Raw genomic sequence first — 144,179 nt, 5'->3', positions numbered from 1 at the left:
TATCTCAATGCTCATGGTGCTTTCAAGTCAATTAAGTATCATCACTTAAATCTGTTAAACTTTCATTCTTCATTGCTATCATTCTAATTCAAAGGAAGTATATCCATAGCTTAAAAATAGTTCTTTAAAGATTAAAAGGAGTGATGAAAGTGGTAGTATAAATACTGCAACTAAGAATAAAAGTGGAGGGCTTCCCTGGTGGCGCAGTTGTTGAGAGTCCGCCTGCTGATGCAGGGGACACGGGTTCGTGCCCCGGTCTGGGAAGATCCCACGTGCCGCGGGGCTGCTGGGCCCGTGAGCCATGGCCGCTGAGCCTGCGTGTCCGGAGCCTGTGCTCCGCAACAGGAGAGGCCACAGCAGTGAGAGGCCTGCGTACTGCAAAAAAACAAAACAACAACAACAACAAAAAAGAATAAAAGTGGAAATATAGATAGGGAGCAGAACTCCAGGGTAAACGTAGAATGTGAATCTTCATAAGCTAGAGCAAGGAAAATTAAACTTGTAATGATTTTGCACAAGCAGCCAAAAAGAAAAGTGTGATTACGTACGATGGTGAATATAAGATAAATGAACTTTATTGGAAAATTGATCCACTGCCACCAGTCCCAGTGCATTATCTGTTAAAACACTTGTCTGTAGTGGCATATAGCTGTAGGGGATTTCTTGCATAGTGACTAGTCTTGTAAAATCAATCACAGTTTTACAAAACTATGCAAAATGATGCTATTCATTACATAACTGCTAAAATTTTTTCTGAAGGCAGGCAAATGACCAATATCACAGACTGATATTTATTCATATTTATATACCTCTTACCCTTTATTGCTGTGAAGACTAAAACCAAAAAAGGTCAATACTGTATGCTTTATTAGAGAGAAAGCAGAATAACTCGGAAGAAAAACATGTCCAAACAGCATGATTACCAGCTATCTATAACTATATAACACCATAACAATTAAAACAGTGTGAAACTACCTCAGAATGAGAAAAATAAGCTAGGAAAACAGAATAGAGGTCAGAAGTTGACCCGAGCATAAATAGGAACTTGATATATAATGGAATTGATCATTCAAATCAGTGAGAAAAGAATGAAGTATTTAATAAAGTGTGCTTGAACTGTTGCTTATTCACATGCAAAAATTGGCATTGTATCCTTACCTCACTCTAGATGAAAATAAATTCCAGATGATTTAAAGACATAAATGTTAAAAGAAAAACCTTTTTAAATTGGAGAAGAAAATATAGATTGATTGATTGATTCATGACCTTAAATTAAGTAAGAATTTCTTAAACCATATACTAAAAGCACAAGAAGCAAACTACATGAAAAAAAGATTGATACATCTGCAATATTTAACTTTGACACAAAATTTTGGGACATATTATTTCGTTATGTGAACAAAAATATTAAAAAGTGAATCATTGTCAACTTGGGAGAGGCATAAAGGGAAAGATTCTGGGAGGGTATCCAGGAGATTTCAATTATATCTATAATTTATCTCTCAACAATATGTATAACAAGCATATATGGCAAAATGCTATGGTCTGACGAAGTTGACTTACTGGTGTGGGTTGTATTGTCTTCTGTAACTTCTCTATTTTATGCTTAAAATAGTTTATAGTAAAAAAAAATTAAAGAATGCTTAAGAGGCATGCTGATAGAATGTGAGGTCCATCATATGTAAAACACAGGTTCCAGAAGGGAATGTTAGAGCGAATGTAAGAGTGGTATATTCAAAGAGATAATGCCTGAATATTTTCTAAAATTGATGAAAGACATGAATCAAGATATAAATATACACACACCCTCTCATGAATTCTTATGAATACACACTTTTTTTAAAAGAGAAATTGAGTTTGAGCTGAGATCTTTTCGGCTACAATTTGTACCAAGAGAATAAAAGTGTCTGGGATGGGACGTAACAACTGTATTATGAAACTTGAATACCAACAATTAAATATTCTCATGTGCCTGCCAATGAACGGCTACTGGTAAAATTCCTTATTCAAATGACACTGTTAGTTGTTATATAATATGAATGGCGCATAATGTGGATGAGCAATCATTTTCTTCTGGGTGCTAGCAGATCGTTTACTTCATTGTTAATCACCAGTGGTCAAAGTATGGTTCAGATTTTGGCATCTATGCGAAACTTATCAGGTAGAAGTATGTGATGATTTACTGTTTATTTGCTCTTTACTGAAAACCCAGGCTATGTAAGAACAGACTTTTCATTTTGTTAACTGGTTTCTTTTTGAGCCATGATATGGGCCAGGGGTTAGCAAACTATAGCCCACAGGCCAAGTCTGACTCACCACCTATTAGCCTACCAGCTAGCAGTAGCTTTTATATTATTAAATGGGAAAAAACAATTTAAGAGTAAATTTCCTGCTATGTGAAAATTATGTGAAATTAAAATTTCAGTGTTCATAAATACAGTTTTTTTTAATACAAGCACTTTCATCTTTATATTGTCTATGCTACTTTGATGCTACATTTAGGCCTGCAAAACCTAAAATATTAACTCTCTGGACATTTACAGAGGGTTTGTTGACCCTCTGATATAGAATATAAATGTAGCTCAAAACACTCCAGCTGATATGCAGGAAGGAAGAGACGTAAATTGCAAATAATTTATACATTAATGCGAATTTACACACTGCTTTATTTACAGAGAACAGTTATGTAGAATATATGACATTCAATCATGATTTGCCACTAAATGAAGTTGTGAAAATTATTAATATAATTAAATTGTTGTGATGACTGTAGCTGCTTTTCCTCATGTTATGTGAAGAAATAATAAGTAAATGATTCTGCTTTTACATATCACAGTAAACTGGCTTTTGAAGGGAAAGTTGCTCTCATGAGTTTGTAAAAGGAGAGATGAAATAAGACAGTTCATCATGACAATGAAAATGCCAGTGAAGACAGTATTTTTACTTTCATATTGTTATTATTCTAGTGATTAGCCAGAATCTAATAATTCAAGACCAAAATTCCACAAGCCTTAAGTTTGAAAATAAGATTTTGACTGAAAATAATGTTGAAGATAAATTCTCCTAAGAAGACAAAATTTGGGTTCAAATCACTGCATTGCTGAGTTTGACTGTTTACAAGCACTTGATGTTTTTTCATCCTTCAGAGAATGAAGTCAATGATATATTACAGTACAAACCTTGTCTCTACTTAAATGCTAAAACAGAGCATGAAGAAATGTTCCACAGCTAAATGAAACCTGTAAGTTCAACTTTATATGTTGAAGCAATCAACTTTATAGGTTTTTATTGTTGCTGGTGGTGTTTTCAGTGTAATAACTCATCTACACAGTGTCCAGCAAAGTGATGAAAGTTATTTTCAGTGAGCAATCTAACTTCAATGTTATGTACAATACAAACATGGAAAACTGATTATCAAAACATTTCTCCCATTCTTAATGATACACAAATGTGATTTTCTAATCCAGTTAAAATAGAGATCAAAATAAGAAATCCCCCAGATGTGGAACCTCATTACGCTACCTTCATGAAGACTGCACACACTGTCATTCTTCTCCATGGTTTGAAACAAAGATCATTCATATTTTAAGTATTGTTCCCCTTTTGTAAATTGTGATTAATTCTTGTTTTTTGATCTGCCTAAAAATTAGCGGCTAAACTTTGGCTATAAAGTGGCCCACAGCCACTGTTAGTTTACATAAAATGTTCAAAATGTAATAAGTATCTTTTTTTTTTAAGAAGTAAATGGTGAAAATGCCACAAAGAACATAGGAAATAAAGTGGGAATTGAAGGACAAGTAAGACTTTGCTAATAGATATATTTCAGGAGCCAGAAATGTACATGCAAAGGTACAGAAGCATGAAAACTGAGGTAAGTGGTGGTGAGTAGACCAGTGCCTGAGGGTGAAGAATTAGTATATAGGAGATGGAAAACAATTGCAAAGATTATTCAAAGGGCAATTCTTTTTTTCCTCAGTGATGACTTATAAAACTTCCATTTACTTTATTTTTGAAAACTTTGAGCTCTTTTTTTTTTTTCCAAAGCTTTTTCAAAGGCTTCCGGAAGCATATATGATCTTAAAGAATTTGCAGATCAGATTGTGAGTGTCTGGCACAATGAATGATTCAAGAAGGAGGAGAAGAAGATGTTACAATATGGACAAGGATTGGAAAGCAACATGTTCTCCTAAACCACTGGTTTGAAAAAAGAAAAAATGATTTCCAACCTAGATTTTTAAAGGCTTCTCTATTATCAATTAAGTTGCAGATTTGAAAAAAAAAAAAAAAATTTTTAGAAATACACTTTCAAAAACCTAATTCCTATTCATCCTTTCTCAGAATGCTACTGGAGAATATGTTCCACCAGAATAAGGGGATAAACCCAGGAGGAACTAGGGGATCCAGGAACCAGGGGATCCATCGCAGGAAGGAAGCCGACAGAATTCCTAAATGAGGCCATGGTCATGCAGCAGGCTAGAGGCAGCCCCATCCCAAATAGGAAAGGTTGGAAGACTTTGGAAGAGACTTCTTCAAGAAGATGAAATTGAAACCTAACATGTCTGAACATATTAACTGAAGACATACAATTCAGGGGGAGTTTGGAACTGAGTTGAGTACATAGAAAACTATTAAAAATTCCAAGGAAAATGAAATGTTGTGCAGGCAAGACAGAGTAATCACAGTGCACTGAGTATGTGGCTCAGGTGCAGATAGTGTTTAACATGACCCTCATAATGTGGAAACTGAATGTGTTTCCTGCTAAAGTTGCATCTATACAGGGAAGACTGGAGCATGGGAACTCTATGGGGTGCAGATGGAGGTGAAATTGAACTCAATCCTCATCTTTCATAATGGAAAGTTATAATAGTTAATGCCTAAAACTGTAAGACAGAAAGGCAGCAATACCCACATTGTATTTTGGTATATGTCGGTTACAATCATAAGACGGGGCAAGAGCGTTAAAAAGGGAGGTAAACAATGCTGTGGTGAGGTGATTAAGACCCAGGACTGTTCTTTTTCATAAAAGCTTTGTGGAGGTATCTCTATCTTTATATCATGAGTATTTTTAATTTCAATAAAAAGTATATTTCAAACAGTTAAAATGCAGAATACAAAAGCATATCTATGATGATAAGAACAAGAATTAGAAGAAGGTATAGACTAATAAGCACATTGATTTGGAGAAAGAAATTTCTTCATTGGACCTTAAAATAATATGTTTACTTAGATTAAAATCAGATTTTGGGGCATGCGTACTTCTCAGTTTTCATCACATGTTCTCAACTCAATTGATTTCAAAAGTCCGGAAGTGAGAGAAGTTCTGTGTTTTTATTTTGTTTTAAGTTAGTTAGGACAATAATCTTCCAAATGAAGCACATGAAGACTTTCTAAGGCATATGTGCATGTGATTTCCAGATCCTCTTGTTTCATAGGTAATATTTCTTAGAACTGTTCTGCCTGAAGCCATCCCTGAAGTTGAAGATCATGCTGTTTTCCTTGCCTGCTCCCTCTTCATAACCAGCCTTCTCCCAATTAACACCTGAAATGCATATCCCTCAACCATCCCTAGTCTTCCCATGGAACAATGCTCTGATTTGAAAAACCTCTGGAGCATCAAGCCAGGGGACAATTCAAAATATTGCTTAAGCAAGTGAATGACTCTAATGAATGGGTAACAATCATTATGCAAATCAAATAGTTTTCAATTATTTCTTAGCACAAAATAGGAAGATCTAATCCAGTCGTCAACTATTAGATCATTAAAACATTTCTGATGATCAATCACTATGTGACTTTCAGCATGTAACCTGGGAGGGGTTCAAATAACTTTGTGACATTGCCTGAACAAAACTCCTTCCATTTCCTTCTACTTATTGATATGATCGAGTTTGTCAGCATAATAAAAATAAAACTGATGCTGAATCCTGTCTTATTCTAAAATAAATATATCCTCATTCACCTCATTAATATCTACATTTAAAATACAATTTTACTTTTTAGGTTTAATAATTCTATATCAATGTTTATAATACATGTATGCTATTGTGATTAATTGTATATTAGTAGTATCTGTAATAATTATGGTCACTTGAAGTTTTTAAAAACTATATTTCGATTTATGTATGTATTTTTGTTGCAGGAAAGTGTGAGGGTGATCCACAAAAACCCTACAAGTATATGTGATGTAATGAAAGTGGAATTTATATACAAGTTAAGAAGAAAATAGAAAAATGCAAATTTTCCAATTGCTTAAGAAAGCTTTTTCCATGTATATTTTTTAGGGGTTGAAAAACAAGAGATTGTTTAATTAGTAAAATACAAGGATGAGGCCAGGTAGGGCAGGGGTAGGGGGGCACCTGGGGTCCTCCCTCCACTACATCCACCATTTTATTTTTGAATGGATGGTGATGGGTATCAAGTTGGCCATAGTATTTAGTTTCCTTTGGATATATGGAAAAGGTGATATAAATATTTCAAAATATACCAGAAATGATATCCTTTATTATAACATACAAAAATTATGTCCCTATTTTGAAATTTTTTAGATATGACTTAAACTTTTTGGAGGGATTCATAATTTTAAAAATTATTTTTAAGAATCTCAGAGCAAAAATTTTGCGGAACACCTGTCTTTTCTATGGTTCCTTTTAATGGGTGGATTCATACTGCCCTCTGGTGGTTACAGAGGTTGGAACACATGAAGTACAGATTTGGACCTGTGGCATTTTGGAAACAGAATTCCATTTCCTTTTTGCTGCATTGAAAAAATAGCAATTTGTTGTAGAGATGACTACATTTCACACATAATCACAGTTTTTATGAAATGTGGATATAGTGACAGGATTTTGAAATTTAGGATTTGACATCCAATGGATCAAAAAAATCAGCTTGTCCACCTTTAATAACTGTAATTTGGCATTGACCAAGCAAGCAGATTTTTGCTTTCCAGAGATATCCAGACAGTACTCAAGAGTCCCCAGACATGGGGACTTCCCTGGTGACACAGTGGTTAAGAATCCGCCTGCCAATGCAGGGGACACGGGTTCGAGCCCTGGTCCAGGAAGTTTCCCACATGCCACGGAACAACTAAGCCCGTGTGCCACAGCTACTGAGCCTGAGCTCTAGAGCCTACGAGCCACAACTACTGAAGCCCGCGCGCCTAGAGCCCGTGCTCCGCAACAAGAGAAGCCACCGCAAAGAGAAGCCTGTGCACCGCAACGAAGAGTAGCCCCCGCTCGCCGCAACTAGAGAAAGCCCGCGCACAGCAACGAAGACCCAACGCAGCCAAAAATAAATAGATAGATAGATAAATTTATTATTTAAAAAAAAGGGAAAAAAAGAGTCTCTGGACATGATACAGACACTCCATCAGCTGAATGTAAAATCGGCGTTTAGATTCGGGTTTTTCTCCGTGCAATCGTGGAGCTTTACCTTCGTTTAGCTCTCCCTGTAGCATCCTCCCTCCTTGCCCTTCTCTGCCCCCAGGGACTCCATGCCTTGAGGATGTCAGTAACTGGGATGAACATAATGGAGAAAGTGTGGCATAGTGGAAAGAGTGGGGCATAATGAAATTTGAAAGAACTATATCTGAATTTTATCCCCAGCCATCACTAGCTGTGATCTTGGGAGAATTAACTTCTCTTGATCAGTTTCCACAACAGGAAAACAGTTAAACTACCGGCCTCGTAGGTGCCATGGAAAACTAAAAACACATAGGTAAGGTGCTCAATAAGAGCAACCAACTGAACTTATTCCTATTTTATACATTTGAAAGATACGCAGGTTTGACCATTTGAGGGATAAGAAATATAGTCACAGGGAGTCACTTGTTGGGGTATCCTGGTCATTTTTATTTAATTAGTTACAGCAGTGCCATTATATGTATCTTGCTTAAATGTTTCTTTCCCTTTAAGAGAAATAATTCACCATTTTTCATCTTTATTAAACTTCCTCTCCCTTCTCCATTTCTCAGATGATTAAACTTGGTTTATACTGAGAAAATAGATAGAACCTCTAAAATTACCAGCCTGTGAGCAATCACACCCATGTGCCACTCACAGTTCTTTTACTATGGACAGTAACTCCTTCCCCTGTGCTCTGAAACTCTCTCTTCATAAACTCCCACCTTTATAAAGGCTTGATCCTTGCAATTATCCCCTCTCCTCTGCATCATGTTTTTTTCTTTCTACTGGGTCATTTCCACAAATGAAAAATATCCTCAAGTATCTCCTTCTCTTTCAAACAACCTCCACCCCTAAAACATCTTCCTGTAGATAATGACCTATTTCTCTGTTCCCCTTCACCACTGAACTTCTTGAAAATGTCTGTGCGTCACAGTTTCTATTTCCTCACCTCACGTGCTTTCTTCAATCTACTTCACTTGCAGTAATATCCTTCCACTTAGCTGAGACTTGTCAAGGTCAGAAATTTAATTCTGTTACCAAATCCAGTTAAAAAAAAAACCTCTCTGTTCTTATCTTAAGTGACTCAACAACTTTTGACAGTTGATCACATGAATGAGAAAAAATATGGTATGTGAAAATGGCATCGTAGGGATGACTTTGTGGTAAAGACTATAAACTCAGTCAAAGTAACTTAAATAGAAAAAAATTTTTTTGGAAAAAATCTAATATTATCTCACACAATAAGAGGAGGAAGTACAGCCAAGCCCCGTAAGATAATTCACTAGGCTGCTCTGAATGTGCATGGTCTCTTGTTTTTGCTTCTCTCTGCATGTCTGCTTCGTGCTTATACTCCTTTAAAGATGACCGATATATACACCTTTCTAGGTCAAGGGATCAACAAAGACCCACAAGAGTCCCTAAGTCCCTCATAATAAATTCCAATGAGAGAAACTTGATTAGTCCTGCTTAAAGTGTGCATCTTTTCCCAATTAGCCATGGCCAAGGAGTGGCAGGGTCGTGGTGATGGTTAATTTTATGCATCAACTTTGCTAGGCTACAGTACACAGTTGTTTGCTCAAACATCAGTCTAGATGTTGCTGTGAAGGTATTTTTTAGATGTTACTAACATTTAAATCAGTAGCCTTTGAGTAAAGCCGATGACCCTCCCCCCCACCCCCATTATGTGGGTGGGCTCATTCAATCTGCTGTAGGCCTTAAGAGCAAAGACTGAGGTTTTGAGAAAAAAAAAAAAAAAGGCTTTTGCCTCCAGACTCTGCAACATAGAAACGCTGACTCACTTTCCAGGCTGTGGGCTTGCCATAAGAATTTTAGACGCACCATGCCCTGCATTCACATGAGCCAATGCCTTAAACTAAATCGATCTCTGAGAGAGAGAGAAAAATCTATCGTGTTTCTCTGGAAAACCCTGACTGACACAGTCACAAAAACAAGCTTGGCCATAGGGGTCTCCCCTATGGCTGGCGAGCAGGTTTAGAGCACAAGGTATGGGCAGAAATGACCCAGATGTATTATATTTAGGATTACCAGAGAATCTCAAACTTATAAACAGTTATGCATGCTCAAGTAGAGATTGGCCAACAATAATATTAAAATATTAGCATGTGTTCATTACTATTTATTGTGTCATCAATTCAAACAAATACAATTAATATTATTAGTTAGATAATTTAATTTCAATCTCTTCTATCATTATTGACATAGCTAGAATTAAAGTAGGAAAGATACTTTGGAACCCTCTGCATTCTTGGAGTAAGAGAAGAGGTGACAGTTTCAAAAGACACCCTATGTATAAGAAAGGTTCATTGTAACGGAGCAAAGAGATGAGAAGCCCAAGGAAAAGAGTAGGAAGGAATCTGACCTCACTTTCTGACAGCAACTAGTCACTAGTAAACCTTTCTCTTGCCCCCTTCTTTCCAGGATAGCAAAAGACTATCTTGAATTCCATTCTAAATATAAAATACTTATCCAAATGCTAAAATGACTGAAGAAGTATAGATGAGGTGGTGTTTTGTTTTTGTCTGTGTGTCTTATTTTCACATCATTGATAGTTAGAGTAGATCCATAATTTAACTAGAATTCTACTGACTAGAAAATAAGTTATGCAGGAACTGAGGTGTGGAGACACGGTGTGAGGAAGGAAAATGTGATGCTAAATTAAACAGTTCGGGGTGCTAGAAGACACCTGTTATGACCCTCCCAAGTCAGCTCCCTACAAGGGGTCTTTCTGCCCATTGTTGCTCCCGTCAACAGAACGAGATCCAGTTCAGTTCAGAAGTAAAGGAAAGCTTTCTGCTTTGGTCAAAGAACAAGCAAGCTCTCTAGCACACGTGCTCTCCAAAGCCCGTGGGCGGGGCTGCTCTGTAGGGTTCTGGTCCACAGCAAAAGGGGCACAGCTGTGAAGGAGCTGCTTCACTGGGATCTCCTGAGCGGGGAGGGGCGGAGTTCTCGAGGGCTGGGGGCAGCAGAGCTGCTCTGGCTCCTGGTGGCAGAGGCCTATGCCCACGCTCCGCTGAGCTGAGGTGTCAGGCACAGCCATTTCGCACTAGGAGCTCCAGTCTGAAGCTGCGGGTAGGAGGCTCTGCACGCGCCGTCCTTTGAGCAAGTGAAATTATATGACGCACGAAGGAAAAAGAAGAAAAAAAGGTTAGACTTTATTTTATTACCCAGACTCCATGTTTATTTCCTGGGAATTGTTAACGGGCTTTGCTGATGACAAATCCGTCCTGTCTTTCATCCTGCTCCTCTTTCTTGAGGGGCGCTGAGGGGTGCAGCTCCATCTTCTGAAACTGCTTCTTGCTGAGTCTGTGTGGTCATAACCCTGGGTGGAGGAGAAGAGCTTCTCCGCGGTGCCTTTAGATGTGTTTGATGGTCACCAGGCCCTAGCCCTGACTGTTTGCATTCCTGAGTGACCAGGATTTGGAGTTTTATAGATTCTGTTACTGAACCAAACTTGGGTCTACCGCTCGCGCTTGTGCAGTAAAGCTAGACTACCCACCTCGGATTGTGGTGAAGAAAAGTGCAGTGTTTATTGCAAGGCCAAGCAAGTACTGGTGGCTAATGGTAAAAAGACCTGAACTCCCTGATGGCTTTCAGGTGTCCTTAGTTTTTAAAGACAGGGTGAGGGAGAAGGTTGCACGGTGCACGATCAGCTCATAGATGTTCTTCTGATTGGTCCGTGGTGAGGTAACAGGATGGTATTTTGGGAATCAACATCATCAACCTGCTGGTTCCAACCGGTCTGGGGCCTACGTGCTTGTGGGCGGTATGCAGTTAACATCTTCCACCTGATCGGGCTTTTACTATCTGTGAAACGGCTCAAGGAATTGGCTCAGAATGTTACCTATGGCCCTTGAGGAGGAACTAAGGGTCCTTGACTTTGTTTAATGGCTAAAGTGTTATTATTTTGTCTTGCTTGACTCTTTTCCTTTGTTTCTGTATTTTCTCACTTCTCTGATTAAATTTATTCTTTGGAACTCAGGGAAGGCCTAGGAGGCTAAAGATTTTCTACAAACAAGAGGCAGGTGAAGGACATGGGGCAGAGGGGGTGTCTGTCCCAGAAAGGCCCCATAGGCTTCTGCTCCCTTTCATAAAACTTTTGAAGATGAAGGACACCAGACAATTTAGGATGCATGGCCCAAGTATTAGCAAGAGAATCATGGTCATTAGGGGCCCAGGAAAAGTAAAAACCAAATGATGCCAGGGAGGACCTGTTTTACGTTGCTCCACATTTGTTTGGCCAAATTCAGCTGACTCGGTTCTGCTAGTCAAGCTGCTTTTTCCAGTAGTCTGAAATACCTGACAGTGAAATCAATCTGCCAGTCTTCCCCAGGGTATGCCACTCTGGCTGAAAGGGCCTTATCTGGGAGCCTCCTCGGGGGGGAAGGGGGAAGGTGGTCTGGTATTTGTGTTGTTTACTGTGCATATGGGACATGTCTCGACTATTCCACTGATTATACTTTTCATGCCAGGAGTTACCATGAGCTCCACTAATCAATTATATAGGGCTTCCCTCCCATAGTCAGTTCTTTGATGAGCCTCCCTGATGGCTTGACAAGCTGCAGTTTGGGAGAAGTATTGCTCATGATCATTAACTAGCCACACATGGCTTCCTAGATTTCTGTTGAAGCCCCATTAACGGGCTTTGTCTAATTCTTCCTTTGTGTAGATTGGGGAGTAATTGGATGGATCTGGCCTTCGAGGTATAAAAGGTAGTTGCCAAGTTAGTGGTTCTAGGGCCACCCTTTTGGCAGTTGCGTCCACTTTTTTGTTTCCCTTTCTTGTCTCTGCACCTCCTTTTGGCGACCCCTACAATGAATCACTGCCACCTTTTTTGGAAGCTGTACTGCATCTAGGAGTCTCAATATGTTTAAACCATGTTTCATCTGCTTATTCTATGCAGTAAGCACACCCCCTTTTTTAAAAAAAATAGCTCTGTGTGCATGTAGGATGGCATATGTCTTCCGGGAATCTGTAAACATTTAAGATCTTCCCTGTCCCGAGCTCTACGGCCCAGGTGAGGGCTATCAGCTCAGCCTTTGGGCAGAAGTCCCTGGGGGTGGGCTTCTTGCCTCTATGACTTGAGCCTGGGAGGTCACTGTGTATCCCACCAACCTTTCTCTCTCTCTCATAAAATCACTCCTGTCTGTGAACCATTCCTCTTCAGTGTTTAGGAGAGGATCACTTCCTAACATTCTAGGTTGGGGTGACTGCAATAGATTGTGTCTATGGTTTCTATACAGTCATGCTCCAGGGACGCCATTTCTGTGGGTAGCAGGCTGGCAGATTTTAGCGTGTGACAGGTTTCTATGCTAGCCACTGGGTTGTCTAAAAGCATAGCCTGAACTTGAATCGACCTTCCAGGGCATAGCCCCTCTGTTACCTTAGAATTTACTAAAGCCTGAATGTGGTGTGGGGTCCATAGAGTGACTGGCTGGCCAAACGTTAACTTTTCAGCCTCCTTTAGCAGTGTTGTAGGAGCTGCTGCTGCCCCTAGGCAAGGAGGCCATCCCTCAGCAGTTTGATCTAACTGTTTAGAGGAATAAGCAATCACCTGAGCAAGGGGTCCCAGTTTTTGAGCTGATGCCCAAAGGGCGATTCCCCATCTCTCATGAAGGGTTTAGTTAAGGTCAAAGGGTTTAGTTAAATCTGGGAGGGCCAGGGCAGGGGTCTCTAGTAATTGCTTTTTCTTTTTCTTATTGTTTTTTTCCTCTGACATCTTGCACTTTATTTGTTTTTTAATTTTTTTTATTTTATATTGGAATATAGTGGATTTACAGTGTTGTGTTGGTTTCAAATATACAGCAAAGTGATTCAGTTATACATATATATATATATATATATATTCTTTTTCAGATTTTTTTCCTATAAATGTTATTACAGAATATTGAGTAGAGTTTTCTGTGCTATACAGTAAATCCTTGTTGATCATCTATTTTATATATAGTAGTGGGTATATGTTAATCCTAAACTCCTAATTTATCCCTCCCCTCTATGTTTCCCTTTTGGTAACCATAAGTTTGTTTTCTATATCTGTGAGTCTGTTTCTGTTTGGTAAATAAGTTCATTTGTATCATTTTTTTTAGATTCCATATATAAGTGATGTCATATGATATTTGACTTTCTCTGACTTACTTCACTTAGTATGATAATCTCTAGGTCCATCCATGTTGCTGCCAATGGCATTATTTCATTTTTTATGGCTGAGTAATATTCTGTTGTATATACATACCACATCTGCTTTATCCATTCGTCTGTCACTGGGTACTTATGTTGCTTCCATGTCTGGGCTATTGTAAACAGTACTGCAATGAACACTGGGGTACAGCTATCTTTTCAAATTATGGTTTTCTCCAGATATATGCCCAGGAGTGAGATTGCTGGATCGTATGGTAGCTCTATTTTTAGGGGGTTTTTTTCTTTTCTAATTATTTTTGGCTGTGTTGGGTCTTCATTGCTGCACGTGGGCTTTCTCCAGTTGCGGTGACCGGGGCGACTCTTTGTCGCGGTGAACAGGCTTCTCATTGTGGTGGCTTCTCTTGTGGAGCAGGGCTCTAGGCACGCAGGCTTCAGTAGTTGGGGCTTGCAGGCTCAGTAGTTGTGGCGCCCAGGCTTAGTTGCTCTGCAGCATGAGGGATCCTCCTGGACCAGGGATCGAACCCATATCCCCTGCATTGGCAGGCAGATTCTTAACCACTGCGCCACCAGGGAAATCCAATATTTTTAGACTTTTAAGGAACCTCCAAAGTGTTCTCCATAGTGGTTGTACCAATTTACATTCCCACCAACAGTGTAGGAGGGTTCCCTTTTCTCCACACCTTCTCCAGTATTTATTGTTTGTAGACTTTTTTGATGATGGTCATTCTGACTGGCGTGAGGGGATACATCATTGTAGTTTTGAGTTGCATTTCTCTAATAATTAGTGGTGTTGAGCATATTTTCATGTGCTTTTTGGCTATCTGTATGTCTTCTTTGGAGAAACATCTATTTAGATCTTCTGCCTGTTTGATTGGGTTCTGTTTTTTTTGAGATTGAGCTACATGAGCTGTTTGTATACTTTGGAGATTAATCCCTTGTCAGTAGCATCCTTTGCAAATATTTTCTCCCATTCTCTGTGTTGTCTTTTCATTTTGTTTATGTTTTTCTTGGCTGTGCAAAGATTTTAAGTTTAATTAGTCCCATTTGTTTATTTTTGTTTTTATTTTCATTACTCTAGGTGGATCTAAAAAGATATTGCTGCAATTTATGTCAAAGAGCGTTCTGCCCATGTTTTCCTTTAAGAGTTTTATAGTATCCAGTCTTACCTTTAGGTCTTTAATCCATTTTGAGTTTATTTTTGTGTATGGTGTTAGAGAATATTCTAATTTCATTCTATTACATGTAGCTGTTCAGTTTTCCCAGCATCACTTTTTGAAGAGACTGTCTTTTCTCCATTGTATACTCTTGTCTTTTTTGTCATAGATTAATTGACCATAGGTGTGTGGGTTTATTTCTGGGCTTTCTTTCCTGTTTCATTGATGTACAAGTCTGTCTTTGTGCCAGTATCATACTGTTTTGATTACTGTAGCTTTATACTATAGTTTGAAGTCAGGGAGTCTGATTCCTCCACCTCTGTTTTTCTTTCTCAAGACTGATTTGGCTATTTGGGGTCTTTTGTGTTCCATAAAAATTACAAAATGTTTTGTTCTAGTTCTGTGAAAAATGTCGTTAGTAATTTGATAGTGATTGAATTGAATCTGTAGATTGCCTTGGGTAGTATAGTCATTTTGACAATATTGATTCTTCCAATCCAAGAATATGGTATATCTTTCTATCTGTTTGTGTCATCTTCAGTTTCTTTCATCAGCATCATATAGCTTTCAGGTCTTTTGTTTCCTTAGGTAGGTTTATTCCTAGGTATTTTGTTCTTTTTGATGCGATGGTAAATGGGATTGTTTAATTTCTCTTTCTGATCTTTTGTTGTTAGTGTATTTGAATGCGAGAGATTTCTGTGTATTAATGTTTTTATCCTGCAACTTTACCAAATTCATTAACTAGCTCCAGTAGTTTTCTGGTGGAATCTTTAGAATTTTCTATGTATAGTATCATGTCATCTGTGAAAAGTAACAGTTTTACTTCTTCTTTTCCAATTTATGTTTCTTTTATTTCTTTTTCTTCTCTGATTGCCATGTCTAGGACTTCCAAAACTATGTTGAATAGAAGTGGGGAGAGTGGACAGCCTTGTCTTGTTCCTGATCTTAGAGGAAATGGTTTCAGCTTTTCACCATTGAGTATGATGTCAGCTGTGGTTTGTCATATATGGCCTTTGTTACATTGAGGTAGTTTCCCTCTATGCCCACTTTCTGGAGAGGTTTTATCATAAATGGGTGTTGAATTTTGTCAGAAGCTTTTTCTGCATCTATTGAGATGATCATATGTTTTCTATTCTTCAATTTGTTAATGTGGTGCATCACACTGATTTGCGGATATTGAAAAATCCTTGCATCCCTGGGATAAATCTTACTTGACCATGGTGTATGACCCTTTTAATGTATTGTTGGATTCGGTTTGCTAGTGTTTTGTTGAGGATTTTTGCATCTATTTTCGTCAGTGATATTGGCCTGTAATTTTCTTTTTCTGTGGTATCTTTGTCAGGCACAGGTGTGCTGCTCCCAGCACTCCAGATCAAAGTGCCAGGGTCTTCACACAGTAAGCTGCTGCCATCTTGAAGTGTCCTGTGCAGTGCTTGTGCACACGGCCCACTGAGCTGAAATGCATGTAACCATTTTGCACTAGAAACTCCAGTCTGAAGCACTGAGTGCAAAGCTTCTACACACAGCACCCTATGAGCAAGTGAAACTAGACTTAAGTGCAGATTCTATTTTCATTTCCCAGGAACTGTTAATGGGCTTTGTTGGTGACATAGCTAGATGAAAATATCCCATGGGCTTCTAAAAACAGCACTCTAGAGTTTGGGAGAGGTCACCATTACAATGCTGTGGAAACCATGCTCTGAAACATAGTACTTAAAGATAGGAAAGTCGATGGGATTGCCAAGGGAGAATATGTCAAGAGAAAAAGGAGAGCTTTGTACATTTTTATGGATTTCAAACAGGGAAAGAGGTCTGAGATAAGGGAGATAAAACATGCACTATGTAGCAGGCACTATTGTTTGCCTCTCAGGCACATTTTTCCTCTTTCATTTTTGCTGTCCAAGTCCCAGTTTATTCCATGTTGCCGTACTTCACTCAGGGAATGGTGAGCTACTGCCAGCTCCAGGGCTAAATTCTAAGTGATCTATGCTGATCATCATGCTCCATTCCTCTTGCCGTAGATTGATTTAGGCACATACACATACATACATACACATACACATACATGTATACATACACACAAGCCTGGCCAATGCATTATGAGGGGAAACCTGCTGTGGAGACTGCCAGGAAAGATATACTTGCTACCAATAAAAAACACATGTGAAGAGGAGGTCCCCTTCTCCTGTGGTTGTTGTGCCTCTTTGAACTGCTGCAACAACCTTGTAGCAATGAGGGAAACTAGCTCAAGGATGGCAGAGTAGAAAGTGGAAGGAATCTTGGCTCTTGATCACGTCACTGAATTGTTGTTTACCCTAGAGACAAAATATTTCAGAACTATGGGAGGTAACTTCTCCCCAGCGTTTTTAAATCAGTTGAGTAAGATTTTCTGTTATTGTATTTGCAGCCAAAAGTGCAAATTAATACATGAATTAAAGTCAGAGACTTCGAGTCAAGGTGAGTAAGGATCAACTGTGTCAAATGTTTCTGATAATTCAAGAATAAGGAAAAAAAGTCATTGGTCTAGTTTCAAACCCAAAACGAAAATCTAATTTTGTAAAATATACATGTGCTGTATTAAATGAATGCAGGTTAGAAGTACATTTTAATCATACTTGTGTGAATAAATGAAAAATATATGTCAGAGTTTAATTAGAAAAGAAGAATGACTAGGAGGTAGATGATGGATGGATGGATGCATGATGAATAGGTAGGTAGACAGATACAATAAGGGGATTTGGGGCTTCCCTGGTGGTGCAGTGGTTGAGAGTCCACCTGCCGATTCAGGGGACACGGGTTCGTGGCCCGGTTCGGGAAGATCCCACATGCCGCGGAGTGGCTAGGCCCGTGAGCCATGACCGCTGAGCCTGTGCGTCCGGAGCCTGTGCTCCGCAACGGGAGAGGCCACAACAGTGAGAGGCCCGCGTACCGCAAAAAAAAAAAAAAAAAAGGGGAGGGGGTATTTGGTACAAGGATTTGACCTTATTGATTGTGAGAGCGGTTAAGTAGTCTCTATAAGGTTGTTGACTTTGCATCTGATGCTGTAGCTTGAAGTCCACATAGCAGACAGTTGGGAAGGGAAAATGAATATAAAATGAGGAAGAGCAAAAACAATCTCAAACTCACAAGCATGAGCTAGAGCCCATGAGAACAGTCTGACAAATGTGTCCGTTCTTGTTGCCTCTCACCTTAATGGAATGAGTGTCCTGTGGGAACCAGGGCCCTTCATCAAGTCAAGGAGACAGAGACACTAACTCCAGGGGTGGCAGACTCCAGGGGTGCAGTCCTGGCCACTTCCTCACCCTAGGTGAGCCAGCAGATAAGCAACAAGATGTCTAACACACATATGGCTGCTTCTTCACCTCTGCTCTCCAAATCCCCCACAGAAATATCCCTTGTGGCCCACCCTAACTGGCAACAAACAGGTAAAGGAGTTTAGGGGAATGTAATGTAGCCTAGCCAAGGTGACACATTACAAAGTCATCAAAACTTGCCCGTCTCTTATGAAAGAAAGAGTCAATAATATAATTGTGTTACTTTTTGTAATCTAATAAGATGGCCTTTGGAAAGAACATTTAAATATTAATATGCATCCTTACCAGAGCCGTTTAGTAGCATCTGTTTTGAAAAATACTTGCACCTGCTCAGGCATCCTACTATTTCAATTAGAAGTTATAAATAAGAGAGCATTTATCACCACTAAACTTGGTGAATATGCAGATAGTAAGAATATATATTCTAAAAGCACTTGCTTTTACAGACATATATTCCTTGTTTTGATGGCAAGAAACTTCTACCAAACTTCCATCCTCTAGTCTTAATTTTGCCCAAATTTATCAAAAGTACTGTTGTCCCCACACAGACGATTTAACCCCATAATGAAGGTCGTGTGGGAACAAAGTAAATGTAAAAAAGATATTATTTAATATCTGAAAAACCTATTTTGCCAAACATGTTTTTCTATGTTATAGTCAAACTAAAGTCTCAGTGGCAAATAAATCATAGATATGTTCAGAACTATATAAAAGGCAAAGTCAAGAAGTATGTGTTTACTACTGATTTCACAATTAATTAGCCTGTATCCACTTGGGCAGGTCAGTTGACCTCTTTGTGTCTCTCTTATTTATTAATTGAAACACATGAAGCAAATTCTAAGATTAATCTCTGACTCTGATTCTATATAAATAAAAACCTTTAGATGTATCCATATATTTCATTCCAAAATATTTAGGGAGTATAGAATAAAACAATTTAAAACATAAAAATACTTCTACTAACTCCTCTCACACTGGCATAAATATAGTGTAAGCATATCATTAAAAGAGGTATTAACTATTGTTTTATTTGCATAGACCAAAAAACATAAATCCAGCCAGAGAAATTTTGCATCAATTGTATCACACATCTTTCCTTACACATTTTTATTTGTACAAATTAATTAGAAACATTTAGTCCCAAATAAACAGACAATATGCAAAGAAAATATATATTGCTTAAAGATACATGTGACCACATCCGCTTTGAGAACAGCAAAGAGAGTAGATTTGCCCTACTACATAATAACACTTCTGTGATATAATAATAAAGTGGTCAGACAAGTGGATGATGCAAAAAAAATAGGAAGCACAAACTTAGACTCATGCCATGTATATGTAGGAACTTGGTATATCGCAAAGTTTACAGCACGGATCAATGGGAATAGGAAGGACTGTTACCTAATAGTGTTAGAGGAACTGGTTCACAATAATGGAGAAAAGTAAACCTATATTCTCACCTAAAACTATGAACAAAGTAGCTTCTAAATGAATTAAAACTTAAATGTGAAATCTAAAACTATAAAAAGTGAATAGACGATAATGTAGGAAAACATTTTGTGACCAATGTGCAGATAAAGGACTTTTGTACCAAAAGTATAAACCATAAGGCAAGGAAAAGATAATGGACTTGATTATCATTAAGAATTTTTATTCAATAAAAAATACCATGAAAAAGTTAATGATAATAAATTGGGAGGTGATATTTACAATATTTTAAACCAATAAGGGACTAATTTTCTGGCATCCCAAAGGAATTAAGAATCAACAAGAGAAAAGAAAAGCAATAGAAAAAATGGTTAAAATATATGATCAGGCAATTCACAGAAGAAACATAAATGAATATGAGATATATGAAGATATGTTAAGAGGATGCTCAAATTCACTGCTAATCCAGAGAAATGCAAAACAAAAATGAGAATTAAAAAAATAACATATGGAAAGACGTTCATCATCATGTATCATTAAGGAATTACAAATAAAAATAATGATGAGATATTACTACACACTTATTAGCGTGACCAAAATCCAAAACACTGACACTGCCAAATGCTGGAAAGGATGTAAAGCAGCAGGAACTCTCATTCATTGCTGCTGAGAATACAAAATGGTAGCCACTTTGGAAGACCGTCTGGTAGTTTCTTACAAAGCTAAACATACTCTTCCTATACAATCTCTTTGGTATTTACTCAAATGAGTTGAAACTTAGGTCCACACCAAAACCTGCACATGAATGTTTATGTGAATGCTTCATTCATAATTGCCCAAACTTGGAAGCAATCAAGATGTCCTTCGATCTATCAAGGGATAAGTAAACTGTTACATCTAGAAAATGGATTATACTTCAGTACTAAAAACAAACAAACAAACAAAAAATTATCAAGTCATGAAAAGATGGAGGAAACTTAAATGTATATTACAAAGTGAAAGAAGCCAATGTGAAAAGTCTACATCCATAAGATTCCACCTGTATAATACTCTAAAGATGGCGAAATTAAGGAGAGAGTAAAAGGATCTGTGGTTGCCAGGGGCTGCGGGGAGGAAGGGATGAGTAGGCAGAGCATAGGGTATTTTTAGGGCAGTGAAACTATTCTGTATATTATAATGGTGGATACATTTTATTATACATTTGTCAAAACCCATAGAATGTAAACAACCAAGAGTGAACCCTAATGTGAACTATGGACCTTGGGTGATAACAGATGTGTCAATATAAGTTCATTGAGTATAACAAATTTACCACTCTGGTGAGGGATTTTGGTAGTAGGGGAGACTGCATATGTAGGGGTAGGGAGTATATGGGAAATCTCTATACCCTCCAATCAGTTTTGCTGTGAAACTAAAATGGCTCTATAAAACAAAATCTATTTTTTTAAAGACAGAAGCAATAAAATAAAAAAATCAATAAAACCAAAAGCTGATTTTTGTTTTTTAAAGAGCAACAAAAATGGTAAACCTCTAGCTAGACTGAAGAAGAAAAGAAGCTACAATGTTCCTGATTAATATCAGGAACAAAAGAAAAGGAAAACATTACTGCAGATCCTACAGACATTTAAAAGATAATAACTATAGGCCAAAAAATTTACAACTTAGAGAAAATGTACAAATTCCTTGAAAGACACAAATTGTCAAAACTGAAAAAGCAGAAAATCTGAATAGTCCTATATCTACTAAAACCAGTCCATATGGCTTCACTGGTAAAGTTCTATCAAACATTTAAAGAAGAAATAATATGCCTACACAAACTGTTTTAGAAAGCAGAGAAAAGGCACAGCAAAAGAAACCATCAACAAAATGAAAATACAACCTACTGAATGGGAGAAAATATTTGCAAATGATATGACTGGTAAGGGATTAATATCCAGCATATATCAACAGCTCATACAACTCGATATCAAAAAAACAAACAACCCAATTAAAAATTGGGCAGAAGAATTGAATAGACATTTTTCTAAAGAGGAAATGCAGATGGCCAACAGGCACATGAAAAGTTGCTCAACGTTGCTAATCATCAGGGAAGTGCAAATCAAAATCACACTGAGATACCACCTCACATCTGTCAGAATGGCTATCATCAAAAAGAACACAAACAGCAAATGTTGGTGAGAACGTGGAGAAAAGGGAACCCTTGTACACTATAGATGGGAATGTAAATTGGTGCAGCCACTGTGGAAAACAGTATGAAGATTTCTCAAAAAACTAAAGATAGAACTACTATATAACCCAGCAATTCCACTCCTGGGTATAGATCTGAAAAAAAACAAAGACATTAATTTGAAAAGATATGTATACCCCAATGCTCATAGCGACAATATTTGTAAACTGTAATTGCCAAGATATAGATGCAACCTAAGTGTCCATCAACAGATGAATGGATAAAGAGGTTGTGGTGTATATATATGGTTGGACTTGGGGTGCATTATGCTAAGTGAAATAAGTCAGAGAAAGACAAATACTGTATGATATCACTTATATGTGGAATCTAAAAAATACAACAAACTAGTGAATAAAACAAAAAAGAAGCAGATTCACAGATACAGGGAACAAACTAGTGGTTACCAGTGGGAAGAGGGAGGGGCAATACAGGGGTAAGGGATTAAGAGGTACAAACTATTAGATGTGAAATAAGCTACAAGGATACATTGTATAACACAAGGAATATAACCCATATTAACTATAAACGGTGTATAACCTTTAAAATTTTAAATCACTATATTGTACACCTGTAACTTATACAATATTGTACAGCAACTATAATTCAATTTTGAAAAAACTAAAAATTACACAACACCATAAACAAAATGACAAACGGTTAATACCCCTAATATGTAAGATCCTTTATAAACCTGTAAGAAAATGACAAAATATTCAAAATCAAAATGGACAATTAAAAAATTAGCCAACATATTTTTAAAAATTTTCACCTCCACTATTTTCAGTCATCAAAAAAGGAAACAGGGATCTGCTGGTGGGATTGGAAAATGATCTCTCAGAAAGGCACTTTGGAAATATTTGCCCCAAATCTTAAGACCCACAAATTCCACTTCTAAAAAGTTATAGTAAGGAAATAGTGATGTGCCAGGTATATTTCTTAAAGTTTTATTTATAATAAGGAAAAATAGAGTCTATATGCCCAACAGTGGGGATTGGTTTAACAAATTTGTGTTATGCAGTTATTAAAAAATATATAAAACCCATTTTATATCATATTGCTGTTATATCACATTGTAATATCACATTATTAAGTGAAAAGCAGGCTATAAATTAATACACATACACACATCAAACATATAAATACACATACATGTGTGACCACAATATTTTAAACATTGTATTTAAAATATTTTAAAAAATATTAACAGTGTGGGCTTCCCTGGTGGTGCAGTGGTTGAGAGTCCGCCTGCCGATTCAGGGGACGCGGGTCCGTGCCCTGGTCCGGGGGGATCCTACATGCCGCGGAGCTGCTGGGCCCGTGAGCCATGGCCGCTGGGCCTGCGCGTCCGGAGCCTGTGCTCCGCAACAGGAGAGGCCACAACAGTGAGAGGCCCGCGTACTGCAAAAAAAAAAAAAATTAACAGTGGTTACCTACAGACAGTGGGGACAGTGCTGGAATTTTTTTTACTCTTCTTTGTATTTTCCACATTTTCCAGATTTTCTACCATGGGAAAAGATACTTTTTTTCTGGGAGTCTGAACTTTGTCATTTTCACTATGTCTTATTTTCACAATTTTTGCCCTTTATTTTTGATACCAAATAAACATTAATAGCTCAAAAAAAAAAAGAGAGAAAAGGAATATACTTGTCACCTCAACCTACAAGATCAGCGTTATCCTACTCAAACTAGAAAAAAAAAGTTATAAAATAATACAACAAAACTACTGACAAATAGCACCATGAATATAGATGTAAAATTTTAAACAAAATATTAGCAAGTTGAATCCAACAGTATATGGAGAAGGGAAATACACCTTGATAAAATAGGGCTTATCTGAGGAATGCCAGGTTGGTCTGACATTTAAAAACCAATGTACTTCATATTAATAAGAAAGAACAAAGAACACATCTCAACAGACATTTATGATAAAATGTCTCCACAAACCAAGAAGAGGTTAACTTACTAAGCCTGATAAAAGGCATCTATGAAAAACTTACAGCTATCATACTTAACAGAGCAAGACAAATGCTGAGATAAGGGATAAGCCAAGGATGTCCACTCCCAACCCCTCTCCCATATCAACACTGTACTGGTGGTAAGGAAAGGAAAAAAGTATACAGTTAGGAATGAAGGAATTAAAGCTCTTTTTATTTGCAAACAGGATCATGTACATAGAAAGACCTAAGGAAATTATCCTCCCCCTCCCTTGCAATCTACTGGAATTAATAGTTTAGCACATTGGCAGGATGCAAGGTCAACACAAAAATCAACAGTATAACTATACACTAGAATCAAAAAATTGGTAATTGAAATAAAGTACTTACAATAGCATCCAAAATACTAAATTTGGGACTTCCCTGCTGGTCCAATGGTAAAGAATCCGCCTTACAATGCAGGGGATGTGGGTTCCATCCCTGGTCAGGGAACTAAGAACCCACATGCTGCGGGGCAACTAAGCCCGCGCACGGCAACTACTGAGCTCAGGCGCACCTCAACTAGAGCCCGCATGCCGCAAACTACAGAGCCCACGTGCCCTGGAGCCTGTGCGCCACAACTAGAGAAGAGAAAACCCACACGCCACAACTAGAGAGAAGCCTGCACACCTCAACGAAGATACCGCGTGCTGCAAGTAAGATCTGACCCAGCCAAAAAAAAAAAAAAAAAAAAAACTATCAAAAGTCATCTAAAAAAATACTAAATTTGTAGAGATAACTTTACAAAGTAAGTGTAAATCCAATTCACTGACAACTGAAAAAACACTGCTGACAGAAATTAAATACATAAATAATTGGAGAGATAAAGCATGTTTGTAAACTAGAAGATTCAGTGTTTTATTAAGATGCCAAGTCTCTCCAAATTTATCTGTAGATTCAACACAATTTCAATAAAATCCTAAGAAGATTTTTTTGGTAGAAATTTACAAGCTGACTAAATGTATAAAGAAATACAAAGGACCTAGAGTAGCCAAAACAATTTGGAAAATGTACAAAGTTGGAGTACTACTCTTAGTACCTGACTTCAAGAATTATTTATAAAGCTACAGTAATCAAGATCATTTTATTTTGGCCCAGGGATATTAGATATAGATAATAGAAAAGAAGAGAATGTCCAGAAATAGACACACACGTGGTCAATTTGTTTTTTTTTTTTTATAAAGGAGTCAAAAAATTCAATGAGGAAAGGTTACTCTTTTCAATAAATGATGCTACAGAAACTGGACATCCATATGGAGGGAAAAAAATGAATCTCAACTCTTCACATTGCACAGAAAAAATTAACTTGAACTGAAACAATGATCTAATAGAACAGCGAAAACTCTTCTAGAAAAAAAAAAGCTTTGAGATTTTAGGTTAGACAGATTTCTTACATGGGATACAAAATGTATAAAATATTAAGGAAAAAAATTAGAAAATGGACTTCGTAAAGATTTAAAACTTCTTTGCAAATTACTGTTAGGGAAAAAAAAGGCAGACCATAGATTTGGAGGAAATATTTACAATATACATATCTGATAAAGAACTGGTGTTCATAATATATATTAAAAGTGCTTATGGAGGATGTTGATAATGGGAGACACTATACATGTGTGGGAGCAGAAGGTATATGGGAAATCTCTATAGCTTCTGCTCCATTTTGTTAACTTAACACTGCTCTAAAAAATAAAATGTCTTTAAAACTACAACAGATAAAAAAGCTTACAGTTCACTAGCAAGAAAACAAACTACAAAATAGGCAAAAGATTTGGCAGGTACTTTACATAAGACATACAAATGGCCAAAAAGCACATGAAAAGAGATCAATATCATCAGTTATCAATAAAATGCAAATTAAAACCATAATATGACTGCATTACACAACTATTACAATAGCTTAAAAAAACTTGACAGTAGCTCATGCTGACAAGGATGCAGAACAACTGGAACTTTCATACATTGCAAAGTGACACAGCTGTTTTATGTAACAGTTTGGTAGTTTCTCTAAAAGCTAATTAAGTACTTACCATATGACTTACCAACTCTTTTCCAAGGTATTTACCCAAGAAATAAAAACATGCAAAAAACAACTTGTAAAGGAATGTTCAAAGAAGTTTTATTCATATTAGCTAAACACTGGAAACCCATTTGTGAGGTGAGCAGTATATCCATACAATGGAATTTTACAAAGTCATAAAAAGGAACGAACCACGGATATATGCAACAACATGAACTAATCTCAAAAACACTATGTGGAGGAAAAGACAAAGTGCATACACTGTATGATTTTTATTAATTTACGTATTAAACTTGTTAGACAAATCTAATATGTAATATTTTAAAGCAGACCAGTAAGTAGTTTCCTGGGCTACCGTTTAAGTATGGAGATTGACTGGAAAGGGGCAATGAAAACTTTTGGAGTGACGAAAATATTCTATGTCATGAGTATGTTATATATTTCTCAAACCTCACCGAACTGTGCACTTACAGAGCAACAGAGCACTTACAGAACTGTGCACTTACAGAGCAACTTATTGTACATATATTACACCCCAGTAAAGTTGACTTAAAAAACCCTCTCATTTGAGAGTTTCTCTTCTCAGGATGTAAATAGCTCCAAGAGAACATTCCTCCTGTTCTAACAAGAAAAAAGATGGTTAATCTAAAAAAAAAAAAAAAAAACAACAGTTTTTCTTGAACCCATTAGAGAGCAGAGGTCACCAGGCAACCAAGTGAGCCGAATCATAAAGAATGGCAAGAGGAGCTAATATACATTAACTGTATACTATATTTGACATATTATGACAGGAAGAGAGTGTTTTATAAAGCAGGTAGGAAGAAATCAGTTCAGTTTGAATGAATTCTTAAAGACTGTGTGTGGGCTACTGCTGTGGTTTGCAAATGCAGCAAAAACACAGGGACGCTTCAGGAAATTTTAAATTTTCAAGGGAAACACAGTGACAAATATCTATTGGCCCAAAACAACATTAACTACCAGCTTGAGATGGTTCAGTTTCATCATTATATCCCATTACATTGCAAAGCTGTTTTTTGATGGTTTCTTTGATAAACAAGTACTGGGAGAAAATCAGTATGAAACAGGTGATAAGGGTGGCTGTCTCCAATCTGATTCCATGATCTGAGAAGTTGTACAACAGGTGCACATATCCCATGAAAAAGTACATAAGGTTATTTTAAGAATAAAAAACAAATATTTTTCTTTTAATACTCCAAAAACTAAGATTAGAAGGGAACTTCCTTAACATGACAAAGGTCATATACAAAAAAACCTATGGCTCATACCATACTCAGCGGTGAAAGACTGAATTCTTACCTTTTCCAACCCAGATGGGAATAAGGTAAAGATGCCCATTTTTACCAACATTATACTAGAGGTCATTGAAAGGACATTAAGGGAAGAAGAAAAGGCATCAAGATTGTGAAGATACAATTTTTGTCTTTTCACAGAAGATGTGTTTTTCTACGTAGAAAATCTCAAAGAATCTGGAATTAGAACTAATTAGTGAGTATAGCAAGGTCACAAAATAAAGGTCAAATCCAAAAAACAATGAACACCTAAAAATTGAAATTTAAAAAAACATAATAGTAGAAAAATATGAACTACTAAGGGGTAAATTTAACAATATATGTGTAACATTTGTACACTGAAAAACCACAGCATGTGATGAAATTAAAGACCTAACAATGGACATATATACTGGGTTCATAAGTCAGAAGTCTCAATATTGTTAAATTGTCAATATTCTCCAAATTGATTATAGATTTAATATAATCTCAATAAAGATCCCAGAAGGCTTTTTGGTAGAAATTGAGAAGTTAATCCTAAAATGTATGTGAAAAAGCAAAGGAATTTAGAATGCCAAAACAATCTTGAAAAGGAACAAAATTTAGAAATCATACCACTTGATTTCATGATTTACTATAAAGTACAGTAATCAAGATAGTGTGGTGTTAGCATAAGGGCAGAAATATAAATAGGCCAGAATAGGGAGCCCAGAAACAGACCCAAACGTATATGGACATCTGATTTTCAACAAGGTGAAATAAAAATTCAGTGGAAGAGGACAGTCTTTTCAATAAATGGTGCTGGAAAAATGGGATATACATATTCCAAAAACAAAATATGAAAACCCCACTCCAACATGCAGTTTTGATCCATATCTCATACTACATACAAAAATCAGCTTGAAATGAATCACAGACTTAAAAGCAGTTCCTAAAAGTATAATCCTTCTAGAAGAAATCATAGGAGAAAAAAATCTTTGTGACCTCACGTTAGGCAAAGATTTCTACACACAAAGAATGAATCGTAAGAGAAAAAAATGGATAAACTGGACTTTATCAAAAATTTTTAAATTCTGCATTTCAAAAGACTGTTAAGAAAATGAAAACACAAGCCATAGAGTAGGAGAAAATCTTTGCAGCTTATCTGATAGATGACTTGTATCAACAATCCTGTTTTATAAAGTTGGAAAAAATGTGAACAGATACTTTACCAAAGAGATAAGGATGGCAAATAAATACACTAAAAGATGTTATCACTGGTCACTAGGGAAACGCAAATTAAGTTACCACTGCACGCTTATCAGAATGGCTAAAATGCTAAATGCTCACATGAGTAGAGTAATAAGAACTCTCATCTATATCTGGTGGGAACATAAAATGGTACATCCACTTTGGAAAATGGTTTGGCAGTTTTTTATAAAGTAAAACATGATTTACCATACCACCCAGCAATCCCACTCCAAGGTATTTACCAGAGAAAAATGAGAATATGTCTATCCAGAGACCCTTACATGAAATGTTTGTAGCATCTTTATTCATAACTCAAAGACTGGAAACCCAGTTGGTGAATGGTTAGAAACAAACTGTAGTACATCCAATACGAGAAATGCTACTCAGTAATAAAAAGGAGGGGATTTTTGCTATTTCACTTGAGAAATATTGCAAATGCAACCTATTTCTCTTGCATTATAGTGTCTTTACAAGTCGTGTTCTTTATTTGTGAGGAGGAAAAGATAGTGGCATGCCATCTAAAAACATATTTCCTCTCAAAAGATAAAATAGACAAATCAAAATGTTTTATATTTTCCTACTACATACCACATCTCTGAATATCTTTTCACAAAGTATCATTAAATTTCTTAAGTAGCCATAAATAACAGAAACCAATTTTTCATTTATATGTAAGCACATGCATATTATTTATAACAGTGGAGTTAACCTCTATTATTCAAGTCAATAAATATTAAAATCCCTAAAAATATTACTTGGGCCCTTCTCTGCCAAGTTTAATTTATGGAAATGACAGTTGTTTCTCTATTTCTCAAGTGTCTCAGGTGATTTGTCAGGTTTAAAAACTGGAAGATAGTAAACAGACTCTAGTAATAGAGATGCTGATAAGGCATACAAAAGTTTCCAATAATACTAACAGATCACGTAACAATGACAAGAAAGAAAAGTTTGGTAATACTAGCCATTTATGGAACATAGCATTTCTGGGAGACATCAAAATAATGAAAAAAACAGATATGTGAGGCACTGTTTTAGGTGCTGGGGATACATCAATGAACAAAATAAAGGCCCTGCCCTACTGGAACTACATTCTAGTGAAGAGACAATGACAAATGAAAATAATAATAATAAAGTCAAGTAATGGTTAAGCATTAGAAGAGAAAGCAAGATAAGGAATGTAAAAATAAGAGCAGAATACTAATTTGGAGACCTGAGATGACATTTGAGCTGAGATCTGAATTAGGTGAGGAACAAGTTTTCTGCAAATCAGGGATAAAAATATTCTTAATAGAGGAAACAACAATCCAAAGACCCAGGAGTATTCTCGGGTGTATTCTAAAAACAATGGAAGTAACGTGAGTGAGGCAAAACAAACAAATAGCTAGGGGGAAAGTGTCAAAGATTACTGAGCTGTGAATGCCGGTCCATTTATCAAAAATTATGGAACATTTGGAAGTTGGTTTTTTTCTTTTTTTTTTTTTAACTGTCAGTGATGGAGAAGAGTTGAATCAAGTTTTATTTAAAAAAAATTTTTTTTTACGGTATGAGGGCCTCTCACTGTTGTGGCCTCTCCCGTTGTGGAGCACAGGCTCCAGACGCGCAGGCTCAGCAGCCATGGCTCACAGGCCCAGCCGTTCCGCGGCATGTGGGATCTTCCCGGACCGGGGCATGAACCTGTGTCCCCTGCATCGGCAGGCGGACTCTCAACCACTGCGCCACCAGGGAAGCCCAAGTTTTATTATTTTAAAATTAGGTATCTATTAGATATCTAAGTGGAGATGACTTCATGGGGAGTGGTTGAAGCTGAAGATACTCAGCACAGAAATGGAAGGAGAAGGAAAAACAGTAAAGCTGTTGAGACAGAGAAAAGAAATTCAAAGGTCGTACGCTAGAAATACCATAGGAATTCCAAAAAGTAAAAAGAACTGGGCAAGAGGCAAGACGTGAGCAAATAAATAATAAAACCACACCTAGACTTAGCACAGTGAAACTGCACAACACCAGAGACAAAGCAAAGGTTTTGAAAGTAAAAAGAGAATAAAGCAATAAGTGCCAATTCAATTCCATAGCTCATTCTATAGACTGGAAACCTAATGGCAGCCTACAATAATGAAATTACAATGCAACCCACATTTCTGCATGTGAAGTATGTATGTCATCAATACAATCGATTATCCTTAGCTCATTTAATAGAATCATTATAAGCTAGGGAGCTTCTTGAAACTGTTTATACCTCTTCAATTTAATATTTAGATCAAAACGCAAATGTAGAATAGAATTTGGAATTAAATTAGGCATCTCCTTCATTTGGGAGTTTGAACTACCAATCCCATTTCAAGTAAAGGTTGGGTTTTCTGGGTTTTTTTTTAACTGAAGGACAAGATGGCTAATGGCCTTTTACAGTAGAAAATCTGGCACATGAAGCCCCACTGGAGAACTTGTATAGATACTTGAAAAAAATCTGAAAAGTATTTTTTAAATTCTACTTTACCAAGTAATCTCATCTTTCATTATTTAACATAGGTACTATTTCCTAAATGTAGGTCTTTCTTTATAAAGAATCCAAAGATTTTCTGTAATAAAATCTACCTATTAGGTAGGTGCTAAAAAAAAGAAAAAAGAAACAAAATTAGCGTAAAGCATTCTGCAAAATCACTATAAATATATAGTCATTTCCAGGAGAAAATGTAATTTCAGTTGAATTATTTTCTTTTAAATGTCTAAAGTAAATGCCTTAAGAATTTAACACAGAAGTTTTGACACTGTCTCGATATTTTTGTTGTGGCACTATTGCCTAGTTGCTTCCTTTTAAACATGTTCCATCCATCAATCTTGCATAAAGTGCTGCAATAATATGTAATAGGTTTTGTTTGTATTTTTGAATTGAGTCTTGAATGTAAATAATCTTGTTTGATAGAGGTATCTATGTTAATATGCTTGAATGTATCAATTCAGAAACATTAAAAAATTTTTTTTTGCATTATTTGCTAAGTAATGAACTACTCAAAATTTTAACAGTTAAGCCCCATTAAGCAGTTTACATTTAACTTTCAGATGAAGCTGGGAAATTCTAGGGAAAAAATCCTATGTTTTAATGATTAGTTGCTTTTTCAAATTCCCCCACCTTAAAAACCCTCATAGAGTTATCTATAGTCCAATGATCATTTTCTAGTCAGAAACAGTCATGTGGTGCAAAGACAGAATTATGCCATTTACCCTTTGTGCATACTCTTGATAAATTTCAAGGAAATGAAATCTGTGTAAACCAGCCTATAATCTACACAAAACTTTCATTACTTAACCTCAAAAACAGATCACAAAAGGGAAATTACATATGTAATCTATGTTTTATGCAACTTTAAGGTTCTAATTTTATTAAGCCCACTCACTGTGAAGTTAATGAATCAATCATTCACCCTCATTTTCCACAGCTTTCCAGTCTGAAAATTATCTTCTAACATACCCTAAGCAAAGAATATTTTCTTTATACGCAAACAAGCCATTGCTTTTAGTAAGAATCATTTATTGTATATTATTAAGGTGGAGGGTTAATTGGTACAGTACTATGCATAATCTCTCATTCTCGAAAAATTAAACACAAATGGATAAAAATGGCAGATCAGAATGAGCATGTAAAAAGACAAAAATTAAGCATATTTTATAGAGAATTTTTCCTGTTATATCTATGTACTAATGTTCTTCTTCATGTGTCTTAAAAAATTTATGCCTTGTTCCTTTTCTACGTAATTGCTGATTCTTAAAAATAATGAACATATTTTTCATCAATTAATAAAAGTTACATACAGTTTTAGATTTTTCATTCAACTCAGTTATTAGTTGACTGAAATATTCAACTAAACGTAGCATTATTAAGAAAGTTAGAGCCCATTCCATTGTCTCAAAAATGTAATACTGTTTTATGAAATTTTCACAATAGGATATAATGCAAATGTCCCAGCTACAAAGTGATGAATTAAAAATGCCAACCCTGATCTGTTTGCTATGTTAATATTATGATTTTATTAAGCATTATAATTTTTTATTAATGCGATCTTATAGAATAAAGTAATCATTTATACTAATAGTGGAAAAAAGTGAAAAAGCTTAAAAAATGTGTACCAGCACTAAACTGTTTTATCACTTTTATATTTAATTATAATCAGATGTTTTAAAATTTGAGTTATTTCTCTTGTTACCTGACATACCAGGAAAAGACATTCAGGGTAACTCTGGGGCTGGGGGGATAAAGAAGCTCTGTTTTGTACACGTAGTGTAAATTTTAGACCTAATTGGATAAAAGGAAAATATTAAAAAATATATCTACGGACAAATTTCTGTACATCACTCCCACAGCTAATCAATAGATACATTTAAGAATATTATAGGAATATATCAATACACTTATATTTGTCAGTTAAGGTTCAAATTTGTTAGATCACAGCACACATCCAAGAATGTACACCACATGATTAAAAAATTCCCACTGAATATAACAAAATAAAAAAATCTGTAAATAAATATAAGGCATTCTAAAATAATATCTGCAGAAAATCGAGTCCAACAGATTTCTATGATCTAAATTTTACTTCATAGATTCATATATTCTTCAAAATAGATTTAATTATAGTGCTACACATTAACAATATTCAACTGCTTATCAAAATATCCTTTTCTATAAGCTAAATGTTACTACTTAAAAAAAAAAGTTAAGTGCTTGAGGGAATAAGAATGCAGCAGAAAATTACAGGAGCCCACATATCCTTTTTCTTAAATTTAATTTGTCATATATAAGGTTTTTATATACAATCAGTGTGCATTGTAACAGTTTTTATTAAAAGTCAATCAAGTTTATCTAAAATGTTACCTGGCTGCATAGCACATTTGACATTATTGCCCACATGAAAAGGAAAACAAATGGATTTACAATAACTTTTGGCCATTTGGATTCTGAAAGTGTTCATACACCTACCCTTTTAAACCAAATGCATCTGAAAAAACTGTTTCCAGAGCATGCAGTTTAGATTTTACATTATCATCTCACCATTCTGTTACACAATATTGACTAAAAAAGGGAAAGGAAAGAAATAACATGTATCTAATAAAATAGTCAATATAAAAAGGACTAATGGAATTAAGTGGCCCCTTTCCCCATTTTTTTACATTCTAAACAATGATTCCATCAAGACAAATCATTAAAAAGTGTTATTACACTGATATATATATTTTTAAATGATAAGAAGGCCTGAGTTGGTAGGGAAAGGAACAGTCAAAAAAAGCCTGAGAAGGGGAAGGAAGGTAAGGAAAGCTCATTTAATACATTTACAGTAATTTACAGCCATTGTTTGTGTGTGTAAAAAGGCATAATAATAGATCACAAACAGGAAATTCCTGGCTATTTTACAGATATAAGTACAGAATTTAAATATTCAAGCTTGTGATGAAAAGCGGCAAGGTGGTCGCAGTGTACATGTAAACAAGTAGCTTTGGAAAGTGAATAAAGTCCTTGAGTGTGTTTTCTTTATTAAGAAAAGAACTCTCTTTCATTCCTTCCTGAAACAAGATCACAGGTCAGAGTAAAGTTCATATACAAACATAATTTAAATGGATGTCAGTCTAAAACCACTGACTTAAAAACAGTTTTATCCAGCCTATATGGAAGGGCAGTGTTGAGGTCCCTGTAATAGTAAACATTTTCCATTTCTTTAAAAAAGAAAAGAAAAAGTACTACAATATTTGTAGTACAGTGCAGCATAATCCTTAAATATAAAAATAGTTTCTCTTCTGTTGGGATAATAGACCTTGCATCCTGGAAAGAAGTAACAATACTGCTACTGATAGAAGATCTGTTTATATCTTTCAAGTCATGTAAGGCAATTACTGTGTTGGTTTATGATATATGGCTAAAAGAAAAGTCCAGAAAGACACTATCAGTTTTTGTTATGTTTTCCGACTACTCCAGGTATGCTCAGGTGTACTTCTGTGTTCAACTGAGTGTTCAAATGGAGATCTGGAGCCATAAGGAGACCTCTGATCTAGTGGTGATCTAGAGCCACTACTGGAAGCTCTATGGTCCAACTGCCAATCTGAGTGATACCTATAATCCCTGGAAGATTTATGGTGTGTATATTCAGAACTTGACCGATGGTCTGAATGCAACCGATGATCTGAATGAGAACGATGATCAGAATGAGTTCTGTCTTTTAAACTTCCTTCCAAATTTGACCTGTGGTCTCTACTCCTGTGATCATCCAGTTTTCTGTGTTTCTCTCTATCACTATAGTATCTAACAAAAGAGAAATTAGGAATTTTAGTTAAATTAATAATGCTAATTAAATGTTTCCAAATAAAATCTTATTAAAAATAAAACAAAATTGCTTTAAAGCATACTTTTAATTGTATACAAATTCAGTGTTTCATCACAAAACTTTATAAGTGAGCTTAAAAATCACTGGAAATATCTCTGCCTGCCTTTGGAAAAACTATTCCATTCATTAAACTAAAGTGAAACCATACAAAGCACTTCAGGTGGCATCTAATTTCTCATGCTCATTTTAGATTGGTTGCTACTTTTTATTCTATGCATCATTTGTCTTAATACATCTTAACTATCTGAAAGTTGGAATTAAGGTAACTACATGAATCTAAAATACCCCTGAAATCAGAGCCTTTTATGAACCTGTAAGCAGGAAAAAAAATAAAAACCTCTGAAACAGTCTATGAAATAAATTTGTAAAAGAGAATTTTTATTGGTTGGTGATGCCTATTAAAAGCTTCCTTAATTTGATTACTTATATAGTAAGACTTGATATATGTCATTGTGAAATTTACTCCATACATAAATGCAGCAGTTGGCTAAAAAAAATTATGGCAGTTTAATGAAAAGTAATCTCTAAAATGTTTGCCTTTTCAAATAAAATAACACCAAACATAATTTAATGGTTTTTGGTTCACAAAAGGTCCTTATTATAAACAATATAAATTGTTATATAAGTCTGTGAAATTACAAACATTTACCACAACAAATATGGCTTTTCCTTTTCATTGTGTGCCTTTTTCCAATTTTAAGAGCCATTATACAATTGACATGTTTATAATGTGGCTGTGTGTCTCAGAAATTACTGCAGTGAGCACAACTAAAATACAAAAAAACCTACTCATTTCCTTATTTCTGATCTTTACTTTTACTCTTCTCAGTATTTTTGTTTGGCTTACAGTAATGATCACTATAATGAAAATATTCCCTTACCAACAAAGGAGTAAAATATATTGTTATTATATTCCAGTTATTTACTACTTAAAGGCTTCAAAAATATAATAATATATGGAGAAAACTTCCTGATTTCAGGACTATCTCAGATTGCTTTAAGTTTAACCTCAATGAATTGTTTTCACATAAATTAATTATTCACATAAATATTAGTTTTTTTTAATGGAATAGAATGTAGAATTCACTACCACCTCACTTCAGCCACAGTCCATCAATCTTTTATTTTACCTTACTTACTACATTTTGAAGAGTATTTCAGCCAATATTCTCCCAAACCAGAATAATGAATCCCATGACTTACAGAACTCCCTACACTAAACTTTTTCTTATTGTATACTTTGATCTTAAATTTATAATTAAAAATCCATTTTTATAGAGAAATTCAGCTCTTAACCAAAAGAACTATATTTCAGTTTTTCTTATTTACAAACAAAACCTTTACCTTACATAAGACTTATTTTGATTACCTGAAGACTGAATTGGCTGATAAAGTCAAATACAACAAATAAAATAAAGAAGACATCAATAAGCAAAATTTTAAAACTGTCAAGTTTACCTGCTGTCTTGCTTGTAGTGATCCCAATCACGATGATCTTTACCATTACTAAAAGAAGAATAGGGTCTTTTCCTAGAGTCACTCTTTTTATAAGAATCTCCCTGATGTCGGTCTTTATGATGATCATGATATTGAGATAAGTGCCTATCAGATGAGTAACTGTCCCTGCTGCTATCATCATGATTTGTATTCTCTTTTAATCTTTCCACATCTGTTAGATAGAAGTGTCCAACTTTTGTTAATGACTTAAAAAAATACATGGTAAACAAAAGTAACTTCACTGCTAGATTATAAGAACTTTTCAACTCCAACTAACAAAACCAGTTCTCAAATACAGGCAGTTACAGCATTTAGAAATGGCTTTACAAAAGCCACACTAAGGCTTACAAATAGGTTACTTTAATCTGAAATGTGAACAATCACAACCGAAAAGTATAAGGCCCTTTTCCTTCTCAGACTATACTTTTGTGACTCTTACACAGAAAGAATACTATTATTCCAAATAATGTTTTTTTAAAAATATGTTCATTTCAACAATTATTCTATAATTTTCTAGAAACTGGTAATAGGTTGATTTATGGGAAAGTTAATAATAAGCTAAAAAGGATTATTAAGATACTAGATACAATATAATAACATGGGTATATATCATCTAAAACACCCCCCGCCAAAAAAAAACCCCCCAATTTTAAAATTTACTTTCCAAAACAATTAGCAAGACTTACTTACCTGGATTTCTAATCACTTGAGTATTCAAGTTGCTGTTCTGGTCATTATTTTGCTAAAATAAATGCACATAGGTAAGAATCTTTTAAGTGGCTTCAAACACCCTTATAAAAATCAGGATACAGAAAACCCTTATGCTAAAAGAAGTTCTCACTTAAGATATTAGAATGTATAAATGTAATATTTGCAGATATTTTTTAAAAGTATAAACTATTTGTCCCATGACTTTTTAAAAAGTTTGACTTTGAAATAATTTTAGACTTACAGAAAAGATGCAAAAATAGTACTGAGGGTCCCCATATGCTTTTTATCAGATTCTCCTACTGTTAATATCTTATATAACCATGGTATAATGATCAAAACTAAATAATTAATACTGGCACAATACTATTAACTGAACTACAGACTTTATTCAGATTTCACATTTTTCCACTGAGATCCTTTTCCTCCAGAATCCAATCTGGTACTCCATTACACTCAGTTTTCATGTCTTCTTAGTTTCCTCCAAACTGGGACAGCTCTTTAGGCTTTTCTTGTCTTCCATGACCTTGACACTTTTGAAGAATACTAGATAGCTATTTTATAGAGTATTTCTCAATTGGGGTTTATCTGATATTTTCTCATGATTGGATTGAAGTGATGCTTTTTTGCCAGGAATTCCACAGAAGTGATGTACCTTTTTCAGTACACAGTGCAGGGGGTTCATGATGTCAGTATGTCTTATTACTGGTGACATTAACTTTGATTGCTTGTTTAAGGTGGTGTGAGGCAGGTTTCTCCTCTACAGAGCTATTATTTTTCTCTTTGTAATCAATAAACATCTTGGAGGAGATACTTTTAGACTATGCCAATATCTTGTTTTCTTGCCCACTCATTTTAGCTTCCCTTGGAGGATCTTACCTGCAACAAATTTTATTGTGAGATTTTCTATTTCCTTTATTCCTTCTACATTTATTAACTGAATTCTTCTGTAAGGAAAAATGTTTCAATAACATAAAGAAAAAATGATGCATTCATTTACCTGAGATTCCTGCCGTTTTTTAATAGCATGCTTATATAATTTATGTAATTTTCTTGCATCAAACTCAGTAAACTTAGATACAAAAATCCACAGGTTTCTAGAAGAAGAAAAGGCAAGTTAGTCTGGTGGAAAATATTTAGCTTTTTAATGAAATCCCTTCCCTCTACACAGAAATACACACATCTTAGCCCTCTATGGAACAAGGTCTCAGGAGATTATTTCTAGCACTTTTTTTAAAACTTCATATATGGATAAGATTCCAAATAAAACTGGACATTGTTAACTTTTACTTCTCTTTCAAATTCCTTCATTTTACAATCTTTGGATTTGAAAAGTAGTAATCAATCCTAATTTGAAACCAAAGGGAAGTAAACTTACTTACAAATCAGGAAGGGACTCATACTGTGGTTCAGATTAGATACAAAAGGAATAAACTATGTTAATAGTTTGAGTAAAGATACCATCAGATAATATGGATTAAGCCTGTGAATTAAAGGTCCTGAATAATGCATTAAAAAGCAACTGTCATTTTATAATTGTGATGTAATCGTCATGAGAGTAACATGATCAGACACTGTAAACCAAGGACAGTATTGTATCTTTAGGTCTCTCTTCCCATCCCAAGGCTGGGATCAGTAATTGATCATGGTACTCCTTCATGATAAATTCAGATGCAGTCTCTGAATCCTTCTCAACACAGCTTCTTCAGAGGCACTAATAATCAGTGACACTAGAATTGAAGTCTATCTGCCATCACTGAAAAAGTAACAGCTTCATATATTTACAATTTTTTCTTGAACCACTAGCTTTACAGTAGGTATGTTAAAGATTTTGAATCTTGCTTATATAAACAGAGGAAAGAAATTACTAATTAGCCAATGACGGAGGTTTAGTGGACTACCCAATATCAACATCTTTGCTGAGTCAAGCAATAGATTTTTTTTTTTGCGATACACAGGCCTCTCACTGCTGTGGCCTCTCGCGTTGCAGAGCACAGGCTCCGGACGTGCAGGCTCAGCAGCCATGGCTCACGGGCCCAGCTGCTCTGTGGCATGTGGGATCTTCCCAGGCCGGGGCACGAACTGGTGTCCCCTGCATCGGCAGGCGGACTCTCAACCACTGCGCCACCAGGGGAGCCCCAAGCAATCGATTTTAAGTGATTTTAAAAAAATAATAAACTCTGTGTTGTGTGAATAATGACTTCCCAAAAGAAAGCCATCTCTCAGGATATTAATGGAAGAAAGAAGGCCTAAGGAAGCAAAAATTCTTAGCTAGAAAATAACTATTCTCATCCTTTTTTATGGGAGAAATAAAGTTATACAGAAGCACTTAATTGGGGGATTTTTTTTTTAAGATTTATTTGTTTATGGTTGCGTCAGGTCTTAGTTGCGGCATGTGGGATCTTTCGTTGCGGCGTGTGAGTTTTCTCTTCTCTAGTTGTGGTGTGCAGGCTCCAGGGTGCATGGGCTCTGTAGTTGCAGTGCGCGGGTTCCAGAGAGCGTGGGCTCTGTAGTTTGCGGCATGCAGGCTGTCTAGTTGAGGTGCGCGAGCTCAGTAGTTGTGGTGTGCGGGCTTAGTTGCCCCACAGCATATGGGATCTTAGTTCCCTGACCAGGGATCGAACCTGCATCCCCTGCATTGTAAGGCGGATTCTTTACCACTGGACCACCAGGGAAGTCCCAATTTGGGGATTTCTAAACAGCTGAGACATATTTCTCTCAAATACCAAGCATCAATTGCCTATGACTACAAAACATACATTGTTACAAAGGCTTGAATGAGATAACTGTATAAAGTATCTAACCTGTGTCTGGCTAGGTACTTTATACAGTTTTTATATTTTCAAAGCTCTTTTCTATTACTTAATTCCACAAATAACCAGCCTTTAGGTAGGCACAGTCAATGTAGCAGACAATTTTTCAAATAAATGAACAAATGGGGTAATGAGGCTAAGTGACTTGCCTAAACTCATATAGCTAGGTAAGGCTAGAAGGCAGGGCTCTGGCTCCTAATTCTCTTTCCACTAAGATGAGTAATTCCCAGCCTTTTGATTTTGGACATTGATATGTGTGAAGAGCTGCTTGCGAGTAAACTCCTAAGTGTTAGTAAATTTTGGAAATCAGAAATCTGTGAGTCATACAAAAATTGCAAAATTATCCCAGCATGTGTGCATACAGAGATGGATATCTGGTGATTTTCTGAAAGAATTCTTACCAGTGTTGTTAAGACAGTTGTGGCTTTCTCAAGTGTTTTCTTTCCTTTTTGTTTTATTAATTATAAATTACCATTTATAATTTAGTTTGTGACAGCTCTTTGCTTAACTGTGTATATGATGATACCTATTCCTCATCGATATTTTGATCTATAATTTTACAAAAACTAGACTATAAAATTATACTGCAGTTTAAAGAGCAGTCACCCAAACCCTTATATTTAATGTGCATATGTGTGTGTAATACTCTCAAAATTTGCTTCTATAGTGATACTTCATATAGCCTGTAACACTGGGCTATTTAAATAAATTATGGCATATTAACAGGCATATCAAGTTATAAAGACTAATATTAGCAGGCTATTTTAAACTAATGGGACATTTTCACAATACATATGCACAGACTATTTTGTTTCTTAATTTTCAACATCATGAAAATTTTCATACAGCAAAAATAAAAGAACTTTACAATGATCAACCATATACCTAATACCTAGATTCTCTTATTAGCATTTTACTGTGCTTGCTTTATCACATATGATTCCATTATGTCCATCCCTCTGTCAATCCCTCTAGTTTTTGTTTGATAACATTTCAAAGAAAAACAGGTATTAGTATATCTCCCCCCTAAATACTTCAGCATGCATATCATTAACTGGAGTCAATATTATTTAGTTTTTTCTTTTGAAACACTCTTTAGATTATACTACTCTCTGTAATCAATTATCAGTGAAATGAAAGAATGAAGAAATAGCTAATACTGAGTCATGAAAGCTAATTCTTTCAACAAATTTGATAAAAGTTTATCAGATAGCAGTTGGGAAAATTAAATCATTCCTAAATATAGTAAAATCCTTGTAATTTACATCTAACTTAATTAGCCAAATCCTATTATTATCCATTGTTTGACATTAAATTAGAATAGCTTATTTAAAAAAGTATCAAAACGCTGATTAAAAATGGGCAGAGGACCTGAGTAGGTATTTTTCTAAAGAAGACATACAGATGGCTGACAGGCACATGGAAAGATGCTCAACATCAGGGAAATGCAAATCAGAACCAAAATGAGATATATCACTTCACACCTGTCAGAATGGCTATCATAAAAAAGGAAAAACAAGTGTTGACCAGGATGTGGAGGACATGGAGCCCTCATGCACTGTTGCTGGAAATGTAAATTGGTGCAGCCACTATGGAAAACAGCATGGAGGTTCCTCAAAAAATTAAAAATAGAGCTACCATATGATCCAGCAATTCCACTCCTCCGTACTTTTCTGAAGGAAATAAAAACACTAATTCGGAAAGATATATGCACCCCCATGTTCACTGTAGCATTATTTTTACAATAGCCAAGACATGGAAGCAACCTAAGTGTCCAACCATAGATGAATGGATAAAGAAGTCGATCTCTCTCCTTCTCTCTCTCTCTCTCTCTCTCTCTCTCACACACACACACACAAATATTACACTGCCATAAAAAAGAATAAAATCTCGCCATTTGCAACAACATGGATGGACCCAGAGGGTATTATGCTAAATGAAATATGCCAGACAAATACTATATATTTCACTTATAGGTGGAATCTAAAAAAACAAAACAAATGAACACGTAACAAACAGAAACAGACTCACGGATACAGAGAACAAACTAGTGCTTGCCAGAGGGAAGGTGCATAGGTGCATGGGCAAAATAGGTAAAGGGGATGAAGAGGTATAAAATACCAGTAAGAAAATAAATAAGTCACAGTGATGTAACGTACATCACAGGGAATATAGTCAATAAATACAACAACTCTGTATATTTACAAATCACTAGGTTATACACCTGAAATTAATAGTGTAAGTCAACTATATTTTAATAACAATAAAGTAAAATGCAAATTTGGTCCTGTTTAAAAATAAATGAAGTTAAAATTATGACTAATGTTCATGAGGTTCTATTAATTTATAAAATACTTGAGTTATTTATTAAAGATAAATGAGTGTAATCTGGTTTTCATTTTGTTACAACAACAAAAGGCTAAAAAAATCAGTATGTCTTTAAATTGTTAAGAATACTGTGTTAGGGCAGTGGTCACCAGATGATATTAAAACTTTCACTATTGGTATGACATTAACCTTGAAATAAAATTTATAAGCAAACTTAGAGAAAATTAATTAAATGATACCTGAGTGAAGTGAAATCCACAGCAGCTGAGAAAATTCATCGCCTTTAAATGAATTTATAGACTATCTCTAGACTATCTACATTCTACAGTTAACTCAAAAGAGTAAAGAGGTAGGAATTAATAAACTGTGTTTTTATTAGTAATTAAATTTCTTTTTAAGAATACTTTTTTCCCTAGAAAAAACCTAGTTGAAATTAGATTCTGGTCCTAATTATATCACCTGCTGAATTGTGTGATCTTGGGCAAAACTCCAGACCTGGAACTAGCATAAGAGTGAGCGCCTTGTTGTTAAAGTTCATGCCCTATGCGCCTCCTTGGCCATTACCCCAGTCCCAGCCCTACAAAGCTGTTCACCTGAGTCCATTTTTTTCTTCTGTAAAAATGGAAGTATTAACTATTAAGATTTCCTAAATACAGCATTTTTAAAAGGATCAATTAGAATGATGCATATGAAAGTACTTTGATATACAAACGAAACACAAATATACATTATTATGGTTATCACTTGATTGTAAGTGATTTTTAAATAAAAACTAGTGTTGCATTTCTTCACCATTTGGCCAAAATATTTATATATAAACATCTATAAGCAAGAAATAAAGCAGATAATTATGGTTACTGTAAAAATTTGCTTAACGTCAACTGCTGTATAATTATGGGTGAAGTCCCTATCTTTAAAATTACAGGTAAGGTCTTGATCTTCCTTCCTTTTGTAGAATCAGTAATTGTAGCTGTGTTCTGTGGGTTGGAGTGGAATAGAGCAGGGTGGTCAGAAGTTCAACCTTAACACAAGGGACTCTCCCTTCTACATTTTTCCCCAATCTTTCTCTAAAGACAGCACTCAGACCAGAGCAAAAACTAATTTGCTTTTGAAATATTTTTCAATTGGGGTCTTTCTGTTCTTTCCCATTTAAAGGAATCTGGTATAACCAGAGACAGTGGCAGCAGGAATAAGTACCAAGGAATATGAAATCAAGGTAGATTGGGAGAAAAACAAAAGCTAATTTGCCCAGCTGGGTAAAAAGAGGAATAAAACCTTGGGAGAGGGCTTCCCTGGTGGCACAGTGGTTGAGAGTCTGCCTGCCGATGCAGGGGACACGGGTTCGTGCCCGGGTCCGGGAAGATGGCACATGCTGTGGAGTGGCTAGGCCCGTGAGCCATGGCCGCTGAGCCTGTGCGTCCGGAGCCTGTGCTCCGCAACGGGAGAGGCCCGCGTACCGCAAAAAAAACCTTGGGAGGTAAGGGCGAACACAAAGAAAAATGTCTCCTGGCTATTTGGTCTCTCTTCTTTTAAAGGTTTTTTTACCCCCTCCCCCATTTCCTAATAACAACCTAAACCTGAAATAACATCCAGTTGTATTAGTCGACATGTAATTTCAACGAGATGCTGCTTATTTCTAATCTAGAAAGCAGGTAAAATAGATATTGTGCCTTCTTCACAACATCAAAAATCTAAACTCTAATTATATTAAGGTTTAAAAACTGGTATGTAGTACACAAGTTTTGTCAGAGAGAAAATAAGCTCCTTTACACTAAAAAGTAGAAAATAACTTTAATATAATCCTTTAAATTAACTAAATTTAGCTTTAAAAATAACTCACTGCATTTCCTTTTTCCCTAATTTTATCACAGACAAGCAACAATCAAGAATATGTCTGGGAGCCACTGACAGAGAACATTTATTTAACTTTGGATCTTGAATATAAAAAGATAGAGGAATTCCGCTATCTTCTCATTTAATCCTAGTATATATAATTAAACTCTACTGTATTCATGTCCATGTCCTGTGGTTCTGTACTTTAGGGGTCCCTGTATGAGTTGATAAGAGCTTGAGAAGGATGGAGTAATTCTATTTTATGGTATTTAAGGAAAGCATTAAGCTCTGGTGTATATATATTCCAACCATAAATAAAAGATTCAACTAGACACTATGAATAGTACTTGAGAATTATTGCCTCTCATTCTGCATAATATATCTTATCATTATCCTTCAATAACTGAAAAATATGCAGTGCCTTATCATTTTACAGATGATAATACTGGGGGGCTCATAGATATTGGTAACTGTTTAAGGTCACAAAGCCAAAAATTAGCCAGGATGGAACTAAGCATGCATGTCTTGTGATGCCAACTCCAGTGATCATTCCATGTCATTATAGGCACATGACTTTAGGCTCTTCTTCATGTCTGTGAATGGTTTCAGTTTCTTTAGACATGAGCTCAGTTTCACTTGTTTTCAAAAGCCTAGTGATCACGATCAACTTCTATCTCCTCTTTCTAAAATGGGGGTCCTGGTTGAATTTAAGAAGAAAAGGGACAAGGATAGAAATTTTTTTTTTAACTTTTGTGTAATCATCATGCCTCCTCCAGAAATGTGTCATTAAATTTTTTGTTTTGATGTATAGCTGCACTACATGTAGCAAAGTAATCAGAAGGCTAATAAACAGATATCAATGACTGGTTTATGCTCATTTTATTTTTTTCCTATCCTGTCTAGTAGTCTGGCTTAACAGTGTCCTGGATTTGGTAATCATTAAGTGATTAGTATCATATCATAGCAGTTCAGATTTACAATTTTAAAACCAACTGTAACTTTAAAATCAATCAAATTGCTGCCACTTCTAAGATGAAGAGGAAAACAGAAGTCTGCATTTTACATTGCTTGAGGACATTGAGTTTTACAAGCCTTTAGTCATACTTAGAAGATGAATTGCTAAATTTATGTAACAAATTGGTATACCAACCTCTGAAGATATTACTGAGAATAATTTGGTAAATTGTGGAGATTTTTAAAAATAAAATGCAATTTGAATTTTAATGAAATGCCTTTCACTATTTATTTAAAGGCAGAGATGCTACCTGTGGTTTATCATGATGCACAATTAAGTAATCACTTATTTATAAAAAGCTTTAAAGTTAAAGGAAAAAGTGAAAGCAATCATCCTCAGGTTACCTTTTTAAACTTTTTGTTACCTAAACTTCAGAAGTAGAAAAAAAATTGAAATACAAGAGACAAATAGATGGTTACAAAATTACAAATTTAACACTTCCTGAAAAATACATCACTTACTTTCTCCACTGCTTGATTTGTTCAGGATTTGTATACTCTTTCAGACATTCCGTGATATGGTCTCCAATTTTTATTAAGCACTGTCTAGTATGTTCCAGTTGTTCCCTTTCTGAAAGGCCTTTCTCGGGCCTATCAAGTTGCTTCAAAGCTGCTTTGACAGGCCTCATTCTTTCTTTACACTTTAAAACAGGAAAATTAGAACACAAATACATGTATTAAAACCATGAATTCAACAAAGATCTACTTTTTTCAATCATACTTACTTACCTGAGTAAATATAGCATTGTCTAATGCTAAAACGAGCATTAAATCTCACCTCACAGCTCTTAAACATCAAGCATTTCTCCTTCAGACTTTATTCAGAAAGCAAGGCTTTCCATTATCATTTAAAATCAGTCTTTGCCTAAGTAAAAGCCTTGGATTTTACTTACTTTTTATAAAAATGGTTACTTTTTACACTGTAGAACACCATTCTAAACAGACTTAACGTTAAAAGATAACAAAATATTTCAGAGTATAACAATATTATGTATTGACTATAATATAGAATAAAATGTAAAAAAAGATCTTTATATATTGGCAAAGCTATTTTTATATATAAATACATAAATAATAATCTTTATATAATATATTGGCAAAGCTATTAACATCAATATAGCTAAAAGTATAAACTGTCTATTCTTGGGGCCGAAGTAGCTAATGACGAATTTTGCTTCTATCGTATTTGGGCAGTCAGGGACGTGGGGGTAGTTGATGGAAACCAACCTCTTCCTTGGCCTACAGAGCACTAGCATGCTAGTAAAAGGACAACACACCCAAACTGTACCATTCAGTAAAGTCCAATTTGTGTAATAAAAACTGTTAACCTTATACCAAAACCAGAATTAAAATATTACTAAAAAAGCAAACTGCAGATAAATTTTATTGTATACAAATGCAAAAACAACTTTATAGTAATTATATCCATGAGTAGCAAGTTGAGTTAGTTTGGGGAATGTAAGGATGGATCAACTACAGACAATATATTTAGTTGACCCAATGCCACCATTTATTTACATCACTGCTGTGAAGGGCCTTTCTTATTATCAATTAAGTGTCTATATTATATGTGCAAATTTGTTTATGAGTACTTTATTCTGTTTTATTGACCTATTTCTCCAAATCAGTTGGGAAACTTTCCATTTTGTCAGGAATAATTTAACACTGGAATCATTTATTCTTTAGTTAAAATTAGAACTCAGCCAAGCCTAATGTCTTCTTTAAAAAAGGGAAAATTTAAATTTCCTTTCTAATTTTTAGTGTTACTCATATTTGTTCTCTACATTTTCTGTTTCTTGTTCAATTTTCTAGTTTATATTCTGCTAGAAAATTATTTATTCAACATATGTAGGCTGGATACATACTATATTCTAGGCGTTGTTCTAGACCCAGAAAACAGAGTGGTAAATAAAACAGAAACCCTGCTTTTATGGAACCTGTAGTCTAGTAGGAGAATAGAGCCAATAAGTAAACAAGACATAGTGTTTAAGATGGTGACAACCATGATAAAAAAATAAATAAAGCAAGAAAGAACAGGGAGCTTTCTACCTTACTTAAGCTTTCAGAGAAGGGTGATGCTTGAGCAGGTATCTAAAGAAAATGAAGGAGTAAGCCATTTCAAGCAGAGGGAAGAGCAAGTAAAAATGTCCTATAACTTGTCTGACATGTTCAAGGGAACAGTATGAATTCCAGTGTCGCTGGAACCAAGTGAGTCAGGCAAACAGCAGGAGATGATGGGAGTAAACCATATGCTGTATCTTTTAGACTATTGTTATGAATCTTTTATCCTGAACGAGAGGGAAAGCCATTCAAGGGTTTTAAACAGAAAAGTAACAAGGGGTGACTTTATTATCCCTGTAACAGTTATTGTCAGTCTGGGCTGCTGTGTGGAGTACAAACTGGGGTATGAAAAGGGTATAGGGTGAGATGCGAAGGGTGAAAGCAGTGAGAACAGCTATGAAGCTATTGAAATAATCTAGGAAAGAGATGGCTGTGGCTTGAACCAGTGTGTTAGAGCCAATATGATTTACTCATTGAATGTGAGTGGAGGAAAAAGAGAAGAATTGATGACTAAAATCTATGCTAAGGTCAAGGCCTAAAGATGGGAACTGGAGCAATGATAACTAATGTTTATAAAGCACTTATTAGGTACCAGAGGCTGTGTGTTCATTGCTTTAAATTTGATTCTGACAATAGACCTTTGCAATACCATTCACTCTATTTTATAGAAAAAGAAATTGAAGCTTAGAATGAAATGACATCTGTGAAACCCAGTTTTGACCTCAAACACTTTCTTGACTGCTAAATTATACTGCTATCTAGGAAGACAGATCAATAAGACACAAGAAAATCAAGAGATGCTAAATGAGGCAAAGATGTCAAGGAAAATGAAGACTGGGAAAAGACCAGTGAATTTCTTAATAATCAGAGCTATTCCCGAATACAATAAAATGTATATACCAAGAAATTTTTTTTTTTTGCCGTACGCAGGCATCTCACTGCCGTGGCCTCTCCCGCTGCAGAGCACAGGCTCCGGACGTGCAGGCTCAGCGGCCATGGCCCACGGGCCCAGCTGCTCCGCAGCATGTGGGATCCTCCCAGGCCGGGGCACGAACCCACGTCCCCTGCATTGGCAGGCGGAATCTCAACCACTATGCCACCAGGGAAGCCCCCAAGAAAATCTTAATCATACAAGCTCAGAAAATCTGGAGTCCATGTTTAAAACTATTCCATTATTCCTTTCCATAATACAAGAGATTTTAAATCATTTATGAAGGTTAATGAAGAAGAAATTCATGCACTGGGCACAAAAGAAAACTTTCCATTTCATCGGTTATATGAACAAGTCAGATGGCTAAGGAGGAAATGTGGGCAAAGAAGAGGCAAGAGGTGCAATTTCACTTACCTCAGTAATGGAGCACATAGTGTAGGGGAAGCAGTTCAGAAGAGTTCAGTGTTTTCACCTCAGAAAAGCAAAAGCACACCATCACCCATTCCCACCCAATACAGAGGGGGTAAAAAACAATAGAAAATGGATAGAGAGGCTAGATTAAGATCTAGGCCATAAATAGAAAGGTTAGCCTTAAAAGTTGCTAAGGAATCACAACATGTGAACCTGGAGAAAAGATAAAAATGAAAGTCAAGAGATAAGATATATGTTCATTCAAGTAAGTAAGATGGAAGACAGGAGCTGCAACAGCTTACTTGGGAATGTCCCCAATATTCTCAGAGATTAGAGGGATGTAAACAGCCAAAAGTGAGGAGGACAAGAAAACTGTGGCAGGAACTATGTTATTTAAAGAGCATATCTGGAACTATATTAGGGCATGTAATGGAATCAGTAGGAAATGAATAAATGCGTTCTCAGTCTTAATATCATCTAGTCAGAGTACACAATAGGAGAAAATGGGACATGAAGATGAGCTGGGGATCTAAAAGGTCGTAGTAGGTCGAACACAAATATAATTTTAGAAGGTGAAAATTTCCATCTTTCAAGTATAGCATTTGATTAGTATCAGTGATAAAACTGACTTAAGATTACACCCATAAGATTATTTGCGTTCCTGAATATATACAGCAAATAAACCCTTTGGAGAAAGGCCAAGATAGATTCTCCCTGACTCTGATGAATATAAAAGCATGGTAGCATGTAAAACCAGTAATATTTTAGACCAGTGTTCCTCAAAGTGTGGTCTATGAACCTGTGTTAGTCCAAAGCAGGATAGGTACAGAAATTTTAGAAACCTTTATATCAGTTTGACAGTGCAAATTTATACCTACTGAATCTAGTAATACAACACCAGGGCTTATATTTTATATTCTTTTCTTCCTAATTTCATTTTTATTTTATTTTCTAAAAACACTGGTCTGTAGAAGATTAGAAAAGAAGAGTCCTTCACTGTAGATAAAAAAGCACTGTTATATGGATAATAGGCTCAGGAATTGAAAAGTTTAAAATTCTAAAGTTGGAGGAAAAAAAGTTTATTCCCTAAATATCTCTTCTTAAAATCTTTAATTTATGAAGAAGTTTTTCTAGGTTGATTCTAAATTTAGGATACCTTTCAAAATTTAAATCTATTGCTTTTGTCAGCTTGAACTGCAATGCTATCAAATTCAAACACATTTCTGAAGTTAAAGTTTTAAAAGATGAATATAAATTAAATAAAATGCTATATGAATTATTCCTAATAACCAGAAACTTTACTACTTACTATGCTGAATGTCTTCTGATCTAGCTCTTCAGATTCTTCAGATATGGGAACTGGTTCACCACTTGCAGTGATATGAACTGGAGCATCCGACACTGAAGATTTCTTAGATCTTTCCTTGCTATCAGACTTGGATTCACTCAACTGATGAAAAAAAAACACAACAACAAAGGCAAAAATGATTAACACTTCCAGAAGAATTACGGTCCCATTTTATTCTATAAAGTTTACTCACATTTAACATTCTTATCTATTTGATCTTTCCCCCATTTTATTTGGGGAAACCAAAAATAAAGCTATTCTGTAACATTATTTATTAGGTAAGGCATCAAAAAGGATTCAAACCTGTTCTCCTCTACTAGATACCCATATGCATTTTTAAAGAACTCAGTTATTGAGACTAATTGGGCTGACAGACAATTTATTCTCCTAAACTGTAAATATGCTGTTGTGTCACTTTCTAAGTTTTATATTATGATTTGCATACCTTTTCTTCCTTTATGTCTTTTTCTTTCTGTATAGCTTCTTTTACTTTGTTTTCTCTTTTCTCTTTAAAATCTTTTTCCTTTATATCTTTCTTATCCTCTTTTTCTTTTATCTCCCTTTTAAGTTCTCTTTTATTTTCCTTTTCTTTCGCTTCCCTCTTTTCTTCTGGTTCCTTCTTTATACAAACATCTGGCTCAGGTTTTTCTTCACTGTCTCTTTCTGTTTTAACTTTTTTATTTGGATGTTTCACAGAAGTGATCTCATCCTGAAAAGTGCAAGTATGGCCAATGTATTACTAACCAAATCTTGACAAAGACTAATTTCTTTTCTTTGCATGACTACGTATTGCATGTATGTGGATTCTGAGAGAAGTAACTCAGAATCCCATTAGTAATGATACATGCAATATTTACCTTCCTATAAAAATTAAGGTAAGCCAATCCCATTCAAAATTCATAACAAAATTAAAGGAGACAGAATGTCTTCAAATGGCAAATGTTTGAAAAGGAAGGACCTTTGCTCTATCCCTGTAGTGAAATATAATATTCTATTGGATGGGTAGAAATTCTGTTCTGTAAATGAGACTACATAGCAAACTATAAAAAAGAACTTCAGTATCTAAAAGTAAAATTTCAAGCCTTACTTCAAACTTCAAATGTAAAGCATACTAAAAATATGCCATGTTCCCTTTCTATATAACAGGTTGCTTTTCTAAAACACATTCTTACCTTATCATCATCTTCATCAGACTTTTCTGAGGGCAGGGGAGAAGAATCGCTCTTTACTTCCTCTTTCATTTTTATAGACTTCATTGCTTTATTCTTCTTAGCTCTTACTTTCCTCCTTTTTGAACCTCCCTAAAAATAATTATTTTTATTCTAACCAACCCCACAGATTCCATTAAAAAAAAATCTTAAATACCACATCTATAAAGCTAAAGAACACACACTCCAACTCAATCCTTAATCTGCTGGCACTAAGCTACACCAATCTTAGAAAGTTATTATCAACAAAAGTGATATAACTTAATGAATCAAGTACAAATTAATGTGAATAAATGCTAACCAACTGTAATTATTTCTTAAAAAAAAAAAGAGAGAAATAGGAGGGTTGTTCACCTTCCTAAATTATTATTATCTTCAACTAAATCCAATGTCACCAGAGATAGCCTTAGAAATTTTTTGTTTGTTTGTTTGTTTTGCGGTACGCGGGCCTCTCACTGTTGGGGCCTCTCCCGTTGCGGAGCACAGGCTCCGGACGCACAGGCTCAGCGGCCATGGCTCACGGGCCTAGCCACTCCGCGGCATGTGGGATCTTCCCGGACGGGGGCACAAACCCGTGTCCCCTGCATTGGCAGGTGGACTCTCAACCACTGCACCACCAGGGAAGCCCAGAAATTATTTTTAATAATACACAGGTAGTTATTGACACTGTGGTCACAGGTAAACTTTCAAGGGTTGCTTTAGTTTCCAATCACCTGTTTTAGTGTCTTTTTCCTTCTTTTGTGAAACGCCCTCATAAATAAGCTTGGTGATCTTTAATGCTATTCCTTAAGCTGCCCAATGTCTCCAAATGAAACAATAATGGAAGCCTGTCCTCTCAAAAAGCACTCCACTCTACTCCAAAAGTTGCTCCCACTCTCTTTCTAAATACTAGGAAAATACAGATCCCATTCTGAAAGATAGGACTCACTAGAGGTTTAACATGAATGCTGAGATCATTTAAGGCAAAATATTACCATATTCAAATAAAGCTAAATTACAGATAAACATACTGATGAGCCCATGCTAACCACGGGTGTCTAGGGTGATCAGAAAACTAGATTTATCGTATTCAAAAGTAAATGCTCTTAAGCATATGTTAACTTACTGCACCAGAAAGCCTCTGAGCTTCTTTTCTTGCAAGATCTTTACTAAGTAATTTGATGAGGTAGTCCGCACGTGTCTGTAACTGTTTTGCTTGTGGTTTTTTATCAGGATCATCTGGAAGGATCTGAAAAGCAATTAATTTTTTCATCTTGTCTTTAATAAATAACATGAGAAATAATAATCATTGTTTAAAAAAAGGTTACTCATTTAAAAACTATGTATAATTCACTAACAAGTTACAACTCTTAAAATCTGTAGGAATAAACAGCTTAAAATGCAAAATACATTTTTTATAGCTATGCCACAAAGATTCAATTTATCTGGGAATGAATTCTAAATACATGAGAAAAATATCCCTCTATTCAAAATGAGACTACACAGTATGAGGTTAGAAATTTCTTTCAAATATATAATGGTGTATTGGCATTCAGTGTTATTAAACATCATAGTATTCTTAGATTTCCTTCCTTCTCAACAGTATATTTTAAGTATAAAGTATACAAAAATTCCTAGAATATAAAGTATCATCTATCAGAACTTCTAGGGTAGCGCAGTGGTTAAAAATCCGCCTGCCAGTGCAGGGGACATAGGTTTTCATCCCTGGTCCAGGAAGATCCCACATGCTGCGGAGCAACTAAGCTCGTGCACCGCAACTATTGAGCCTGTGTACCACAACTACTGAAGCCTGTGTGCCTAGAACCCGTGCTCCGCAACAAGAGAATCCACCACAATTAGAAGCCCGCGCACCACAATGAAGAGTAGCCCCCGCTCGCTGCAACTAGAGAAAACCCGTGCGCAGCAACGAAGACCCAACACAGCCAAAAATAAAAAATTAATTTAAAAAAAAAGTATCATTCATGTAGAAGATGACCCAAAGCATGTACTGTGAGGAAACTCTTACAATGAAAACAAACATAAACTAATTTTGTTTTACAGTATCAAATGACAAATATCTGAAGGTTCCCACTTGTCCATGAAGAAGTAAAATATAAAAAGATAAATGATAAGCATAGGGCAATGCTTCCAATGTTTTCCATTCTAGGCAAAGAAATGATTATAATAACTAGTGTGGTGGCATCAAATCACCAAAACACCTAAACACTGTTTGTTATTTTAAAAAAATATATAAACACACACACATAAAAAACAATCCTCTTTTGCTTTTGAATAACATAACTGAATGACAGGTTTACTTTTAACCTGATACTATGAAGAAAAATATACCTATGCCTTAATAACAAAAATGTAATTTCAGAGGTAAAGCAGAATCTAGAGATCATTTAAATTCAATCCCTTCATGAAAACCAGATTCCAAAGAAGCCAAGGTCACACAGCTAACTAGAGCCATGGTTTCCTGACTCCCAGTTGAGCTTATTTCTAACATAATTTGAAAGCAAAAAATTCAATTTAACATCAGCGGTCAACAGAATCAAGAAATATTTAAGTACCTTGTGTGTCAGACTGAGGTCAGGATCCATTTTAATCATTTCCCAGCTTCCATATCCATATTCGTAGATACCAATTAACAAATTGGAATCATCTTCTTTGCCCCAGTCTATATCAAAATGAGCTGCCTTCGTGTGGCATGGGATGATATACCTATCATTAAAGTTAACAGCCACTGTCAAGTTATAATTGCCTTATTAAAAATTAATTTTGAAAAACATATATGAGTCATTACAACTTCTAAATACTATGCTTTATTTTAGTTTTAAAAACATTTTATTCAAATTGGCCAATGGCATAAAAAACATTTTTAACATACATTCATATCCAAATTATTGAATAACAACAAATATTTTACAATGGTAAAGTAAAAAACTCACTGCTTTCTTTCTTCTGGGTCTGAAGGAATGGATTTGTGCAACGGTATTAATTCTTCTTCATGGGAGATGACTAGCTTGGCATTCACTTGTACTCCTGATATTCGGAATGTTGGACCCTTTACTTTTCCAAGTCTACCACCTTATTTGGAAAAGAATATTAAAAAGTATAAAATATATACTACGAAACGCAAAGCAAAATATGTTATTACTTATATAAATAAGTACTATTTACCTATATTTTATTTTATTTATTTATTTTTTGCGGTATGCGGGCCTCTCACTGTTGTGGCCTCTCCCGTTGCGGAGCACAGGCTCCGGACGCGCAGGCTCAGTGGCCATGGCTCATGGGCCTAGCCGCTCCGCAGCATGTGGGATCTTCCCGGACCGGGGCACGAATCCATGTGCCCTGCATCAGCAGGCGGACTCTCAACCACTGTGCCACCAGGGAAGCCCCTACCTATATTTAAAGTATTACTTATTTGTGTTAAGGGGAGGCTTGCTGGCAAACCCTAAATTTCACTCGAGATTTTTCAGTACATACTACTGATTATAATATAGCACATGAAGATTCACAAAAAGCATTTCATGTACTTTAGCAAATGCATAAGATACATCAATCTATTAATATGTCAGCCTTTCTAAATAAGAGTTCCAGAATGATTTTTTTCAGTACATATAATTACTGAATCTTATCTATTTTTATTTAGATAGATGAATTACAAAATAAGTATAAAGTAACTAGGCTAAAACCATTATCACATGTGTATACTTATAATATCTCATCTATACTAAAAATATAGTACAACTGACAATAATTCCTGATGTTACCTCCCAGCCAGAAAATATACCAGGCAGATGGATTCTACTGCCTTCAATGATATAATTCTGCTGCCCATTTTCTCTTACCCAGAAATGGCCTTGCTTTGTTTTATAAAGCATCTTTTAAGACTAATGAATAGGTAACTTAAGATATAATACCTAACTAACTCAATAAAAGCATATTTTGAAACTTCCATTTACCTCTCTTTAAATCACTTTCATTTTAGTATTACCTGTTCGTTCTGTTCCTGAAGAATTGTCCTTTAAAGCTTTAATGCAACCATTATGTACCAATTCTCCTAGTCGTCTTAGGTCTGTCTCTGACTTATCAACTAATTCAGCATCTCGAGCAATTGCATCTAATCTATAATAAAATAATACAATTTTCAGGTAAATATGCAGAATGAAATGGAGCCATTTAAGACAGATATTATAAGAGTAAAGTTCTATAATTTTTTAATTTCTATACACTGAGAAAATATGAATAATAAATGTTCAAAACATCTTTTTCATCATCTAAAATAATTATGTAAGTATTTCATTGTAACTTCATGCAAGTCATCTCAAAATAAACCAGAAAATATCTCTATTTTAAGATGGAGTTTTGGGGAGAAAAATAGAATTAAACCAATCTGAGTCTCTGCCACTCTATAATTAAGATAGTGGTTATAGCGGTTATTGAGAATAACCGTTAAACAAAATTGGTCTTTAAGTCAGAGGCTAGGTTAGCAACTTAGCTTCTCTACAGATGAATCTGCTATTTTATAAGCTTGTGATGAAAAGGTAAGAAAAAGTATTTGAAAAGTAGCTTACAATTATAAAAATGCAAATGTTTTACAGGCCATGTATTTTATAGAAAACTTCATTTGTAGATAAAACTTTAGACACTAGAAAGGATTAAGGATAGTACAAAAAGCTTTCTCACCATGAAAGCTTTCTACAGGTTAACTGAAATTTGCTTTCTACAGGTTAACTTTATAAAAACCTTTTACAGCAAATTTAACAATAGTATAAATAAAGGTGACAGCATGTGATACATTCTATAATTCTACTGAGAATGACAGATGTATTTACCTTTCCAGAGGGCCACCAAATTTCTTGTAACTCTTGATAAACCTAACAGAAAATAATTGTTTGATTTAAATGTGGGCTTCACTATTCGTTAAAAAATAGATATAAATATATAGAAATAATACTTGTTAGTGTAGAAATTCAAGGCACTGTTACTAACAAAAATGAATAAACTATGCTAGAATCAAAACATTAAGATAAACCAAGTAAGACAAGATATATTTTTTAACACCCAGGATGATGTTTAGAAACTAATATAAATAAAACAGAAGCTAAATTTTATTTTAGAAATTATTTTTTCCACAAGACAAAAAAGGTTCAAGGCTACCAGAGGAAGTGTCTCCAGAATTATCAATTACATTACACCTCCTCACATTTCAAGTGTAGATAAAAGTTTACTGAATATAGCTTTAATTCAGATGTATGGTATTATACCAACAATGGAAAAATAAATATTACTTAAGCACAAAGCTACCCAAGTGGTTGATGGATGAGGGAAAATATCCAGGAGAAGTAGAAGTTGAAATGCCTCTTCAACTAGAGACAGAAAGTCCAACAAATCAGGTGGTCATAAAAGTACCCTAAACAAAATCTAACAATATATTTAGTTTTCTGGTAGAAAAAAATGAGGAAGAACTTTATTAGTCAGGTCTATGATTTAAAAGAAAAGAGTTACAGTGGCTTGAAAGAAACAACAAACTCTCAAAATACAACAAAGAACAACCTTTCACAAATTTCATATGCAAAAATATTACATAAACAAAGTAAGCTGCTATCCCATTCCCCTTAAATAAATTTGTATATATGAACAAACATATTTTGAAAGAAAACTACAATTTATCCTGCCTGGCCAATCTTACCTCAACTCCTATTTGGACATATCAGAAACACTTTTAACATGGTGAGTTTCAAAAAACCAATCACCTCTGTGTAAAAAACTAGAAAAATATGGAACTAAATTACTCCCATGTAAAGAGTAATGTTGGGAGTCATAAATACAGTCAGAATTTTTAATAAATAATCTAATGTACTGAAATATACATTCATTATTCAAAAGGGCCACTATTCTGAACCACATTAATAAAACCAAAATAATTTAGCAGTCTAAATAGAGTACCAATAAATAACACAGCAAAGATTAATGCCAAACTCATTTTTTACCCATAGTTATAAAGAACAACCAAAAGCAGAACCACCCAATCCCTACACAATTATCATATATTTGCCTCCTCTAAAACTTTCATCTTAATCTTCAAAATTTATGGAATTTGTTTTAATTTCACCCCCTACTAAAAGCAAGTTGAAGTAAAAATGGTCTTATGTCATCTTACCGCCGAATTTCTGCATCACTAAATCCTTTAATATTTTCCCGAGGGATAGTTCGTGGTCTTCCACGTTTCTTTGGCCTTTTCCGTTCTGAGACTGAATCACTATCAGATCCAGAGTATCTCCTACTTCTACTGCGCCTCCCTTCACTTCCATTGAAACTAATCTGGAATTTGAAAATAAAATTTTGCCCAAGTTTAGGTAAAGCAGGCTTCTATGTTAAGGGCAAAGAAAACATTATAAAAGATTGACAAAATTAACAAATATGTATCAAAAATATTCTATAAACAAAATTAAAAAGCAAACAAAACAGAAAAAATAGCACATTAATGACAAAGAGTTATTAAGAGCCTTAACACTTAAAACATTCTCATAAATCAGGAAAATATCCATTGTCCTTTTGTAAAAATATATGAAAGGTTATTAAAAAGCAATCAAATAACATAAACACAGAATTATACAACCTCATTGGTATATTTCTTAAAATGTGAATTAAAGTTACAATGAAATGTAATTCTTTCTTTAATCCATCAACTTGACCAATACTAACTAAGCAATAATAGCCAATACTGGTACTGGTATAGAATAACAGTCAAACATCTCTGGTGTGTATTTAAACTGGGACAGAGGGCAGTTTGGCAATATTGTATCAAACGTCTTAAAATTTATCATTCTGCTGACCCAGCAACATCCCTATTAGGCATTTTTCTTGATATCAGAAATGTAAATGAACATTGGCCAAGTCATTTTTATCATATAAAAAAAATTGCAAACAATCTAAATGTTCATCAAAAAAATATCAGACAAATAATCTATACAATAGAAAGCTGAGAAGCCATTAAAAATTTTGTAGAATGACTAACATTCATTACATACTGTCAAAAGGAAGAAAGCAAGTCCCAAATTAATGACTCCAATTAAACCTGGCAAATGATATGTATTAAAAAAATACTAGAATTATGTATACTATATACTATAATAATATTATTACTATGATACATCTGAGTGGACAGACACTCTTCCTGCAAGTCTTTGGAGTTCTTCCAAAGCCTCAGTACATATTCTGAATCCCTAATATGCTGAAAACTAATTGAAAGTCAATGATGGTATTTAGTTCTTATTTGTTCTAACCTTCTCCCATCCTTTCACTAGATCTAATATAATGCTGTGCTTCCCTTGCACTATAAAAAGAAACCACTAAGGGGTTTGCAGAAATAAACACAAACAAGAAACTACACAAACAATTACTCTCAGGCCAAACACAAATTACTGGGCTCCATTTCTGCCTGGGATGTAAAAGTTGGTATGCTGCTCCTGCCCTAACAACAAATCTAATCTACAAAATCATAACTTTTTTTTTTGCTGTTCGCGGGCCTCTCACTGTTGGGGCCTCTCCCGTTGCGGAGCACAGGCTCAGCGGCCATGGCTCACGGGCCCAGCCACTCCGCGGCATGTGGGATCTTCCCGAACCGGGGCACGAAGCCGTGTCCCCTGTATCGGCAGGCGGACTCTCAACCACTGCGCCACCAGGGAAGCCCCAAAATCATAACTTTTATTACACACATCAAAATCACAAGGCAATCTAGTAGTCTAAAATATAAGGAAATAAAGCAGATTATAAGAAGAGATGGAACTTGGACACTGGCTCACTTGTGAAGAGCATGAATGGCAGACATCAAGTACCATTCAAGCAGGAAAGAGGAAAGTCAGCTAACATTTGCTAAAGACTGAGTGTGAGCTACCATGAGAGCAGAAGATCCCTGGGAACCAAAGACACAGGGAGAACCTGTACCCACTCTCAGGCGCTTCTCCACAAACCTCCACCAGCTGCTCATGAGACAAACTGGAAACAGGGCTGGAGATTACAGAAACTTTCCTTCACGGTGAAGGCCTAGAGAAAGAGAGTAGTCACCTTTGAGGGGACAGGCAGAAAGCCTGGCCAGACCCTTCTCACCTACTGAACCAAGGACACAGAAGAAGACCTAATATGGTTGTAGGAAAAGAAAACGAAAACAAAAAACTAGCAGGGCAAGGATTAGGGTAGGGTGGGTTCCTCATTTCCCTCAGACTCAAAATTTAAGCAGATACCAAAAAATTCAGTAATCAGGACAAACCATCTTGTAGTGCAACAGTAGTCTAAAAACAGAAGTTAACGCAAAGAGCTCTAACATGAAAGTTTTTCCTTTTGCCACAGGACCCAATATAGCTTGGCATGGCGCTGCTACCATTATTTAAAAATCTACCATTTTGTTCATTTAGGCCATAAAATAAACACCAACAAATTTCTAAAAATTCAAATCACACAAGGTATGCTCTCTGACCATAAAAGAATTAAACTAGAAATCAATAGCAAAGATACTTGACAAATCTCCCAAATATTTGAAAATTAAACAACACACTTCTAAAAAAAACCCTATGGGTCACAGAGGAAGTCACAGAAGATATCGGAAAATATTTTGAAATAAATGAAAATGAGAACACAACAAAAATCAGAATTTAGGAGATTCAGAAAAGGCAGTGCTTAGTGGGAAACTTGCAGCAATAAATGCTAATATTAGAAAAGGAAAGTCTTGATTTAACGATCCAAGCTTACACCTTTAGACACTTAAAGGCCTAGATGGCTTCCCTAACGCTGCCTAACATTTAACAAGAAAATAATAACCTATCCTACACAAACTCTTCCCAAAAATAGAAGAGGAGGGAACACTTTCCAACTCACTTTATGAGACAGGCATTATTAAATCAGATGAAATCATTACTAGGAAAAAAAAAAGCTAAGAATCAATATTTCTCTAAACAAAAAAGACAGTCCAGATGTAAATACTCTTACAATACAGAAATATCTTTTAAATTAAAAAGTCACCTGTTTTGCACAGTTTCTCATTCTGGGGAGCATATAAATTTCTTCAAGTTCCTTTTGTCTTTCTTCCTCTTCTAATCGTCTTCTTTGATCTTCAGGAATGATTTCTTCCCAATTCTTTGAATTTCTTTCAGGTTCCAACTCAATGTCATCCTCATCCATATTTGAAAAGTTGGCAACCTGATAAATTCCAGAATTTTAGCAGAATAAGATTAAAGAAGAACTCATCCTTAAATTATATTTTTCTTTTTTAGCGGGAAGGAAGAGGTACACCAGAATAAGATAATATAACTTAAATAGCCTCAGGATAATGAATATGACTATGGGTTAAACCAAATATGACTGCTAAGTTTATTTCTTCATGAGGTCAAAGTAGATCAAACCAAATGACTTCTAAGATTTCTCTTCCAGGAATGATTCTCTTTTGCCTTGCTTATCAACAAAACTATTACCAATAACAGAACTAGAGGAAGTTAACAGAGTAACAACAAAGTAATTTATAGAGTAATATGCTAAATCACCTTCTGCAGAAATTACCACACCAGTCCATTAACTACAAAGTGCTATAGAACAACCCGAAGTTCTTATTTTTATTGATCATAAACGAAGTACCTAAAGAGCTAATGACAAGACACAAGGAGCTCTGAGACCATAGATAAATTTATTTAGGTTCCCTAAGCCCTAGTTTATTCAACTCTGAAAACAGAGGGCTAGTAAGAGCTCACTAACTTTTGTGAGGATTAAGTAAGATAATGCATTTAAAGAACTGTGCAGAGTCTGGTACACAGAAAGCACTCATTAAAGCTAACTGCCAATACTAGTACATTAAAGCTTACAGATAACGGAAAAGACAAGAAAACTATGCTCATGCTATACAAGGAATGGGGCTGAAAATATAGTGCTTATTCTCTCATGTATGCTATCTAAATGTTAATGACAGCCTTAAAGCCAGCTGTGTATGAGTGGCAACTCACTGGTATATACATAATCTGTATTTATTCAAGTTAACGTATCAGTGACTTTTTCAAATTGCCAATTAGTCAAATTAAAAGCAAATAGTATAACAATGTTTAAAAAAACAAAAGTTCATTAGACAATACCCAGAGTGAGTGCCGGTTCCAGAAAACTTTACCTCTCACCAGGATTACTGAAATAGTCTTCTAACTTTTCTTCCTGCTTCAATTCTTGCCCACTACAGTAAATCCTCTGCACTGCAGCCAGAATGATCCTCTGCACTGCAGGCAGGGTGATCCATTAAAATTGCAAAAGTTTCTATTCACTGCTGTGTCTGTGTGTGGCACATTGCAGGTGCACAATAAATATGTGTGAAATGAATGAATGACATTAATTGACCCTTAAAAACCTCAGGTTGTAGGAAATGGCTAGGAGATAGGGGAAGCTGCTTCTTTATGCTAAACAACTGGCACACACTTTATGAGGCTGGCTGACTTTAGGACTCCTTGCAACCTTTTAGCCCTCACCTAACCAGGGGTATTTGTCAGTGTTACTGCTTACTTTGCTTACTTTGCCTGACTGATTTGAGTCAAACTTGAAAACTTGAGTTTTCTTAGTTGTGATAATGCTTAAACTAATCTGATGTCAAAAACTGCTCCAATAAAGATTAGCTAAAGTCTTCAGTCATGAAAACGTAACTGTTCATAAATGATTTGGTCCCTTTCAAATCAGGTCACTACTGGTTTGTCAGAATAAGAAAGAAAAATTTTTATACACCATAGCAAATTTTAAGACAAAGATGTTTTTAACATTTTTTAGATTATCATGCTGATCCTGCTTAAAGAAAGAAAAGATGAATAAAACACTAAATGACAAAAAAAAATCATCCCTTATCAATTTATATAATTATAAAGAAAAATTAAAAAAGAAAACTACCTTGAACTGAGAAAGTAATTCATCTCCTACAGTTAAAGGTCCTGGTTCATTTTCATGAGTTTCAGCCCTCTTCAAGATTTCATCTATATCCATTTCCTAAAATAAGAAAGAAATCTTTATTTTAAATATGCTTTATGTTTTAAAATAAATATACTTTACATTTATAGCTTAAAAAATGACACATTTTGAGACAAGTTTGTTTTACCTGGGGCTCTTGTTCTTCTCCCTCGGGCTCCTTAAAAAGTTCCTCAGCACCAAACTTTAAAATGGCTGATAACTCTTCTTTATTGAAAGGAGTAGAACTAAAATCAGGACAAACAAAAATACTTAACACTAACAGTCACAAATTTAACATTTACATAGCACTTCTATGAGTTATTGACATAGTCACCTTTACAACAGTTAATATGACATAGATAAGTGAAGCATTACTAGTATACTTATTTTAAAACTAAAGAACTTGAAGCTTAGGGTTTTCCCCCAAGATTACAAAACTAGAGTGGTGAAACCATGTACTGAATGTATGCCATTGACTAGAAATTAGCTCAGTGCTTTAAAAAATAACACTAAATATAGTACTTCAATGACCTGTTTACACTATGTAACATTTCAGAAAAATGAGTATAGTATGATTCTAAAAGGACTTTTTTTTTTAAGTAAAGTAACTACCTTGAGGGAGCAGAACCCGTGTGTAATACTGTCTTCCCAGTTGTGTCCATTCGTTGAATCACAAGATGATCTAAAACCATCTTCTTTTTGGCCCTTTCAAGAATATCCTCTTCAACTGATCCCTTTGTAACTAGACGATAAATGTTCACCTGTAAAGATACACACGATGAAACTTAAAGTGCAGTAAAAAGGATTCGTTTTGCTAATGTTAAATGCCCAAATATCGGTACACAGACTGATGTTCATCTGACGTAAAATTTTCACTGGTCAAAAGCAATATGAAAATTAAAAAATATAAAACTAAGTTTCTTCAGTTTAAAGACTGAGAGTATGTCCTTCCTTCTTACATTTTGGTTAATAGACTTTATTTGCTTCATTTTCTTTTTATAAAGGAATGACAGTAATTTTTAAATTATCTTTTAGCTGGGAAGGAGGGGGAATGGTAATAAACTTATGACAACCTTATACCAGTTCCCTTAATTCTGATTAATGTTTCATCATTCCAATAATCCAAAATTCCACAAATCACCTGCCAAGTTAATGATGAAGCCCTGCCATTAAAAAAAAAGAAAAAGTTTTCCAAAATAGACAAAAATTGATGTGTAGTAATTCTGCCCTACTTCTCAAAGTCAGTGGTTCTATAACAAACAATACCACCATATAGGGATATTATGAAAATTTATGGAAACATTTTTAGTTTTCAGTGATTAGGTGGGCTTACCAGCATTTAGAGCATAGGGACCTGGGATACCAGGCATTCTTCATTAAACTGGACATTTTGGCTCAATGAAAAATTATCCTGTGCCTTTTGAGTCTTCCAAATGATTTTTAAAAACCGTTCTAAATTATCATGAGTCTAAATTATAACTGTTTTAATATAAACATGAAGCGTTTTTACAAAGTTACAATACACACTAATTTTTTCAGGATTGGAACTACTGTATAAATCAGTAGATAACTGGATATTGTATTATTTGCATCTTTATCAAAAGTTATTTTTAAACATTTATAGTATTGGGTCACCAATAAAACTCATCTGTATTAGTAACCTACAACTACTCAGTTTGTAGTTGCTGCATGCAAATATTTAAAAGGAGGTCTTAGACTCCTTTGATCAGATTTAGAACCAACTACTACTAAAATAGCAAGTACATGAAGCACAGGAATCTTATATGTCACTAATAATGAAATAGTAAAGAATTTATCTCATTAACAATAAAAATATATTTCATATATATACCTATGTTTAAAAATTTTTGTTAACACAATGGTAAGAAATCTGTATTGCATTATTTTGTGATCTTATTTAGGTATTCATCCCAGAGTTCTACCACACAGCTTTCTATAGTATCTTGTCTTACTGGTTCTTTTCCTAATATGTATCCTCTATTTTCTATCCTGTATTAGAAAATGTGGTAGCCAAGGTCTTTAAGTAGTATAAGTGGAATGTTTAGTCTAGCCATGTGTTGAGGATTTCAATATAGGAGGTATCTTGTTCAGTGCAATTAATCACTTTTCTCCATCTCATTCATAATACAGGAATATGCTGTCTTTTCACATATACATTAGGCCCAGCTCACCTGTGAGAATATCCTATTTCCTCACTTTCTCATCTTTGACAGTCTATAATTTGTCTTGGCATGTTGTTATCCCTACTTCAAGTTTCCCTCTCTTTTATAAGAATTATATGAGTAAAACATTTTTTTCCTTTTATATTATGGATTTATTTTTCAGTAGAAAATATGAATGTTTAAAAGTAAATAAAACGTGCCTTTTTGTGCTACTTGCTCATATCTCCTACTTTGAAGAAGTCTGAGAACACTACTGTAGATGGAGGTAAATGAATTAAAAGTACAAGGACCAAGACATCAAAAGGATGACAGATGGTTTTTCTCAAGGGCTATTACAACTGTGCCAGACAGTTGTACAAAACTTATGAGAATGGCTTTTTTGCATGGAGAATCTTGTGAGCACATGGATAAAACACAGCCTAACAAAAAGGAAGCAATGTACTAAGCAAAACTCTTTCAATAGTTAAAATAAGTATATGAAGACATTTTAAAGTTTATATACTGAATGAAGAACATTGTATTCTATAGCTGTAAACTGAATTATGATCAAAAGAGAGTGCACGATCTTATTTAGGCATAGTTTTCTCAGTTCTGTCAGAATTTCCAGGTGATTCTGGTAAATCTGAGTTCCTCAGTACGCTATCTATTCAATAGCAATATGACTGTTCCAACAATCTTACCAGAAGGATAAACCAAAATCACTCCTAAACACTGATCATAAAAAAAGATTCTAAAAGAGTAAAATAGGGCTTCCCTGATGGTGCTAGAATCCACCTGCCACCGCAGGGGAAATGGGTTCAATCGCTGGTCCGGGAAGATCCCACATGCCACGGAGCAACTAAGACCGTGCATCATAACTACCGAGCCTGTGCTCTAGAGCCTGCGAGCCACAACTACAGAAGCCCGTGTGCCTAGAGCCTGTGCTCCGCAGCAAGAGAAGCCACCGCAATGAGAAGCCTGCGCACCGCAATGAAGTGTAGCCCCCACTTGCCACAACTAGAGAAAGCCTGTGTGCAGCAACGAAGACCCAACACAGCCAAAAGTAAATAAATAAAATAAATTTATTTTTTAAAAACTTTAAAAAAATAAAAATAAAAGAGTAAAATAAGGAGAATAAAAAAATACCTGTTTCTTTTGCCCAATTCGATGAGCTCTAGCCTGTGCCTGAAGATCATTTTGTGGATTCCAATCAGAATCAAATATAACAACAGTGTCAGCTGAGGCTAAGTTAATTCCTAAACCTCCAGCTCTTGTGGAAAGCAAAAAGCAGAAATCCTGTAAGGAATTACAAATAGGCACAATTTTAAATTTTTCTAAACTGGGACTGTGAATAATCAATGTGAGACTTTTACAATTGAATTTCTGAATTTAAAAAGTATTTTACCAATAAAACTGAAAGGTAGTTTTAAAAATTACTAATAAAATATATAAACATCTAGCAAAACCAATCAACAAGACTCCAAAATACAAATATATATATGGGAATAATAAACAATTCATAAAGAATTCTAAATCAAAGTGGGCTAATTTATTTGGAAGCAAATCTAACTGTCCTATATTGTAATAGTATTGATACAAAAGGGTAAAATTCCTCAGATTTAACACAGAATACTGATTTAAAAAGCTCACTTGCAAATCGAAACTGGCTACCACCAATAAAAAACTACAAGTTATGTATGACTAAAATAATGACTAAAACAATTTATTTACAATTTTGAAAGCATTCATACCTCTGATCCTTCAGCATTAAAATGATCTAGAGCTTGTTTCCTCAGCTCTCCTTTTATTGATCCATCTAATCTCTGGAATAAAACATTAAAATACTGCATTGTAACAGAATCAAAACTTTAAAAAGGAATTAAAATCAATTATGAAATTAAGTATGAAAATGCAGCATCGCTTTTGCTAACACTAGAAGGTACTTATAGGTAGGAAAGCAATGCCCAGGAATTCTGTCTCCAGAATCTGTGCTCTTAACCACTGGAACTACTTTTGCTAAGAGTAAATAATAGCACTGGCTGTCATTTTACCTGAGACCCACCATAAGAATACATTTTACATGTGAATGAAGTATACAGCTATATGCCCAAAGCAAGTTTCATGACACAATGTACTGTGATATACCCTCATTATTTTATGATTAAAAAAAAAAAGTTGGTACAACCCATTAAACTGATTCCCAGATCCATTAATGGGTTACAGCCCACAGTTTAAAAAACAGTCCAGTGTGGTTATGGACCAACACATTGACGTCGCCTGAGAACTTAGAAATGCAAATTACTGAGACCCATTTCAGACCTACTGAATCAAAAACTGTGAGAGAGGGATCCAACAAAAGCCCTCTGTTTTAAAGTATGAGAATCACTGATTTGGGGCACCATGGCTCTAGATGAATAGCCCACATTTGAGTATACTGAGTATTCATGGGTGCCTTGGGCAAGTAATTTGCCTTTTTCTCCTTGTAAGTTTCCTTCTCACTAAATGGACATAGGAAGTAGTGTACTTCCTTCATACAGAGGATTCAGTTAGAGAACATAGTAAAACACTTAGCACAGTGTCTGACATATTAAGTGTTTACTAAATATTACCTAAACAAGAATGTCCAAAATCAAAAAAGTTTTTAAAGTATTATGTTTCTTTTTCACTAAAAATTACAATTAGTAAAACCTTTCACTCTTTCTACTTTTTCCCCTAAATGACTACATGTATCTCAATCAAGTTTATATCACCCAACACCTGCTCTTCATAGCACTTACCAGAGTTGTAACATTACATTTGTAATTACCTACTTAATGGCTATCTCCCACACCAGATTGTAAGCTCCAACAGAGCAGGGATTATGTGTATTGAGGTTCATCATTATAATTCTACTTCTATTTTACTGCCTGTACTAAATATACATCATTTATTAGCTGTATATGCTATGTGTTCGCTATGTTCCAGGTACTGTTCATAAAATTGCTCTAAGGACTAAAGTAAAGTGCTAAGACTGACTCTAATATTAAACACTCATTCATATTAGCTGTAATTATATTGAATGAATTTCAAAATAAATATTGAATAGACGGAATATAAGCCCATTTTGGTCTTTGGTATATTTTCTAAAGTCATGTAAGTTTTACTCAGCAAACTATGCATTAGAATAACTATGAGCTCATAATCTTCAGAATCTGCAACAGTCCTGGCAACATTCACAAGAACTGCTCTCTCTTATCCTTCCTAAGACTAAAGCCTAATACATAAGGCTGCCCCTTAGGATTTGAACACAGGAGAGGAATACAAACTTAAAAGAAAGACTGCTTTGCTATAAGGTCAAGAAGAAAAAAAAAAAGAATGACAAAAATTTTTTTAACAGATCTATTTTCTTAAACAGAGTATGATTTATATAAAATCTATTCTTCATTTACAAAAGAATTTCAAAGGTAATTTTGTAGAACACGCCCAGGAATTAGATGAAATTTAAATCAACCAAAAAGACAAAATGAAATGCTTACTTGAAAGGGGAATTGACGATACTTCAAATATTCTGCAAGTATATCTAACATCCGCACCATTTGAGAAAAAATAAGAACTCTATTGCCTCGCTCTCTTAGGCGAATTAACAGTTTGTCAAGAAGAATTAATTTTCCGCTACTACGGATTAAGTGCTATAAGGAAACAATAAATTACAACTGTTATGACGCGTTAAAAGAACTATATCAAATGAAATAAATGCCCAACAACACCTGTTTCTTTAATTATTTTAAATTGAGATTTTAAATTTTCATAATGTTGGAAAGTTTATTTCAGTTTTTGAAATTTTCTAGAAGCTTTATCAATTTGCTCTATGACTTAAGCTAAATTTTCCTTGCCATTTAGCACCTAGGTTTTTGCTGTATTTTCTGGAGACAAAAAAACAAAAGCACTGTTTCACTCTATTTGCCAGTTATTACACCACTTCTCCAAAAATCTTAGCTGAAAAACAATACACTGAAAGAAGCAACAACTAAGTAATCAAAGGTCTTGAAAGAGTGCGAAAATGTATTCTAATTTATATGTATAAGTCACTGATAGCACTTCAAAGCACTACTATGGCTGGATGACAATTGTGCCTTCTTCACACTCTTCATTTGTCTTCCAGAAGTGATAGGAAATGTAAGATCTAAGGTCCAGATGCCCTTCTTAAGACTACCATTTGCCATGTCACGAATTCAGCACAATCACTATTAGTGAATTTTTTCCACAATGAAAAATACACTAAGGGGTTTTTGCTGGATAAAGTGCGACAGTCCATGGTTAGAGAGATTTGTTTTTAGAAAAATGATCAAAATGATTAAATGGATAAATTATAATTTTAAAATCTTTTTATAAAGACTAAAAAATAAGCAGCACCATTATTTAAATATACCATTAACCAAAGAGAACTTCTAGCCAATATATTAAAGCACTGTGCCATTTTCAGTTAAAACTGAAATAAACCTTTCTAGAATTTTGCTTTACCACAAAGTTATAAAATTTTTAAATTCTTACTTGTAAGGCCTCCTGTTTATTATAGAATTCATTATTATCTGGTGGTTTAATGAGGTAGCAATGGTTACAACATTTCTTTAGCTCCATCATAATATTCAAAAAGCCTGAGGTACTGCCCTTGGAACCTTTGCTGAGGGCTTTGTAATTCCTAGTTAATATCCATCTGTTTAGAAAAATGATTATGAAAATGATGTAGCAGAACAATTATCAGGATGAATTCTAAAACCATAAAAAATCAATTAAGTACCAAAGCAAAACTGCACCATTAAGAAGTTCAACTGCATATACAATGGACCAAACTCTGTTCACAAGACTACTGAACCTCATTCATAAGACTCATGAGAACACATAACTTCTTATCCGAACCATTAACTATACAAAGTAAAGGCTTAACATAACATAGTGAATATAGTATATTAATCCCTTACCCCAAAAATTTATTTTTAAAATGGTCAACTGTATTATCTATCTTAACGTTCCTACAAATTTCACTATACTGGGTACCTAATACGTCATGAGGATATCTGGTTTAGCCCCACTGCCTTCTCTAAATTACAGTTACACAATACACATGCGACTTAGAGAAAAATTGTGATTACTTTATTACTGCAAATTATACATAACATTTCCTCTCACCATGATCTAACTTGACTAATATCTTTTATTTTCTTCCTTTTTACAAAGTTAGTCTTCGAAGGGACTTGAAACAATTATATCTGATTTGCCTCAAAATGACAGGAAATAGGGGAAGTGGGGGTGGCTAGAGATAAAATAAGACTGGCTATGAGCTGAAAACCAAGCTGAGTGATGGAGTTTAATATGTTACCCTATTCTGCATATGTTTGAAATTTTCCATAATAAAAATGTGAAATTTATATAATAAGTGTATTTTTTAAGTGGATGACACAGATTTGTCATAAAATATGTTTCTGAGAATTCAAATGCATGTAGCAGTGCATTTTATGCAATTAAATGTTTAAACAGATATTAGGACACATATTTCTTTTTGATTCTTTGAAGTGTTACTATATAGATCCAACATACATAATTTATACAAAATATGATTATTAACATTCTTCGAAAAGCAGGGGAAGCCTAAAATTTTGTTCTAAGTTTGTTTTTCTGGGTTCTACTTCTATCTGTCAATTATATAATCATCATAATTACATAATAATGCCTTGGTATCATGGCAATCCTAACACTTAAAAAGAAACCCTCCATAATGTAACAGTACGAAATAGAGAAAAACAATTAATGATGTGTTATAAGATGAATTATTTAGTCTTATGTCACCCATGATCTTGGACATGCCATTAAATCTCTCTGCCTCAATCAATATTCCAATGAATAAACCCATTCTAAAATTCAAGAATTGTTACTGCTCTAAGACCCAAATGGGGCTGGGGGGCACCTGGATGAGAAAAGGACAGGGATTATATACAATTAAATGTTCATAACATGTGCTCTGTTTACAGCTTACTTGTAATATTGTTTCTGTAAAGCACTCATTTCCATTCTTAAAATCTGTTCAACCTTGGCAGGAAGAGATTTTTCCACATCTTTCTTAACCCTGCGTAACAGAAATGGCTCAAGCTCCTTGTGGAGGCTTGCATAACCATATTCTCTGCCTTTGCCATGTTCTTCTTCAAAATCTTCCCAGGAAGAAAACCTTAAAAATTTAAGCAAATGGAAGAATCACTAAAAGAAGTCAAATTGCATTTGAGATTTTTCAGGATAGTCAGATGTAAACAAAGTACAGATTTTTAGAAAAAAAAAAATTAGCTAAAATGAATCACTTCTAATAACTATCTTTCCAAGAAATCTATTGTATATCTATATAGAGGTAAAATATAAGTTGTTTTATAAATAATTTTTGACTTTCCTTGAGTTAAATAAAGGTGAAATATTTTCAAATATGGGAGTAATTATCAGTAAAATATTTCTCAAAGAAAGTTCTGAATCTATTCAAAGAAAATATGTATGTGAACTTGGACGAGTTGTTTACCCTTACTTATTCTGGTTTCCCTCATTTAGAAAATGGAATTTTCTAAGAGCACCTTGTTACTGTTGTTACTGCTACTGTTAAGTACTAAGAATGATACTATTTCCATTTTTTAAGCAAGGTATATTTTGAACCCAGGCAAAATCAACTGTTGTAATTTATGTGGCTCAAGCTTATTTACAAAATTGGAAAATTAAAGTATTATTTCAAACATGAAATATTCCATCCCATTTCCATTTCTTTTCTTCTTAATAATCCCTGGTCCAATGTTTGGGACAATAAAACCTCCTTCTGACCTTATTACCTACACTAATTATTTTCCTGCTAAACTTAGCATACAAAACTAACAGTAACATTGTATATCTCAATTTATCTTACTTTTCTGGCATAATGAAATGTAGCAAAGACCAGAGCTCTTTGAGGGAGTTTTGCAGAGGAGTTCCAGTGATAAGGAGACGGTGATTGGACTTAAAATCTATTAAAGTTTTATACAGAAGAGAATCATCATTCTTTAATCGATGTGCTTCATCTACACCTATAAATGCCCAATTTAGGCCTCCAAGGAATGCCTTAAAATGAACAGAAAAACATAGTTAATATTTCGAGAGAAACATTAAAATGGGGCAAATTTAAAAACAAACCTATATCTAATATTCAGATAAAAATTATGTATTATTCTAAGATTTATTGGAATCTTCAAATCAAGTAACTCAACATGCAAAATAAAGTTCCTTCCATGACTAACTGAGCCATTAGAAAAACAAAGTATAATATAATAAAATGAAAGTTTTTTTTACCAGCTTACATATTGAAAATAAAACTATAGTATCATTTAAAAATTTTACAGAAGATTTTTAAGCCTAAGCCCAGTAGAAACCTCTATTAATGTTAATTTGGAGAAAATATATTTGGAACAGTGTCTTACTCCAAGTGTAGTTATAATTTACTGTATAATTTTTATGAATTGTATATCTCCAATAATATAAACGTGGGTCTCTGACTTAAAACAGAGACAAACCTGATTCTGCTACTTAATAGTTGCATGACCTTAGGCAAGTTCATTAACTTCCTTGAGAATTGACTTTTCTTCACAATAGGGACAGCAATATATTATAAAATAATTATGAAGAATTAAATAATAGGTATAAAGCATTTACCCAGTGGTAGCATAATCCTGTTAAGTATCTTCCTCCTCTTTAAAGACTTCACAAATCAACAGACACTACACCAAACTAGTTTCATATTCTTTGGCTTGTTTTTACAACACTTTAAAAATGTAAAAATCATTCTTACTTCAAGGATCATAAAAAAAATAAACAGATAAGCCAGATTTGACTCACAGGCTTTAATGTGCTGACCCTTGATTTAAGTTATCTTCTCATCCTATCCACAACATATGGTAAAGGAAAAACTGATGTATACCAAACAGAGAAACACAGATAATACACACCTTATCCTTCAATAAGATTTCATAAGTTGTTAACAGTATATTAAACTTTAACCGTTTGGTCTGGGGATGCATCCATTCATGAGTTCTTATCTATCAAGAAATTTCAAAGACAATTTTAAGACAAACAGTAAAAAAAAAGTATACTGTTACTTGAATATCTAAAATAAAATCCATTCAAAATACACAAAAAACTATGTCTATATGTTTAGGTAATAAAATAATTTTAACTATTCTTTATATAGTCCAACAAGCTACATTGATCTTATCATAAATAAAATATAAATACTCCAGCATATCAAAACCTTCTATAAAAAAAGACACATTTTTAATATACACTTTTTACTGAAGGAAGTTCTCATTTGACGAAACACAAATGATTTTTTTTTTTTTGAGGATGAAATATTGTCTGGGGTTTGCTTCACAATAACTGGGGGGAAAGTACCATGTAGAGGTACAGATGAAACAAAACTGGCAGGAGTTAAAATTGTGAAGTTGGACCTATGCACATGGTAATTTATTATACTCTTCTGTAGGCTTTCATGTATATTTGAAACTTTCAATAAGGCAGGAAAAAATATATATAAAGTAACACTAAACCAAAAATTAATTTTTATTAAGCCAGTCAAACACGTATTGAATCTTACTGTGTGGCAAGCTTAATGCTAGAAACTAAGACTTTATAAAGACAAATCAAGATGTGTCCTCAAAGACAAGTTTGTCTAAATTTCTAAATTTGTGATGAACAACTTACCATGTTTCTGCTGTTGATGTCACCTAAATAAACCACAGCATTCATTTGAGAAGCCCATGTTTGAATCTCCCTTTGCCAGGAAGTGAGAGTGGAGAGTGGTACTACTAATAGAAAAGGTCCATATAATTGGTGTTCATGAAACAAATAGTTCAGAAATGAGATCGTCTGTATTGTTTTTCCAAGGCCCATTTCATCAGCGAGTATGCAACTATTTCCTCTACAAAGTTAAAAACAAAAATCATGTATGCAATAGATTCAAATTTACAAGAAACCTTTTTACATAATCCATGTACAAGTTTATATGAAGTTAAATAAGATGAATCTGATAGTATTATGTATAATATGCCACTTATATTAACTATAAATAGTAAATGTCAAGGCCATTATAATAGTGTAAGAGAAGAGTTTATCATTTTAGACCAGAAGCAGCTAAAAGATTAACAGCATTACCTATAATCAGATATGTAGACAAGAACACAACCCATCACAAGTGGTAGAGCCCAGATAAAACTACAGCTATGGTAGTTTTTTCAAAAAATTGCACCTCAGTCACCTCTATTGCCAAGAACAGAGTAGGGGACATAGGAGAGAGGAAAGAAAAATAGAGGCCTAAATGGATATTAGAAATAACTGGAAGAGAAATAGTCCAGAACTACTGTGAAACAGAATGTATACATATTCTGATTTCAATTTCAATAAAAATTTATTTAAATACTGCAACGATCAAAAGGTTCTTTCTTCTTAATATGTAATAAGTACTGTTTATATAATTGGAAATTCAAAGACCTGCATATAAACACCAAAGGGTCTTATTCTTTACATTGGTAGAAATCTTTTCCAAACCCTGTATTTGTAAAATTTTTACCCTCTATAATAGACAATTCAAAATATACTTACTTGACCCAAGAGTGAGCAAGCCAATTTAAACCATTCAGTTGATAATCTCTTAATTCTAATCCCTCATGTCCTCCAATATAGGATGGCTGCTTCTTCAGGGCTACAAATCTTGGCCTTTGTTTTAAAACCTTTAGTAGAAATAAATGTTAATATGAAGAATTCTTAAACATAAGAAATCATATTAAAAGATGAAGATCTTTTATCTTTTACCATAAATTTTAAAATTTCATTTCAAATCATCAAGCCCAGAAATTCCATGACTGAAAATATATCTGAGGATTCAGTCAAAGAAGACTGTTTTCTATTACTGTAACAATGTAAAGTAAAATATTTTGCTCTTTTGTGAATAAAATGATAGATAAGTTCTTACTGAAATACTTGGGTCTCACATGTTTCACAAGCAAAAGCTATGTTAAACTCATTCATTTAACCATTGCTCCAGCACTGACCTAGAAATAAACCATAAAACTGGTTTAACTTCCCATTTGATTTCTGATTTCTAAATTACCATTATGAATTTAATTCCATCTTGTAATAAGAAAACAAATTCTAGTAGTACAGACCCCAAGCTATTACTAATAGTAATTTTAAGTACAAAGATATTATATTAGGCAAGGTAGTCCTGGATACTTTCTTATGGGGACATCCCTCTTTTCCTACCATCACGGAAAATATTCACTACTTTTTAATAAATAAATAAATAAATAAACAAATAAATTTATTTATTTATTTATTTATGGCTGCATTGGGCCTTCATTGCTGTGTGTGGGCTTTCTCTACTTGTGGCAAGCGGGGGCTACTCTTCATTGCGGTGCACGGGCTTCTCATTGTGGTGGCTTCTCTTGTTGTGGAGCGCGGGCTCTAGGCACACAGACTTCAGTAGTTGTGGCAGGTGGGCTCAGTAGTTGTGGCTCGCGGGCTCTAGAGCACAGGCTCAGTAGTTGTGGCGCATGGGCTTAGCTGCTCCGTGGCATGTGGAATCTTCCCGGACCAGGGCTCGAACCTGTGTCCCCTGCATTGGCAGGCGGATTCTTAACCACTGCGCCACCAGGGAAGTCCTTCACTACCTTTTAAATCAAGCATATACATCTAGTTTCCAAGGAATTTTCCCTTTTTGATCTCCCTAACCCACTCCCCACAACTACCACCACCAATTTATTATCTTTCTGATACAGATTCACTCAACAAGGCTAAAAGACAGTGCCACATGTAAGATGGAATAGCAATTACAGGAACATCATTTCCTGTAAGACCTACCATCCAAGCAGTTCTCTCCTTTAGCCTATGTGAAATCAGGATCCAACTCTCTATGTAGGCTTGTAATATTTATGATGCATAAATATATTTTCAATAATTAAAAATGGCAAACAATACTTACTTTGCAGTCTTTAAAAGGAGTAGTTTTTGACTGATTCCTGCTGAAATACTCATCTATGCACGCCTGAAACTTTTTGGAAATGAGAGCTCCATCTTCCCAGCTGCACTCTGAGTACGGAAGGCCCTGCCATTTGCAATAATAATCAGGATAGCCAGCAGCTGACTTTTGATTTGAATGAGCTGTGAGATAAATCAGGTATTTATTTTACTTTTTACACTGAATCTTATCCAAGGAATAATTCTTGGTTAAAAGCTATACAAGTAAAAATTAGCCAGCTGATTTACAATGCTCTATTATTATTATTTTTATTTTTTTTGTGGTATAATTTTTGAAGTAAAAATTAGCCAGCTGATTTACAATGCTCTATTATTATTATTTTTATTTTTATTTTTTTTGTGGTATGCCTCTCACTGTTGTGGCCCCTCCCGTTGCGCAGGCTCAGCGGCCATGGCTCATGGGCCCAGCCACTCCGCAGCATGTGGGATCTTCCCGGACCGGGGCACGAACCCGTGTTCCCTGCACTGGCAGGCGGACTCTCAACCACTGCACCACCAGGGAAGCCCCTATTATTACAGTAAGAGCAAGCTACTGTATTTGATGTGTAAGCAGTAAATTTAAGATTTTTTTCAGATGACTTCAAGCATGGAAAGATAAATGTTTAATTAGAATCATTTATTACTAACCAATTATTCGCTCCACTATTTGATACTGCTTATGGAGATCATCTGTAAGTTCTTGCTGGCAATTATAATATTCCACATCTTCTGGAGAAGCATTTTTCAACCTGAAAGATTATTAATCCAAGAACAGACTTAAAAATCTCCCCCAATAACCCATCCCCCAAACACCATCTGTAGCACAAAATCTCCCATTTTGCCACTCATCATGTGAATCAGTTTGAATAATGAAGAAACTGAAAAAGAAATAAAGTTAAGCATCATTAATTTTTAACTCTAATATAAAACATACCATCTTTTTGTTTCCTGATCTTTTTTCTTATAATTATCTAATTTTTTCATTCCTCTAACATTCTGCTGCTTAAGGGTTTCTTCTGTCTCCCAAGTATTGTGGATATGTGACCATCCTTTCCATTTAATTAAATACTGGATCTCTCCTGGTTCCTTGTTTTTTTCAAATCCTGCATTTGGGTCACCATCTGCTTCAACTGCATAGATGGTTGTAGTAGCACCAGTAGCTGAAAAAAAAAGCACAAATACATTCCATATAATTCTGTTATAGAAGCATTTCAACTCAAAAATTCAAGAATATAAATAGAAAAATATATGCTCTTTTAAATAAAAAACAGGGTGCAAGAATTTATGGGAAATTATATTACACATTTATAAAAGAAACTCTGAATTCTAGAACAGAAAGATTATCTAATTTAATTCCCTCGGTTTTAAAATTAGAAAAAAAAGGTCAGAAGGACAGCAGCTCACATGAGATCATACAGCAATATATGATAACTGACAACTGAAACATTAATAATTGGAAATTAAAATAACTAAAAATCATCTTTGAAAACTACATTTCCAAAATCACTATGTGGAAAAGATATCTGCACCCCCATGTTCACTGTAGCATTACTTATAATAGCTAAGACACTTTGGAAAGAGCGTAAGTGTCCCTTGACAAATAACTGGATTTAAAAAAACGTGATACATACATATACATATACATGTACATATACATATATTATTATATACATATATTACATATATACATATAATACATATATTACATATACATATATTAAGACATACATTTTAAGACATATACATATATTAAGACATATATTTTATATATACATATATTAAGACATATTTTAATATATGTCTTAATATACTAAGACATATACTTTATGTCTTAAAAAAACTGAAAGGAAAAAAATGTACGTCAAGGTAATTAAAAAGTAACTTACATATTTGAGATAGAAGAAAGAAGTTTTAAACCAAACCATATGTCAAATTGAAAATACTTTAAAAACAACCATTTATTTAGGCATGGTAACAGAAAAACTCAAACGCACAGGTTAAAAATTCCCTAATATCCGCAACGTATGATGAGATCAAATGGATACTTCCTGGGAAGAAAATATTCAGGCTAAGCAAAGTATATTTTATAGCAAATAAGAAAAAAATCCACCCTCTTGGCTTTCAAAGTTGAAAAACCTTCAAGAAATACTTTACTCTAATAAATATTACTGAAACAACCAAAAAATAAATGTTTTTTAAAAAACTACCTCCTTTTCTCCCAATCCGACAATCCATAAACCGTTCTATTGTTTCAAATTCCTCTTCCTCGGGTTGAGGAACATCCTCTCCACAGACTTCAAGTAGGTCATCAGAATCTGTTTTCATTTCTTCGTCTTCCTTATAGCTAATATTGACAGTTGCTTGTCGACGAGAGCTTCTTTTATCATTATCATAGTCTTCTTCATCCTCCTCCTCCTCCTCAGATGAATCAATCTGTCTCTTTTTTTGTCCAATAATCTTTTTTCCATTTTTTGACTTAGATCTAGTGAAGACCAGGGGAGAGAGGTGTTTTACAGAAATACTGGCATAAAAACAAGATTTGAGAAACTGTGAGAAAAAGAACGAATACCTTCTATAACCAACAATTTTCAGAATCAAACCAAGAACATACTATACTTACCTATTTTGAGGTTTTCTACTTCTAACTTTGTTTTTTGGCTCATAATCAGATTCTGTTTCATCACAACTACTTTTATCTCTTTCTTCTTCAGATTCTGAATCTGAACCAGACTGAGATGGAGATCCTGACCCAGACATCTGCCAATCTTCACTGTATGTAAAATATATAAAGGATGTTATTCATACTTATCATATTGCAAATTATGTCTGATAAGATATAAAAATAATCAGGCTAAATTACATTCCAGCTGATATCAAAAATATTGCTTTCACCATTATAAAAATATTCAAATGTCTATAGAATAAGAAAAATGTTAGAAAATATTCTTCATAGATTTCTCCAACTCCATAGTTTTCTGTTAATTATTTAGTTATACCTCAATGAAAGGCAAATTAAGTGGATCTATTTTGATTATTAGTATAGATGAAAACACAGTATGCTAATTTGAAGAGTCACAGTGTTTAATTTTGAAAACCTTGTATAATTATTATACTTGCCATTTCAAAAAGAGATTCTAATCCCTTTAATTTTCTGGAGATTGTGACTTTTAAAAACATACTCTTCAAAAATGGTTTTTAAAATACAACACATTCATCAAGAAGCTTAAAATAAGGTATCAGAAAATGCAAAAACAAACAAAAAATTCCATCTTAACCAACATTCAATTATTACCTTAACTTTATTACTATTTTTAGTCTATTTAATTCCAATTAACATGTAAAGAAAAAAATATTGGATGCACTATTAATATTCTGCTATAATATAAACTTCAAATGAAAGATACACATTAAGTTCTTACATATACACTACATCCTGTCTCACAGCTGCTGTGCTACTCCATTGCTCTGCATGGCTTGCATCAATTATGACTGTGTTAAGGGTTACAAAAGCAAGCACACATGATAAAATTTGGTTTATGATAAAAAACATAATAGAGAAGCTAATTTTTTTATCTTGAGATTTTTTTTCAGAGTTTGCACATTAGACAATAGCAACAGCCAGCATATATGAAAGTCTCCGTTTTATATTTTTATAATAAATATTATGATTTTTATATCCAACCAAATCTATCCATCATCCCAAATTACTTTTGTTTTAAAATATTCTTGCTTGCACCCATGCTAAGTTCAGAAATTACTAACTCAGTGGAAGAGTTACAGTTGATGAGACACAGTAGTTGAAAATACACTTAGTAAAACAGAAGACAGATATGAAGAAATCAGCCAGAATGTAGCATAGCAATAAAAGGATAAAAAACATGATACAGTAAGATTCATGGATAGGATGGATGATCCAACAAATATATACAATAGATATGATCCAGTAAGACAGATACAATATATATCTATTAACTGTAGTAACAGAGAAGATTTACAGAATGGGAAAGAGAAAATGCCTAGAGATACAATGACTGAATTTTCAGAAACTAGTAAAACTCATGAATCTTCACATTAAAGAAGCATAAAATAAAGTGCATAAAGTGGGATAAATAACAAATCCAAAGCTGGATGCACCAAAGTGAAAGTGCAGAATACCCAAGACAAAGAGAAAAATAAGAGACAAGACAATGGAACAATGAGAAACAAGAGGAAAAAAAACTCAGACCATCTAAAATATCGGAACTGAGATCTGAGGTACTCTTAACACTTCCTGGGTCAAGATCTTTAAGAAATTACAGTGAGTTTCTAAATGAGTTCTACAGAAAAAGTAAATTTCATGTGCAGATAAATAGTAAGGATAGCTATTAACATCAGAATCACCTAAAATCTATCATCTGTTGGTCCCTACACTCCTATATAGGTTTCTCAAGTTATCAAGATTTTCTGATATTGTGACTAAGAAGATCTTTGAAGTTTAAAAATATATAGAGGAGAGGGGTTATAGGAGATAAACAAATGGTACAAAAAACTCAGGTTGTCACAGAAAGATAAAAGTTAAAAATTAATGGTTTAAATTAACCTAATAAAATGCCATGAACCAAGAAGTTCACTTTTGGCAACAATTGTTCATAAAGGAAGAAATACAAAATCATTAGGATTTTCTTGATATAAAAGTAATCAGTTGAACAAAATGGCATACTCTTTATGCTTTTTCCTTTTGACCTCACTCGATGAGTCATCAGAATCTTCACTGCTAGAAGAATCCTGTAGAGAAAAATATATAAAGTTAATGTTATTAATGATTAGAATTTAACCATAATACATTTTTATTACTTTTATTAACTTTTTATTACTTTACTACTTTTATTACTTTTTATTAACATTCACTTTAATAATAAAGGCTTTTTCATGTTATGTTTATACCATTAATTAGCACATAAAGTAATTAATAACATTTTTATTGCAAATATGTAACAGCCAGTGAAATTAGGTAAACATCACAATGCCAGCATTTTGTATAAAATCTTATAATCTATTGGCTCTGAAGACTATTACTGTTGCCTAGTATGGCCTCAAAAAGGAATCCTAATTGTTGGTATGTCAAATTTTCATTTAATTTTTCTTCCTCATCAGGCAGTTTTTGATATACAAATATCCCCCACTCTTTGAAAGTTCAATTTCTACCACTTCACTTTTACAAAAAACCTTCATTGGTACCTGTTTTCACTAACTGAAAAAAATCCAAACAGAATTTTTACTTTTACAAAAACCGGCAAAAAGCAAAAACAGCATTCAGCATTTGTTTTGCAGAGAGCTGTTATAGAGGCATCAAGGATGCGGAGCAGCAAGAACAGCACCTCCAAGCTCCTTCCCTGGGAACTATACTCTGCATCTCAGCACTAGCTGCCATAATTCTGAACTGTGTCTGTGAGCATCTGTGCTTTATCTCCGTTTATTCTGCACAACAGTTAGCAAGATGTGTCCTAAGGAAACAGCTTCTTTGCTTTATACCATTTGGATTAGGAAAGGAACACTCTACTTTCGGATAGTTGGGGAAACCTACAGTTCTTCCTGAATGTCTTTGTGCAAACATACCTGCATGTGTGCTCATGTGCACACAGGAACTACATTGTTTACAGTTGCAGCCTATTCTTTTAAAAACATGTTGAGAATTCTCTTATTAATGTTCTGTACAAATATGATCTAACAGTATGGTATTTCTTCATATATGTGAGTGCATACATGTGTGTGTTTGTGTATGTGTATTTTCCTAGTATTCATATTTAGTTTATTCTAGTTTTGCTGTGATGAGCAAATGCACACAAATTTCTGTTGTTTGTTTTAGAAACAAGAGGAAATTTGGATAAAAATATGTCTACATTTCAAGGCTATTGATACACATATTTAAATTTAGTTATTTTCCTATCCTTTTAAAACCCTTACTGTTTCTAGTAATTTCATAAATAGCTACCTAAATGATTACATATCATGTCTACTTTTCAGATAAGAGTTTTCACAATGAAAACTCACCTCTTCTGATCCACTATTAGATGAAGCTTGATGTTGCTGCTGCTGCTGCTTCTTGAGCATTGCAGATCTTTGAACAGCCAGAATACTAGGGCTAGATTTCCAAAACTATAATAGAAATATAAACAAGTGAAGAACAAAGTTTTGAGAAAACTGGAAAAAGGTTAATTTATTGAAAAGTAGTACCAACATTTTCACTGCCTCCAAATAATAAATTAAGACTATTTTTCTTACATTATACATAATACAATATTACTGCAATATAATTAAAATAAAATGCTGAGCTTTAGTTGTATATAAATAATTTATGGTGTTTTGAGTTTCACAGACAATCAATCAATATGTTCTTTGGTATTAAGATTATTATTTTCAAAAAAGATGTGATAATATACGACACCAGTGCTACTCAAAGTGCGGCTGCTATTTTTTTTAATTGGTGTGAGGTGAAGATGAAGAGCTTGAGTCAGAATGCAAATCAACTAAGCACAGTTTTAGTTCAACTGACTTTTTGTTTTTGTTTGTTTTTGGTAGCAAGACTTCCTGAATGAAGGAAGATGTATGTATATTCTGGCCCAAGCATCTTATCATGACTGGTATTCTAAGTAACACTACTGTACACTATTCTGAGGTATAGACAAGTTTTAGTAAATCTTGTAATAGCCTTTTTTAAACAGAATGGCCCTTAGCCGATTCTACCATGTATCTTCAAGGAAGCAGAGTTCTATTAAAGTCTCCTATTTGCAATAAAGTATCTCCTCTGAAGATCTTGAAAGTAGAGATCACACTGTAATATTAACAAAAAGACCTCACAAAGCCTTACATTTTTATCCATGAGACAATGAATGTTTATGCAACAATTTCTGCCTCAAAAAGAGAAAGTTTTGTATGTGTTCATTTTTATATGTGTTACAAAGTTTTGTATAGTTACAAAGTTTTGTATGTGTTCATATAGTTACAGACTGCTTCTCTTCCAAGCCAATCAGTCCACAGATACTGAACCACAAGCCTGAGAATCACTTAAAGTGTATTTTAATATGTGAAATCAACATTTTCTAAAAGCTAGATTAAGAATGCTCTAAACTAAAGCTATAAATTTTCCCAAAGTAATACAAGAAATATACCTTTCATTGGATAGTTTATTTATTACCTCAGCTCCATCAACTTTCGGTGGTTTTGCTTGAACTTTATTTTCTCGGGAATTGTCTGACTCAGACTCTGACTGACTGCCCGATTCAGATCCAGAGTCAGAGTCACTGCTACCTGACTGGCTACTGCTTCCATCACTACTGCTTCCAGAACTTGAACCAGATCCAGAGCCTGACGCTGACCCAGAATCATCATCCGACTGGCTACAATTAGAAAATAAACAGATTTCAAACAAAATTCATTAAAAAATTTAGTTTTTCTTAACTCAGCAAAAAGCCCCAAATCATTAAACCTTGTTTAGTTCATATGTCAACTGTCTATAACCAAACAAATAGAAAAGGAATTAATGTTAATCTCTGGTAATAACTGACATACTAGATAGATTTAGTACAGTTTGGGATAAAACACAAGCAATCAGATCACAATCTTCCTCCAAGATAATGAACAAAACCTACCAAGTACAGAATCCTGGGCTAGAAAGTTGGGAAAACAAAAAGTTTAAGCCGCAGTCCCTATCTTTAAAAGGCTATTTGATGTAGTAAACATAAAGAATGAATTCTGTGAAGAAAAGGTTAAATGTGTTAAAAATTCTCATAGCAAAAGGTAGAAAACAAATTAATTTACAGTTTCAACTTGTTTTCAGGTTTACATTTTATATTCTATCATCTCAGGGGAATGTAAATTATTACCACTAAACTATGATAAAATACAATTTACTAAAAAATAAGATCAGTAATTGCTTCTCTGAGAAAATTATTGAATCTTTTATGGTTCCTTAGTAATAAATCTGAAATAGAAAATTCTCAAATCTTTCCTAGCCTCTATACACACACATGTGAAAGCAATTAATAGTTCAATGAGAATATCTCATTCTCCAGTACTTATTTTCAGTCCAAAGTAGTCTAGAGATGGTCTGTACTAAATAAATGATTGTATAAATTACTATTATCCAAAAGGCCATTTGTTCACTTGGTGTTTCCATTTGAATTGTTGAAAACCAGGGCATTAAATTTTTGAAATACATGGTAGACTCAGCTTTTGATGTAATTTCATCTGGCTTCATGAGAAACAACCGGTAATATAATATACACCAACACACAGCAAAACTCAAGCTTCATGTTCTCTTGCTGTAATTTTCAGAAATACCACCAGATGGAGGTATTACTCTAAGAAAATCCTGCAATATCAAAAAGTAATCCCTTCCTAAAAGTAATTTCTCCTTTTCGAGAGCGAGAAGTTTCTACATGGAAACACAGACATAAAAGTTTTCAAGAAGACTTTTGATTCCAAAAGTTAGATATAAATTAAAATGCTTAAGGTGTGAACAAACATATGCCTATTTTTAAAATCTGGGAATCTAGTGGAATATATGTTTTTCTACATTTCTGCCACAATTTCTACCCTCTAGACACCTGGTTCAAGAACAGCATAGTGTCTTAATTAAAAAACAAAAACAAAATTTACCATACTGTATTTTACTTGGATCCCTTGAAATTTCAACAAGAATATCAGAGAAGATATTTTTCCTGACACAATTTTATTTTTCCTTTAACCCACTAGGCAAGAGACATTTTTCATTTATTCAATAAACCTTACTGAGAACTTTCATTCGTTAGGCACTGGGAAGACTGAGATGAGACAAAGTCCTTACCATTAAAAGAACTTCTAATCTGTTATGGAGAGACAGTCATGTCAACCAATAAATACCACACTGGGCATATTTAAGATAACTGAACTAGGAGTATGCACAACACTGAAGATACAAACAAGTCAGGTACAGTAATCAGGGAACATTTAAAGAAAGTGAAGATGAACTAATCCCTTAGGAAAGAAGAATTAAGCAGAGGGGTATCATTTTAACTGCTTACAAGCTTCTTGAGGGTACTGTTTATTTTTCCCAGCATACCTTACACAGGTGGGCGCTCAGTAAATACCTGAAAAGTAAATGGACGGATGATTGAATTTGGGAACTATCATGAGCCTATATTATTAATTATATCTTGATTAGTCATGAAGTAGCTAGTCAAAATTCCCTGTTAATAAATCAAAATTCTTAAGTGAATGTAGGAATCTTCCTTTCATACTCTCTAGGCAAAAGTTGGCTGGAGATAAGCTAACAGCCTGAGCCTAGACTACTCTAAAGGCATATGTTTATTATTAGAATGTCTTCACCTTAGGTATTAAAAGTATAAAGTATTTATTTTATTTAGTTGTTTATAGCAGGATTAAGAAGAGACAAAGAATTAGTAAGGAATGTTTTACATACTTCCATAGAATGAACTACAGGATATATAGTTAGGTAAAAAGAGCAAGATACAAAAGTGTTTATAGTATGCTTCCTTTGTATATGAAGGGGGAAATGTTTACACATAGTTGCTTATGCTTCTGAAAAAAGCAATAATGACAGCATAAAACAATTAAATTAAAAATGGTTACCTACAAAGGGAGGGGAAGAAGAAAGTAGAGGGAACAAGGATTGAAATGAGTTGTCAGTTTCTGAACCATGTAAATGCTTTACATAATTTATTTTAAAAGGAAATCCTAACAATTGAGAGAAAATATATATAGGTTCGGGGGCGGGGGGAGAATCTATATTCAGACATAAAATTCTGAGCGAAAATAGGTGAAAAGCCTCTCCCTAATGAAGTAATTCTATTTCAGCCCACTGCTGCATATGCTCTTTCTAGACTGCCACTGCTCATAATGCTCTTTCTAGAATAAAAATTAAACATGGCCTAACTTGAGAAGTTTTCAGTGTTTCTGTAACAAAGGTCAAACACCTATGAGGTGCAGGAATTTGTCTCTGACAACCTATCTCCAGCCACTTTCCCACATAAACCCTTAGTTTTAGTGATAGCAAACTACTTGTAATTCTCTGAGAGCGAGTTTCTCTTCCCACTTCCTGATTTTGCATAATTACTTCCCTTTTTTTTTCCCCACTATATAATTTCTACTTGAGCCTCACTTCATGGGTACTTCTCCAACAAATCTCTCTTGACTCCAACATTAAATCACCTGAACATTAAATCAGGCTTACCTCAGCATTCCCACAGCATCCTGTACCTATTACTATCTTGCCACACAGCATATAATAATCACTGTAGTTTTCTTTTGTTTTTTGGTATCCTACCTTTGGTATTCTACCATATGTTCCTGGAATTCTTACTTGTTCTTTGTATGCTGAGCACTAAATGAAGGGCTCAATATATGTTTGGTGGGTGGATAAATGTATACATAAGCAAACAAATCAAAGATATATATGGATACAACGTCTTACATAAAATTCACAAATTGAGTTTGACTATAAAAAATATTTCTAAGCTCCAATTAACATTTTATTTATTTAGGTAGTAATCAATAGCACTGATTTTTTAATACAACGTAAGTATCTGTATACCATTTAAGAGTTATTACTTATATTAAATCTCACTAGCCCAACAGTAATAAGGTGGTAGATTATTAAAAAAATAAAAACACTGAATTCTTTTCCTCATCTTTCTCAATTTACCAAAAAAAAAAAAAACCCACCATCATGTTTATGGGTACTTTGATAAAATTATAGTTTTCTTAGGGTAAATTAAGTAGAAATACAACATTTAAACATAAAATAGCAATTCAAATTAAAGTTTCTTTTCAAGCTTGTTTCTATGCTCAATTTCAAATATAAACAAGAGTAATATAATGAATTACCATTTATCTAACAACCAGCTTTGCAATTAACAACTCATACCAATCTTGTTTCAAATAATCCAGCTTCCCACAAACACACAATCTCAAACATGTTAAAATTTCATCCATAAATACTTTAGTACTCATATGTAAAAACAAACAACAAAAAAACTCCTATTTTTAAACACCCACAAAATGAGTATCATTTTTAAAACAAAATCACTTATTCCTTAATGTTAAATATGATATTATTATTAAATAGTATTAAATATCCAGTTTAGTTTATCTCTTTAGTTGATTTTGTTTCTTCATGGACTGGAAATCCAAACACAGTTCATATACTGCAACTGAATCACGTATTTCTTAAGTCTCTTTCATTAACCTGACAGTTCCTTCTCCTTTTTTTTTTCCCCTTGCAATTTATTTTGTAGAATAAGTTAGGCAGTTTTTCCTGCAGACATTTCCTGCTTTCCAGATTTTACTGACTGCATCTCCGTGGTATTATTTCACAGATTTTTCTGTCCCTTGTATTTCTTGTAAACTGTTCGATCTAGAGGCTCAGATTTAAATTCAGTTCTTCTTGACAAGAATGTATTTTAAGAGTTGTTGTGGACTTCTATTAGAAAAAACAATGTTTGGTTGTCTCTTTTTGTATGAGGTTGTTTGATCTGTGTGTGCAGGTTATTTTCAGCCTTATCCTTCCATTATACAGTTCCTCATAACCCCTACAGGGAATTCATCCACTATTTATTTAGAGGCAGTAAAATGGTGATATTATATCATTCTTTATTTACCCATTATATCATTTCTTCACTAGTAGGTGGAATACTTCTTCTATAAGGAGAAAATTTCCCTCACCATATTTGTTAACTTTGAGGTACAGTTCATATAGGAAATGCACTTACATTTCTTTTCCTTCTTTTCCAGCTTTCAAAATGAGTTAAATTGCTAGCATCCTTTCAAAGTAAGTAGACCAGTAATTTTCTAAGTCTCATTATGAACTCATGGATTTGAAGTTATTTGATGAGTTTTAACAATCCATTATCATTGTTAATGCCCAAATTGTCCCCTCTTTAGCGAACAGGAAACCCTTTACTACTTCCTGAATCCTTTTCACAAGACCTCAAGTCGTCTTTGATAGCTTCCTCACTTTCTGGTCTGATGAGATGAACCACGCTCATCTTATATATTTCTTGCCTCAGACTGTAACTCAGGCATTTCATCAAAAAGCCCTGCTTCTGTTTAAGCTGGAAATTAAATTGCAATCTGAGTACTAGGTGAGCCTATTACTACTGGATTGGTCATTGTTTTTAAGATATTTTTTTAATAAGATGAGCTAGGATACGTGTATTTTTAGAGACAATGAATTAAGAATTTACACTGTAATTCCAAGTCAAATTTGTAGGTTTTTTACTTCTCTGATTTTATATTTATACCATCACTTGGGTTGAGTTTCTTGGTTCCAAATGACACTAATAAAATTATTTATTTGCTTTATCTTAGAATATACATAACAGTTTCAAAATAGCAATAACATTGATTAACAATGTTAATTAAAAGTTAAGATGTCTTAATTAAAAGTTAAGATTTCTTCACAATTCTCCTTGGCCTTCAGGGAATACTCACCCCTACTATCAAATTACTGCTTTGAAGCCAACTAAAATAGTGATATTTTATTAGTGATATTAGTTTTGATCACCAAACTTCTGTATGGTCACTAATTTTGTTTAATTAGGGTCATCTGCTTTTTTTTCATTTTTAGGAACTGCTTTTTATTCACTTTGACCTAATGTGCTTTATTATTTACTTGGATCCAACCTGAGCTACCAAAGTTATCATCAAAATCCAGCTTCCATCCTTGTCTCCTCTACACCATGACCTCTCTCCCCCTTCAGAAATTATTTTTTTAAGTTTTTCACTTATTTTCCCTTTTTCAATATAAGCAAATTATGAGTAAGAGTATATGTATATTCCCTTTTCACAAATGATCATTAACATATTTAGAATCTTATATAAATGTCATATTATACACACATTGTATCCTGGAGGTCATTCCATAGCAGTGTAGGGATACAGTCCCCTTTCCTTCATGCAACTGCATATACTCCATTTTGTAGATACACCATAGTTTCAACCTGTCCCTCAAAGATGAACCAGTCTTTTGATACCACAAACAATGATACAAAAAAATGACCCTCTGCATATCTTTTTTGTATTTATGGCAGTGTATCTTCTTATTTGCTATTTATCAACCAGTGTAAATATATCCCCTTTGAAATTTTAAATTTACAATCACCTAGCACCCAGGTCTTGATTCCTAAATACAAATCCACACTTAAGTAAACTAGAAGTCCTTTGAGAAATGGCAGATTCTAAGGCTGGGACAGGGAAGGCACCGGATGAACCTAAACAAGCTTGCTGTGCCAAAAAGCAAAATACTAAAGAAAAAAGAAGAAAAAACAGGATATGGGAGCCAACTTGAAGGGGCTTCCATCAGCTCAATCTGATTTGAGCATCAAAACAGACAGTAAAGGATTATTACCTAGTAAATAAAACAGGAATCCTCAAGTCCATGCTTATGATAGGTAGGTAGGTAGAAAGACAGACAGACAGATGGCAGATGACAGGCTGAAAGAATTCTGAATGCCAACTGGTAAATGTGGACAGAGTGGCAGTGTTAGAAAATTACCATTTTGCAATCATCATAGAAAACACTGGTTCAGGCAAAAATCATCAAAAGATGCTAAATCTAGGGGGAGAGTTTGATGAGTAAGATATTTACACAGTCTCAAAGTATCTTCTCACAAATTGCTTATTAGCTGTATTAATGGATAAATTAGAAACTACAGTGGAAAAACCAGATATCACCCTGTCCTGGTGATCAAAACTAATATCGCCAATAGGGACAGACAGACGTTATGAGCCTCCAGATTTGATACCTTTGTGAAAGACATATCATCACTCACACCGTCCTCCAGCCAGGGGATGCAGAGTGCAGGGGATATATAAATTGCATCAAATCGTAAGTAAACATAAGACAAACCTAAACTGAGAAATATATTCTATAAAATAACTAGCCTATAGCCTTCAAAATGCTAATGTCATGAAAGACAAAGAAAGAGGAATTGTTTCAGATTAAAGGAGATTAAAGAGACATGACAGCCAAATCCAATTTTAGACTGAACCCTGTACTGAAAGATGACTGGGATGATTGACCAAACTGGAATACAGAATAAAGATTAAAGTATTACATTAACGTAAATTTTCCTGAATATAATAACTATACAGGGCTTATATAAGGGAATTCCTTGGTTCTTAAAAATATATATACTGAAGTTTTAAAAGCATAAATGGATATGATTTTTGCAACCTACTCTCAAATTATTCAGGAAAAATAAATACATATTACATAAATATCATGTATATAAACATATATGTATAAAAAGAAAGAATAAAAGGGAAATGTGGCAAAAAGCTAAAAATCAGTGCATCCAGGCAGAAGCATATTACAGGAACTATTCTTGCAACCTTTCTGTAATTTGAAATTCTTACAACTTTTCTGTAATTTGAAATTAATTCAAAATTGAAATGTTAATAAACAAATATAACTTTTTCCAATACCACAAGATTGTGTCACTAATATTCAATATTGTGGTATCTCATATTCAAGTAGTAAAAGGTACAAAGATGAGGAAATTTTAAAGCTGCAGAAGTCAAATGCATATGAAACAGGCAAGTAAGTAAACATTCAGTGGCATGAAAAATAAAATATCTAATATTCAGCCAATAAAATGGCCAAGCTGAATAGGTAAAAATATAAGAACTGCATAAAGCTTTTCCTTAAGAGATATGGAAAGATAAAAACACTAAGGAAGGGAAATTAAAGACCAGCTGTATGTAACAGCTGCCTCAGAAACTGCTGGTCACCCAACTCAGTATGTCTTCTTTTCCTTAGTAACAGAAATCCCAATGTTATGGTCTACAAAGTATAAAAAAGTGTACAGCAAAAACTCCTTGCAGCTAAAGTATGGCTATTAGCTAAAAGTTCTGACAAATGAAACGTAAGCAGAAATGTTGGGTTGTACTTCCCAGAAGGCTACTCAACCAGGCTGACTCAGCCAGGAGATGCTCCCTTTTTTGGCCCTTCTGATTTGCCTTCAAAATTTCCAGCTGTCTGACAGTAGGAAAAGTACTCAAAATTCACATTTGCAAGGTTCTTTTAGTATAAAAGCCAATATTCTTTTCCAGTATTCCCAAGGTTATGGTAAGTGAATGTTCTTAATAACCTGAGTGACCATGAAAAATTAATGTTCTGTTCAGTAAGACATTAAATCCATTTTTAAATTATTTTATTCAAGTTAAGTTTTTAGGAGCTTTAGTGCAGCTATCATCAATGGTTTACTTCCTCATGAGTTCCACATAACTAAAATGTTATGATTCTCTGTATGTATGGATTGGCTCTGAGAAATGCTTTTCAAGTTCTAACAAACATCAAGATGACCATCCCTCTCCAAGTTTTCAATTACATATGCCTTGGCCCCATCTCATAGCCTCTGGTAAAGCTAGTACCTTGAGGAGTTTTAATGACTCACTTTTGTTCTTGGGATAAAATGACTAAAATCTGATCTCTGCCTACCTCTCCAATTTATCTTAAATGTCTCTATTCTGCACCCTAGTCTCACTAACCTCCTTTAGCCCTTGAATTTGCCATGCTTTCTCACCTCATAGCCTTGGTATGAAGCAATTCTCCCTACCTGGAAAACTTGTTAATCTTCATCCCACCTTCTTCCCTAGTTCTAGACCTCTTCCCCCAGACTACATTAGACATCTAGCATGGTATCTGGCACTTAGTGTATGCTTAACATGAACTAGTATGAGCACAGGGGTGTTTTACTTAACAACTGTATCCCTACTTTCTAGCACTCTACCTGACATATTCTGAAAATATATTTGTGAATTAATAAATGGCTAATACTACCTCCTCATTACTTTTATTCAAAAACACCATAAGCCTAAATCTTCCACAGAAATTTTCTTGTTCTTACTCCTGGTTTCTCTGCCTCTACTTTTCTCTTTTGGGTTTTTTCTTCCTCCAAGTCATCTAACTTAAAACTCTTTTGGAGAAAATAATTTTAAGAAGAAATTTTTTATTCCTTTTTTTTTATTTTGAAGAATCAGACGATCTGAAAACACCAGGTCCACTTCCCACATGGTCACAATTGTCTATATCTAAGTAGCACTGGTTCCTTTTGATGAAGGATATGACCTCCAATTCACCAGTCGCCTCCCCTAAACAAATGTCTTATACCTGGACAGCTTCATTCATTTATGTTATCCGTTTGGCCCTTATGGCTCCTTTTCTCATTTATACTCCAATTAAGACAAAATTTTTAATATCTCTTTATAGCTTTCAAAATATTTTGGTAAAACGAATTCCATTTTATCCTCACCACCAAAAAATGTCCTTGAAGGCACATATAGGGAGACTTCATAAACTGTCTTCAGAGAAGACAACCCTTCTAAGGTCCCAGCTTTAAGGAGACTTAATTCTGTAGTCAAATACTAAGTTCCAGTCCCAATCCCAGCACCCTGTCCAGAGGGCCCCTTCCAAATATCCTACGTTGCCCTGTCTGCTCAGAGCTTACTGCTCTGACTTTGAGTTCCATTCTGTTCCTGGCACATCAAAGTTTTCTCTAAAGTTCAGCTGCACATCTACTTTTTTTTCCTTTGCTCTATATTATTTAGCATTTTCACGTGTTTGTGGGTAGGAAGTGCTTCAGAGTGACAGTCTATGTTAGCTCAGCCCAGCCTATAACAGAATTGCAAGACCTCCTTTCTCTATACTCAACTTTCCACTCTTATCAGTCCTTTGAACTAAAGAAAACACTACTATCTATACTGAGTACTTGAAAATGATGTACTCTCAAGTGAATAAACAAAGATTCTTCTACGTTACAGGAAAAACATGCTTTTTTTAATCACAGGAATTGGAAACTAGCCTGCAATGGAACATAAAGAAAGAATGAATAAAATAATGACCTTCTAAGAAAGTGGTAGCAACGGACAGCTGCTTTCCTTACCACCAGATCGCCAACAGAAGAAACTGGCCCTGATAAATCTTGGAATAGATTGAAAAGTCAAAAGAAAGTAATACTGAAGTGGGTGTAGAAGTACTGAGGAGGAATGAAAGGAACATCTCAAAACAGTAGCACTAACGAAGAAGAAAAAAACACTGTGTATTTAAACATCATATGTAAGTTAGACTACCTTTATCAAAGGCTTAAATCGACGATTTCATTTTAAAAACATATCCATTTGTTTACTTCTTTACTTCCTAATATGTAAAGATTTTCTTTCTAATATATCACATTTCCGTAATTTTTCTTTCCTTTTTTTAAACTGGTAGAATTTAGATGAATTAGACTCTGGAGAAGAGGAGGGGAAGAGAAGTTATAGGGTACATTGATAAAAGGTAAACTGATTTTATTATAATAGAGGCTTGTGTGCCTGATAATTACAGTAATAATTTATTATATTACAATAAATAGAACTGTATTTGCAATCAAAGAACTGTATTTACTGTTCTAAAGAACAAGCATATTGCACTAAATTCTCACTTTACGCCTTGCTCCCTTCCTCCTTAACTACTGCTTAATTGTCAATGCCATTCAAAAGGACTTCTTTGAGGGAGTTTTTGAAAGAATTTTTTGACAGACATTTGTGGGGAAATTCGGGACTAACTTGATGGTGTTCTGAAATTCAACTGACTTATTTTCTCCTCGCCTCCTAGCCCTTTTGTCTCATTATATGTATATATTTACACCCATTAGATAAGCCTCAGGTTTCTACCACATGGAGATAATAAACATACTTAAGGATTACTGTGAAGATTTAAAAAAATGTAAAGCATATTATCTGACATATACTAGGAGCTCAATATTAATAGCTATTAGAATTTTAAAAACTGATTTTTTTCTCCTGAGTTCAAGATCAGAATCATTACTTCAAAATTTGTGTTAGGTGTTCTTTGGACTGTCATAAGTATAAATATATAAAATGTCTCTGAATAAAACCTGTAGAAATACTAACATTTTCAAAACAAACTAATAAAAAAAAGGAAGACATGGTGATTACTAACAGGTGCTATGTGCCAAACACTGGGTTCTCATCTAATCCTTTCATTTTCATATAATAAATAAACAAACTGAGGTTCAGAGAAGGCTAGGTGAAGAAAACAAACACTAATATTATGAAGAATTGAAAGAAAATTCAGAAAAATGAAAGCCACTAATTTCTTAGGATGATAGGAGTGATTTATTTTTAATTTCCCTTGATGTTGTGCCATATGAATGTTGTCTACTTGCCCCTCCCCACTCACCCAGTATCCACTGTGCTTGCCCTTTGGTATTACATAAGTGGCACTCAAGTTTTAAATGGCACATGCCAACCCAGCTAAAGATTAGATTTCCCAGCATCTCTTTCAGCTAGGTGTGGCCATGTGAACAGGTTTTGGCCAATGGATTATGGCTAGAAGTGATGTGAAATTTCTACATCTTCGTCTTAAACATTAACTGGCTTGCCTTAAATCCTCCCCATTTCCATTTTCTTCCTGTTGACTGAAGATGGCAACCACTGGAGCAATAGAAGCTACATGTTACAGATAACAAAGCTGTCCTACTAGCCAGAGTACCTGGATAACCTCAAGAGGTAGAGCTCACTTACCTGATAATGAAATGAAGTAATTATTTTTGAGACCCTGTGTTTTGAGGACTCTAGTATATATGGCACCTTAATTGGTTCTCTAACTGATATGCTATAATAATGTTTTTGCAATAAACACTTTTGAAATAACAAGTTTTATACATATGTAATTTGAATTTGTTTGCTCATCTCTTCAACTAACAAGTATTGAACAAGAGTTTCTAGCAGGGACAAAATGCCATGGGAAAAGTAAAACTTGTGAGAATCAAAGATATAAGGATGATGATTAAAAAAAAGGAAAAAAAGACATAAGGATGGATCTGTTGTTGATTGAGGAACCGGAGGTAGGGCAAATGAAATTAGGCACAAGGCTGCATGGAGGGAGTAATTTTAGAGCTGGGTATTGGTGTATTCCCCACACTTTCCCTCTAGAAAACACTTCTTCTCTGAGGCAACTGATAAAACTTCTCACTCTTTAAGATTACTCAAAAATATCCTATCCTTCATGTAACTTTCCCCAGTTTCTCTAGGGACAAGTCATTGTTCCAGCCCATGTGTTCACAATATTTTGCTCATATGTTACTAATAATTCCTTCACAATATTACAAATTATGCTTATACATGTATCTCTCTTCTAACTACATCCTGGAATTCATTAACTTGGGGCCTTTAGTTATTTTTATAGACCATTATCCACTTCAACAGGGCTAGAGAAACAATATGGAAATTAGCAGGTACTGAGTACTTACAATTAAAAAAAAAATACAAATTAGTGGTCAAAGGCAATGGCTTTTAAACTTTTTGGATGACTTAAATAATAAATACATTTTATATCATGATGTAGTATACACATGCACACATGTAACAAAAGTTTGATGAAGTAATACTCTACAAAAGGAACACTATTAGTTTACATTATTCTCTTTCATTAAAAAAAATTCAGTTATGGTCCTCTAAGGTGTTGCAACTCACTATTTAAAATATATTAGCATAGAAGCAGTCACTTAGAAAATGAGAAGGGTTCAGCTAGATGATAACTAAGATCAGATCACCTTCAAATTCTATAAAATTACACTGTATTAAAATTTGTTATCCTTATCTTTCACTACAGGCTATAAAATAACTATCAAAGGTTTGAGAAAATCTGGAAAGTATTCATCCTCATGGGTCTGAAAACCAGTTACTGCCTTTGTTAGGAACTAAAGAACACACACAGCAGCTCCTTCTAGCATTCTAAATTACCAATCCAATGCAAAATTCTATCATAAACTCTTCTTAAAGTACAGTATTATTCTTAAAGTCTCTAACTGAATAAATGAGAATAAAACTGCTAGAAATAGATGCTAAGAAAGGTAACATTTAGCAAGACTAATTTCAAAGATGACTGGGTTTAGTCATGCTGAATCTGAGGCAAAGGCAGTAAACTCAAAAGTTTCTCTAATAAGCATTCAGGGAATCAGATGAGAAATAAGGACTATGTATACATACACTTCAAAGTCACTTAACAAGTTTCATAAAACATGTATGAAATTTGTTATAGTATCTATGATATGATAAGACCCTCTAATTCTATTATTTATAATTATAACAAGTAGGCAAAACTTAACGTTTATATTTTTTCCCCATTAGTGTTACCTATCATGCGAAGTCTAACACATGTAGAAATTATATAATGTTTCAAAACAATCCACAAAGTAATTGAGGGGAGGAGTAGTAGGTAGGATTTACAGATTAAACTAGATTGACCATGAGATGAAATATGTTGAAACTAGATGACATATACACGAGGGTTCACTTTATTATTGTCACTACTTTTGCATATGTTTGAAATTATCCACAATTTTAAAATTAGCACAAAGAATAAAATAAATGTCTACATTTAAAAGTTCAATCTTTAAAAGATTAATCATTTGATTAATTTGCTTTTTTAAAAAGGTTTTAAAAATACTTATATACTTTTAAATTACTTTAATGAATACTCTAACAAGAAAACAAAGTTTCCAGCGCTATATATTTTACTTTCTAACAAAATTATTTGTAATTTGGTATTCATCACAGTCTGCAGATACCCATGAGAGTGTGCTGCACATAAGAACCTGCATCTACCGTGTCATTTAGTGAAAAAAAAAGTGAAATGATCAATGTAGTACAGTATGACTGAGATAAACTACTGCACACTAGGTCAAACCTTTGGTATAAAATACATGCTAAAACTGGAATAAGGAGATTATTTACATTTTCAGCTCTCATGTACCCCTAATTGTAATTCTTTTCTTATAAAATTTCCTTTCAGATCAAACTGCTTCCTTTTATTAATGTAATTCAGGATTTAGTAATTTAGAACTGGAAATACTATAGTATTTGCATCAGATGGCAATCATCATATTATAATCTACCTCAAGCACAAAAACAAGAACAGCCTTCTTTGAGGGAATTTAGACTAACTCCACTCTTCCAATGGCCCCAATCCTTTACATATAAACTCTTCAGCATAATGTATTGCCTTCTAACCTCATTTTTCCTCAGTATAAAAAATTATTCTTTGCTTTTTGCCTAAGCCTGTCAAAACACCTCACCACCATAAAAGCCACATTACAAGGACTTTTAACATGCGTAAAATTTAAGGCTACCAGAGGTTTTAAATGATCTCGCAAAAACAAACAAAAAAAGCACAAAATTTCATTCTGATATTGGGTTTGATACAGAAATTAACCATCTGTCTTATGATCAAACTTCCTTGTCTCCTACCTTTGAACTGCTGCAGACTGTATCTCTCTGTATTTACCATACCCACCTGATACTCAGACATTAAAGGTTTAGGTCTCTTTCTTGATTTTAAGTTTTAGAGAATAATCTCAAATTTTAGCATCTTATGATATTCATTACATAGTAGTTGCTCAATCATCTAAATAACTATCTGAGAACAGAGAAGTGTATTTCTAAAAGCAGTGAGATGTGAAACAGCTAATGAAAATGGTTTTCATTGAGAAAAGTGCTCCCCACTATTTTTGTGCCTTATGCCACAGCTCTGATAGATACTGTAGACAGTGGATCCCATAAGCCAGTACTGTTTAGCCAGAACTTTGTGGGTCTCTGTATTTTAACCTCAATAACTGAAATCTCAATCTATCCACACCAAAGCAACTTTCAAATTCAGTTTAACATTTATTTAAAGTTGACTTCTTAGCAGTCACCTCATATCACAATGACAGATAATATACTAATTTTAAACAGCAATTTTCTCAGTCATTAATACACAAGAACTTGATTCTGGTACAAGAGATTCCTAGAGTCTCTCTCTGAAACCAGTGGGTCTGACCAGTCCATTCACATGGGTAATATACTCTCCCATTAGTATCTCTTAATACACGTAGTGTTTATTCAGCTATGCTTCCTTTTTTCCTCCTTCCTCCACCTGGGACTAAACCATCCAAAATTTCAGTATGACACTAAACAAACCTCAGGGTAAAGAACTGCAAAACTAAGATGTCCAACACATTCTCTGCACTAGGGAACTTGTACTTCTTTTACTGGGGGACTATGAATCCTGTGAAAACCTTCCTCTCCATCATGTTTCTCAATATACACCATTTGTTCTTCTTTTCTTTCCAAACCACATCATTTCTGAGCAATAAGATTACAAAGTTCAAAAACTCCATGAAGACTTCCCATATAGCCCATTACCTCACTCCAGTAATTTGCCCAATTCCATTTTCTTTCACCTCACCTGAATGCCTATATGACCCCATGAGTTTGAGCATAGTCACTTGATTGTGTACTTAAACTTGGCTATTCCATTATCACCTCTAGATCAAAATAATCTTTCTGCAACTTAATTTATAATTTCAAAACATGGCAAGATACTGAATGACTCCAGGTAAATAGTTTCATATATATTCATATAAATTTAATATGCCTATACATTTCCGTGGGAATTTTGTTAAAATGAAAATTCTGATTCAGTAGATCAGGGACACAGAGGGCAACTTTTAGGGTAAAGGAATCATTCTGTACAGTACTGGGGTGGAGGATAAATGATTCTATGCATTTGTCAAAACCCATGAAACTGTATATCACAGAGTAAATGTAATATATGCAAGTTTAAAACATAAACCCATGTGACTGAGGATCCCAGGATAGAATGCAAACTGATATATGAATCTAACTATTACAAACTTATGACATAACCACACTGAAGGGGATGAGGGGAAGAAAGCTACCTCAAGTAACTTTGGAAATCAGTGTTCTGACTAGAAAATATAAGGCTAAATATAATAGGAACTGTACACTGTACATAAACACTGTATTTTAGTTGGTAAATCTGTTTCTTCTGGGAGTATAGTCTAAAAATTCTGAAACTACTTTACTTGTATACTGAGGTTGGAGTGCATGCATGGTGGATGGCAGATGGTGGGAGCCAAGTTTCTCTCTACTAGAGATGGAAGTTATGAAGGTACAAGAAAGGAAGATTAGGATGAATCCTGTAGTATAGGATTAGAATTGGAGACAACAGTACTAATTCATGTTTACCCTAATATGCACACAGATGGGGGCTTCCCTGGTGGCACAGTGGTTAAGAATCTGCCTGCCAATGCAGGGGACATGGGTTCGAGCCCTGGTCCAGGAAGATCCCACATGCCACGGAGCAACTAAGCCCGTGAGCCATAACTACTGAGCCTGTGCTGTAGAGCCCACGAGCCACAACTACTGAGCCTATGCGCCGCAACTACTGAAGCCCACGTGCCTAGAGCCCGTACACCACAATGAGAAGCCCGCGCACCACAACGAAGAGTAGCCCCTGCTCACCGCAGCTAAAGAGAACCCACGCACAGCAACGAGGACCCAACGCAGCCAAAAATAAACAAATAAATAAATAAAATTTTTAAAAATGCACACAGATGGACAGACACAGAAACAACTATAGATACACATGGTTTAGTATATATAAACATCTATAGATTGATATAACTCTGTCTGCTCTGTCTACTGAGAGGACTTGAAGCAGTGACACCTGAGTAGCAACCCAGCACCCAAATCTTGGTTTCTAATTACCCTTTTCTCCAATAAAAGAAACCAGCCAGGGCTCTTTGGAGAAATGGTTGATTCTAGGGCAAAAGAATGGGAGGGTGTAAAAAGAACACAGAAGCCAACTTGAAAGCGTTCCCAATGGGCAAGGCTAAAACAATTTGAACAATAAAATTAACCTACTGGATTATAACCCAAAGAATAAAATATACATAATAAGTCCGTGCTTATGTAAGTGAATGACAGAATTAATGAGGGAGAAATTATTTCTTTATAGAAGAATTCCATTTAATATTATGTAGTTACTCCCTCCCAGCAGGAGACAGAACTTAATTCCCACCCATGCCACCACTCACATCCCTTGAGAGTGGGCTAGACATAGTGACTTACTTCCAAAGAATACACTATGGAAAGAGAAAAACAGTAACTTTATAGTGGAGAAACCTGGCAAATACTACCTTGGTCAAATGATAAAGGTTAACATCATCAGTAATGTCAAGTGGATATTCTGCTCCCCATATGATGTGACCAGTAGAGCACTTCATCTCTGTGATACTCTTTCTAAAAACTGGTAACTGATAACCCTAGTTTATCCTAGCAAAAAAAAATCAGACAAATCCAAATTGGGGGATGTTTTATAGGATACCTGGCCAGTACTTCTCAAGACTGTTAAAGAAATTAAGGAAAGACTTAGAAACTCTCACAGATCAGAGGACACTGGGGAGAGTTAACAACTGAATGCAACATGGTACCCTGGACTGAATCCTGGAATAGAAAGAGGGCATTAATGGAAAAACAATAAAATCCAAGTAAAATCTGAAATTTGGTTAATAGTTGTTTGGTATTTTTTAAGACGTTTAAAAAGGCTATAAATCTGGTTTCCCCTTCTGGAGAATGGTAAACATAGTACTAAATACATCACAGGAATTTTGGAAGGAATAGCTACAATAAATTAATGTAATGCACCATGTACACCATGGCTCAGTCAGAGTAAGAGCTCAATAATTACTGGTTGCCATTATTACTGAGAAATGAAACGTACCCAACTTCTTGCTTGCATGGCCTATGACACAGTTCTCTGAGGGGTTCCCAGAAAATAAAAAGCATGTATAATGACATCAATAACAACAAGTAGCAAGGTGGTGAATGACTCCATGCAAACAGCTTCATATATAATGCATATGAACTTATTATGAATACATATCACTTGGGAATCTTGTTAGAAAGAAGATTCTGAGTCAGGAGGTCTGGGGTGAGGTCCAAGGTTGAACATTATAAACAAGCTCCCAGGTGATGCCAATGCTGCTACACCAAGTACCACAACTGGAGCTATAACTTTTCTACTTCTGTAATGTTTTAAAATTTTTCATAAAAAAACAAAAAAAAGTTTTCGCCACCAAACTTTATGTCTTCGCCACAAATACTTGTATTTTTAAACACAGAACTGTACCAGCTATAACCTGCAAGTCATCAATATCTTAAATAAGCAATGACTTAACCAGTATAAAAAAGGGGCAACTACACATTAATATTTGCCCCATTATCTCACGCCTGTGAAGATAAAAATAATGTCTTTGAAAGTCAAATCACATACAATTCTCTTATCTTTACCAATTAAAAATTAGTCTAAATACATTGCAGTAATCTAGATTAACCACAATTTTCAGAAGTCCCGGGAAAATTTTAATTCTGTGAATTTGGTTTGGAGAGAGTAACCTATTACCAAAGCTCCTGATTAACAGTTTATTGAGTTTTCAAAGCATAAAAAATGATCTTAATAAATGATCTGAGATTCAGCAGCATGTACAAGATATTTGAGGAAAGAGAAAACTAGTAGGAAAAGATGAAGAAAGTACATACTGAATCAAGAAATAGGGATTAACAAAAAAATGAGATGTAGAACAGTCATACTTTCCTACAATTAATGACATCACAGTTAATTTTAAAAACCAGTTTCTTTAACTCAATGATTTCTAGCCATTCTGGCTTTGTGATTTCACATTTTCCTGTCTTCCTTAAAATGCTTCTTCGCAAAAACTTTTGAAATTTAAGAATTGAACCTTTTAAAAAACACTCTGAGGACTTCCCTGGTGGCGCAGTGGTTAAGAATCCGCCTGCCAACGCACAGGACATGGGTTCGATCCCTGGTCTGGGAAGATCCCACGTGCCACAGAGCAACTAAGCCCGTGCACCACAACTGTTGAGTCTGCACTCTAGAGCCCGCGCGCCACAACTACTGAGCCCATGCGCCACAACTACTGAGCCCATGCGCCACAACTACTGAAGCCCGCACACCTATAGCCTGTGCTCCGCAACAAGAGAAGACACCGCAATGAGAAGCCCGCGCACCACAATGAAGAGTAGCCCCCCGCTCACCACAACTAGAGAAAGCCCGTGCGCAGCAACGAAGACCCAATGCAGCCAAAAATAAAAATTAATTAATTAATTTAAAAAACTCTGAGATAACATCAAAGTAAGCTCAGGAAATACCATTCTATTGCCTTTAAAAAATGTTCAAATTCATTTATTGAAAGAAACTGATTTTGATGGCAAGAAATCTTGCTGGTATGTGTATACATAAAAGCAATGTTTCCAAAAACGGTATACCATAGAAGTCTTTGATAGGATACTAACAGATACATGGTGAAATACGCAGCCCTGTCTTCAAATTAACTTTGACTTGGTGTTCCTTAAATTTAACAGGTCATTTCGACTATCTGGCTTTTTTCTCAAAGCCTTTAAAAAGTGTTTAAGTGACTCTGAATTTCTAAAAATGAGATTTTCATTTAGAACATTTCCATTGATATTTCCTACTCACTGCCTACTCAAAACACTTCCAAAGTTGAGACCCAAAGATTCTTGAAGCTTAAAACAATTAAAATATTTTCAGTAAGCCAAGGAAATTTAATTGCAACAGAGTTCCTCTAAGTAAATATAAAATTTACACACATATATATTTAAAACATATTTATAAGTATGTTAGGTCAAGCACTGTTAATGCTATAAAAAGCTATAATATATCAAGGAAAAGAATTCTTTTAGGGACTTCCCTGGTGGTCCAGTGGTTAACAGGCCACCTTCCAGTGCAGGGGACGTGGGTTCGATATGTGTCAGGGAATTAGGGTCCCACATGCTGCAGGGCAACTAAGCCTGTGTGCCACAACTACTGAGCCCGTGCACCACAACTAGAGAGCCTGTGTCAGAACTACTGAGTCCATGCACTCTAGAGCCCACATGTCACAACCAGAGAAGCCCTTGCGCCGCAATGAAGATCCCGCGTACCGCAACTGAGACCCAATGCAGCCAAATAAATAAATAATTCTTTTAGAATCAGGTCAATATAGCTCAGTTGCCAGCTCTAGATCAATTCTAAGTAGGTAAGACTGTTATAACACATCACCAAAATTTCCTTCACTCTGTGATAATTTTTCATAAGCATACTATATAGACTAAACAATTAAAATAAATTCTCAAATTTACGTGGGCAAATTTACATTATTGAAAATTTAATCTACAGGCAAGCAGAGAAATTACTTCTGAGTATTAAGCATTTATCAATCGTCCAAAACCCACAAATCTATTTCTGGAGCAAATCATCATTCAAGTTAACTTTAAAATAAAAAATGTCTAACCAGGCTTTGAAAAACTTCATTACAATTAACAACAGAAATCTAGAGAGCTGGGAACTGATGCTTTGAAATCTTCCAATAGTATCTTCAGAAAGCTTAACTTCAGTTATATAATAAACTTTGTGCTAACTTGAAACTGAGGTACAGGTGCATCCTGACACACGTTTCTTAGTAAATAAGTTTCAAAATTGTCAGTTATAACATAGCCAAAGAAACGTTCTCCTGTGTATTCTTCTTCCTTTCTGTCAATGGTTACGGAAAGGTTTTCACATCAAAAGAAGCAAAACAGACACTTTTGAGTAGAAAGCTAATCATACCAACTAAAAATGCCAAATGACTTCTTGCTTAATTCTACTTCGTTTCATAAATTTCCATGAAGGAAAAAAAGGAAATCTGAAGCAAAAATACATGTAAAAATTCTAGCCAATAACAATCAAATTCTACAGCATATATCAATTTTAAAAACAAGCATAGGGCTTCCCTGGGGGCCCAGTGGTTAAGAATCCACCTGCCAATGCAGGGGACACGGGTTCAATCCCTGGCCCAAGAAGATCCCATATGCCACGGAGCAACTAAGCCTGTGCACCACAACTACTGAGCCCGCGCTCTAGAGCACGCTAGCCACAACTACTGAGCCCACGTGCCACAACTACTGAAGCCCCGGCGCCTGGAGCCTGTGCTCTGCAACAAGAGAAGTCACCACTGTGAGAAGCCTGTGCACTGCAAGGAAGAATAGCCCCCGCTTGCTGCAACTAGAGAAAGCCAACAAAGACTCAACACAGCCAAAAAAAAAAAAAAATTAATCAATTAAAAAAAAGATGTGTGCTTTATTTTTTTAAAAAAGCATATTTCTCCCCTCATCACTCTATATTAATATTCATAGTTATGGTGACTTTTGGTTTTTTCAAGAAAATCCCTGTATCTATAAAGTTCACCTCACTCTTTTTAACTAGGCACAATCTCCCTTCTCTGTACTGCCTTGTTATGAAAGCTTCTGGTATGGGGGCACTGAGGCTTAGTAACTACGGTAGAGCAAAGGAAAAGGACAGCGTAACAGCAGAAAGGAAGAAAATGAAAGGAAAACAGAAGCAGGTCTCCCTTCTTCAGATAAACACCAAGGCAGTTGCAAGAACTAGATAACCTGACAGCCACGATTCTAAGAAGTACATAAAACCTATATGGTAGAAATCATGACTCAGAATAATTAGAGAATATACATTGCATTTACTTAAAATGAGTATGCATTGTAAAAGATTCAAGTAAACTTGATTTCACAGGGTTTAATTTTTTTTCATCTCTACTATATCAAATTTGATTTAAGACTCCCTCTTTGCTTTACATATGGCAGCAAAATACATAAAAGATTACTGGAAAATGTAAGGGGTCAGAATATAACAGCATGTGATCTCTCTACATGCTCAACCAGAAGATTTACTCTCAAGAGTCTTATTTCCTATTTCGTGGGTAGTTAGGCTCCTGCGTTTCCCCTAGATATTTCTACCTATTAACCATTTCATTGTTCACCAACGAACAAGAGAATGTGGACAATGTGACTCTCCTATTAACTTACTCCAGTCAATATACCTGTAGAGATTGGAATCAAAGCTGAAACTCAAAGGTCTTCTAGTTTAGCCCTTCAACTTTGGCGTTTCCAGTTAAACTCTGTTGTTAAATACTTTGTATATTAAGTAGTAGGATGAAACTTCAAAATCATTTAATTCAACTCTCCTTATTTTACAGTTCAGAAGTCATTCAGAGAACGGGTTAGTGCAGAGACAGGTCAACTCAGGTTTTGTAACTCCTAGACCAATACTTGTTCTACTAAATCATTCTGCTTCCCATAACTACTCCTTGTTTTCTATGATGTTCTTGTTATCCAAACATTCTGCCTGTGAAACTGATAAAGTATACCTAGCATAACCAGAAAATCCCAAGCCTCAGGTCAAATACATATCCCACTGCTTCATTTTCTATCCAACATTTTCCTGAAGCCCTCTTAACTGCCAAAACTTTCCTGTTCCTGTCCTTCACATTTCTCCATCACTGTAATTAATGTTTCAGTTATGTAATATTCTATGTTATATAAAATATGATGCTAATTATAATAATATAGAGTGCTCATTATAGCAGGAACTATTTTAAGACCTTTACAGGTAGCATTTCATTTAATCCTCAACTTTAAATAAGATAAATAATACTATAATCCCCATTTTATAAATACAAAACTCTAAGTCTCAGAGGCTAAAAAATCTGCCCTAATTCACACAGCTAATAAGTACAACTGGGTAAGTAATCAGGCAGTCTGACCCCAGTGTCCATATTCCTGACCTCTCTATATGATAAGCATATATGATAAACATATGTAACTACATGGGATTGCATTATTAACGTGGCTGGTAACTTAAAACTGGGGGGCTACAGAAGAATTTAAAAGTCTTTGTATTTGAAGAGGTTTCTTACACATTAAAATAGCTTAACATGGCTTACTCCCATAAACCATATCTTCTTTGCAAAGACATGGCCCACGTAAGAACTCTTAACTCAGTCATATATAATTAAAACTCAAATTTGAAAAGGTAATGGGGGAAAAAAGTGTTGCAGCAATACTCTAACAAATGTTCAGATCAGCAGTGTCCAAAAGAACTTTTGCCATGATAGAAATGTTTTCAATTTTTCTCTATTCATCACGGTAGCCACTAGCTACATGTGACTATTCGGCACTTGAAATGTGTCTAATGTGACTAAGTACTGAATTTTGAATATTTTGTAATTTTAACTAATTTAAATTTAAATTTAAATAGCCACATGTGGCTACTGACTACTACACTGGACAGCACAGGTATAGAAGACAAAATGCCAGAAAAAAATGAGTGAAGAAATTCTTATGGCCTTTGTTTGGAGAGTGCAATAACAGTCAAATCAATTTAAATGTCTTCCTTTACTTGCTCTAGTTTCAATTATTAACCCAAACAATATAGACCTCCAAAGAGATTTAAGTATCCCAAACTTTCTATATTTAAATTTCTCTTTGTGCATCTCAATGGAAAAAAATAATTAAACTCTGTATTTTCAACAAAGCTTTATTTATTAGAAACTTTTTAATGTTTGGAGAGCTAACAGTGAATCTGAAAACTCTGCCACCTATTAGAAAAACTAAAAAGAGTCACATAAGTTTTCAACTGTTTTCATAATAAAAACTTGATAATAAAGTACTTACCTTGACTCTCCACTACTGTTTCTAACACTTTCTTCATCACTGTGTCCATTCATTGTAAATATCAAGAAGTTTTAAAATAAAATATAAATCTTCCCAGTTTAAAAGACGAATATAAATACTGATTCCTCTTTGAATATCAAAAATTCACAGATGAATTTTCTTCAACATTCACAGGTTTCCTGGGACCCTCTGACTCACCTAAAAAAAAAAAATTAAGAAAGTGAGAAAATTTCCTGTAGACAAAAAGATAAATAAGTCTATTTGGAACTTATACAAATCTATCTAGGCCAACTAGATTAGAGGTGGTAAGGAAGGGGTAGGGGGTCTTTTTCTCAAAATACCTAGGCTTCTATTAACTACATTCTTGACTACTTACTAGAATTTAGCACACCACTGCTTATTTTTGACAGAAAAAATTAAAATATTTGTGGAGCGATAGAACTTTTAGACTAATTGCAACCGTGTGTATATACCACACATTATAGACAAAAAACTAAAGCAAAATGGTAGTATATAACATATACATACGTTCCAAGAATAGAAAATAGTCTTATTAGATACTTGACCAAACAAATGAAATAAGGGGGAAAAAGGTTACCTTAACCAAGCACTAATTCCTATCACGAAGGACTTCGTATACCAGAGCGAGGGGAAGTGTTGAAAATGCTCACATGAGAACAGGAGAGTAAAAGTGTATCATGTAATCTTAGCCAAAATAATGTACAGGTCAAAATAAACGTATCCTTTCACAGGTAAACCGATAGCGCAGTTTTAAGTTTAAATAATACAGTATATATATCCAGTTTGGACATGCAGAGATTCCTCCGGGGGAAAAAGGTAACAGAATATACACTATGATCTTTTAAGTAGGGGGTTTGGGGCAGAAATCATGGACCAAGATACAACATTTCCACCTTTCAACATATCAGCACAACACTGGAGAGTCACCTACAAGCCACCCACTAATAAACAAAGGAGATCTCTGGCAGGGGAGGGAGAGGAAGAAGCGGGGGAAGGAGACGTCAGATCCTTCCCCAGCCAGAAAGTACCGAGACAGACGACTGAGAGCAGAGCTGTCCTCCGACCTCAGCAAAGAGAATTTACTCCTACGATTATTTCCATTCCACAAAAAAAGAGGGGGGAAATAGGTTGCTGCCAACTTAATCATAGCAAACTCTGCATCTAGATCGGGATTTTAATAATCCAGAAACTACAGTCCAGTAGACTTAGCAAGAATTGTTATCTAAAAATTATTTCACGCAACATTTATTCCTAATGTTAAATATTAATTCCAACTAGCCAAAGAGATTAACTATTAAACAATTAGATCTTAAAAATCTAGGTACTCTAACAAACTGCCTCTCCCAAAAGTCTCTCTTCATTGAGAAAGTTCACTCCTCTTTTCGTTCTTTCTTTTTCACCTCCCTTTTGCCCCTCAAAATGGCTTTCTCTGTACTTTGTAACTTCCTTTCTCCTCCTCATTTTCCTTCTCAGAGTTAAGTCCTCTTTCTGAGCCCCTTCTTACAACCGTAAGTTCTGAAGCTCCAAGCACCCGCAGCTCTCTCCTGCCTTTCACTCGTCTTAACAATGATTCTTCCCTAAATCGTTAAACCTCTTCAATTCGCCTTTTCTTTGCCCCGTCTTTTATCAGTTGCTTTCCTCCTGCTAAGTTTTCAAGCGGTTCTCGAAAGGAGGTTGGAAACCTTCCTCCCCCGTCCGTCGCAGCTTCGCTCCAATCAGCCGGCCACCCGGACGCACCCCCCCCCCCCACCCCCATCCCTCCCAGGGCCTCCATCTCGGTCCCGGAGTCTCCCTTCCCGCCTCAAACTTCCTACAGACCCACCCCGCGCCCTCCTGGGCTCGCCCGGGCTGCTGCCCCCTCCCCCTCCCCGCCGCTCCCCACGTGCTGGGAGCCCGGGTGGCGGCGGGACCCACGCACCGGCCAAGCGCACAGCTAGCTTCTCGCAGCTTTCCCCTCGCGGCCCGGCCTGCCCCAGGCCGAGGAAGCCCGGTCTCGACCGCCAGCTGCACGCCCGTCCGGAGAGAGGATGCGGTCTTCGGCGCCGGCCTGCTCTCGCCACTCACACGCCCCCTGAGCGGCGAGTCCATCCGCCGCCGCCGGCCCTCTCAGACCGCCCCGGCCTATGCCCGGCGCCCGGCCGCTGGGCCGCTGCCCGGACACCGCGCCGCCCCCGCCCTCCGCCTGGCCAGCTCCCGTCCTCCCCGCCACATCCAGACCCGCCCGCCGACCCCCTTCTTACCGGCGGGCGTGCAGGCTTCGCGGGGCGGAGAGAGCCAACTCGATCGGCGGCCTCCCCTGTGCCCGGGCCCGCGGTCTCCGCCACCAAGAGTCCTCGGGCTCCGGGGGTTTCGGGGTAAGCAGGAGTCCGTGAGGGCGAGAGGGAAGGGGAAGGACGCGGAGGAGAAGGGGAAGCCCCGGCCCGCGGCTCCAACGCGCTATCCCCTGCGGAGCGGATCCAACAATCAATTCATTATTAAAGCACCAACGGCGAGGTCAGCAAAAGCAAGAAGTAACGAGTCGTCGTCTTCACCGCGGCCGCGCGCGCGCCCCCGCTCCCGCCGCTTATCGGCTCCCGGCAGCCGCCATGACGCCGAGAGAGCTAGCGCAACCGTCTCCGTCGTAGGCGCCTCCGCCGCCGCCGCCGCCGCCGCCGCCACAGAGGTAGCCGTTGCCTCCGCCTCCCGCGCGACGTAAGCTGCTCGGCTCACTCCCCTTCCCCACTGGGCGCGAGGCGGGCAAGCGGGCGCGCGCACGCCGAACTCCACCAACTGGCGCGCGGACAGTGGGAGGGGCTACGTTTTGGAGTCGTGGGGCGTAGGAAGAAGACGATTGGTGCTGTGTCGGGGCGGAGGGCGAGTGCGCGCACGCGCACTGATGGGAACGCGCACGCCGGCCGCGCAGAGGCTGCTGGACTCTGGCTACCGTGGTGGGCTGTTGAGCCTTGCCCGGGTTCCCTCCCTTAGCGGCCCGGACTTGAATTCCGGGAAGTGGGAGCTGCAGGCTCGCTCCTTGCGGGTATGGAGGCTACTGTCACTCGGGGCGGTTGCGTAAGGACGTCACAACCGAGAGCCCGAGAAGGAACTAGGGAAACAGAGGGGTGGGGAGATATTGGAGACTGATGGGGCTTGGGGAGCCGCGGAAGGGCTGTGTTGGATAAGCCGAGGGGGCGGGGTCGAACGTGCGGTCGGTAGCCCAGGCCTCGGCCCCGCGCCGGGTCTGAGCGCCTGTCTGGAGAGGCGGGGAGGGGAATGCTGCGTCACACCAGGCAGCCTGGGAACCCAACTGTTGGGCCACTGTGGTCACCTCCCGCCGCCTCCTACGCTTAGGCGACCTGAGACAAAGGCTCCCTAAGGGAGGTGCGAGCCGGGCACCTGAGGAGGCGGAGAGAAAACAGAGACCGAGTTGTTGACACCCTGTGACCCTTCTTGACTCATTTGTGGGTAGCCCGTGCCCGGTTCAGGAATAAAACGTGTAGAACGTTTCCAGGTCGCTTCCTGAAGGGCTGGTGGAGGGTGCGGTGCCAAATCACTACAAAAAATGCAACGCGAGAGACGTTAGTAACTGTCGCAGGTTAGCGTACTGCAACTTAGTTGACGGTTTCTTTCATAACTGTAACTGAGGGCCTCAGTTACAACCTTTTAGATCTGTCCAAAGAAACACTACCTTTTCAAGCACGGGAGTGTTCCGCTTCTCTCCTTTAAACCATTTTTTTAAGTCAGAATTATTTTACACTTCCATTATTTTTCTCGTCCACAGATCAGTCTTGAGTCAGCCCAGGTTAATGATAATTTCTGAAACTTTCTAATCCCATTCTTCAGTTATTTGATCTGATGTAAAGGACTGCCTTCCAAGTCAAATGAGTTTGAATGCGGTAGCTTCATTCCCAAAATAATTATTTTCACATGTGGGAAATATTCAAGTTTTAGTCTACTGTCTGTTAAAACAGTTTGTTCCGAGCCCTCAAAAAGATCTCCAAACATAACACCAAATATGTATTTATTATATGGAAAGGTATACTCACCCCTGGGGAGTAGGGGAAGGCAAACAGGTAGACACAGTCTCTCGAAAAAAATGAGTATGTCTGTGGTCAATGAATAGTGAAACAAAATGAAACACCACCATAGTTTGCAAAATGATCTATGCGCAGCCTGTTTTTTTATCCTAGTTATTAAATAGCTATAATTCTGGGTTGTGAGGAATAAAAAGATCTTTCAAATATTCATCTCTGAAGTCCTTAGAAACTAAGTGCTAATTTTTAATACTGTGCTTTATAAAATTATGATAAGGTGCCTTGATAATAGGAACTTCCTGTTCCTCGGACTAATTTATTTCTTGGATTACTAGAGTGGTAAGTAAAAAATAAAAACCCGAGAAAAACATGGCAGGTAAAGAATTTTGTAATCAGAAGTGTGATTCAGATAATAAAGTCTTCAATTATAACCATATTGCATTTTGTTACCTCACCAAAAAATGCTTACTGTATTGACTTAATCTGTTTTATATGTTTTTTGAAAGCACCTTTTTAAACTGAGTTGGTGTTTGGATGTGATATGCTACGTATAATTTTGAGACACTTGTTTTGCAGACAAAAGAAAAAACCTTGCCAAATTTTTAATAATATATTGAACCTTGGAGACTTATATTTCTGGTAAAATTATAATATACTTTATGACGTCACAGGATTTTAGAATGACTATTGAGACTGTGGAGAAATACAAGGTAAGTGGAAAATTGAAAAATCTTACCAGTTCAGTTTTTTAAAAGTCAGTTGATAAATAAGACAAAAATATTTTTTGACCATATTTTATCTGCATAGTTAAATTCTCAGTTTCACTTTGTTTAAACAAACTGTATGTCTACTTTTTGAAAAGTCTACTGAAAACAATAGACAAACAGTAAATAATCTGAACACATGAATAGCAAAAATCCCTGAAAATTAACATCAACCAGGAGGTCTTTATTACTATCTGATTTTCCATTTGGGAAATTTCATATTCTTTGGAAAGAATATTACTTTTACAAAATCTGGGACAGCACTTTATAGGTTCTTAATTCTGACATGCTCTACTAGGACTAGTTACCAATGGGTATCCTTAGGTGGGAATAGATTGAAAACCACTTACCCAGAATTGTGAGATGTGCAGCATAAAGACAGTAACAACTCTTGCTTTTCTGTTAACATTTTGGATGCCAAGATAGTATTTTAATTCCATAATTATGTTCTTGTTGCCTAGAGGATTTGTATACAAAAAGCTGCTAAAACAATCAGGACAATATTAAAATACTCTAGAATCTCAATCTATGACATCATTTCCCGGGTTTTTGCCAAACAGAGAAAGTGTCCTCCAAATATGATACTTAAATTTACAAAGTCTGCTATAAATAGAACCCATGAAATCCCAAGTCATCTTACAGTGAAAATTTACTGTACATTTTCTATTTTCTTGATCTTAAAAATTATAGGAGAGTAGCTGTGGTTCCCAGTGTTGGGCAGGGACAGGAGTCAGTCACCTTGGAAAGTTTTTCCTAATTACACATGCTGAACACTCCCTTTCTGAAATGCACAATTTCTAGGTTCTAAGCAGTGTTTGGAAAAACTAGATTGTTCTGATAACCACCAACAGCTCATCCACCTTGTTTATGGCCACTGTATTTGGAGATTTTTAGTGATAAATTCTTAAATCATAGTAAGTAAAATTTCAAATGTAACGCTCTTAGAGATGATACTAAGAAGCAACTGTGTATAAAATCTAATAGGTATTGAAGTGGATACAAAGATTTCACTTAAAAATTAAGTGTGCAGATGGGGAAAAGTGTTGTTTAAGTAGCTAACCTCAAAATATCAGATTGATGCCTTGATGCTGTATCATTCCTTCCTCTCCCCCAAATCCTTTGTTTACTGTCCATTTTACCTCATGTATGTTGTCTTCAGCCTTTCTCCTTAATCCCCACTACTTTGTTTACTTAGGTTCTATTCCCTACACCTTTCCCTCCAGGTCACCCTATAGGCTTCCTTCAGATTTGAAATCTAGTGATATCACTTCCCTGCTTCAAATACATATGTTTAAGTGTACCACATATATTTGCATACGTAATATTTTAATTACTTTGTTCACAATATGATTCCAGCATTGCATCCCATCATTCCTAGCAGACACTTGACACTCCAGCCATACATTTCTCCAGGTCTTTGGGAATGTATCAGTATCACTGTAAATGGATATAGTCCATCTGTCTTATGAATCATTTTATTTTAGATGTAAGTAAATCAATAGCTGTTGAGTACACTGACAAATTGTGCCAAAACCCTACGAGACATGTCATGTAGCTCTCTCATTTCCCTTTTAGGAAATTTTGTATTCTGCAAATACAGCATATCGTTATATTGTAATAAAGCATTTGTTTCCATATTACATTGTGAGCTCCTTGAGCAGACTCTGTTTCCCATTGCATTATATCCACATTTATTCAATACATTGCATACCAGGCATTCTACAGGGGTGGGGGAGGGAGGGTTATAATAGAGCAAACACAGACACTTTCAAGAGTTAAAGTCTAGTGCAAGAAACAAACACACTTGGAAATCATAACTGAGAAAAATGGTATGAAGAAACATAGTGCCGTGAGAATTCATAGTTCAGAACCCTAGTCCCAAAAGTCTCCCTAAAGGAAGTGACATCTGAGAACTGAGAATTTTTTTTTGAATTTTATTTTTTTATACAGCAGGTTCTTATTATCTATTTTATCCACATCAGTGTATACATGTCAATCCCAATCTCCCAATTCATCCCACCGCACCCCCCACCCCCGCTTGCCTCCCTTGGTGTCCATACGTTTGTACGCTACATCTGTGTCTCTATTTCTGCCTTGCAAACCATGAGAACTAAGAATTTAATGTGGATTAGATAAAAGGGAAGTGAAGAGCTTCGTAACAGGTAAACGGTAACAACATGGCAAAAATTCGGGGGCCAGAAAGATAATATCAACTTACATCCCAGTTTGCCAAGGATAGGCCTTTTTTTACTTTCAGAAGTGTTCTGGTTTGGATAAGTTACATTGTCACTCTATAAGGGACTAAAAGAAGTACAGTACTGCTGGAGCAACAACTGAGGATGATGAAGCTGCATGGTGGCCAGACCATTCAGGGCCCAAAGGCCAGGTTAAGAAGTAGGTTCTTTGCCTGGAATAAAGGGAAACCTTTGACAGATTTTAAATTGGGTGGTAATGATGAGATTTACAAATTGAAAATTTTAACTGTAAATTCCAAAAATGGATTAAAGGTGGGTCAAAGTCGACACAAAATTCTTGAATTAGGAGGCTAAAAGATTAGAAATAACTTTAATGAAGCAGGGTAGTAGTATGGAAGTAGAGAGAGTAGATTTGGAAGGAAATGTCCATAGGATTTGTTGATGCAGTTGGATTCAGGGTTAGGAGAAGGAGGGAAGCTGTACATACAATGGAATGGAACTGAATGGTAATATGTTTGGAAATGGGTAGGTGTGAAGATGATAGATTTAGTTTAGAATTTAGTTTAGAGTTTCTCGTGTCATTGAGTCATCCAAGAAGCTTTTGGATAGAAGTCTGGACCTGAGAAGGGAGATCTAAACTGAAAATAAAAACTGTTAAGTGTGTAGGGGGAAATTAAAATCTTTAGTGTATGTGAAATAGGCTTGGAAGACAGCCTAGGACTGTACAGTGAAGAACTTCAATTAATTTTTGGCTAGGTAGAGGAAGATTAGCTGGATAAGGAGTTGCGATGTCAGAAGGGTGAAGTGCAATAGAGGACAAAGGTCTGAGTGCTTCAAGGAAGGAGTGGTGAATAGTGTCCAGTGCTATGGTGAAATAAGGCCTGAATAATAGCCACTGGATTAAGTAACATGATGGTCATCAGTTACCTTAGCAAGAACTATTTTGTTGGAATAATAGGGCTAGAAGCCAGACTGGAGTAGAACGTGATAAATGAAAAAGTGGAATCTGAGTCTGAATTTCTCATTTAGGTGATTTAACTTTGACTTGGGAGGGAATATGAGTTTTTTTTTTTTTTTTTTGCTGGCTTTTGTGGATTTTTATTTAGGTGAAAGATTTAGAGTGTTTCAAAGACAATGGAAAATGTCATTATGAGAGAGAGAGTGAATATGAGTTAGCTACAAGAATTAGCTGGAAAGATTACCACATAATAATAATTTAAAAAGAAAATACATGAACATTTCAAAGTAATTTGGGGAAAAAATAAAATTTTTTTTTTCAATCAGGAACTGAATACTAGATAACCAGTGTTTATAGTTATGGACTATAGGTGGCCATTTAATTGCTGTGATTTGAGAGTTTCTGTGAGCCTTCTACTCCCCAAATACATGCCTTGTGCTCTACTAATGTTTGAAAAGTTTTTGGTAGAAATCTGTTTTAAAGCATATATTCATGGGAAAAGTAATCTGTTAAGAAAGTAGTTCTGAACTGTGCCAAAATTTAGAAATACCTGAGGAACTTCACGATAAAAATGCTGAAGCCCTACTTCAAGGAATTCCATTCCATTGTTCTGAGAAGGGACCTGGGCATATGCATTCTTTAAACGCTTTTTAAATGATGATTCTAATGTGCCACTGACGTTTAAAAACTATGGACATCATCATGTTAACACTGCATTGCCTCAACATTTAGTTTAGATGAAGTAGGGAGAGGCCAGGTCACTTATTTTGAAAACGGTGGTTATTAACGGGGAGATTTTGCCTCTCAGGACATTTGACAAAATATGGAAACATTTTTGGTAGTCACAATGAATGGGAAAGGGGGTTGGAGCTGCTGACATATAGTGGGTAAAGGCCAGGGGTACTGCTAAAGATACTACAATGCACTGGACAACCCCCCACATCAAAGAATTATCTGGCCCAAAATTACAATAATGTCATTGTTGAGAAACCCTGCTATAAAATAGGATGGCAAGCTAAGTAGTATTTTTTTTTTTTGCAGTACGCGGGCCTCTCACTGCTGTGGCCTCTCCCGTTGCGGAGCACAGGCTCTGGACGCGCAGGCTCAGTGGCCAAGGCCCACGGGCCCAGCCACTCCATGGCATGCGGGATGTGGGATCCTCCTAGACCGGGACATGAACCCGCGTCCCCTGCATCATCGGCAGGTGGACTCCCAACCACTGCGCCACCAGGGAAGCCCTAAGTAGTATTTTTTAGTAAAGTCTTAACGGGTGGGGCTTACAGTTTAGTAAGAGTGCTAATGAATGAGGATCTACCTAACAACTTAGCTCCACCTAACAACTTAGCCTTGCTTATAACCAGCAACAAGAGAACCTCAAATAAAATAAATTTGTAGAACTATGAAGTGTGACTAGCTCAATAGACTGGTTACATTATTTTCCTAGTTTAAAAAATATAGTGCAACTGAAACGCTTATTGCTGGTGGGGGTATACTTTGATTGCAGTCACTTTGGGAAATGGATAGACAGTATCCATTACAGCTGAATTTAGGCCTGTAATTCAGCAGTTTCTCTCCTGAGTGTATATCCAAGAAATTGAGTGCAGGTGTCTTCTAAAAGTCTTGTATACAAATATCCATAGTAGTTTGATTCATTATGGCCTCAAATAGGAACAAAGTGAAATATATTCTTACAATGGAATATTACCCAGCGATAAAAATGAATAAACTGCTACACATAATAATATGGATGGATCTCATAGGTATTTGTTGAGTGAAATAGACAAAAACCAATTCATATTGTATTGGGTAGGCCAAAAAGTTTGTTTGGGTTTTTCCATAAGATGTGATGGAACTCGAACAAACTTTTTGGCCAACCCAATATTATTCCATTTATATGAAATTCAAGAAAAAAAGTAATTCATGTTGATAGAAGTCAAGATAGTAGTTACCTCTCTGGGCATGGGTATTGACTTAGAAGGGGCAAAAGGGAGCCTTATGAAATGATGGAAATGTTTTGGATCTTGATCTCATTGGTTGTTATATGAATGCATACATATGAAAAAGTTCATCAAGCTGGACATTTAAATTTTGTGAACTTTACACATGCCGTACCCCAATTTTTAAAAATTAAAAATTATGAAAAAAAATCAGGAAACCTAATTTTGAACTACTTGAAATCTTGTATCTTAAGGACTTGGTTAAATAAAGGGTTGGCTACCTAACATGTTCTCAACAGATAAAAGCAACTCTAGTGCATTGTATAGTGAAAGTAAATTTTGGATTTGGAGTCAGACCTAGTTTTGAACCACACCTTCATCCATTATTACCGTATGACTTTGGGCAAGTTCTTACATTGGGACCTTATCTTTGTGATTATGGAAGAATAGAAGATCAGTGAGTTGGGAGAAGTATAAAAAAATTCTTAAAAAAAAAATTCAGCCTTGATTCATGATCCCCTACCACTGAGGAATATCCAGAGACATTTAGGGTGGGCCTCAGCAGCTATATATGTATAGGTATCCCCTTTTCAAAAGTTCACTTTATGCCACTTCACTTTTATGAAAAACATACCTTAGTACCTGTTTTCACTAAACAAAAGAAATCCGAAGAGGACTTTTGCTTTTACAAAATAAGATGAAAAGCGAAAATAGCATTCAGCATTTGTTTTGCAGTGAGCCGTTGTACCAGGTGGCATGCGCCCTGAGCAGCAAGAGTGGCACTTCCAAGCTCCTTCCCTGGGAACTACACTCAGCCTCTCAGCATCAAGCCATCATGCTTTGAACTGTGTCTGTGAGCATCAATGCTTTATCTCCATTTATTTTGTGCATCCATTAGCAAGATGTGTCCTAAGGTAATTGCTTCTTTGCTTTACCTCATTTAGGTTTGCGAAAGGTTTCATAGGAACACTATCCTAGCTTTAGCCAGGATGAACAACTGAACCCTATCTGGACCAATCAGATTGTTCTGATAATTTAAAATTGGAAAGTTCATCAGACAGCTGATCTTTTCCTGAGAAACGTAAAGTTAGGCCAGGGTACTTTGTTTGGAAGCAGCACATGGAAAGTCAGAGTTGTGTTGCAAAAACAAGAATAATCTCAGATTACTTACTGTATCACTTGGTGTTATAAATGTTATAACTATGAGATTGGTACTGTTATCTACAGGTAAGGAAACTGAGAAGCTTGACTAAAAATACGTGCTGAAGCGCTGAAGCTAAAATATTTTTCTTTTCTTTCTCTCTTTCTTTTTGGAAGCTAAAATAAAACCTGGGCAGTTTGAATCCAGTCTGTGTTTTCATGAAGTGCTGACATATCAGACACATGTATGATAGCTGCCTTGGTTCCTGATAGCTTTCCAGTTCCTGAGCTCAGTCCCTTGAGAAGGGTAGTCTGCTCCCTATCTTTGAATTATTTATCATAATTTATCCTTATAATAAAATTTCATGTCTTTGCCTAAGTGGATCAGCCAATTGCAACTGAAAGTGTCCTGCTCTAGTTTGACTATGAATGGGAACGCAAATAACAAAGCTCAGAGAGACTAAAACTGACTGAATCGAGGTGGGGCTGCAGGTAATAAAGACTCTCCTACCTTAAGATGGGAACCTGTTAGCTTCTGTTGTGCAATAGTGAATCTTTTACCCAGGCTTTCTCCAATATTGTCTCAGAACTCAGACTAATGTAGTCACTGAGGTAGGGCCCAGAGATCTTGGTAGCCAAATATAAAAAATATTGAGTGCATTGGTTTCTATGTGTGGAGTTTTGAAAAGTATGTTGGAAAAGAGAGGAATTCTGAACAGAGTTCCTAGGTGAAAGTAGATTGGAACGGGTTGTGTGAAATTTAGCAAATTTGATTTAGCAATTATTGGAAGCCAATTTGCCTTTGGGCTGAGAATGTACAACTAGATCAAGAGATTACTCAAGGGGCTCATTGAATGGCAACATAATTTTTTTTTTCCACCTGTTTCTAACACTAAAGTTTTGACATTGAATACCAGAAAGTGAAATTTTAGTAATAGGAATAGGACTTTCAAGGAAGAACAAATGATATTAAGGACTCTAATTCCTCAGCTCCTTCCAAAACATTTTCCACTTCCCATCCCCTCTCATGCTTCACAAAAGTGTGATGATCCTTCACATTGTTTATCAATAGCCACTAGGATTGGAATGCAGTATGTGTCTGGGAATATTACTAAATGACAAACTGCAAACTGCCTTGCCTACTTTTTCTCTTGTTTGCTTTGAGGCTAAAGCAGAGAACAACGGGGATGGACAGAGTCTCAACTGTTGCTAAGAAACAAGTCCAGATTGACAACTTAAGGAGAAACCAGACTCACTAAAGTCTTCAGCATTAGCTAAATGGAAAAGGAATCTGCCTAAAAGAAAATTAGCAGGCTCTCCTCCACAGTAGAGCAGTTGCATGCCGTAAAATCCCAAAGTAGACTCAGACCACAGACTATCTCAATCCCTCAAGCACCTCCTGTTTTCCAGTACAAAAGAATCTGCACCAGGTAGAAGTGGGTATCCTTTCCCGAAATGAAGAACCTTAGTGTCCCTTGTCAAGAGTGGCCCTGGAGGACCCTGAACAAGAGAATCCAAACTGGATATAGACAGATTTTCTAATAACTGACTAGGAATGTGGTCAGTTAACTTATGCCTTATGAGATTTCAAGGGCCATTATTTACTATCCCACTCCTGCTGGGTACAATGTATACTTTAGCGAGCTAGTTAAATTTATATTTAGTCCACAGATTGCAGAATTAATCCAAGTATTTCTTGTATGGGCTTTATATACCTATCCTAGGGCTAGTTACATTCAAAATAGTGTTAAGATGGACAAGGGTTTTTCTTACTTGGAATTGACATTCTAGTTTGGGGAAGGAGGAGAAGAGAGGTTAATGAGGAAATAAGCTTACAAGCTGGGATGGGCTCTATAAAGGAGAGATAGATAGTGTAATGTCAGAGAGAGTAGAGAGAGACATACTCAGATGGGAAGAGCAGTGGGGTGGTCAGAGGAGGCCTCTTTGAGCTGTAACTGGAAGAGTGAGGTAGAGCCTACTGTGGCAAGAACCACAAGAAGAGCAGTAAGGAGAACAAGTGCAAAGACCCTAAGGTATGAAAGGGTTTGTGACGTGTGAAGAACTGAAGGCGACAAATATAGCTGAAGCATAGCGAGGGGGAAGCTGGGTTGACATGAGATTGAAGAGATGGCCAAGGAACCTCCTTTGATCTAGAGCCTTGAGGGCTATGGAAAGCATTTGGGGTTTAATTCCAAACACAGCAGGATGCCATTGGAAGTTTTTACACCAGAGAATTGCATAATCTGATTTGCCTTCCGTAAGATTGTTCTAGCTGCTGTGTAGAAAATGGATAATAGTAGTAGCAAGAGTGGCTCTCCACTCTCTAGCTCTCCACTTAGGGACCTACTTTAGTGTATAATGGCCTGTTAGGATTAGAGGAGTAGCTTTAGAGATGTAGACAAGATGGAATCAAGATAAATTGGGGATGGTAAAGTAACAACATTTGAGTTGAGGTCCTCATTTGCCATTCATTAGTATCTAAATACGTTAATTGATAAAAAGCAATACAAACATATTATTTGGAAATGTGGAGACATATCAAAGAGCTAGAAATGCTGAAGATAGTTGGGAGTGGAGAGGGGTGGGGGAGAGAATGCTACTTTTTGTTATAAATATTCAATATCATTTTCTTATAAAAATTGTATATATATATGTGTAAATGTGTTTATGTGTAACGTTTGCTGTGAAAAGTTCAGAGAGGTGTAGTGATAGATGGAGGAAGTCAGAGGATTTTTAAGTAGGAAATACTAATGTATGTGGGAAGAATAATAACTAATGTATGTTGCATGAATAATAAGTAGAGAATGAAAATGTGATGAAGTGCAGTAGACAAATGGAGTAACTGAAGAAGCAAAATACTGAGAAGAAAAGAAACTGTAGGTGTTAAGAGTTAGAATTGCCCATGATAGGAAAAATGACACTCTTTCAATTTTTTACAGAAAAGAGGCTGAGAAGGTGAGTACAGATGCAGAGAGGTGTGAATATTTGTTGGAATGAAAATGAAGTAAATCCTCTCTGATGGTTTCTGTATTCACAATGAATTATGGAGTAGGATCACCAGCTGAAAATGGGTAGAGTGAAGGAGTTTGACAAAGCAGGAAAAAAATAACACATTTTTACCTCAGGGAATGTGAACATGAACTTCCTAGGGAAGCATAGTAGGACTGCTAGGTTGTCTTGAGTGTTCATTTGCAGTCTGTGGTCATGAATTTCAAAAAAAAAATCAGTCAGCTAATTGTATTGTTTCTTTATTAAGTTGCTTGGTTCTCTGCGCAAGGAACCAAACTGAGTTCAAGCAGTTCTGGGATTCTGTTAAGTGAGTTCAACAGAGAGAGTTGGTGATTGTGCTTAAAAAGGAATGAATATAATGATGAACCATGAAATTCAAACTGGGTAAATGTGGGAGTAAATACAGATAATTAAAAAGTAGTGGGGTGAGGGTGGGAGGTGGGGGTCAATGGACTGGACATCTCTAAGAGGCCAAACACTTATTGCCAACCTAAAGTGATGGTGGGCTGAATAAGATGCCCAAAATTGACATTTCACAGGTAGTGCAGTTATTAGGGCTTACGTGGTCTGGGGTTAGTCTAAGATATGAGTTTAGATTGTGTAATAGTCTTTGGAGGTGATAAAGTTAAGAGAATTAAGTTGTTTCTGGTTCGGCGTGTAAGGAGCTTACAAGTTTCCGCTCCATCCTAACTGAGTGAAAAATCAACAACTCTTTTTGGATCCGTAAGGTGGGAGAGGACACAGGACAAACCTCTGTCCCCGAGATTGGAGAGACAGGAGAATATTGGGAGTCACAGTTTACCTAAGCAGAGGTGAGCATAAACTACTGTGGGAATCAGTCCAGGGTAAGAAAATCTGAACTATAATTATGAATTGCTGGAAGCCCAGTGCAGACAACTCTAAGAGTTAAAAACTTCAGGGGACTCAGTCATGGGCGGGTAGGGAGGACAAAATCATAACGTTTACCTCTAGGAGTTCGACTAGGTTCCCACAGTACATATCTGACAAAAAATCTTCTTGGGCTTCCAGCAGGAGGAAGGGAAAAGGACCCATTTTGAAATATCTAAGAGCACTCTGTTCTAAAGAAAGCTGCTCTCGGCGGGGACCTAGTTAACCAGAGCCCAATCTGCTGGGATATTATCAGAGCCTAACTGACCTAGGGGAAGGGAAATACCCAACTCCAGCCCACTCTAGCCATCCTGTCCCACCCAAGAGGGCAGAAAGAAAACTGAGGAACACTTGTGAAGTACACAGTCCATAGGCATAGGCTCACTAAAAGACTGAGACCTAATCATAGGACTAGAGAATGCTTCCTCTGTCCCCACACATCACTGCTGCGTTGCTGAAGACCATTTCCAGCAGTTTCTTTTACCCGATACAGCATATCTAGATATCAATAAAAAAAAATTACCAGTTATATCAAGAGGCAAAAAACATAATTTGAAGAGAAAGAGAAAGCATCAGACCCAGACACGGCAAGAATATTGGAATTATCAGACTGGGAATTTAAAACAATTATTATTAGTATCCTAAAGGCTCTAATGGATAAAGTAGACATCATGGAAGATAATGTAAGCAGAGAGATGGAAAACCTAAGAAAACCAAAAAGAAGTGCTAGGGATAAACAGCCAAACCAAAAAAACAAATAAACAGTGAAACAGAAAAGAATTAAGGGCTTCCCTGGTGGTGCAGTGGTTAAGAATCCGCCTGCCAATGCAGGGGACACTGGTTCAAGCCCTGGTCCGGGAAGATCCCACATACCGCAGAGCAACTAAGCCCGTGTGCCACAACTGCTGAAGCCCGTGAGCCACAACTACTGAAGCCCGTGCGCCTAGAGCCCATGCTCCGCAACAAGAGAAGCCACTGCAATGAGAAGCCTGCTCACCGCAACTAGAGAAAGCCCGCACGCAGCAACGAAGACCCAGTGCAGCCAAAAATAATAAATTTTTTAAAAAAGAAAAGAATTAAGAGACTGTGCTGTTGGATGGGCCATCTACATATATTTTTGAAAGTCACTGGGAATGACTGTATATAGTCTTTTTTTTTTTTAAGATGTTGGGGGTAGGAGTTTATTTATTTTTGCTGTGTTGCGTCTTCCTTTCTGTGCGAGGGCTTTCTCTGGTTGTGGCAAGGGGGGCCACTGTTCATCGTGGTGCGCGGGCCTCTCACTGTGGTGGCCTCTCTTGTTGCGGAGCACAGGCTCCGGACGCGCAGGCTCAGTAGTTGTGGCTCACAGGCCTAGTTGCTCCGCGCCATGTGGGATCTTCCCAGACCAAGGCTCAAACCCGTGTCCCCTGCATTAGCAGGTAGATTCTCAACCACTGCGCCACCAGGGAAACTCTGTATATAGTCTTGAAAAGGGAAAATATGATAGTAAACCAGGAACTAAAGTTGATAATAAATAAGAGAGTAACCAGAATGGACAGCTACAGAGGACTGATCAGTGGTAGAGCTGATAACATTAGCTTCAAGGGAGCATATATTCTCGGAGAAAGGAGAATAGTGGCCCCAGATCCTAATCCTGAGATTCATAATACAGGAGCAAAGAAAGTCTTCATTTGAAAAGGATATAGTTGAATCATGAGTTTAAGACAGCCTAGACTCAGTTAATGTTAAGAATATAGGTCTTAATTTGAAAAGGACACACTATTATTCAACAAGTATGTGTTGAACATCTGTGTATTGTGCTTTTTGTTTTAAGTGTTTGAGATACAGCAATCAACAACAACCAAAAGTAGTCCCTGCATTGTTTGGGGCTTATATTCCTGTGAGGGGAGCCAGAAAATAAACATATGTTATACCTAATAGTGGTAAGTGCTATGAAGAAAAGAAATGAAATGTGTGTGTGTGTATATATACACACACATACACACACATACATATATATATATATAGAGAGAGAGAGAGATAGGGATGGTATTTTAAACAGAATCACAGAGAGCTTCCCTGAAAAGGTAATAGATATGTGAGCCAACACCTGCATAAAGTAAAGAAGAGAGACTTGCAGATATATTTCAGGGGCAAGGGCAGGGGCATTCCACCATGTAGAATAGTGAGAGAAAGCCATAGACTAGAGTGGGCTTATTATGTTTATGGAACAGCAAGGAATCTAATGTGATTTCAGTAGCATGAGCACTCACATACTAATTTTTAAAAATTGTTTGCATTTATACTAATTTTTGTGTTAAGACAAATTTCAGGAAGTAAGAATGCTTATTTAGCTAGAAGCTTCTCCATAGATTTTAATTTTTCAACCTGAAATTTGAAGTATTTGGAAACTTGGTATAACAGTTATAATAAAGCATAAATGCTTTATTTTTTAAAAAAATAGAAATCAATTTGATTCTATGGTTTCTTAGTATTATTTGTAACTATGGATCACCTATTTTTTTCTCTGTTCAGTTAATATCACTATAATTAGAGAAATGTAAGTAAAAATTACATGAAACTATCAATTCATATGTATCACAAGCAAAACTTTCAGAGGAAGTGAGCCTACGTGATTCACCTGAAATAATTAGCCAAGACAAATAGACATATTTGAACGGAAGGAAAAATAAATGTGAGTACCTTGTTTAAGTTTGATGTCCTATGGGTCTTCATAGTTAAAATTAACATTTAATTTAAAGTGACAATACATTATTAAATAAAGCTGATTAGACATTTTCAAAACTGTTCAAAACCATAATTCAAAAAGAGTCATGTACCACAATGTTCATTGCAGCTCTGTTTACAATAGCCAGGACATGAAAGCAACCTAAGTGTCCATCGACAGATGAATGGATAAAGAAGATGTGGCACATATATACAATGGAATATTACTCAGTCTTAAAAAGAAACGAAATTGAGTTATTTGTAGTGAGGTGGATGGACCTAGAGGCTGTCATACAGAGTGAAGTAAGTCAGAAAGAGAAAAATAAATACTGTATGCTAACACATATATATGGAATCTAAAAAAAAAAAAAAGTTCTGAAGAACCTAGGGGCAGGACGGGAATAAAGGTTCAGATGTAGAGAATGGACTTGAGGACATGGGGAGGGGGAAGGGTAAGCTGGGACAAAGTGAGAGAGTGGCATGGACTTATATACACTACCAAACGTAAAATAGTGGGAAGCAGCCGTATAGCACAGGGAGATCAGCTCGGTGCTTTGTGACCACCTAGAGGGGTGGGAGAGGGAGGGTGGGAGGCAGATGCAAGAAGGAGGAGATATGGGGATATATGTATATTTATAGCTGATTCACTTTGTTATAAAGCAGAAACTAACACACCATTGTAAAGCAATTATACTCCAATAAAGACGTTAAAAAAAAAACCTCTTTTTTAAAAACTGCCTTTATAGGACAAAATGTACAGTCCAGTAGAATTGCTATGAGGAAGAGAGTGGCGGTAGTACCCTGCTTGATTTTCATACTTCCATTTCTGCCTTACCCTGCCCCCTACCTTCCTTCCACTCTCAACATAGAAACCAGAGGGGTCTTTTAAAAACATAAAGCAAATCATATCACTCTACTGTTTAACACCCTTTCAGAAAAAGCCAAACTCCTTTCCATGGTCTTCCAAGAGCCTGCATGATCTCACTTCAGTCTAGCTCTCCAAAGTCTTACCCCCATCATTCTCCCCCCTACTCATTATGTTCCAGCTACTTGGCCTCCTTTCTATCCTCATGCCTTACAAATTGTTTTCCACTCACTGGCTTTCGCTTTGGTTGTTTCTAGGTGTGGAATGCTTCTTTCAGCTCTTCTCATGCAGGCTATTCGTTATCCTTTGGGTCGCAGGCCAGATGTCACTTCCTTACAGAGGTCTTCTAAACAACATACTCTAAAGGGGGCTTCGTCAGTGACTTTTCTAGTTACTTTGTTTTCTTCATAGTAATGATCATGATTTACAATGACTTCATTTTACTTGTCTTACTTGCCCATTGCTTTCTCCCCTTCTTACCAAGAAGGTGAGCTCCTTGATAGACTGCTACAGTGAAACATTTGGAAAAGTAAAGGATATGTGGAAAGTAAATTTTGTAGGATTTTTTTTTTAAAAGTAATTAAAAAGTTACAGGTAAAGTGTAAAAGTTCTACAGAAAGGAAATAAAATCCTAGTACCCTATGGCCATCTTTTCCATGATCATGATAAAGTTAACACTGTTACTGTTTCAGATAAATATGATGATGTAATTCTCTCAGTGTGGTTGGGGTGGGAGGGGTGTGTGAGTGCTAGATGCCCACAGTGGAAGTCAGCATTGCCATTCAGCATCCCTTCCACCTTTCCCCCCTGCATAGTGGCCATGTACTTCAGCTTTAGAAGTGGGCCTGATTAATCCTAATTGACTCATGTAATCCAATACCCCGTGCCACTCTAATAAATTTATAGGTGGGCAGGTGTAAGCCAAAAAATTCATGACATTCCTTAGACCATAGGGGATAATTCAGGAATGAGCTGTGACCCAGTTTGTAGTATAAAGCTGTCTAGGAATTCAGAAAAAAAGAGATTTCCTTATTCCAATGTGAAAGATCAGAGAATGAACTTCTTTCTTCCTCTGGATTTTGGGTGTGTCAGTGTGAAACCAGGAGGTGTTATAGGTCTTTGCCCTCACAGGAGAAGCAGTCTAAGGATGGGATGTCACCCAGAGGAGAATAGAACTGAGGAAGTGACAGAGAACTGGAGCTAGAGCCACTGCATGAAGCTGACTCAGGTTCATTGCACACTCTGGGCTTCTAATTGTGGAAATCAGTGCATTTCTTAATTTCTTAAACCAGGTGGGATTGGGATTACTAGAAATTGAGGCATCCTAACTGACAAAATCCAACTCTCTCTTAACAAGTCAAGAGATATTTAAAATATGTAAATTATATGTATATATGTTAATATGCATTATTTAGAAAAGTGGAGCTTGCTAACAGAAGAAATAGCTTTAAATAGTTGAAGTGTTTTCTTTTTGGAAACAGGGCCGAGAGATGGAAGGAAGGGAGATGAGCCCCAGGCTATTCTTTTTCATTGTTCGCCTTACAAAACTATTTGATTTCTTAAACATGTACCTTAATTATTTAGATTTTTCAAAAAGAACCTAATGAAGTTTAGAATTTTAAATTGATTCCATTTAAAAAATTATTTAATTACTTTTTTTTTTTTTTTTTTGGTCCTGCTGCGTGGCTTGTGGGATCTAGTCAGGGAACTAGGGACTGAACCCAGGCCCTTGGCAGTGAAAGTGTGGAGTCCTAACCACTGGACCACCAGAGAATTCCCTTTAATAAGGCAGTTTAAAGATTAAAATATTTGGTGTTCTAGATCTAAAAAGAATAAAGAAGTTTGAAGATGTCTTTGTTTAAGTGTCTAATGGCCAATATCTTTAAATGTATGCACTATGCTGCGAAAGTGTTGAACCGAAAAAGTACTGAATGCTTGTTTATTAAGACGGATTTCTTAAAATGAAATGGACATTTTATATATATGGTTATCATAGCCTGTTTCTGACTGGTAAGAATATCAGCTTTTCTTTTTCTTAGGGTGATATTGTTAATACACTTTCCCTACATAATATTATGGCCCATGTTCCTCTTGTAAAAAACTTTTTCTATGTAAAGCAAATTTATTACTCCCCAGTAGATGGTCACAGTGCTCTCGTGTTCACTCTACATAAAATTTCAGATGTTTGATACTTTCCTACTCCTACTACAAATTCACTTTGTGTCTTTTCTCATCCAGATTTCAAGTGTCATCTGACATGTATTTTAGTGGAGTGTTTCAGTATCTTCCACAACCACTTAATTTTTATACAGTCTAAATAGTTGGAGACACATTGAGTAATTTTTTTCAGTACACACAGAAGTGTCCACATGAGGGGAAAGCGGTGGCTGAAATCCAGCCTGTGTCCACACACTGTGTAGTCTGGATTTTGCTTCCAGGAAGAAAGGGCACATTTTGTCATTCACACCAAGTTTCTCTATGTATTAGTGGTGAACAAGGTTGGAGAGGGAAATAAAAACAGCAATAGGAGAAGGTCATAGAATATATAATCAATTTCACCTAAGCTTTTTGGAGCACAAGCTGAGTGTTAGGCACTGAGATCACATTAATGAAGCAATTGGTGGGCCCATAATGAGTAGGGGAACCATAGACCTGTCTGCATAGGGCTACCCCAGTTCATACCTGTTCTCTCAATGTCCCATCTGATTAATGTCCCCTTTCACTCTCAAATGTGTACCAGTTTGGACAGTAAATTATGTAAGTCACCCTAAAAAGAAGGAAAAAAGTCATTCTAGACTGAGCAGCAAACTCATGAGTAAGTGAAAAAGCATGATCTTCTCTGGTTTGGCATGACAGGGAGGTTGGTGGGGGGAAATGGCATGAGGTAGAAATATGACTGAAATGATAGGGAGTCTGAGCCGGTGATGGGCCTGATACACTACTTTTAAGGAGTTTATTTTTCTGGAAGGCATTGGGGACTGATGGTGGTTTGGAAGCAGGCAAATGATAAGATCAGATCTTTTTAGCATTGAAAAAGAGCAAAAGTACATTCGCCTACCACTATCCTCCATGCTCCTCCCACACACATGGGGGGAGGGAAAAAGAGATGAGAATCATGTCCTTTCTGAATGTAAACACACTCATAACTGAGCTCCACTTAATCTTTAAATCTACTCTAACTCCTTGGAATGAATAACAGATCCTCTCCTTTCCATCTGTAAAACACACTGCTGTCACTGGAATGCTGAATTTCTAAATGCTTACAGGTGGTAAACTACTCTAGTACTACACACACATTTCTGCTCCTATATGTTGAATTGTGTATTTTAAGAGATTATGTTTTTGTTCTTAAGCCTATTTTTGCTACTTATACTTGTTATTGCAATTATGTAATTGAAAAATTTATGTAAACTGATGAACTAAGAAGGCAAACGGTTCTTTCCATGAAATTTTTGTGGAATGCTTTTTAAAAACCAAAGGCAAGTGACTAAAAATATTCAGATAAGTGAGGTGTGGATGAAACAACTGTAAAAACAACAACAAAAACAAAAACAGGAAAATAGCATAAACATTCAGAACGTTCTGTGCTCAGTTTGCTTTTTCACATACTGTATACCTGAAGCCGTGTTAAAATGCTTGAGTAAAGACAATTCAAGGCTGCCACCTACAATTAGGGCTGCTACTTGGTTGGGCTTGCTGTTGTCTATGGTCATTCTCCAGGATTCATCCAGTTTTTGTAGGAGACAGACAGGTGAATTAAATAGAGAGATGATAGGGACTTCCCTGCTGGCACAGTGGTTAAGAATCCACCTGCCAATGCAGGGTACACGGGTTTGAGAGCCGTGGTCCGGGAATATTCCACATGCCGCGGAGCAACAAAGCCCATGCACCACAACTACTGAGCCTGCGCTCTAGAGCCGCGAGCCACACCTACTGAAGCCTGTGCGCCTAGAACCCATGCTCTGCAACAAGAGAAGCCACCGCAATGAGAAGCCCGCACACCGCAACGAAGAGTAGCCCCACTCGCCGCAACTAGAGAAAGCCTGCACGCAGCAACAAAGACCCAACGTAGCCAAAAATAAATTTATTAAAAACAAATAGAGATATGATAGGGACCATATTAGTCAGGAATCTCCAGAGAAACAGAAACAATAGGATATCTATAAATAGAGATTTATTGTAAGGAATTGGCTCACGCAATTGTATAGCCTGAGGTGTCCCAAGATCTGCAGTTGGCAAGCTGGAGACCCAGGAGAGCCCGTGGTATAGTTCCAGTCCAAGTCCCAAGATCTGAGAACCAGGAGCGCTGATGGTGTAAGTTCTAGTTAGAGTCTGAGTCTGAAGGCAGGAGAAGACTGATGTCCCAGTTCAAAGACAGTCTGGCAGAGAGAGCAAATTCTCCCTTACTCAGCCTTTTTGCTCTATTCAGGCCTTCAACAGATTGCATAAGGCTCACCCACACTGGGGAGGGCATTTTGCTCAGTCAAACAATTCAAATGTTAATCTCATTCAGAAACACCCTCATAAACACACCCAGAATGTTTAACCAAATATTTGGCACCCTGTGACCCACTCAAGTTGACACATAAAATTAACCATCACAGACGACCCTTGTGAGTTTTGAGTGGCACTGATCTCCACCATCCTCACCTAAAATATATGTTGCTTTTGGTTTATTTTGTCTGAAGTGGGCTGGGTATAAGTTTCCCAGACTTCTGCTTGGCCTTCCCCACTATGATAGCTCTTACTTCAGGAGCTAAAACCCAGTGTGGGGATTACTCCAACTGCCAAGTGTGTCAATCACAATTGTAACCTTCAGGGACTGAGGAAATGACCACTAGCTGTTTTGATGGACCCAGTACCCACTGTGAGCCAGGATTTAGCCAGGACTACATTTATTACCTGGCCTCTGAATGTTTCTACCCTTAATGGGGAGGCCAAGATGATGATACTCCAGATCTCTAAGTATCAATGTCAACTCAGACCCTGTGTCTGATTTTCCATGAACTGTCTGGATATTCCCTGTTTCTCAGTATGGTATGCAGTCACCTGAGAAAATGGCCTAGATGCCTTTAGGGAAGGACTAGAAGAATTATTACAATATACACTTGCTGTAGTGTTGTGGGGTACTTTCCTCCAGGACCTGGCCACTTCTACAGTCAGCATGTTCTGGGTTGGCTCAGATCTGGGAACTAGGCAAGAGATCATGACATTCTCTTATTGTAGTAACTACCCTCAGTCTCCTCATCCAGTCTTGCTTTCTTTGGTTATGAATGGTAGGCGGTACTCTTGTTGCCTGCCCATCAGTTTTTCTCCTTGTAACACTGGGTTCTATAAAACACCTCAACTAGTTCCAGGTCAAGCTCCCTTAACTGTCAGTCCAGTTTTGCTAGTCATTATGATAATTCTGACTGTCCTGATGTTTGGCATTAAGTTCTGCCTCCTGGATCTACTATGCTTCTAGGCCCCATCATTTCCATTGCAATTTAATACACCAAGCCTGTGATAGCATTTCCTACTGTGAGCCTTGACCCTCAGAGGTGAGCTGTCACTGAGCTTCTTAGGGTAGTTATCTCTCTTAGCAGGGCACTCCTGATGACCTTGGTGAAGTGTGTACCCTCTGGCCCCTCCCATGGAACATAATCTTCCCTGTGGGCTTCTGGCCTCCCATAATATATTCAGTCCAGCCTGCCCACTTCTCTCAGCTTTTTAATCCCACTCTCCACTGTCTGCGATTCGAACATTTCAGCATCTCAGCACAGACTATTACTTTGTGCAGACTTTTAGGAACCATCCTAACAGGAAGTTGGCACCATCCCTTAGTGTCAAGGTATTAAATCCCATATTCCAAAAATGCCTCCAACTCAATAAGTTCACCCTTATGCAGTCTCACCTTCTAGCTCTCTTGATCAAGCACCCTCAAAATCCAGTCCCAAATACTCCCCTGTTTCCTGCCAGTATATGCTGACTAATTCTTGCCGTTTCTTTGGGGTATAGATCAGACCTAGCACATTCCCATGTGGGTTATGCTGTGATTTGCCACTAGTTGTTGGTGTGGCAGCCCTGAGAGGAGGTGGGGTAGTTTTTTGAGAGGGCTTCTGTTGTCTTGCTCAGAAGCACTCACTGCAGTGGCTTTTCTGCTTAGGGGGAGTGCTAGCTTTTAATAAGGAAGGTGGGTGACCTCTGCAGGCTCCGAGTGTTCAGAGGAGTCTCAGGACCCAGAATCTTTGGGGGCATCCACCCAGCTGTCCTCATTCTGTGTGTCAGGGTACCAAGTCTTTCAACAAGTTATCTCTCCTTGGCTTTAATGACCTTTAAAGCATCTTGACGATTAAGTTCTAAGTTTGGTGTTCAATTTTCTGTTTTTCCAGAGATAAGGCCTTCTTTGGAAGCTACTAAAGAAGCCATCTGGCAATGAGTTTTCACTTGTTTGTTAACTGCTTTCAGGTTTTTTATTAACTTCCTGTAGGCCTCAATGCAAGTTAATAATGGCTAGCCAACAAAAGCCTGTATCCATTGTTCCATACACATACATAAAGTTTTGAACTGCCTGCATTTTTCCCCAGCCAGGGCATTCCTCCATATCAGAATGATCTTCCAAGTCATAACTGGTGAGAGTTTTAGTAATCAGGCCACCACATTCTGCCAGGGACTATCTGTGCCCCAAACACCATATGGAATTAGGTTCATTGATAGTGGGACAGTTCTGATCTAGCCCAACCCCTATCTTACTGCCTGCTTTCCTGGACTACTCCTTTTACCCACTGTGTCACTCTGGGTGTTCCAAGAAATAGAAGATGACATGAAGTTAGGTGTGCAAGAAGTCTACTGTAAAAAAGAAAAAGAGGGAGAAGGCAGGAATGGGAAACATCTTCAGATTGTGCTACAGATAAGACAAAAGCTCAGTCAACACAATGTGGAGCTCTGGAGCAAATATTGCCTGTCATGGAAATCCTACAGTGGGCAGAAATGGCTCGACCCTAGTACCATCACATGCTCAGTCACTGGCTGAGGGCTGCTAGGGAAGAGATGGCCTCAACTGGAAGTCTGTAGCATATCTTAAAATTGCTGCAGATGGAGGCAGTTAGCTTATTAGCATTCATGGCAGCTGAATGGCAAAGTTATATCTTGAAGGGAGATCGACGAAGTGCACTTTCATGGCTGCCCTATTGATCTAGCCCAAGAAGGTTCAGGGGGAACCAGCAACTGGAGCAGGAGAACGTGATCGGGGGAATGGACCTTCATGAAGGCTGGTTGAAAGCTGCTGAAGAAACAATGAGAATGCTAGATGTCCCCAACTTCTTATCACTGGGCAAAGGCCAACTGCAAACTGAAGTTTCGTTGGAACATAGCCATGCCCTTCTATTTACATATTGTTTATGGCTGCTTTCTTGCTACGACACAGAGTTGAGCAAATCGAAAACACTTAGTACCTGGCCATATACAGAAAAGTTTGCTGACTCCTGACCTCTGTTAAGTTTTTTACATCTGCATTATTTCTGTGGTAGAAATACTATATAAAATGCTGTGCTGCCGCCTATCTCTTCCCAACTCTGCACTCAGAGGAATCACATTGGTAGCCTGACGTTGGCTGAAATAGGAGACTTATTGCCAAAGAAATAAGTAAATGCTAAAATTCAGGGCATTTTCTTTTTGGAGAGCCAATTATTAAACATTTACCAGCAGCATTTATTGGTGCATGGTGAGCACTGTGGACTGAATTGTGTCTTCTCAAAATTCATTTATTGAATCATAACCCCCAGGACCTCAGAATGTGACTGCATTTGGAGATAAGGTCTTTAAAGAGGTAATTCAGTTAAAATGAGATCATTAGGGTAGGCCCTACTCCAATATAACTGGTGTCCTTATAAGAAGAAATTTGGAAACAGGTACAGAGGCAAGACCACGTGAAGAGTTGGGGAGAAGACGGCCATCAGCAAGCCTAGGAGAGAGGCTTCAGAAGTCTACCCTGCTGACACCCTGATCTCAGGCTTCTAGCATCACAGGACGCTGAGAAAATAAATTTCTTTTGTCTAAGCCACCCAGTCTGTGGCACTTAGTAATGGCAACCCTAGAATATAGTGAGTGACCCAAGAAAGCATTAAAGTTTCTACAGAAGTAAATTTATTGAGATGAGTTTCAAAGAGCTTTGATCTAGTGAGTGTCTACACCCCACTCTTTTTACTCCAACACATTTTGGTGACACTTAGTACACATGTTGGGTACTCCAGGTGCCAAGTCAGACTTTCATACTCCTTGAAGGCCAGTTGCCTTAGGAAATAAACAAATACTTGCTATCCTAGTAGTAGAACTATGCTAGTACTAGAATATGTATTTGAATAGACTTTTTAGCAAAGCATCTTTATTACTTCTTTAGGCATAATTTGACTTCAAACACTTTATAAATACTTTGTTTTTAAAAATGAAGTACTCTAGGGAAGATACTATTCTATTTTCAATTCAGATTAATATTACAGAAACTATAGTCAGAAATACATTTTTGAATGTGAATAGATTTGCATTCAGTTAATAAATATAGTCATCTACCTGTGTGTGGGTTTTTTGTTGTTTTTTTTTTTTCTCTGTAATTTCAGAACCTGAACTTGAGGTCAGTAAATGAAAAATGCTTTCTTCAGGGGGCTTTCAAACATGGACAATATATTTTAAAAAATCTTCTTGCATGAAAAAAGAGCAATTCCTAAAACATATACCATGTACTAAGAAACCAGTTTAGTGTTTAGGTGGTGTTGAGCAATTTTCTAGGCAGGATATTTAAACTGTGTGTGCAGTACTAGGTATGCACCTCCTCTGGACACTGTGGAGTAGTTTAGCAAATGCCAAAATTTTTAAATGTGTTTTTTTTAGCAGTGAAGCTATTTTAAAACAAAAGCTTGCTTAGAATCTTATGAAGTCAAAGCTGTTTGAGTAAGTTAGGGAGAGATGCAGAGACTCTTCTACTTAGCCACCCCTCCATCATCCTAGAAGCCCTGTAGGTTTCTCCAAGAATCCTGGGTCCCTGAGAAATGTAGTTTGCAAACTATTCTAGAGGAACAAGCATTAGGTAAGAATCTGAAAGCATTAGGTGAGAATTGAGCTGAACACTAACTCTCTTATGGTCTTTGCTTTCCTGATCTGTACAGTGGAGATATAGGATATAAATTATCTCTAAGGCATCACCCTGTTCTAAAATTCTATGATCTCCTGTTCTACCTGGTGACAAATCATTCCTCATCTGTTCAGCTAATACCAGAGATTTAGTCTATGCTCACAAGCAGGCCAGGCTATGCAAAGGGGAAACAGTTCTTGACTCTGCACATTGTATTGTTTTTAACTTTGGAAGCTTATTCTATTTTTCACATTGGCTAAATTCATCTCTGGTCAGGAACCAATGATTATTCCAACATTGCCTGGTTTATCTGGCATAGCTATGAAATGTTCATATTGTAATTAGAAAATTCTGACTTCTAGTACATGAATATCAAATTGAACAGAAACCTAGTACATAGTAGGCCTTCAATAAATAGTTGCTGTCTCTTGTGGCTAAAAACCACTGAATTGTACACTTTTAAAGAGTGAATTTTATGATATGTGAGTTATACCTCAATTTTTTTTAAAGTTGTTGAATGAATAAAATAGTTGTATTTTGAATGTAGAAGTAAGATAATTCATTGCAGTTTTAAAATGCTGATTTCTGATGCTTGGAATAAAATGATAGCAACAACCAAAACAAAAAAACAAATAAATAACACAAGATAAAAACGAAGGAAATTTAAATCAAATATCTAAACAGCACAATTAGTTGTCAGGAGACATTAAAGATACATGGGATACATTCTTGAACTTTGAGATTTGGCAAGCATATATAAAATAGAAATTTCTTTGCTGCCTTTTCAGAGGCAAAATTGTGACTAGATCAACTCTGCTCCTTTTTTGGCATAAAAACATTTTTATGCTTTGTAAGTATTACACATATTTAATGACATGAATTCATGATGCCTAACAATATTATTTTCTTGGGTAAATTTCTTAATGCAATGATAGCCATGGGCTTTCTCATTCACTGTAAAATTTTACAATCAAACCCACATGAATGTAGTATTTTAACATATTTCCTCCTTTCTGAGTAAATGAGTATTTGTCAGGAGGGGTGGTAGGAATCTTATAAATTAGTTAAAAATAAAGCTCTGTGTATTTGGTTTGTTATCTTCACCATATAATTAACAGAAGAGGGCAGTCATAGACTGCTTTCAAGAATTCTATAGCTTATATATATTTCAGAGGCAAAATCCTGTACTTCTGCTTTAAAAACTCTTGCTTCAGTAACAGGTGCTTCATGCTATCTAAACTCATTGCCGATGAATTGTTTATACATTGGTTGCCTTTCTTAGACATGAGGGGTCCTTAGTAATTGTCTAACTAACTCTCATTTTTTAAAATTGAAGTATAGGTGATTTACAATATTGCATCAGTTTCAGGTATACAGCAAAACAATTCAGTTATACACTCACACACACACACATATATATATTTTTTTCAGATTCTTTTTCATTATAGTCTATTACAAGAAATTGAATGTAGTTCCCTGTGCTCTACAGTAAATTCTTGTTGGTTATCTATTTTATATATAGTGGTATGCATGTATTAATCCCATACTTCTAAGTTATCCCTCCCACCCTGCCTATCCCACCCCCCACCACTATCCCATTTGGTAAACACAAATTTGTTTTCCATGTCTGTGAGTCTGCTTCTGTTCTGTAAATAAATTCATTTGTATTCTTTCTTAAATTCTACATGTAAGTGGTATCATATAAGATTTATCTTTCTCCGTCTGACTTACTTCACTCAGTGTGATAGTCTCTAGGTCTGTCCATGTTGCTGCAAATGGCAAAATTTCATTTTTTATGGCTGAGTAATATTCCATTATATATGTATAAATACATACCACGTCTTCTTTGTCCATTCATCTGTTGATGGACACTTAGGTTGCTTCCATGTCTTGGCTATTGTAAATAGTGCTATGAACACTGAGGTGCATGTATCTTTTCAAATGAGAGATTTTGTCTTTTCTGTATATATGTCTAGTAGTGGGATTGCTGGATCATATGATAGTTCTATTTTTACCTTTTTAAGGAACCTCCATACTGTTCTCTATAGTGGCTGCACCAATTTACATTCCCACCAACAGTGTAGGAGGGTTCCCTTTTCTCCACACCCTCTCCAGCATTTATTATTTGTAGACTTTTTTTTGGCTGTGCCGCGCAGCATGCAGGATCTTAGTTCCCCAACCAGGGATCAAACCCGTGCCCCCTGCATCGGCAGGCAGGCTCTCAACCACTGCACCACCAGGGAAGCCCCTATTTGTAGACTTTTTGATGATGGCAATTCTGACTGGTGTGAGGTGATACCTCATTGTGGTTTTGATTTGCATTTCTCTGATCATTAGTGATGTTGATGTACCTGTTGGCCTTTTCATGTACCTGTTGGCCTTCTATGTATCTTCTTCAGAAAAATGTCTATCAAGTCTTCTGCCCATTTTTTAATTGGGTTTTTTTTTTTTTGTTATTGAGTTGTATGAGCTGTTTATATATTTTTTATGTTAACCCCTTATCACTCAGATCATTTGCAAGTATTTTCTCCCATTCAGTAGGTTGACTTTTCATTTTGTCAGTGGTTTCCTTTGCTGAGCAGGAGCTTTTAAGTTTAATTAGGTCCCATTTATTTATTTTTGCTTTTGTTTCCTTTGCCTTAGGAGACAGGTCAAAAAAAATATTTCTATGATATATGTCAAAGTGTGTCTGCCTATGTTCTCTTCTAGGATTTTTATGGTTTCCAGTCTTACATTTAGGTCTTTAATCCATTTTGAGCTTATTTTTGTATATGGTGTTAGGGTGTATTCTAATTTCATTCTTTTATATGTAGCTGTCCAGTTTTCCCAGCACCACCTATTGAAGAGACTGTCTTTTCTGCATTGAATATCCTTGCCTCCTTTGTCATAGATTAGTTGACCATATGTGAGTGGCTTTATCTCTGGACTTTCTATCCTGTTGCATTGATCTATATTTCTGTTTTTGTGCCAGTACCATATTGTCTTGATTACTATAGCTTTGTAGTATAGTCTAAAGTCAGGGAACCTAATACCTTCAGCTCTGTTCTTCCTTTTCAAGATTATTTTGGCCATCTCTAACCGTTTTTCTGAGATCTAGATGAAAATTTCCAAAGATCTTTTTGACCTCTCAACTTGAATTTTCTACAGGCACTTCAAATTCATCATGTTCAAAATTAAACTCATAAAGGTACTGAGCTTATGGAGGAACAAAACTGCTCCCTCACAGAGTCTCCATCTCTTTTTATACAGTCACTACCTTCCCAGTTTCCCAAATAAATTACCTTAATCATTGTTATTCTTCCTTTATATCATACTAACAATTGGTCACCAAGTTTTTTTTTTTAATTGAAGTACAGTTGTACGATATTATGTAAGTTACAGATGTACAAATATAGTGATTCACAATTTTTAAAGGTTTTACTCCATTTGTAGTTATTATAAAATTTTGGCTATATTCCCTGTATTGTACAGGTCACCAAGTCTTGAAAATTCTAATCAGAAGAGTATCTAAAATCTATTTTTCCCTCTGCTTTATTCAGGCCCTCACTATTTTTTCTTTTATTGCCCCAAACCATACCTACATATCTTATTTCTTTAATCATCCTCCATTTTCTCTTTCAACCTTGCATCGCTTAAGCAGTGTTACTCACCATGCCACTTACCTGTAGGCTATAAAAGGAACTACCCATTGGTGTTTGCAGAAACCATTCTGGCCTCTACTTCCTTGGTTCTGGTCCATTTCTTATACATATTGTGATCCCTCATTCCATCTCTTCTACTTCCTAACCTTGGCATTTATGTGTAAGTTCTGGCCCTTAAATCTTGAATTTGGGACTGTGCGTTGGCCTTCTCTATTCTGGACCTTTGCAGGTAATTTAGTCACCATAGTCATGCTCATGCCCAGTGGTCTGCAGCCCAAGCAAGCCTAATTCCCAGTCCCTGTGTGGAGACAATGGATATTTTGCTGCTAACTGTTGATTCTAGGAACATAGTCTTTTAAAAGATATATGCAAAAAATACACTTTAAATCAGCAATTTTTTCAACAAATATTTTTTGAGCCCACACTGTATGCTAAATGCTATTCTGATTACTAATGATAGGGCAGTCAACAAAAATCCTCACATTCTAATGGGAAAAGTGCATCTGTTGAAGCTCAGATATGAGGGAGGGGAATGCTGACCACAATAGTTATACATACCTACTTGGCTTAAAAAGAGAAACTTGGGCTTCCCTGGTAGCGCAGTGGTTGAGAGTCCGCCTGCCGATGCAGGGGACACGGGTTTGTGCCCCAGTCCGGGAGGATCCCACATGCCGCGGAGCGGCTGTGCCCGTGAGCCATGGCCCCTGAACCTGCGGAGCCTGTGCTCTGCAACGGGAGAGGCCACAACAGTGAGAGGCCCACATACCGCAAAAAACAAAACAAAACAAAAAAAGAGAAACTGCTTGTCCTGCAGGTATCAGCAGCTCCTCCCACAGCTGTCTAAGGGATCTGCAAGCCGTCACTGCTTCATCTCCTCAAATATGTCTTGGGGTCACTAAGAAAAACTGCCTTTTTTTTTTTTTTTGGCCATGCTGAGCAGCTTGTGGGATCTTATTTCCCCGACCAGCATGGAGTCCTAAACAATGGACCGCCTTGGAATTCCCAAAACTGCCTTTCTTACTTAAGCAATTGCAAATCCATATGGAAACCCAAGACTTATAATTGGCATGTTTAATAGGATGATATTTTATTTTATAATATTATAGTGATACAACTTAGTGCTTCTTCGCAGCCTTCCTCCCCCTGGGTTTGAGGCTTATTACACAAAAGGAGCCCAGGGCTATTACACAAAGGATGCTATACCAAAAAAGACACAGATGAGCTTTAGACTCAAAAGCTGACTTTCCTGACCTCTTTAGGAAGATAATTGTCTTGCAAACCTGGAGGGTGAAAAGGTTTTCCCAATCTTTTTTTTTACTCACATTTAACATATCAAAAGCTAGGCCTGATAGCTACCAGACTTTCAAAGCACCACTAACCACAATAGGAAACATTGTGTTATGACACAGTTCACATATATGTATAATATTTAGTATATATATATGTTACAGAAACAACAGTTTTACATAAAAAACTTAACTTTTATTACTTGCAGTGCATTTTGATATAGTCTATGTCCATTACAAATCACAATTTCATTTCTTTTTAATCCACTATTCATGATACATTAAAAAAAAAAACTTGTCTAGGGTTTTTCGAAAGGGAGGATTCAAAGAATCAGAAAAAGGAGAGAGGTTAAGTCGGCTTCTGGAGGGGATGATGGGGTTGGGGGCCAGCGCTGAGGGAGAGAATCTGACGATCTGGATTGTTCAAATTCCTGGTGTTGAGTAGAATTGATCAGAGGGAAAACACCTTATATTGGAGAATGGAATTGTAGTAATGTAGGTTATAAAAAGCAGAATGTATGAAGTCCCTGAATTCAGAGAGAATTGTAAGGTCATCAAGACACTGAGAAAAACAGATAAGGATGATGCAGCTGCAGAATGTTTCCATTCTTATGATGATAAGCACAGGAGTTTGACCAAAAGAAGGACAGACTGTAACTGATGTTACACTGTATAGACCCTACTCCTGATGGCCTGGGCAATCAAACCCCTCTTCTTGATACTAACATTTTAATAAGAAAATAAAATAAGAAAATGAATGAATTGTTAAACCTGTGGTCTAGTTAGTGTCTCCTTAAGGAAAAACTAGGGAGCATTTGAGGGGGTAAGGGGGAGGGAAGTTGTCCAAGAAAGATGAGAAAGTAAAAATTATAAACTTGGGTTAGACATAAAAATGTGCAGACTTGCATACTTAGAATATACTTGGGTGCCTTAGACCTGTTATAATTAAGTGACAAGGTTGCATTCACTGTAGATGGTAGAAGTTTGTGTCTCTACATTGCCTTATCAGTGTGCCTCATCCTACACATTTGAGGCAACAAGTAGATTAGGGTGAGATTTTCCTGGGTTGCATTAAATTTAATTTTTTTTCTTCCTTGCTTCCCAAAATGGTAGGGTCTCACAAGAAGGATCAGATAAGCTATAGAAAATGCAAAGGCCTCATTGTCATACATCTGAGTGTAGTGAGTAAATGTGTAACCCTATCCTTATGATCTTTGTTCAAATATCACTTTTCAGCAGGCCTTCCCTGACCACTCTGTTTATAATTGTACCCCGAATACTCATTCTCCTATTCTGCTTTACTTTTTTATATAGCATTTATCACAAATGAGCAATTGTGTGTGTGCATGTGCACATGTGTGAATGGTGTAATGAATGCCATGTTCCCAATACCAAGCTTCAATAATTATCAATTTTTTTACCAATTTTATTTAACCTATACTCCAACTACTTTTTTTCTACTGTATTTTAAAGAAAATCTCAGATATTTTGGCATTTCCTTCCTGTGTTTTGCTTATTTTGACTACTGTCTGTCTTATCTTACTAGCATGTACACTAGATGAGGGCGGTGATTTTTATCTGCTACATTTACAGAAACATTCCCAGCTATTAAAAAGTTTCCTGACACATAGTAAGTGCTCAATAAGTATTTTTTAATAAATAAATGTGGAATCTACAAAAGCAACATTTTTATTCTCTTGCTAATGAGGCATAGATGAATGGTTAATTTTATTTAGATAACCTGGCAGTTCCCCTTTGGGGAATTATGGGGGGGTTTCTGGCCATCTCCTAGTCTGTGTTTGAAGTATCCAACCTACCCTAATAGAACAAGTTAGCACATCTCTTTTGGACAGTATGGATATAGAATTAAGGTTCTTCTAGCAGCCGGTGATCTGAAACTGACCCATGCTTATGTCTTAGATCAGGAGGACCACAAGAGAGCACTGACTGAGAAGCTGGCCCAAACCATGAGTCCACTAGTTGGCCACAATTGGCAATAACTGAGATAATTAGGCAGAAACAACAAGTGGAGATGATACCTTTAAGTGTCTGGTAGTGAGCCAGACACAGCCCCGATCAGGTCCTAAACTAGACAAAAACACCTTGCCCCATGTTTCAAATGAGGAAACATAAACATGAATCTTAATTGTGTCCTCCTGCAATGTTGCTCATAGAAATTTCACATGCTCCCTCTTCCAACACAATTCCCTACACTATTGCACCACCCAGTCATGTACTTCTTTGGGATCAGGAAATCCCGGAAGACTTTCTTCATTCACTCCAAGTCCCTAGCCTCTCTGAAAAACCATCACCATGGATTTCATAAAATACTTGCATCTTTCCAAAGATCACATCACAGTCTTGGTAGATGCACTCACCAAAATTCCAGACTTCATTCTCTTTACTGAACTCTAATCCCCTGTCATTGTCATATGACTTAAGAAAAATTGCCTAGCCCTGATATCTTACCATTGAGCCCTTTTCTCCTCATGCTTCCAGCTGTCACTGCTCACAGTTTTAAATCCTCATATCCACTTGTCCAACACCTACCATCTTAGAACAATTAACTCACCAAACATGTTCTAAAAGATCATTTATAGAAGATCACTTCCACGTACATACCATACAGGCCCAAGGAATAATCCACTACAGTGGAAATTTCAAAGAGTATATTGCTGTACCCATTCAGCTAATCACAACATTCATTTTCATCACAGCTTCCATCCCTACTTCCCCATTTTTTGCCCCTCCATTAACAAGCCTCTGATTAATACCTGGATGAGCTGCTCAAGGAAACCTACAGGATTCCCTCTGCTCTTGGACATTCGTTGTTTTAGCTTAGCCAGAACAGCACATTCTCCTGTCTTATAATAAAGGCATCAGCTTTTTTTTTTTTTTTTTTAGGGCATTGCCTGTCTTCTATTGTCAATCCACATTGTTAGGTTGGGACTGATGCCACCAGTTTGATCCAGGAGTGATTATGTGATCCAGTCAGAGAATCACATTAGCCTAGCCACAGTGCTTGGGTCATGGATAACTACACAATAGAAGACAGGAAGATAATTTCTGAGCTATATGTTGCAATTGGGGTACAAAACTTCCTTTACAACAGATTTAAACCTAATAATAAAAATCTTGAGATGATGATGGCAATTTTGTTACCATTTGTGGAGAGCCTGTCTGAGGAGAGCCTATCTGAGTTTGAAGTTAATGCAAAGAAAAAGAGAATCAAGGTATGGTTAGAATCAAGAATTGTTGAGCAATTACTATGTATTAATTAACCATGCCTTTAATCATTTAGTCCTACAATAGCTCTTAGAGACAGGGTTGACATTTTTCATCCCCACTCTAGAGATGAGGTAAATGAAGCTAACTGTCTTGGCCTACGTTTTACAGCCAATGGTAAAGCTGAATTTCAACCTACACAGTCTGGGTGTAGAACCTGTGTTTATTACCAGTATGTTACACTACCTCAATATATGCTGTTGGGAATAAATACACAAACTTAAGAGAGAGAGAGAGATTGAGAGAGAAGGACCGAGATCCACTTTGTTTTTGAGTCCCTGGATGTAGTCATGCCTGAAATCATGAACTTCAGGATATTTTTTCAATTAAACAAAGAAATTTCTCTCCACTTCCTATCTTTTTTCAGAAGCCAGTTTGACTCTTAAAAATGGGAAAACTGAGTAATATACTCTCCCAATATGCAAGGAGCAATATAAAGTACATAGAAACCTATACTAAACATCACGGCAATCAGGCCATATGGGAAACACTGGACGGTTCTCCCTACCTTATAGACATTTACACTTACACCTGTTGGAGGACAACTGATAAGGTTCTTTAAGATAATTCATTGAATTAACCAACCCTTTAGTATTTCCTCCTATATTTATCCCTGCTCATCTATGCTATATTTAATTCCTTCATGCCAAGCCTGTCTGACATACACACTGCTCCACATCTAGGGCCTGCAGCTTCAGGTAGGGAATCAGAGTACACAGTGGAAGCAGTGCCCTGGTGACCTTGTGTGCTGCAAACCCAGCCTCCCATACCAAGGCTGCCCCTGAATGCATGCCAGCTTTTCCTTAGGTCATTCCAAAGAAAGAAAATATGGTGTGTGTGTATATATATATATGAATACTATTCAACCTTAAAAAGAGAAGGAGATTCTGCAGTATGTGACAACATGGATGGATTTTGAGGACATTATGCTAAATGACATAAATCAGGTATAGAAGTGATTCCACCTATATGAAGCTTCTTAAGTAGTAGAATTCATAAAGTCAAAGGTTGGAATGGTAGTTACCAGTGGCTGGGTAGAGGGGAAACGGGAGTTATTAATCGACAGGCATAAAGTTTCAGTTAAGTAAGATGAATAAGCTCTAGAGATCTGCTGTACAACATTGTACTTATAGTCAACAATACTACACTGTCCACTTAAAATTGGTTAAGAGAGTGGATCTCTTGTTAAATGTTCTTACCAATAAAATAATAATAAAAATGAATAAATAGTGTGTGGCATAGTCATAAAATAGAACACCATTCAGCAGTGAAAGTGAACACATTCTATAGCTACATACACAGTGTGGATGTATCTCACAAATATGCTGACTGAAAGAAACCAGACATCAAATAATAAAACTGCATGATTCTATTAGTATAAACTTCAGAAACTAAATTTTAGAAGTTAGAATAGTGGTTAGTTTTGAGGATGGGACAGCAGATAGCTCCATCTTGATCTAGAATACCTCTAGTAACACACATACTCTCATGGCTAACTGTTTAGTGAGTGATTCTACCTTCTACCCCAAGTCTTGCTCCAGACCACTGGCAGGTTCTCCATTCTGCCTACCCAACCTGGCAATGGAAGTGGTGGTGAAACTGTGCTACAACAATTGTTGACAACTCTAATTTTCCTGAATGTCCCATGTATATGAGTATCTATTTGTTCATACTGTTTCCTCTGCCTATGATAGAATTCCCCCTTCTCTCCCAGCTGTGAAACCAGTACTCGTGATTCAAAACATAGATGGCACCCACCTGAGGCCAGAGAAAGAGGCAAAAAGGTCAGACTTGTCATTAACTCTTGACTTGCCACTTTCGAGCTGTGTATGCTTGGTCATCACTTAACTTTTTAGCCTTAGTTTCTCATCTGTGAAATGAGAATAATGATATCGAACTCACAGGCTGTTGGGGGAATACATAAGATGATATGGTAAGAGTTCATCACATATTATTTTTCTTTGCTTTCCTTTTTCCTTGTGGTATTACTTGTTTTCTGTTATGTACTCCTCTAGCACCCACTTGGAATAATTTTGAAGCCTTTATTCTATTTTATTTTGTTTCATTTCATTTCATTTTATTATTTTTCCCCACTGCATGGCATGCAGGATCTTAGTTCCCAGGCCAGGGATTGAACCCGTGTCCCCTGCAGTGGAGGCACTAAGTCTTAACCACTAGACCGCCAGGGAAGTCCCTAAAGCCATTAATTTAAAAAAATGATTTAGTATAGGAGCAGGGGGTTACAAAAATGAGGAAGATATAATTGAAGAAATTACTACCAATATTTTGGCCAACAATAGCAGGTTATTGAATAAGAGAATGTTCTAATGGAATAATTTTAGGAAAAGTAGTAAGGCTAGTATGCACAGAAGATACTAGAGTTTTTGAGAGAGAGAGAGAGAGAGAGAGAATAATTCAGAATCTACTTCAGTCATACTGATCTAAAGGTATCAGTACCTAGCCCACTAGGATGTGTCAATAGAAAGAGGAAAAGAAGAATAATACATGAGACATTAAGAAGGAAGAAGCATTAGAAGCATTTTTTTTCCCTAATGGATATTGTACATAAAGAATAATATAATGGGAAGTTAGTTTGAAGCTACACAGCTAGGAATAGTATTTATTCTGAAAACAAAATCCTGTGTTATTTTGTCTCATCCAAGATATAGGACTCAGATCCTTCACATAAAATTTAACTCACACTGAAGTGTTAGTGAGAAATATAGATTTCATTTGAGCTATTGCAGGGGACAAGGAGGAATAGTTTGTATGCTATGGTTCATATGCTTATGACATCATTGATTTCCTAAGTTCTTTCTCAGATAACATGCCACAGGGATTTTCTCTTTCTGGCCCATCCCTCTTTTATACATCAACTTTGCTTACTTTTCTTCCTCCCTCTGATATATTCCCTAGAAGCTCAAATTCCTCTGCTTCTTTTTCAAGAGTTACTTTTCCCTTCCTCTTAAGTTTTCATGCCAGCTAATACCTAGACTTCAGGACCTCAGCTCCAACTCTCAGCTTAAAAGTATTTTCCCAATAAAAATAGCTCTTTCTCTGTAAAAAGAATTCTCACATTTGTTCCTAA

At 36.0% G+C, this 144,179-nt stretch overlaps 2 protein-coding genes across 9 annotated transcripts; one reads left to right on the top strand and one right to left on the bottom strand.

The window, feature by feature from the left end:
- Positions 1-32,949: 32,949 nt before the first annotated feature.
- CHD1 (chromodomain helicase DNA binding protein 1) lies at positions 32,950-108,721 on the bottom strand. Of its 8 annotated transcripts, none has more exons than XM_027100543.1 (37): positions 107,542-108,721; positions 105,281-105,478; positions 82,041-82,242; positions 80,897-81,001; positions 79,566-79,630; positions 77,487-77,636; positions 77,074-77,348; positions 75,801-76,026; positions 75,515-75,615; positions 74,832-75,010; positions 73,454-73,581; positions 72,557-72,773; positions 71,806-71,895; positions 70,734-70,924; positions 69,834-70,022; positions 68,354-68,516; positions 67,339-67,491; positions 65,575-65,646; positions 64,970-65,119; positions 62,274-62,422; positions 61,810-61,906; positions 61,605-61,700; positions 59,718-59,894; positions 56,860-57,020; positions 55,532-55,573; positions 54,691-54,821; positions 53,639-53,777; positions 53,261-53,411; positions 51,814-51,936; positions 50,673-50,801; positions 49,946-50,209; positions 49,462-49,602; positions 45,212-45,390; positions 37,762-37,858; positions 36,744-36,795; positions 36,015-36,225; positions 32,950-34,474 (listed from the first exon to the last, which is right to left on the bottom strand). In XM_027100543.1, exons 2-37 carry the CDS (start codon positions 105,331-105,333, stop codon positions 34,129-34,131), a joined length of 5,394 nt encoding a protein of 1,797 aa, XP_026956344.1. In that variant the 5' UTR covers positions 105,334-105,478; positions 107,542-108,721; the 3' UTR covers positions 32,950-34,128. The 8 variants fall into 8 exon arrangements, 7 of the variants coding, with proteins under 7 accessions (XP_026956344.1, XP_026956342.1, XP_026956343.1 ...); XM_027100541.1 differs by having other exon boundaries at positions 56,860-57,068; positions 107,542-107,654; XM_027100542.1 differs by having other exon boundaries at positions 56,860-57,065; positions 107,542-107,654.
- On the top strand, positions 106,170-119,674 carry LOC113617656 (translation initiation factor IF-2-like). The gene is made up of 3 exons (XM_027101250.1): positions 106,170-106,325; positions 106,959-110,021; positions 115,901-119,674. Exons 1-2 carry the CDS (start codon positions 106,170-106,172, stop codon positions 107,994-107,996), a joined length of 1,194 nt encoding a protein of 397 aa, XP_026957051.1. The 3' UTR covers positions 107,997-110,021; positions 115,901-119,674.
- Positions 119,675-144,179: the final 24,505 nt, after the last annotated feature.

Source organism: Aethalodelphis obliquidens, unplaced genomic scaffold, assembly GCF_003676395.1.
Source record: "Aethalodelphis obliquidens isolate GAN/ISIS:26980383/991018 unplaced genomic scaffold, ASM367639v1 scaffold4, whole genome shotgun sequence".
NCBI lineage: Eukaryota > Metazoa > Chordata > Mammalia > Artiodactyla > Delphinidae > Aethalodelphis > Aethalodelphis obliquidens.
This window is presented reverse-complemented; position numbering and strand designations above follow the sequence as displayed.

What these genes read in the sequence shown, in the direction of transcription:
- LOC113617656 (XM_027101250.1), top strand. Translation starts at nt 106,170, where the DNA reads ATGGACCAAGATACAACATTTCCACCTTTCAACATATCAGCACAACAC. An exon ending in GATCCTTCCCCAGCCAGAAA is followed by an intron (nt 106,326 to 106,958) that starts GTACCGAGACAG and finishes TAAGTTTTCAAG; the next exon opens with CGGTTCTCGAAAGGAGGTTG.
- CHD1 (XM_027100541.1), bottom strand. Translation starts at nt 105,333, where the DNA reads ATGAATGGACACAGTGATGAAGAAAGTGTTAGAAACAGTAGTGGAGAG. An exon ending in TTACAGAAACAATATTACAA is followed by an intron (nt 68,517 to 69,833) that starts GTAAGCTGTAAA and finishes TTTTCTAAACAG; the next exon opens with ATGGATATTAACTAGGAATT. An exon ending in AATTACTTTCTCAGTTCAAG is followed by an intron (nt 59,895 to 61,604) that starts GTAGTTTTCTTT and finishes GGAATTTATCAG; the next exon opens with GTTGCCAACTTTTCAAATAT.